This window comes from Lepisosteus oculatus, chromosome 1 (genome assembly GCF_040954835.1).
Source record: "Lepisosteus oculatus isolate fLepOcu1 chromosome 1, fLepOcu1.hap2, whole genome shotgun sequence".
Classification (NCBI taxonomy): Eukaryota; Metazoa; Chordata; class Actinopteri; order Semionotiformes; family Lepisosteidae; genus Lepisosteus; species Lepisosteus oculatus.
Window position 1 is genome coordinate 64,412,406 of NC_090696.1, and position 144,179 is coordinate 64,556,584.

Sequence of the window (144,179 nt, forward strand, 5' to 3'; positions counted from 1 at the left end):
TTACAATTGCTTTTTCCTCAATTTTTTTGCAGAACTCATGGCCATACAAAGGGAAAGGCAATCCTTATTCAACAAGATTATACCAAACTTGATAACACTTCAGACTGCAATCACAAACATCAATTGATTTTTTTTAAACTAGGTGATCAGAAAGCTTCTTCATAAAGTACTTTCATCTTTAAGGCAAATTATTTTTAGAAAAACTTAAGTCAACAAAAGTTCAAATGGATATTAAAAGTATACTGGATTCATGGTTGCTCTTGCACAACAAAGATTTAGAGTCAAATTAAAAACTTAAAAAGCTGCTTTTCCCTTCAACTTGTTTATTGATGTACTGAACATGAAAAAAATACAAAGTATCCAAACACAAAGAAAATAACATGTACATCCTTTTAAATACTTAACAGAAGAAATTTTATCCCAACAGATGTGAACTGAATCCATATACAACTTCAAATAAATACCAACCTCACATTAAGTGTTCTGATAAACACGGCGGAGTAGAGCCTAATTTTTATGCCTTACCATCAATGCTTTCATAAGCTGCACGACCTTACATTCAAGTTTTTGCTTTCCTTACAAGATGCAAGTTGCACTCAGAAAAATACATATAAAAGGATACAGGAAAAGACTTTATGCCATCTCATAAATGTAACTTACTGGTAAAGAGCATTGAGCGGTCTAGCATGAAAAATGTGCTTACTCACAGCAGCATGTGTATCACAGCATATATATACTCTTGTCAACTATACTGAAGTTTTGATTTCTAGTTTTAAAAAAAGATGCAAATATAAATATACAATGCATAGCACACTGCTTATTATAAGGGAAGCATGAGTACTGATCAGTTTATACAAAGCAGGACATTACAATTATCAGTGCATCTAGGCTAGTCCGCCAGCCTTTATTTGTTCAATATTTGAAAAGCAAGATGTTACTCAGGAAACCACTTGCATTCTTTTTTGATATGGTCAGAAAACGGCATAATTATTCCCCCAAAGTGGTTTAAGCATTATACACCTTTTAAAGTAAATTGTAACAGCATACATATATAGAGGACTCGTATGAAAAATGGCAGGAGATTTGTTCAAAACTGTGGTTTATAACTTTACCACATTTATATATTATATATAAAACAAAAGAAAATAAGCAATGTCACTATAGATTTCTTTTAATAGCGGAAGCAAGACTATCTACAGACCAAACAACCAACAAAGTCAATGCACTGTAAAATCTGGCCCATGAGACAAATCAAATACTGTATACTTAAATGGACAGTGTAAACCTACAGAAAACCAAAAGTAAAACCAAATATGGGACACCCCAAACAAAAATATTTATACAAACACAAAAATATTGGTAAGTCCAATAACTTAAGCATATACTTAAAACTAAACAAAAAACACTTATTTACATAGCTCTAAGCTCAGGTGTAATCCTTCCAATGTTTCATTCAAAATTTATACTAACTTTTCTGCCACTTAAGCAGGCTTTCCTCTCATTTGTACAAAGCAGGTACAAACCACTTTCATTCCTTTAATACACAGACAAAACAGGTCTTTAACAATATAGCAAGTACATCACTAAACACCGTGAGCTCCATCTGAAGGGAATTCATTAGGAAGAACTGATTTATTTTCCCCAAAAAACCTTTTAAGTATTTTCACTTTATAATTTGCATGCTTTTTTTGCTAAAGTAACCTTGGTAATTTTTTTTTTAAAGATTTGTATTTCAAAATAACTGAATGTGAGCTGCTTGTCACATTACAACCAGGATGATCTGACATTCCAATGATGATTATACAAATGAAACCAACACTGCCACTTATTCTAGAATCTTAAGTTAATACAAAGATCTCAAAAGGTAATCGTTTACAGCATAAATCTCTCCAGAAATCCCAATCATTGCAAACTTCCTGGTAAGGTTCAAAAGCTCACAAGGTGTCATATGAAGATATTTCTCAAAGTATCCAAGTCAAAATATTTGTTCCAGGTCCAGTAAAAAGTTTCTCCAAATTTTTCTTTTTTATAAAAATAGATTTTTTTAAACCCACATCAAAGAGGTTCTTAGCTCTTTGGCAAGGTACTGCTTTAAGAAAAGTGTTTTCCAGTAATCTTACAATAAGCAATATTATGCAGCCCACCCATATCCCTACTCAAAATACAACAACCAAAAATAGCTTTACAAAATAAATATGTAAACAAAAATGAGTCTGAATTGAAAATATCTTCTGTTACTCACTTAAGGGCAAAAGCACCAAAGGCAAATGAAGACACAGAAAAAACACAAAGTAAATCACTACACAAAGCCTTACAAGACTTACTCTTTCAAAGCAGATATGTAACAAAAAAATACTTTAGCTGAAACATTTTAAAAGGTCCTTCTTTAAAGAAGGCATCAGAATGCAACATGTCAGGTAAAAAACCTGCTGAATTTTCTCTATTTAAACATAAAGGATATTTAAGAAGTTGAGTCAAAGACTAGCAATAAAAAAAAATCACACTTGTTGGACGCTAAATATTCATTTGTTTCCCTTCATAACACTGACTTACAAAGACTTTTTACTAATGTATAAAGTTTACGTTAACCTTTATATTTTTTGTATAAAGAAAACTGAGGAGACATTAGGCTTTGTGCGTTTTGTTGGTTTTAAATGAAACTTGCAATACTCTGTCCCCGAGCCGATATCCATTCAGGCTGGCAATGGCCATTGCAGCTTCGTCATAGTTTGTCATGGTGACAAATCCAAAACCCTTGCACTTGTTTGTGTTGAAGTCACGAATGACTTTCACGTTGGTTACAGCGCCAAAAGGTCCAAACATCTGCCACAGGATGCTCTCGTCGGCATCAGGAGCCAGGTTATAAACAAAGATGCACCACCCTGTCCCTGCATGTCCTGGGATGTTGATTCCGGCCAGGCTGGTTACTCCGTCAATGGTCATGGGAGAAAACCTGCTGCAATACAAAAGAACAAACCTAGTGTAACCACCGTAAAAAAAAAGTACTGAAAAACTGATTATACTGCACTGTGAACCTGGCTGTGACAGTTGAATCATTAAAGATAAACTGCTTTAAGAAATTACTGTTAAATGATTCAATGACTTAAACTGCTTTGCAAAGCAGTCAAGCAACATACCTAGGTAACGGTTTTCCCAGGACACACAGCAATTAATAGATTTTGATACAGCGCAACAGTATGGGAACTAAACATCACTTATTACCCAAGAAGCAACTCTTTAAAAACAAAAACCTGATGAGCATGAAAAGATGACTGCAAATAATGAAAGCCAAATAGTGTTTGTTTCAGAAGTGAGGAAAGGTGGTAAAAAGAGAAAAGAGTCCTGTAACTGAAATGTACAAAAATAGCGAAGACAGCCCTTCAAAGGCAAAGGCAGGGGGGAGGATTACAAACCCTCTATGAGGTGGCCTTAATGCCGTTTGGCATTGACATCAAGATCTGGCAGCATCATGTGCAGAAAGGCCCCAGTCGAGAAATGAACACTGTTAATGACAGTCTCGCACTGTGCACACTCAACACTGCTTAGCTTCCAAGATCAGACACATTTCTTGCTGCACAACTAACATGTTCTGTACAGAGTGGGCAGAGAATCACAACAAAAATAAGGTACAGTAATTAACCATGTTGTACCAGTTCAAAGAAAGAATTGCTACACCATCTTTTTAAAACAATAGTAATTTGTATAACAAAAGCTAAACTGGAAGAAAAGTATCCTTCAAGATAATCTCTAGAAGAAAAACATTTTCCAATGTAGATTACTACATTAGACAATTTCAATGACTAATTAAAAAATGTAACATCCCTTTACTCAGAAAATGCACAAAAAGCAAAAGATTAGATGAAATTTCAATATTGGCTATTCACATTCTTTGTAACACTTTCATTAAATGAGATGTTTTTACATTAGAAAATGCCTTTCCATGCTTGATAAACTCTTGCTAAGGTCTGTGAGGTTGTCTAGAAAAAGTACAAACCTAATCAATGTCTCAGAGATAGGATTTAGAACCCTGATTAACCCAAGGGAGTCATGTCTGGCTTCCACCCAAGTATGGTCACTTATCAATTCAACATGGACAATTACTGTTTCATGTAAACACCTCCCAACAGTACCAGAAGGAATCCTACATGTCACCAGGAAGGCTTCTGCGGTTCAGAATGTAGTTTGGAAACAAGGTTCCATTCTGATGAAACAACCCTTGACGGATAGCAACTCTAGATTTACTACTGTATGAGGAAAGTCACAATTGATCATACGCGTATGCTGGTTTCTTCTAATACCCAACAGTTGCTCTAGGCAACATTTTTTCCCCAAAGCTAAAATTGCTAAAATTGAAGGATCTGCCAAGTCATCAAGAATTGGATTTTTCTAAGCTTCTGCCAACCACAGCACAAGGGATGTACATTTACCCATTACATATCAGGCCAAAGAAGGAAGTTTAAAGAAACCTTCATTGACAGTTCCAGTTGAGTTTGTCACATGTGTATTTATGTACTGTTCTATTTGTGATTGCTAAAACTGCTCTATCAATGCAATGCCCTTGGACAGTCTTATTTCCATCTATATAGCTTATTTTGCTGAAAAGCAAATATATAGGTAAATCTAAACAAAAACTAGTGAACCTACACCAACCTGCAAATGTTTCATGAAAGGCCTGTACAAACAAATTCTTAGGTATATGCATTAATGCTACTTTCCAGTTTCAGAGTGGTTAATGGTAAATCAGGAAAATCAGTAACAGCACATTTTTAAAAATATTTTCTAAATCTTAACTGATCTTAACAAGCACACCTTAGCCATGAGCTTTGTAGAATAAAGTTAAAAGCACATCCAGTCACATTGTATGATCATACCGGACAGCTTTTCAATATTAAATAGCCATAAAAAAGAGCTCTGTAAAGTTGGCTCCCTTACAAAAAAAGTATTTCCCATTTCATTTTTGTGCCATTAAAAAGTAGCATTCATGCTGCTTTTTTTTTTTGCATTTGTGTCATTCAGCTCCCATACAACTGGGAAGGAGATCCAAACCAGGTACTCCAAGTTTCTGCTATGTGAGTACTTTTAAAAGTACCGTTTTCCTTCCGAGATAGCCAATAGTTCATTTTATATTTCTTTGTGCACTTATGCCTGTTTAGATTGATTTTATCATCCCGCCAGTCCTGAAGCACTATCTACAGTACATCTATAACCACAACGGAAATGCCTGGCCGCACTGCACAAAAGTCGGTGCTATTAAGTTCCTTCCATCTTAGAGCTTGTAGATCACTGAATCATGAAATTAAAGTTTTGGCGCAAGGCGGCTTATTGCAGAGCTGATACCTTTCTGCCCTATATATATATATAACGTCCATCATGCTTCATGATGGTGTCAACTACTGCTTTGAAGCACACATCAGAAACAAACATTCTGTACAGTACATATTAAAAAGAGCTTGAGAATAAGATCTCAAAGAAAAAAGGTAATTGCAGAAAGCTAATACTGAAAGGGTATACAATGGTAGAAAACACCAACTGACAGTAAACAAGGGTATTAGGTTGGACAGGCTGCTAAGATCTCAAATCAAAGCAGAATAAATGCCAGTTTCAATTGCACAAAGGTCATCTGGACACTAACTTCACAGGTTAAGCAACGCCATATCTCCCCCATGCAAAAATAAAACCCTAATTCCAGAATGCAAAACAGCACAAAAGCTACATTTAATGGCATGTTTGAATGGTACAGACTGGCTTGGTTCTCCTGTGCCATGAAAATAACACAGGAGCTGAGTGACATCTTCTAAAACAATTCCTTGTATCTCAAATGAAAGCAGCACAAATACTACTTTTAACAGCACAAATTAAAGCACTGACAGTTATTGTTTGTGCTGTTTGTAGAGGCCACATTCACAGAGCCACAAAAGAAGCTGATATTGTAGGGAGTGACTGCTAAAGGGATACATAATTATTTTACTCTGCAATATTGCCAAGAAATTAACTTAATCTGGATGGCACCCAGAACTAGTAATCAGTCTTTCAAAATTGAAAACCATTTAATGTTCTGAAGCTTAATATTTGGGCCACTTAATGAGTAGCTAACACTTCAGACCTAATTTAATGGACTTAGAAGTATGATCATGTTTTTGTAGATTAATTGAATGGCTTTCTAAAGGCTGGTAACTAAACTACAAGAATGAAGGAGACAGAAGTGATAAAGGATAGATCTAGTCTCAAATTTACAAATACTAGAAGTTTTGTCATTTTTTATTCTGGCAGAGCTATCTTGCTCAAGTTCAATCATCTTTCTTGTCCACAATGTCAAATGTAACAAGAAAACATTTGAACCCATTTAGAATAGGCTACAAGAGATGTTTAAGTATGTTAAAAAAAAGATTTGAAATATTTCTATTGCTTTTAGCCTTAAAGTAAATGGGTTTGCATGTGTACAGTTGCAATTGCACCGTGGGATCTGAGTGCTAATATTAATAGACCTAAATGCATGAGAATTTTAAGCCAGTTTAAAATGCATTCTAAAAATGAAGGAATGTGACATTCATTTCTGGATGCAGCTGGCACCACACAATGTTTTCTGTAACATCAAGTTATGCAGATGAAATGGCTTAAGCAGTACAATTAGTGAACAAATGTCTAGCAAAGTTTTTTTGTCCACAGGAATAAGCCTTAAAGTTTTGACAGCTGGTCGACTTAATACCAGGCCACTATTTTAAATTGCCATGTTCATTTTAGGGAGTTCATTGCAAAAAAAACTCAGATTGTCTAGATTTTGGCAAAAGGTTTATGATAGAACTGATCGATATTATCCAGTGATGCACTAATCAGCTATCAATTTTCCACGATTCACAACAGTTAGTGCTTTGCCCAGTTCTTCTATAAGCTCTGAGTTATTAGTTGTAGGTCTTAAGATAAACATCCAACAAGTTCAATTTCTATACCTTACAAGAATCTAATTCATATCTATATACGAATCTTATTTGTTTTTCTAAATCGAGGTCAAGCACAGAGTGCATTTCTCAAGAAGTCATCTTATACTTTAAGGAGTTTATCACGTTCAGATACCTTATTTTCTGCCTTGTTTAACCTTCTAGATGTTAGTATTATCCCAGCATCATGTTATATTTAGTTGAGTATTCATGGATCCAAATGTTATAAACTAAACACCTCAGAGCTGTTTAGATAATTAGGCATTATAATTACAGCCTTATTGTAGAGAAACCATGTTCATACATTTCTGCAATGCCTTATAAAAATATACACGCTTTTTACCTTTATGTCTTATTAATTGATCATGCAGTATCTTGACTTCTCCAAAAAAAGGGGGGAAACCATTTAGAAAGAATACAACATCTTGCACTATTTTAATAAGTGCAAGATTGACAGATTTCTAGATTTAGATTCAGGATAGGAATCATTAAATAAACCACTACTTTATTTCCACACTGTACAGTTTTAAATTGACCAAAATCATAGGTGCAATAAAGATCAAAAGTCCTACCTGAAAGGCAACTGATGTTTTTAATGTGTATTTATTTTTGCTACAGTTTTAGGGGGTAGAAATTTGTCTTTGGCATCACCAGATTTGATGAACAAAGTTATCTTAAAGTAGGCAGCTGTGTCAGTGTGAGCTGCATTTAACAGTGTAATGTAGCAGTTTGGCTACCAGTTCATCCATCTGCTATTATACTTCAAACTCCACAGCCAGTTTTCTATTTTTTAGGGTGGAATTTGCCTCTACAGTACTTGTTCCTTTATGCCTGACACTTCGCTTTCAAACATTCAGGTATCACATAAAAGCAGGATTTTGTAATTACCTCTTCACTCCATAAGCCATGTTAAGAAGATTGTCCAACCTACAACAAAACAAAAAGACAGTATTAACAAAATCACACCAGGAATACAACTGAACTCAATGGGTGAAGAATTTACAGCACAGGACTTGAAAACCCATAGTCTGGAGCACCAAGGTGTTCTGCTTTTTATTCCAAAGTGAGCACTTTATCAACCTAATTTGTTAGCTGGATATCAGATTAACTTTCTCAAGTTGATTACTAAAACCATCCACATCTTTGAAGACTTACCTAGAAAACATCTTAGAGCCTCATAAGAAGCATTCCAGTTATATAACCATCTAGACCACCTTAGTGAGCAAGCTTGGGTGACAAGACTTAACCCCCCAGGAGGTTTGAAACCATTTATAGTTTACTTCAATCTGTGCTGCTGTTGTAATTCAATAAGTTATAATTAGTGGTATACCGAGTTCTAAAATTATGGCCTATTTTGAAATCAGAACAGCAGCAAAACCTTCAGAAGAATGCAATGGAGTCTTTAGAAGCACAACTCTCCAATTTTAAGGTATATTCTAGTGAAACTTAAAGGTAATACCTATGAATACAACACAGCACATCTATACCACTGTATTATAGGCTCTTAGAACCAGATTTAAAAAAATTAAGTTAACCTGCTTTGCACCCAGCTATAAATGTCTTTACCGTCATGTAACATGGCATTTTATTAGTCAAACTAATACAATAGAACAATTCTACAACTAGTAAAATGGCTCTCTAATCAGTTTAGGTTTTCTTGCCTCCCTTGACCTAGAAAAATACAAGCCTTCCATTCTTTTACTTTCTGATGAACAGGATGACCTTTCGTAAGTTCCATAGTATACTGAATTTCCTCCAATGTTAGTGTACTTAAATGCATCAGAACCAGTTGGGCTACAAAATTTTGGCTGGATAAAACTAATGATAGCCCCTGAAGCAAGGTGCCACGCAATTTTACCTCATTCCATACAAAACCTGACTGGTCTCTTCTGGTCTTCATCAGTCTCTTTGAACACCACACGTTGAGCAACTGCTATAGCAGCCAATTACAATTTTCTGGACACGGTCATTTACTGTACATTTCAGTCCACTACTTGGCAGTTGAAAGCACATATACAAAAATAATCTAAGGCTTTGCACAGATTTTGAATGCATGATGCACATTACAAAATAAGTTAATTCATATTTTTAAATAAACTAAAAGCAACTTTCAGAGCTGTGGATTTTAAAATCTATGATTTTATTTACAACCTTGCTCCCCGCATAACAATTAGCTATCAAGGATCATAAACCTCATGCAAAAAATATACATCTGGGAATACTTATCATACTGATAAATTTTGAATTTTCATGAAATAAGTTACATATGAATAAGCAGTTCTGATAACCTTTTCTAGTATACCATTTCACAAAAACAAATTGTACAATTTTTGCAATGTGTTCTGGGACTCAAGTACCAATTAGTCAATCTAATAACTTATTGCACATTTTTAATATTGTTCACTACATACTCAGTGGCTGCACTTTAATGATGCTATGCACATCTGCAAAATATTCCTAGGGCTACATCATATGTGTAGAGTCCTCTGGGTCTGACCACAGCATTAAAGGCCCCCCTTTTCAGTAGGTTTTACAAATCAATTTCCGAATGAATTTTGAACCGTAGCGCATTTGGGGAAAAAAATGCGAAAATGTGTTGAGATGGCAAATGACTGAAATGTAATCTATGAATCTATGAGGTAGTGTCTTTCCACTGACTATACAGACATGACACAGATTATAATTTAAATTCACCTACTTTAAAAATTCCTTACACAAGTAGCTTTTATCTTCCAAAGCACATCTAAGCCAACCATAAGCATTTTAATTTTTTTTTTAATGTCAAGTTTAGGTTCCCCCCCCAGAAACAGAGCTGGAGATCCATGGCCTCGTTCCATGTATGCATAAATTGAATAGTCTGTTGCCATAACGTGTTTTGGAATTTTTATTCTCCTAAAAATTAAAGGCATACTACACGTGTAACATTCATGATTAAACATTGTCAAATGGTTTATTAACCAGAGAAAAGACAGCTGCCTATCGCATTAACCTTAAAAGGTTTTGAATTGTTAAGTTTGATTCCCAATTTAAAATTGAACTTTTGAACCATCCTTAACAGCACTTTACCCTCCTACTGCATCTCACTGTTAGTCTATATATAAGTTATGTTTCAAATTGAAACTGTTTAAATACATTCCCCTCTTCCTTACACAAATTATATTTCAGTGGAGGAAAATGCCCCATTTTAACACTTCTTAATGAAAAGGTAGCTGAACTACTTACAGTAGCTATATTGAATATAATAATAAAATTGAAAAAAACATACAATACTGTTATTCAAAACAGTACTAGGAATGCGGTCTGGAGAGGAGCGCTTCATAGTATTATGAAGAACAAGCTTTTCACTTCTGGTCTGGAAGAAAAAGGCTGCTAACATCCAGTCTGACATCAGGTTTGATTTAGAGTAGTCATACTGAAATACATTTAACCATCACGTGCGGCAATAAGAGCAAGGCCTTACCTGAACCGCTGAGCCTGCTGTGCCAGGGGTCCTGGGTACCTTCTATTTGGGGACTGGTACAGCTGTGAGAGCAAAGCCTGGCTGGTTTTCTGGCTTGGGTTGTTTGCAAACTTGACTGTGATTGGTTCTGTGGCACCTGGTGGCTTCTGACCATTAAGACCCTTAATGGCCTCTTCTGCTTCAATTCTTCGATCAAATCGAATGAAACCAACCCCTCTGGAGACCCCTAAGAAATAAAATCCATCAGGAGAGGTGGGAAAACGTTAATTTGGAATTTCAACCCACTGACCAAAAAGCTATGCTAATTCAAAATTGTTTATGGGGTGTACAAAATTCCATTTAAAAAAAATATTTATAAAATTTCCTTAAACGATGTTACCAAAAAATTCAATCATTTTACATTTCTGCTGGGGGTAAAAATGTTCATTTCTGCCTATTCATAACTAGGAAAAAATGTTGCTTATAACTGAAAGTAAAACAATTGAACAAAGCTGTACTGTCAGAGCTTTCAGATATTCTACCAAGCTAAAAGGTTCTCCTGTAACAATTGGAAATTGGAAATTGCCATTTCAAATTCAGACTGCTCTAGTTAAAATACAGTGGAGAGCCTGTAGGAGAGTCACAGAACCCCCAGTGTATCGCTGGGACTGGAAGGGTGGGGGTAAGCATATCTAGTCTTTCCTCCTTTTATTCCATAGATGCCAACAGAAATGGCTAGTATTGGTAGCTCGGCCTGTGGTCAAGATTAATTCTGTTGTGAAAAAAGAAACATCTGAAAACTACAACAGCTGTAGGTAAAGCTAGGTAATATTTTCCCCAGTATCCTTTCATGACAAATTCAATGCAGTCATACAGTGATTAATGCATATTATTTGAATAAGAATACTTAGACTTGCTACAAGCCAACTTCATTGTATAAGCAACAAACGGGGCTCAGCACAGAAGAGCAAAGCATCACAGCTTTCTATAAAATGGCTAAAAACAAGCCAAAATATAAAGAGTATCTCTAAAGAGTAACTGTGGGTAAATCCAAGTGCAGTTTATCCACATCATTAAACAACTTTTCTAGCATTGGTACACAGGTGTTTTTAAGCACTTTTGGATTCCTTAACATACTCTAATAACCTCATCTTGTAACCTTTATATACTTAACTTTCTCTACAGTTAGGTATACAAGCTGCAACAATTTCCATTTAAATAAATGCTGAGACTGCAGACAAATATATCACTCACTTTTGAATTTAGTAAGGTCCTTTTAAAATGCAACAACTCATCCTTGTGGGATTTTGCTACCCAGTAGAAGAATGTGCAGGGTACACTGCACATTAAATTTAAGAATGAATCCTCAGGTACTAGTGAAGCACTGCTGTTGGTTATGATACTGGGTTTAATTTCAGCTTGGCTGTTGAGAACTAGTGAAAGCCCTCTTACATTCTTGGTAATGAACTCCAATATTCCAATATAAATTTGCCATTTTCTTCAGTTTTTTCTATATACACAATTTATGCAGTAAATTGCATATAGGGGTCCTAATTGCACCCATTCTTAACTGCATCAGCACTCCGAATAGCATCACAAAAGTTTCAAATGGGAGTTTTCTCATATACCAACACTGGAGGTTCTGCTTGAACCAAGTGTATTTCTGTAATAAAAGGTGCATAAATACGTTTTCAAACTTATTCTCAATTAAACAGCTTGGTAGGCCTTAAGCAAATTTGCAAAGATGTGAAAAGTGAACCACACCGGTGTGCAAAGTTGGTAGACTTATCCAAAGACTATAAAAGGCTCAACAGCATTCAAACAGTATTATTTGGTGGAGGTTAGTTTTGCCATCAACATTCTGGGTTTTTAAATTTTACCTCCCACCTTAAGCGTCCAGTTTGATCAAGTTTTAATCAAACATTCACAAAATGTTTACATTTGTATTTCAACTAAAAATACTGGAAGGAGATATTTACAGTACCTTCATGGCACTGTATGCTTCGAAGTACATCATACAGTGTACATGTATCACGACAATGCATCTAACCAAAAGTGCTTCAAAATACACCTGCAGAAAAAATGTTTTGCTCATCTTTACAGGGGGGAAAAAAGTTGGAGAACCCTTATATTTTTGCTTGCATGAGAAATCAGAGAATGTCAAGTCCAGCTTCTAATCCAACTTCAAAGTTAACAGATATCCCCAGTGAAAGTGTGAAAGATTGAAGAGCCTAATTAAAATGAATGCAGAAATTCTGCCTAGTGACTTACAGTATGATGCGTTTTTTTCCTGCATATAATTGCTATAGTGTAAGCAATATACAAGCATAACACAGTAGCTTGTATTTTACAGTTATACATAAAGAGCCTGAAATTCTAAACTAAAACACTGATTTTTTTTAACCATGGCCCAAGCAGTACTATCCAAGAACATTTTTCAACAGCTAATATGTACGGTATGGGTTGAATTTGACACTTCACGTAGGTACACTTAGAAAACCTGAGGAATCATTTTAAATAAAGGCAGAATTCAACATTCCTCCAACAACATAACTCAGCATGAGAAACCTAGCCTACAGGCATGCCTTTCTCAAATAAAACAACCTGAAAATTGCCTTAGCAGCAATTACCAGTCTGAGCCTTGTCCATAATCCTCGCCTCAGAGAACATACTGTACATTTCTGCAAAAAATTCATTCTTTTTATAAAGAGATTCTGTTTATTAGCATTTTATAAGGAGCACCGGGACTCCATTTTCACATAGCAGCTTGGAAATGGAGATTATAGCAGCTGTAGATTTATTTTATTACTCGCCGTGAAACAGGCATTAAACCCGTACCTTCAGGGGGGTGGGGGGAATTACCAAGTCTGGCTCCACATTCTGCAATCTATTTCCATCTATGCATATTTATGAACATTTCCAGCAGAAAATTGCATTTTCAAAACCACATATCACAACCTTTGATATATTCTGGAGGCAAGAATACTTCATTGGAAAGCAGAATTTTACTCTAGCTGCCAATCGGAGAAAGTGAAAAAGACAGCACCGTGCTGCCTACTCACCAGTCATTTGGTCCACCAGAATACGAGAGGTAATGATGCGTCCATACTGAGAAAAAAGCTGCTCTAGTTCTTTCTGAGTCATAGTTTTTGGCAGTCCACTGACGTACAGATTTGCATCTCTTATGGAAGCTGAGCTTGGACGGGCATAGGACACCTAAAGCAGAAGAAATTAAACAAGGATCATTTTTAGCGCTTACCGATCACAAAATGTGGACTTAAAAGACTGTAGATAAAGTCATCAGCAAATGAAAACCCTCAGCATCTTTCATATGCTACATGTTTTATACATTTAGAATATCACTCTTCAGCAATGACTATAAGTCACCATTGGGAAATTCAGAACCGAAAGACCAGATGCATTGTTTTTTTTTTTAAATAGATTGCTTCAAATTATTGTTTAGGAATAGTTTGCATTTCCTTCTACAACTTTTGCATCCTTGATCAGAGTACAGTGCGAGTTTTTAAAATCCACCACTAAGCTCATTTCTACAGCCACAGCAATTTAGAAGGCAACTTCAACAAGAAGTTGAACATCTTCACTGCCAAAGAGATCTCAAATCCTACACTGTGCCAAGATAAACCTTGAGAGGTTTCATCCTAGACTGCTAGATAGAAGCTACAGCTCGGACACAACTGGCCTAAACCCAGACTGTGCCACTTTCTGAAGAACTGGGAACAGAAAAGCAAAATAAACCAAACAATTGCCAGGACTAGCCAGGGAAGAACTGGCTGTGATACATGGCAACAGACTGATGTCACACACTGCGGTGAATATTTGCACTGAGCAGAAAATGGAATTCTGCACTTTAAAACACACTGTCCAATACAACAACAAATTAAGGATTTACAAGATAAGCTATTAAAAAAAGGTTGAAACCCTTGCAAACATGTTTGTAATCCAGTCAACACCACTACTCTATCTCCCTAGAAAACAGTAAAAAATGATCACATTTTGCCCCTGTGCAGTGAAAACTTCAAAAGATAAAGGGTAAAGCCTTAAATATTTTCAACTGATCATACATCTCAGCTTTCATAGAGTGAGGTGAATGAAACTACTTTATACAGTTTTCAAACCCATAAATAGCCATTTCTAAAAAGACTATATAAAAGAAAGCAACACTTGTGCTTTTGCCTTTCAGTCAAAACAGATGAGGGGAATTTACAATCATGTTATACTGGCCTGTTCGTATGTTTGTGTTCTCAGCTAGTTCACTTGTCTGGGTGATGGCCATCTTGGGAGCTAGAGAGCAGCCAATGGAGCAGGCTGCTGCCACAGGAACTGCCCCTTTCAGCAGGCATTGGTAATGACACCCTTTAGAAGTAGTGGAGGGAACCCCAGAGATCTAACATATTTCACAAAAGGGCTGGGGTCCCTTTCTCGTCTAAGAAGCCCACTCCCTTCCATTTATTCCTTCATACTATTGGCAGCAACACCCTGGGGAAGAGTGCTTTCCAGTCGTGGGAGAGCCTGTCAAAGGGACCTCTGTTCTAATCCCCATTTCTATTTTCTTGTATGAAGACGGCACACCCTGTATTTAATTCACTCAGATCCTAAGCCTTTTAACCTACTGCATCTACAGGTTATATTCTGAAAAGAACATTTTACAATGAAAATAAATCTTTAGATTTTTAGCTTAGTTTTTACTAAATTACCCTTGTGTTACACTTCCATTCTGCAAATAATTGTGGGGACGGATGTTAGTAGAAGGCACATGGACGTAAACTTCCATATTTGATGCGTACGGATTCACTAAACTGAACAGTTGCCTTGTCATCGGCAGACCAGCCAATGTTGTCGAAATCCTCATAAACAATCTGATTCATAAATAAAAGAAAATTAAACCTATTATCTAGGTAGTTAAAAAAATACTTTATTTCTGGAGTTCATGTGGTAGACCACAAATCAGCATTTATGCTGCCAGGAAGGTCAGGCATTGAAATTAAAATACACAAAAGAGGATGTTCAAATACAAGTGTCCTCATTTATTTGTGAACACTAACAGGATGACAAAAAAAGACAACAGAAAATGAAAATGCAATTCGCAGGACATGAGATTTACCTTATAAAGCCCACATGAAAAGGCAGGATCTGTATACTGTAGAACAAACCTGTATTTTTAACCCAATGCTCCTTATACAGTATAAGAGAAATGCATTGCATGATTGGTGTGAATTCTCAAAATTAGTAATTAGTCAATACACTGCAGGATTAAATGAATTTTCTTCAAAATAAGGATGTGAACTGGGTATTTTAAAAACAAATGCGGAATGCAGGTCTACAACAGAATTATACTAAACCCTGCTAGTATACACAGAATATTCTATTTTGACAATCTTTTTGCAGTTTAAATCTAGAAATTCTGCTCAACCATCCATGCATAGAAAGGTTGAAATAAATCTGGATGTAAAATTCCTGGATTAAAAACTGTTCTTGATGCATCTGTTCAGCACTATATAGTAAAACTGGAGATGAAAGGAGTGGCAACTCCAGAGTAACAAAACAGTCAAGCAAGTCAACCAAGCTAAAACTACAGTACTTACGGCCTTTCCTCCACCCCACTTTGGTCTTTTTTCCACTGTACAGGAGCCATGCTGAGATCACACCTCCCCAGAGCGCCCTAGTTCTCAAACTATTAACTGTTAAACTGCAGTTTAGCAAATCTCTTCATTTCAATTTGAAACCACCACAATCATTATTCCGTCCAATTCATCTTTACAGCAAACATGAACTGCCCATGATCTGATCAGTTGGAATCGGACAGTTCCATAAGTCTGATGTCTAAAATATAGTCCAACACAAAATCATCTCAATCTTTTAATGGTTTTATTTCAACTTGCATACAGTACATCTGATCAGATCATCCAAACAATATAAATTGCTCTGTGACAAACCTTAGCCTCCGTTATATACTGTACCCAAACCAATACAGAAAAGCTTATTTTTGATTAATGGATTGTTATAGTTGGGGTAATTTATAACTAAATGTAATAAAACTAAATAAGGCATCGGCTTACCAAATACCTTAACAGCTTTAACAGTTGTGACTGACCACCTCACTACTAGATCAGAACTGCATAAAACTTAAATACCAAAGCCAATTCCAAACACTGGAATTATCCCCAAAACTGAACCTAGAAAGACTATTGTAAAAATCTCAGGATTTTGATTATCTTTATCAATGTTATTTTCATTTCAAATGGTAAAACAATATTGATTAAAATAATTAGTAGTTTCCCCATGCTATTCATGCAACCCTTGTGCAATGCCTGCTATCTAGTGCTGCAAGTTGAGCCTTAGAGACTTTTTTTCCCCATACAAATCTTTTATATTTAGGAATGGTGATTGGACTTGTTGGGTTCTGGGCTTGTACAAATACCTTTGCATGCCCTTATGCTTCCATACTCTGGGGTATGCAAAATTTAGTTGTGCTGCTCTTTAAGGTAAAATATTCTGACTTGTATACTTTTTATTTGGAATTTGTGTGCAAAGACCTTCTTAAGGATAGTTACTGTATAAATATACTATACAGAGAATGGTTGATAAAAACAGTTTTACATCCAAAGAGAGGTATATAATTGCAAAAAAAAAAGCAAAGAATTCAGAAACTGGACTTCACAAGCCTGCCTTCTGCAGTGTCCATTTGTTGAGGTTTCCCATTTCACCAGGTTAACGTATTTACCAATTCTAAAATATAATTTGCCAGCTTCACATTATGGATTTTGTATAGCTAAGCTGAAAGCTGCTACAAGTTAAAGACCAGAATAATTCATTCCAACTTTGCACTGAATATCAGGAGATGCTGGGGTCTTTGGGACAATGGCTTTAAGGCTCCACAGGATTCAAGTCCAAAGACTGTTGAACTCGATACGAGGATATGCAAGAACAGAATATTCCGCACTTCCAGCTGTTAGCAACATCATGACCAAAGAACCCTATTAAGACCTCAGAAAACTCTTGCTGTTTCAGCATACATTGTGAACTAATTTTGTACTATACACCCACAGCCCTTTGCATTAAGCACCTCTCCTGCTCAGTCCTGAATTCAGCTTCAATTTGCACTACATGCCTTCTGCTTGTGGTCTTAATAGGGAGTTACAAAAAAAACACTTGGATTGACTTTATAACCATTACCAATTTACAAAGTATCTACTGATGAGGCAACAATCATTTTCTACAGGAAGATAATGAATTCTACTTGTTCTGAAAGGCATACATTTAATGTCAAAGCACCCCAAGCTCATATACCACACAATACATATGCTTTGCAGCTGTACAGCTCTGTAAAAAAAAATACATACTGCGTTTTCATTAATGCTCTCTTGCTTTAATGTGATCTTTTGACATTGAAAAAGGGTTGACAAAGCAGTATCCTATACCACTGTTCCTCGTCAAATGACTTTCAGAAAATGAGAAAATACTAAATGTAAGCAACAGAGAAAAATGAAAATATTATGCAGAACTTTTTGGTTTGTTCCAGGCTCCTGCAGCTTGAGATTCTTATTTTCTAACTGGCTAAAGATATCTTGCTGTTTGACGGATTCAGGTCTACAACACTGCCTTATTTTATCTACAAAATGCAGTGCAGAGATAATTTAATTGCAGTGTCAAGATTGCTAAATGGTTCCGCACAGTGGCCTTCTGAACAATCCCTTCTGATTGATAGTATCAATACATTTCACTTGCTTTAATTAAACCTCCAAGTAAGATCCCTTTAGCTGTAACCAGATCAATAGACACCCCTCCCCCTAAGTATCTGGACTGGAGGGAAGAAAGCCAAGGTGAAATTGTTTTTTACCTCACCTTCACACTTCACTTGATGCTAATATTTGCAAAATGCTTTTTACCACCTTGCGGGTTTATTTACACTTCTGACATGCATCTTGAGAACGTGTAGTATGGTGCCCTTTGTTCTAAATGGCCACTCATTCAGTGCATTAAAGTCTTGATTATAATCTCTTCCTACCGTAAACAAATTTACAGGCAGCTAATTAGAGGTTTATATAGTCAGATACATGAATGCAACATCTGCAATGAACGTGTTAATCAAATAAGACAAAACAGCTTTATATTGAGTACAGCAAGTAAATGGTTTTCACCTTTTAAGGCATGATAGAGAGGGAACAAATTAAATGCTCATTGTAACAGTTTACAAACCAAACAAGACCACCCTGCTTGCATTGAAGATGCATAACTTGTCTTCATATAAATCTCTGCTGTTTGCAGTCAAATACACACTCAATTTTTACCAATGTCCTCAAATCCTAGCCTCAATTGGTTCCGAAATAGTCCCCTGATTAACCTTTTGATACCTTTCAGGATTTTAAATGGTCACAAAATCCATTACCAGTTTTTCTGGGTGAAAGCAGACAATCCTTTTGGATGGGTTTTAAGAATTAACCTTATCCCTCATTTTTTACTGGTTCTCAATATAGCAAGCATACATCAGGTAAACCAATTTGGGTTTGACAACTTGCCAGATGTATATACAAACTCCACATGGCAGCCTTAAAAGAGCAGTTCTGATTATTGCACACGACAAATTCTGCTGACAGTTAAAAGTAGGCTATGGCCAAGCACAGTTTTCTGAAAACCGAAGACATCCAATTTATGCAGAAATGCAAAATACTTCAGTAAAAATTATAAATTTCACATTCACGTAAGGATGCTGAAACAACTTGTGAACTTGATGACAAATTGCCTAGCTGGTTTCGTTAATAAAGAATACAAAATGGAAGCAAACCATGACTTCAATTATTTGTTTTAATGTAACTTCTCAACTGTAGCAAGTGGATATTTACTGTAGCACCTATTCATATTTTAAGTCTAATTTTAAACTCTAAAATTGAATTTTGTTCAATACCTTGTAAAGAATAGGTCTTTTACCAAGATAAAATAAGGGTAGCACAACCACAATGGGAAGGAGGAATTAATGGGTCATTGTTCATGTAAGCAAGTCAACTTTTAAAATTTGCTCAAAAGTGATTTCTATCATATCATAAGCAAGGCTTAATTGTTGAAATCAAGTATTCTTATACCAATGACAACTGTAGTACATAATTCCCCCTTCCGCTTCTGAAAACCCCACAGTGATTGTAACCTAACAAAACTCCAAGTACTTTAAGGTTAACAATGAGTTGACCAATTTTACAGAACATTAAAAAAACGAATGGATTACACCTGTAATCATTGTACAGCTACGAAGCTCATGCCTGCACTGCAACAATGAGAACCAAGCACCATTTTCACCCAAAAAACGCAATGGTACTCATTCCCAAATCGCTCTGACAGCCCTGCAGTGCCCATGACCGAGTGAAGAGAGACTGGTGGAATGAAACTGCTCTGACAACACTGTGGACTTGAGAAAAGGTGCTGAGAAAGTTCCTGGCTGGCTGACGAATAACACTAGAACTGGAAGTATGTCAGGGATCAATATGCACTCCTAAACATCTACAGTTCAAACTAAATGAAGGCCAATTACCACCTTTAAAGAAGAACCCTTTGTGTCCCCACAGCATATCATACATCAGACAAAATATCTTCAGACACTAAAGCAAAGATTCTTACAAGCTACAATCTATTCTAACTATAATGGGATTCTCTAGGAAATGCACTACTTTCATAGTTTTTTGCCAGTTTTGAAACTTCACAGGTCTGACGCAGTCTTCATATTTATCCACTTGGACCTTGCTTTAAAACCTCCTGTTTAGCCTCACTTTTTGTACCATCTTCAGAACAGTGTTCCACCAATATTTTAAGATATTTTTCCCCTCTACACGAGACATGTCACAGTACACACAAGCTTTAAATGGCAAGCTGCCAGAATGTTCCCTCCTAAAAAAAATTGAAAAACCGAGGGATTCATATAACAGAAAAGTTGCCAATTCCAAGAAAATGAATCTGAATCCAAAAGCAAGTGGCTGTTATTGGTCATATCTACTGTTGACTGATCAAGGACACACTGAAAACCCTGACAAAGATTAAGGAGCTATGCAATATTACTGCAGAATCACTTAAAAGAAAGAAATGGTATTGACAAGCAATTCAAATTAAGAAAATGCACACATCTCTAATTATGGAAGACTAACAGACTTACTAGACTCAATTGTGTTGTCTTGTGTGAAGACCTGCCAAGAGACACTAAAGCTCACAGTGAAAGGAAAAACAATCTACAAAAGCTAATGTATCTATTTAGCATTACTAAGGGTCTGGAAAAAGCCTCCAGGAAGTTAAAAAGTTCAAATGAAGCAAAACATGCAATTAAATGATGCATAGTTTCATTTCTCAACTTCAAGTACATCAGCCATGGAATTTCTAGAAAAAGCATAAGACTGGACCTCGCACAAATCCAGCAACTACTGGATAGTTTATTTCTGACTTGTACAGTATGTATGGAAAATCACCCATTTATAAAATTTGAAACTGGAGGAGCATGTCTTCCAACACACCAACCTACAGACTCATTTGTCATTTGAGAGATCACAATTCCACTGTCTGACAGGAGAGAGAGCTTTGAACAGAGGAACGTAGTGTTACTTTTATGCCTGCAGGCAACTGGCAAGCCGCAGGAGATGCTATCTGCCAGATAAGAAACAGGTCGTCTCTGGCTAGCTAATTCCAGTCTGCTAACTGCACCTTAAAATACTTTTAACATACTTCAACTACTGTATTTCTTCTGCAGTATGGAAGCCTCTGTAAAACTAGTCCATTTTTGCTGCGAACAAATATGCCTTTAATATTATATCTGATTTTATGCATAAAAGCAGCTCAAGTACAGTTCTTATCAAATTCAGTGAAACATTAAATGAAACAAATGCAACTGGCTTCAATACTCGTATTTAAATGTCTCCAATTATAAAACTGAACTTCAATACAAACCTGATCTTTTTAAGTTAATAAAACTCCATTAAATTGTTCTGCAGTAAACATGTCTTCAACTAAGGAGTTCACTGAAATGATAGTGGGGCAAAAAAAAGATGGCTACGTTTTCTGGGGACTGCTTCAAATTTTAACACGAAATATTGTTAAGCATTTTAAGGACAAAGTAATAGACTACCTGTATAGTAGATGTAAAAGCCTTTGCAACTTAATGTGGATATTTTGTATTATAACAAAACTCAAAACATGTCAAATGTGCTGAAGTAAGTTTCTCAGACACCTAGGTAGTTTAACTTGTCTAACAAGGCAACTATTTTCAAATTAATCTGCACTCGGCTTACCTTTATTGTTTTGGTCTGAAGTCTCAGGCCATTTAATGTATTGATGGCTTTTTCAGCATCTTTAGGGTCCACATAGTTCACAAATCCATACCCTAGGCTCTGCCCTGCAAATAGAACAAATAATTTTAGACCGAGTTCTTTAATATTGGCCCACTTTCAAATGAAATGCAGAATTTTCCCCCAGAACTAAATCTGTTAATGTGAATTTTACAGGAAATTGAAGATGTGACTAGTTTCCGAAACAGGAACCCCAAGCCTGCTGTATCTCAGATCTACGTGAATGTATTACCAGCCTCTTCAGCTTTAGGACACTAATTTAGAAAAAAGGTCCAACACCTTGTTTATCAACACACAAATGTTATACTTTTCCTATGATGGGATAAGATATTTATAATAGGAAATTTCTAGTATCCTATTAATGTGAACACGCACCACGGCAGAAGCATGACCAGATTAACTTTTGTTTACGATCTTGCCCCCTTAAATTTGTTGGGGTTTGGGAACTCTAAGACTATTTTTTCAGAAACTTACTTTTGGATGTGTTTCAATGGATTCATTTTCACAACCATTTGAGACTAGTAAAATGTTCTATTACATATCAAAGTGTTTAGAGGAATAAAATGTTTCCAATACAAAAAGTCATGATTCTTTGAGGTACTTGGTTGGAAATTTAAAGAGAAAAGGAGAGGAGGCCAAATTGAGTTATTGGATGAGTCATATTACATTTCATAATCTGGAATTCACTGGAATAACCGTGTCAATTTAACTGAATTGATGACCACGAAAACAAGCAGGACATCCATTTAGATGATCTTCCTATGGTATACATATTCCATTGCTCAAAAGTGTCAAGCTTAAAATTAAGTCTAAACATGCAATTTGAGAAGGAAAGCCTATTGTTTAGCTTATACATTTTTACAAAACATGCCAATAAAAAAATCTCCAAAACCGGAGGCAGTTTTCACTGTTGAAATCCTTAAGATTTTCCAGATCATTACAGATTCAATATATAAAATTTGTTCAAATGAATAAAATATCCAAAACCTGGGCTGAGTGACCATCATTCACAAAACACTCAATTGTGCCACTTCACAAACACTAAGTCTTTAGTGTAAAATGTTAGTCCTTTTATGAAACTGCAATTTCATAAACTATCAAATAGAAATTTAGACATTCAAATAGCATTTGAATTTTAGTATTAAGCAGTACTTGTGAACAAAGTCTAATAAGCAACATAAAAATGCACTACCATGAGCTTACCATTTCCAAATCTTTTAATGTGAAATCTTATTCAAATTCCAAGCACCATTTGACTAATTATAAAGAAACCGTATCTTTCCATGTTTCGCTTTCTAAGATGGCAATCACTTTTTTACCAGGAAACATGAAGTAGGTGGCTTCTGCAGGTTGAGGTTTAGTACATGACAATTGTTCATCTTTGGACAAAGTAAAACCATTCCCTTCTCAGCTCCTGATACAAGGTATGGTTGCATATTTTATGTTGTCTTGAAACACAGGAGTTTAGTCTTTTCTAATCTCTAATCCTAGCACATAAAAATAGGATATACTTTAATCTTCTGGTCACACTTCATACTAAAGGGGTATGCAATCACCAGGTGTTCATTTCATTTAGTTATTTGATGCAGTTAAGACAGTAATACAGATTCTCACAGTTCTTTAGATGCTGCTTCTTTAAGTAGTCTTTGAAAACCATCAGAAACCAGTGTTACGAGACCACAATTAGACATCACTGTCATATTGTAATAAAATCCAAACAGCATTCATACACTTAAGACGTATATACAAGTTCATATATAATATACACAAAAGACCTTCAATATGTCTGTTTACATTAAGGAATAACACATTCCAATCATAAAACAAGGGTAACTACTTAAACCTGAGAAATTTAAATGTGCTTAAAGGTAGTGCTGGGCGATAATTCGATAACGATAATTACCGCGATAATTTTCCTCAATATAATTAACAAAAGTTCGATATGTTTAAACTTTGCACATGCGCACACAATACTGCGCGACAGCGTTTGCGTGTTGCAGACCGGGCAGCTAACGTGGTATTTACCCACATGGTGGTGGTTGACAGGATTGTAGTTAAGAGTGGAGAAATGAGCGACACTGAAGCAAATGTAGTGCTGCCAACGACCAGCTCGAAGGACGATGACGTCATCGACAGAAAAAGTCATTCAACTTCGGTAATTTGGAGATATTTTGGCTTTTTACGAACAGAGCATTTTAAACTTTGCAGTCCATCTGAGCCATCTTCTATGTGTGTTTTTATCACACTGCAGTATTTAATTTTTCTATTTAGATATTTATTTTGTAAATTTTACTCATGCATATTTTGACATAAAAGACTTGAATACTCTCTACTGCAGATTTGTTTAATGTTTCTGCTGTTTGGCAAGAGTTTGTGTTCTTAAAGAGTTGTCTAATTTACCAGTTAACTGTCTGGTTTCTTCAACTTTCACTCAGGAGAAAAAAAATCTGCTTTTAAATTTGAAAGAAATAATGATTTGACATTTATCGTGATATTTATCGATATCGACATATGAAAATTATCGTGATAATGTTTTTGGCCATATCGCCCAGCCCTACTTAAAGGTTACCTTAATCAAAAAACGACAGCTTAATTGTTAAAAAATACGGGAAATAAGGCAGTATAAGCTTTATTTTCAATGCATTCCAGCAGAGGAAAAATAAGAATCCTTTCCATAAAACTCCTGCAGGGAACTTATATACCAAATAAAAATGCATGCTTAGGTTTTATCAATATAAATCTGTAAAGAGGCATTATGACAAACATACAATCATAGTCAACAAATTTAAACATTACATTTGACCCAAGATAAACCCTAAATACTTTATACTAAATTTAAAAGGCTGAAGCACAAACAAAATTTACAATTAAACCATAAATTCAAATCAAGAGAATGAAACAAGTCTTCACTAAAGAGTATGTACAGGTGGACCACAATTTTAAAGAACAAAACATTGATAAAACATGATAAAATTTCAAACCATTTCATTAACCATACTCGGGCTATAAAAACCAAGTCTTGGTAATGTTTAACAACCAAAATGTTTTCTCAAACAAATGCAAATCTCTGAACAAAATAGAAAGTCTGAATTATGGAGTTAATTCGAATTTCTGGCTAAAGAAATTTGTCTCCGTGAGCTTACGTTCCAAAACGAAGCTTCTGCACTTTAAAATCAACCTCAAAAAGCAATTTCAATTACAGCTCCATCTGCTTTACAACCTTCACTTAAAAAAAAACCTTATTGAAAAACAAAAGGTGCCATTACCCAAATGTCTATCTTGTGTTGCTTCTAGTCTCAGCCTTATCGTACAAATTCTATACCAGTTATTGTAAAGGCCAACGTATATATGCTTTCTACAATACACATTTTAAAGCTTTAGATACCTGTACCCTGCCTTTCTTGTACAACAAGATTTCATAAGATGATTTTCCTACAGAAGCTGGACCATGCGGTTTTTAGAATACACAGGAGAGCATCTGGCTCAACTTGAACCACAGTTATGGCAAACTGTTGTGATACACAGGCAAAGCAAGCTCTCTCCTCCGATTTAGCAGCCATATTTAACAAGAAAACTCCAACATTGTTGCAATGGATTTAATATTTTATTGGTTTAACTCCTAAAATTACCAGTTTTACTTTGTGCAGCCAGAAGACATTCAATGCCTTTTGATACTGTAGCAAAAGTGCTAATTAAACTTAACTTGCATTCCTTAATACATTTAAGACTTAACACATCAAGGCTGTGCTATAGATTTAACAGATGGAAAATGCTTGTAAATGAAGAGTTGCACTGAGATGCTGGAAATGTAACACGTTTAAATGAGAAATTTAACAAACACCTTAAACTTGTCATACATAATCTTACAAAAAGCAATTTGAAGTTTTAGATCAGAACTCACTTCCCTCAAATTTTGGGAAATTACACCACTCCCACGATACCGCAGGACTTGAAAATAAAAGCTAGAACTAATTTTTAAAAATAGTTAAACAGCAACTGTAGAAATGCGACACTGGCCTGGGGTTATTACCCTTGACATGGCTTGAGTGCATTTTAAAATGGACACCTGCTGTACATGACAAAATAAATGGTGTGCATATCACAGTAATGACTGAAAAACAGGATAACATTAGGAAAAGCCACTATGCCACAAGCAGAAGTATTTTCTATGATTTCAATACATTGGTGATGGTGGCCATGGTTGTTAATTGACTATAAAACAGTTTCAAGACACTGTGTGGGATGTGTATGCATCTTCTTCCAGTGTTCTCTGGAAGTGACCTTTCATCACCAATTAAACCTCATCTCAAACATTCACTGGACTGCACTTTGACTCTTTGCATCTCTACAGTTCCAAGAAAAGAAAAGTCATACAGGAAAGCACTGCATTTAAATTTTCACAGTGCAATACCTTTTCAAGTTTTGGCTATACGATGTCCATCTTTATAATTGTATCCCCACCTTCAGAACTGCTCTGTAAATTAAATGCAACTGAACTGGACAGTGGATAAGCAACTGACCACTGATCTGTACAAACACTGCTGAACAACATGCATATCGTGACTATTCAGCAATATACACAACCTATGATTTTCCAAGCATTGTGTACCAGTGCATATTTCAAAATAATGTCCTGTGTTAAAAACAGTCCACAGTGAGCAACATTTTGTTCTATAGTTTAAAACACTAGCTTACAACCAAGATTATACAAGAGTAGGTGGGCACAATAAATGCAAAGCATTTGCTTGAGGGACACTGAAAATTAAATTACACTACAATTTACCAGGTTATTCTAGACCGTACAGCATAAATTAATTCATTTTTGGCACAATAAAGCTTAGCAACTTTTCAAAGGAAATAAAAAAAACATACTAGCCATTTGCTTAATGCTGGTAGCAAAGCAATTAACTTAATTTACAGGAGGAAAAAAGGCAACAAAAAGTGCCAGCACCCAAATGGGAAAGCAGTGCAAAAGTAAACGGGAAAGTATTTTATTAGATACACAGTACATGAGAAGCCCATCTCATACAAGAATGTATGGCGGTGCAAGGCCTTGCACCGACATGTAGTCCAACTAGAGGAACCTAAGTGCATTGATTACAACATTGAGGTCTCATCTGCATTGGAAAATTTCATTTGGTTACTTATTCTATTTTAAAAGGGCCGTACATATATGAATAAGTGATACTTGACCAATCTGGATTTTAGACTATTAATAAAACACTTTGGATATATTTCAATTGCATTTAATGTTTTATAGCCACTTCTGCCTTTGCGGCATTAGACAATACTCACATGAATTTGTAGTCTTTAGTTTCTTCAATACCCATTAATCAAAGTGCTTGTGCTTAGACATGGGGTTTGCTACTGCAGAAACCATTATGCTGCTGCAGTCTCAGACTGCTTGCCTCCACATACAACTGAGGCCGCCAACAGCTGCCTGCCTACTTCTCCATTATTATAGGTCGCCTTGCTATAAAGTTTGCAAACTGCTTGTTCTTCCTGGATTTACCATCTTCTCCTATGTGCTTCCTATGAATGGTCTACAGACAGCACTGAAGACTTGGCATTTCAATTAAATTTCAGTAATGCTTTATTTGAATGTTGCTGCATAATCTCATCATAACAGCTACAGAAGATGTTACAATGAAATATGCAATGATTTATAAGGAAATGTGCAAGTGATATAACACGCATAAGCATTACATTGTACCAAGTGTTATTAATGGGGAAAAAATAACTTTCTTCCAGGGTATGCTCATCAAAGTCTTTATACATTCAAGCTGCAGTTTAATTCTTGTTTGAGCTGGCATTTAATGCATGATCTCAAAAGACTCTTCAGGTTAAAATTTGTAATAAAAATAAGTGCCTTTACAGTACTGATCTAAATCAAACAGTTTATAGTGGCAGCAAATGTCCTTTCAAAAGTTATTAAACAAATTCTCAATTTTTCCATCATAAAACTGAAGTATGTAACTTGTATCATACAGTTCAAGCTGTTGGAATTCAGCTGCATTAAATTCAGTGTAAACCTACCGATTTTATTCACCATCAGAATTGGTTTCTCTTAATGGACCAGATTCTTGGTTAAAGTTATTGGAATATCATTCTCCCAGAATGTTTTCCTAAATGAGCATGGTTGTATTAGGGCAGGTCAAACTGCTGATTCAGCTGAATCTCATGACTGCCAGCTGGTACTCAGCAGTCATGCCCAACTGGCTTCAAGTGCAACTTATTCAACAAAAGGGAGAAGGACTAATCACACTTTCTTAAAGATGGTCTGTAAGCTAGTGGAGGCAGTGATGCAAAGCAGGATGGAATCAAAATACATAAGGGGTGGTAAAATAAGCTTTTTCTGCGCCTACTAGAACGCTTACATGTTTCTGTAATTTGCATTTGATAGTGTAAAATTAATTGAACTCCAGCTTTGTGTTTAAGAAAGATGTAGATGGGACCCGGAGCACAAAATTGCCAATGGATGCCAAGCCATAACAGGGTCATTGTAAAATCTTAAAGTCACAATCTTAAAAAGCCAATCAAAGCTAGCCAGCAGTTCTTTAGATGGAGCAATTTAACAAGTGTTGGCTAAACTAGGGCATTAGGTGATTATCTCAGCAGTAAAGCAATGAAAAAAATCAAAATCACTTTACTACTCTAATAAAGGTTATTCTCCTAGCAGTAATATTTGTGAGGTGATGTTTCCACTTAAACCTTGAATGCCAGAAGCTCACAATGCATTACTTTAGGGCAGGGGTCTCCAATCCTGATTCTGGTTGGTCTGTGGGTTCTCATTCCTATAGCTCTTAAGAGCTTAACCACCTGGTTAATACTTTAACTTCCACCCAGTTCACCACACACCACTGCTAGAAATCTGCAGACAAATGGCCAGCTCTCTAGGACCATTAATGGCCACTTCTGCTTTAGAAATCAGCCATTCAATTTTTCCCTTGGATTGCCATTTTTTTTAAATAATGAAGCTTAGGCTTGTACAATACTTGACAGTTTTTGCTTAAAGGCACAAATTGTCATAATGCTGACCCTGCTCTACTGCAGAAACAGCACTAAAACAAAACCTACTTTGCAAGGAAGAATGGATCCGTAATGGTCAAAATCAAACCTGCCACTAGCATTAAGACTGGAAACACTTGAGGTGTTTTCGTTAAGGTCCGGGGTAACTTGACACCAGGAAAAGTTGCTAATTTCTTTCAACTCGGCCCACCTACTGTACACGTTAGCTTGCCAAGTGATTTAAGAAAAATAGTTTAAGCCATAGGGGACTGTATTCAACATCCTCAAAAGTACCGATTAATTTAAACCCAATGGACGAAAAGGGTGAAACAAAATGGAGGATGAGAAAATTGTGAAGTGTATTCGAAACCAAGAACAAACTGCGTTTTACACAAAGGACTAAGAGTATACAAGCTAATACCTTGGCTTCCTTTAAGAAACAGCTGGGTGAGATCCTTGAATCAATTTGCTACTAGCTGCTAGAGAGGCTATCCCTCATGTTTATAACTACCTAAAAGATGGTAAGACTTACCCCGTATTGAATGATATACCAAAAACTTAACTATGGACTACTTATGGTGACTGTGATAAGCAAAGGACAGAACAATTACAGTACAATGAGCACTGTTCCCACCTACAATTTTACATAAAGGCCACCATGCCCCTTCAGGTCTCTTAAAGTCTTTTTTAAATGTCAAACTTTCGTTTATGGTATGGGAGGTTTTTTTTTAACCCACATTTCTTAAATTTCTCTGGAAACAAGGTTCACGAAGGGCAGCCTTACACAGATGCAAGAACAATTGTCAGTTAAAATGAACAAAATACTAAAATCAAAAGTAAATAAAGGGCTGAAATTCACTTTTAACTTCAAAACTTTCAAGTTAGACATCTTTGAGGAAATTAGTCTTAAAATTGAAACATGAAGACATCTAATGTTACACATACTGTACATCCAATGTATTGGAAACTAGTTACTTCTGGAAGTGGAGAGCAAAGTGGTCTGGTTAAAAGAAGGATACAAAGATTGTGGGGCAAGAGATGTTAGTTTCTAACTATAGCTCTTACAGCAAATACCAGCAGTAAAGCCTTCTAATAAAAACCGAAGTACAGGATACATTTTTCTAAATGGTTATTCAGACAATTCCTATGGTGTCAGTGAAATTACAAAATGATGCATACATTTCTTAAAACTTAAATTTAAACCTACTAAACCAAAATTTACCTTCTTAATAAAAATGTCAGCAAGAACAACAAAAGAACTGCTTGGTGAAAGTACCTTTGGCAAAAATTACAGCCACAACCCTCTTGCCTAGAAGTGAGCAAAGTTGCCAATTTGCTCAAGTTCTCTCAAGTTGCTTAGCAATTACTTGTGGACAGCAGTTGACAAGTCTTTTTTTTTTACAAAATCTCAATGGGATTGCTGCAAACACCACACTTGACGACAAGAATTGTGTTGACTTAGTAATAAGCTGTTGGGTTTGCATTAGATGTAACGCTTTGCATTTAGAGTCAACTTCCAGTTTTGTCCATGACCACAAAACCTTTTGCAATGTTTGCAGTACCAATTAAATGCTTTTTGCAAACCATCTCCCTCCCCCATTTCCACAGCCTTTTTCAATAAGCCACCTTTGTGGAACAAATAGGATATTTTGTCCTGTCTGAGCCACTAAACTCTCTCAAAGCCAGTTGACCTTGTACAGAAGATGCATCTCTAGTGATGTGGTTTCCCCCCTGTCCTAGGCAGTGTGAGTACCTTTCTTTTTCCTAATGATTGATTTCACAGTGCTCAAAGACTTAAGGGCCTTTGAAATGCTTTATGGTGCTCTTCAGATCTGCACCTTTACACACTATTATCCCCAAAAGCTCTTTAGTCTACAGCAGAATCCTTGAAATTCACTACGGGACTAAGGGACCTTACAGTGATGGGTATATTTATTCTGAAAGCATGTGAATCACCATTACTGTACACCCAGGCCATTCATCTTAGTGTGCACCTAAATTGAGGTTTTCCCCACAGCAAATGGATGAATATTTTTTCAAACATTACTTTGGCATTTTTTCACATGAACTTTTTCTTTTAATGTGTCTAGGGGCAGGGTGTTTCTCCTAAATGTCTAAATGTCATAAGCTTTACAAGCAACAAAATTGAAAACATGCAATGATTTAAATACTTCTGCAAACACTATACTTAAGTGCAAGGGAATATTCCAAGTGTTGGCTCACCTAGGGCTCTAGGGTAGTCCTTAGGTCATCATATAAATGATGCAGACACCTAGATCTAAACAAAAGCGGTAAATTCATAATCCCCCCCAAAAATGCAACACCTTTCAAGTTCCAGGAACCTGCAAATTAAACAAGCTAGGATTTGCATGTCCCAAAGTCGTCCACAATGTTCACTCACTGTTTTTAAAACAAAAACAGCAAAATGTTTAAGAGATTGGCAGACATTTAATAAAATCAATCTGTTTTTAACAAAAACTAGGTCAAGGTAAATAACTTAGTGGAGTACACTGTAGAAGTTTGAATCAGGCCAGTTTTAAAACCTCATCAATTAAAGATGTTTATTTTCATGGATCAGATAATCACTACAGTCTACTTTACCAGAAATCGCTAGTTCCCGATCTCAATTTAAGACATCAAATTGAAAGGAAGATCATGCAATAAAAAGTTATCTACTCTCAAGCACGACTGTTTCATCCAGCGACAGATCCAGAAGTATTTCACATGGGACACAATCAGCCTGCTTCCCTTCTCTGGCTTTCAACTGTGATGGTACATGAAACAAAATATAGCATGCAGACAACATAATATATACTGTACAACAGTTGCAAATCACAAGGTCAGGGGTGTTTTGCATTAGTAGCTCATGTGTAGGGTAGAATTACTGAACTATTTCTAACCATTGATACTTATGTACACCCTTGGTTCCATATGGGTAAGAACTGTTTTTCCACAGTGAATGAAAGAAAATCAAAACAGAAAAGAACGCAGTAATCAATGCTACCGACAAATGCATTACATATAAAAAGGTCAAGCAGTTTCACATTCCAGCACCAGTGTGAAACCAAACCAACAATTTCTGAAGAGCCATTCTTCATATCTACCTATAAGATAGCATTCCATATTGGAACATGGGTAACAAATTTTAATATAGCCTAGTCTAATGCACCTAAACTATTTTAAATCACCCAAGAAACTGCTAACAGACGCTATGGATACAACCAAGTTGCTCACATTTGCTTCTGTAGAGTTGTATGCAAAAGTTTGGGCACCCCTGGTCAAATAACATGTGCAGATTGAAAAAATAAAAACAGTAAAAGTGGCATGTGCAAATATAATATTCAAGCCTGGGGACTGAAATCCATTTCAAAACTTTAATCTTTCGTTCCTTTAAGTATTTCATGGTTGATTTTGAGGAATGTTTTGGATCAGTCTTGTAATGTAACCTTTTCAGCTTCAGTTTCTTCACCGACTATAGGACATTAGCTTCCAGGATTTGTTGATATTTAGTAGAATCCATTCTTCCCTCTACCCACACAATATTTCCTGTGCCATGGGCTGCCACACAACCCCAAAGCATAACAGATCCACCCCCATGCTTAACGGTTGGCAAGGTGTTATTTCTTCAAATACTTCTTTTTGTCTCCAAACGTACCTTTGGTGATTGTTGCCATAGAGTTCAATTTTTACTTCACCAAACCACAGCACTTGGTTCTAAAAAACCTCTGGCTTATCCGAGTGTTGCGTTGCATACTTCAGACTTTGAAGTTTGAGATCGCGGGTAAGGTTTCCTTCCGATGACTGTTCCATACAGATGTTTGTGCAAGCAATGCTGCACAATGGAACAGTGCACCACTACTCCTGTGCCAGCTAAACCTTCCTGCGGGTCCTTTGCAGTGATCTGGAGGTTTTGCTGTGCATTCCTGACCAGTCTATGAGCAGTTCTAACTGACATTTTTCTTGGTCTTCCACATCTTGTCTTGATTTCAACAGTTCCCCTTAACTGCCATTTCTTAATGACATTTCAGACAGTGAAAATTGCAAGCAGGAAGAATTTAGATATCTTTTTATAGCCTTCCCCTGCTTTGTAAGAGGAAATTATCTTTATTTTCTGATCCCCAGTCAGCTGCTTAGAGGAGCCCATGGTTGTTGAGTGTAAGCACAACATCCTGAGAGGTTCGAAGAGTTAGAGAACTTAAGCTCTGGAATTGTCATCATCCGACTTGGATTAAGGCCTAACAAGTTAAGTTCAGAGACCTTACAAAAAAATAACACTAGCTGAACTTTTGCACATGCCACATTTAGTTTTATTCCCCCCCTCAATCAGTTAAATTCAGCAAATAAATAGTAATTATGCATTAAAATTTGAAGAAAGTTTAAGTTTGTTTGGTGCAGAGGTTGTGTTCATTTCATTTCAATTAGAAAATTAACAAAACATGTCCTTTTCTAATTGAAATGCTCAAACTTTTGCACACAACTGTACTATCAAAAACTGTAGCTGGTTCTGATCACATGCTCAAAACCCATCATTCAGACTTGGTGAATGCTACACTACTAGAAAGGTATGAACTAGAAGTTCAGCACAGTTTTCTGAACACTTAGTACCCAGGACAATTTCAATAGTGTCCTAAATCTTAAATAAAAAACATCAGGTGTCCGTTTCATTCATAACCAATGTTGTTCGCCCATTATGGGTGACCACCATCCCACGGTCCCAGGCACAAATCCCAATTTTCTCCTCAGTCATCCTATTGTGGGACTTGTGACACAATCTAGTGTGGATGAACTGTAGTGAAGTCCAAAAACAAGAAAGGACCCAACAGTCCCCACTAAAAGTACTCAAGAACACACTGGCATAGACCATAAAAATAAGAATTGTCACATAGCATTGCAAATTCCCCTTGGGTTAAATTTACAATTTTGCTCAGGGCATGGGAAAATGATTAGAACAAGCAGTTTAAAAAATACAAATTAAAACCAGTGATATTTAACAAATAAATGAGTATTTAATGGAGTATGGCAAATTGGTCTCGCTGCTGGGTAAATTTTATTATAGTTTTCACTTAGAAATGGCATATAATTAGAGTATTTTACTCTGTTAAAGTCTTTTTGCCTCGGTAACCATCTTAAATTGCAAGCCTTATGCTTTAATTGGGGGGTAAAAAGAGGAGTTCCATAATTCATGACACCATAGATCAAAGAGATCAAGACCATCTTTTTTTACAAAAAAATCTACAAATAGTCAGAAAACCATGAGCATATAAAGACTAGAGTCCTGGTTATTTTTTACAGATGCTAACAAACGTGATATTCAAAAAGTTCAGAATGTGAATCACCACAAACTATCATAAGTAACATGTAGGTGCTATTTTGAGGCTGTGATTGCATAACAGTACTGAGAGAGACCACATAACAGCTAACCACTAAAAGGGCTAAGATGTAACATGAGGTTGCCCTTGATATCCCTGAAAAAAAAAACTTGAAATGACTTGCACAATAAAATTTGAATTACAGAAACCAAGTGATAAAACCTTCAAGAAGGATTAAGATGCCCCAGAAATCTGCTATTTCCTACACAACAAGATTTTGAAAATAGCTGAAAATGACAATGTGCAACCGATATTTCAAATTGAGCCATACTTTAACAAAGTGATTTTTCATACAGTACCTGTTATTTTGTCTCGTACTAATTTACAGGACTCTATTTCACCCACACTTCCAAACAAACTCTTCAGCTCTTCCTGTGTCATATTCTGAGGAAGGTAGTTGACTATCAAGTTAGTTTTACTGTCCTCTATGCTTCCTGATTCTACTGGCGAGGAGCAGTTGTTTGAAATTGTGGTGGGGCCATTGGTGGTGTTGTTACACGAGGGTCCATTGGACAGCTGTGTTTCCATGGCAGCAATTACCTGCTAAAAAAAGAAAAAAAGGTCAGGCCTAATGCTTTAAAATCGATTTTAGCATCTTTTAAAATTTAATTGTACAGTTAAATAAGGATGCTCGTCATCAATTTAGCAGTTATATCAGTGTCAATTTAATAGTATTTGCAGAAATTTATGCAAATTAAGGTTGTGTGAACTTCATTAAAATGCATTAATTTTAGAACACATTACTGTAGAGGAAAGATACCCTCTTTCTGGACTTTTAAAAACTGATTTCTTCATGTTGAAGATATTTTGCATTAGGAAAAATACAGTAAAGGCTTAACACCAGATTGTGCACAATTCTGGACAGTCCTCTGTGCTCTTTTTACCATTTGCGTTTTAACGTTTCCACCTTCACAGAGATCTCATAGTTCTTACAATTCCTGTAATTCCAAACTAGTTTAAAGTTTTAAAATTACCTAGCATTCTGTGCAAGAAACAAAAAAATCTGATTTAAAATAATGCCCAATAGTTCTCTAAAAGTAGGCTACAAGTGCACTAAAATGCTGTATTATGCTTTTATTCAGTTATTCATATCCCACCTGTTGAAACATGTTGAGTTAAAAACATCAAGGCATACATTATAAAAATAAGATAAAATATCCAAAAACCACTATAGTTAACTTAAGTGGCAAAGAATTTACATGGTAAACTATGGGGGAAAAAGCTGGACACCCATTACCTTGAAAGAGTAAGCCTTACCAGTACAATCACAGATCCCCCTTTTATGACCTTGACATACTTGGCACAGCTCCTTTCTGGCCCACAGACAATTACTTCACCTGACAGCACATGCAGGGCTCACAGAACACATTGTCTATAAGATACATGCAGGGCACGGCTTCTCCCCAAGACTGGGTTTTTTTTGCTCATATTCAAGTGTTGACCGTAATTCCTAATTTGAAACTACAGAAAAGTTATCACAACATTCTCATACAACGTTTGCCATCTAAGAGGTTAATAAGGAAAAAGGAATTAGATTATCTAGAGCTCATCTTAAATATCAAAAGAGAAAATTCTGCAATTCCACATAAGTGGCCATTTAACTAGTCTTCAGTTTGAAGCTGAGCACGCAAACACCAGCAAATAAGCCACACAAGGACAAAGATTAAGAAAGTGCTGTGTGACATTCCTGTCAATTCGAGAACCAAGAAGCTCCAAATGTTAAATGCTGGCAGGGGTGCAGTTTAACTGGTACAGTTAAGCAGGCAGCAGAAACTGTTTAACAAACTGTTCTTTTTTGGAAATTAGCAGGATCAGGGAAAGACAACAAACAATCACACTTAATTGCACATTTACTTTCAAGTCCAGGTGGCAGAAATGATATTCTTAGCCAAGATTCAAGTGAACAGCTGCAGCAGTATATGTGCTGGTAAATTACAGCATTTCCCATCCATGGAACCATCTGCTCTGAATTGATTCTTAATGTTAATATGCAAGACTTTGCAGATAAATCAGTGAATGGGTACCAATGCTCCTATAATGGGCAGAAACAAAAGATGTTGCAGTGGTTTTTAAAGGGTTAGTGCAAAAATATTAAGATGTATAAGTCTGCATGCTAACCCACCTCCACCTCTGCGCTAAAGAAAAAAACAGGGTTTTGAACATGGTAAATTCTTTGGGCCTCTGAAACCTCCCATTGTATGTGACACCTTGTCAACACTGGCTGTGTGAAAAGAAGCATCCTTTTTTAACTGTTAATATTGATTAGTGTTAATGTGAGGCCTCCTTATGAGAAAAATCTTTTAAAACAGTACAGGGAAAGAAAAACAGCCCTAAAATAACCCTTTAAGAAATGTTTCCTTGCAAAATTTGTACAAAACTATAGACTGCAGGCTACCTGTTATACAGTGAAATTCAGTTAGACCATACCAAAACAATGGAAATTAAAATTATGATTACATATCAAATTAAGTCTTGGTAAAACTAAGCTGTATACACATTCAGACAATTTGAACTTTGGTTATAAATTAAAGCATAGTGTATTTGGTATGGCCTGAACATTAAATGATTAATAAAAGCCTACAGAATTTAAGAAAAGTCCCACAGACCCCAGTCCAAGGCTCTGCTGCCCACGAGCCACTTCTAAGAAGAGAAGCCACATCACACAGTCTGACTGCCATGTTAGTTTGGTGTTGCCGTCTGCAATATGGACACAAAAAGTACTGTATGTTAGATGGACAAAAAAAGTAAAGTAACAGTCAATTTTAAGCAATTTTATTGTCTATTCAGAGCACGTCCATGCAGCTTGGCTAACCCGGTAGAGGCCAATTCCAATCTAATCCTATCAGATGAATTTTAAAAGCACACACTCAACCAGACATGTATGAAAGCAATCAGATTAAGCAGAAAAGGCCAAGTGAAAGGATGACAAATCAAGGAAAAAAATGTAAAACTTCCAGAATAAACAAGTTAGCCAATTTTCATAAAATCTGCAAACTTTCAAAAGGAGCCCATCCAAAAAGAAAGCACAATTACATCTGGATGGAACCATAACACCATTACTACAGCACATTTGTTTTAAAGCTCACAATGACTACCTACTGAAGCGCTTTTTGATCAAAATCAAGAAGGCTGCCACTTATAAGCTTGATTCCTTATTGTAAACCATGTGTTAATAAGACCAACACAAAAACCATTGCCAGGTTAAACATTTTCAAGGTCACTGCCAACAATATCTGAAAAAGACAAAACAGTCATCTTTCCAAGTTGGTAATTCAAGCTTACAAAGGCAGAAAAATATCAGAAAACTAAAAATCAAAAGATGCTCAGGATGACAATAACGTTTACTCAAGTTTAAGGAAATGGTTCATTTTGCCAGATTGAGGATTTTTTTTTTAAAGTCAAATTACTGCATCTGTACATCCTTCAAATTTATAAGAGACCTACTATAGCACAGCAAGGACACTGCATTGTAGCTTTAATGGTGTGACAGAAGAGCAACCCAGTGATCTGGAATAATAAGCATTTGACACTTGCTATCGCATGGTGGTACATTACTGCACACAGCTTTCCACACACATCCTTTATTCATACACAATTTAAGGCAGTGATATTATTAACACAGCATTTGGCACACACTGCATAATCGGCTTGAAAGTCATTCTGAAGGTTAGCATTTAACCCAAACATTTCACTGCTGCAGAAGGTTGCGCTACATCAAAATCAAACAAAAAGTGTTTGGTGCCCAGTCCCAAACCTTAGCAAAATCACTTAAATTAAGATGGGACAAAGTAACAAAACGATTAATATACATATCACGTGACAAAACTATTTTACAAGTTGTCTTTGGCTCGGATACAGTTAAGGCTCTGTGACCTATATTAAAGAAATAAAAACTAGGTCTGAGTACCTAGCATATATTTAAAGATCAGCATTTTCTCAGAAATACTTAGCATGAAGTATATTTAGCATGAAATCTTGCCAAATGTTGTAAAGAACAAATAGTTCAGTGTAACTGCATGAGAAATGTAGAAATGGGATAAACTTTGTAGAAAAGACAAAAGACGCTTCTACTGTGTATTTTCTAAAAACAATACAGTTCAACATGATACCGGCCTGGTATCTCACTACAAAGGACTGAGGAGTAAAAAGGCACTAATTTGACAAGTAATCTCAATTTTCTAGCTCTGGAGTCCATCCATACCCATGGAAAAACTAACCTGTCAAGGCCACCAAATTGTTGTACCCTTCAGAAAAATTTAGTGAAGATTAACCACAGTAGCCAAAGATGTGTGTATCTCCTCTGAGGCCTATAGGGCAAGTCAGAACATAACACTGGAGTATTGATCTGACCCTTACAAGTACCCATGCAGAAAGCTGAAGCTTTATGTACAACCCAGCCCAGCTCATGCTGGAAAGTATTGTATTTTAAGCACCTTAGGGCAACCTTGTTGTGAAATGCACTATATAAAAAATTGAATTGAATATTTACTTAACACTGCAAAAGCAATGAAGCACCTAGTGGACTTCTCAGATCAAGGAAGTTGTAATCACTTTTACAGCTAAAAGAAACAGGTCATTATGCATTAAACAGGCTTATACACTTAATTTTTTTACTATTCACATTGTTTAACATCTGACAGCAATCACCTCCAACAAGTAACAGCGTGATCAGAACAAAATGAACAAGCCAGAGAGGCAATAATGGTTAAACAGATAAGCTCCAAATGCATTCACACATTACACATTTGGCATTGCATGATCAACCCCAAAAGCAATATATACATACAGTAGTATCAGCTTGTAAGATATTCCCTATAAATTAAGTTTATATGTGCTGCAGCATTTAGCTGACTTGATGCTAAAAACTTTTACAAAATAGTTTACTGAATATAACTTCCACCTTTTATCCTTCACCATAAAATACCACTAGCACAGCAGTCTTTGCTGAAAATATCAAATCTGAATAACAGGAGAATTTTGTTCAGCAGACAAGAATATTTGAGCATGAAGAGAGGGTCAACTGGACAGGATGTTAGAGACATGAAAAAACTACACAGTAGAAGCAAAAGCAGTCCCACTTCAAAAAAAAGAAAGGTAAGCTGCAATACTGTAGCACAACAGCTTTAGTATGACACCATAGTACACGGGTAACAGACAGATATAAAATCACAATAGAGCATTGGGTCAATATGGCCATATGCTCTGCAATAGACAAGTGTCTGGATTTCTGTAGAAGAGGAGCAGCGCCATTCTTTCAAGAGAAATATTTGCTCACATTGTTGGAGGATGAAAGTGTGTGGCATCATTCCAGAATACCCTTGTGAATGTGAAGGAACCTTATCCATGAGTAATGCAAATCTAGACTGTTCAACTACATTTCATCCTTTTAGTCTGTTAAATACATTAGTGGCTGGTATAACCAAGTAAATTTGATTCCCATCATCAATGTGATCTTATTCATCCCAATATGTAACATCTTATCCAGCTGCATATCTTGAACACTGCCAATGTACTTAATACTGACTGCACCCAAGTACAGCACACTGAAGTGAAAGCAAATAAGATCCTAAGTCATACTGTATGCTTAAGGTCTAAAAAAACAAAACTGCACAAATTAAAATGGCCTAAAATTATGAAAGAGTACGTCACTTTCTAGGAAATCTGATCACAAGAAATGATTAGAACGCCACCTCCATAAAATCACCAAAAAGGATGCATGAATTAAAATTAGCTGTAGTAGCACATTTGCAATGAAGGAAGTTTAATGGTTTTAAACTGTACATTAAAAAAAGTAGTTTGCCACAGTAAATACATTTTTAAATTAAGTCCTGCACTTAGCAGTGTATACAAATTAAGCATAGAGCCAAGATATGGAATCCAATCACATGTACTGTACCTTACTGAAAAAGGCAACTTCTTTCACTGAAAAGCAGTGGATTATCAAAAAGTTTCCAGATTTATATGCATTTTAGATCAGGAAGTGTTCATTTGCTGTGGCAACAGTGGGAGTGGAATTGAGAAATTGGTATACCCCACTGAGAACCAAAACCTTTATTCTATAACATTAATTATACAGTAGGTGACCATACCTCATATCTGTTGTGACATTTACAGACTAAGCAGGCAAGAGCTTAATGCTGCACTGGGGAAGTACTTAAGTGTCACTAGTCTCCCCGTAAAAACGGCTAAATGGAGTTTATAAGCAGCACACTTAAATGCCCATACATAAAACTTACTCTACCAATCAAAATCCTCTAAAAGGAAATTGGGGAAAAAACTGAATATTCCCCTCAGTGTGTTAGGTAAAGCAAGAATGCCCCGAATGCTTACCAGGCACTGTGTACTGTATGTGTGGCTGTATGCATGTAAATATACATATAGAATATACTTATACATAGATAGATGTACACAGATATTTAAAAAGTGTACAAAAGAAAAGTCAACATTAAATTAAAAAAAGGATGTTTATTTTGATGGATCTGATGCACTTGTCATTCTATTCCATTTTGCATCACAGAGCTTGAAGTTAAGTTCACAAATTGCAAAAAAAAAAGTATTTCCTTAATCCCAATTAAATTGACTTTGGATGATGTAATGCATAATTCCACAAAAATGGGCAAAGTTTTACTTTGATATCTTAGCAAATTGTTTTTAATGTAAGCACATTACATTTCATATTGTATATTGCTATTCATTCCATAGGCATTACTAACCGATTTGACCATTGCCACTGTTTAAGAGCATTATGTAAAAATTGTTTTATTGTTCTTGAACATTACTCCTTTACCTCTACTTCTTTATATACAATAAAACACAGCCCTGGAAATCAGTTACATACTGTATCCTTCAATACCACAGAATGCCTATTTTGATGTCAGGGACAGGCTTTTAATATTAATCGCAAAATGCACCCAGAAAGGAATGCTACAACTACCTTAGTACCTGAATGTTCACCTGCATGCAATTCATGCCATCTATTCAAGCATCTTTAGTCAGTTGTATACACTGAATAAACCATTGTATTTGTTTAAATAAGAACTTTACACAGTTCCATTTTGCATCATGTGTATTAAATGTAAAATGTATGAACAGCAAATGAAGCAATATGAAGAGTTAAATCCCTGGAGATATTCTGGAAAGTGTTGATTTACAAAAAAACATTTATATTGTACCTATAGTCATGACAGACTTTACAGGACAGCATTTACAGATTTTTAGCAGTTCAATAATTTTATACAATTTGTACATAATACATATATACTGTAAATGCCTAATTATAGTTGACTAGTGAATTCAAAAACCTTGTAAGGCAGTTGCTTGCAGCTGAATAAAAACTAAAGTTACACATTTTAGATAAGAGTTTATGAAACCAACTGGTTTAAATTAAGACTATTTCAAATAATGTAAGCACTATTTAGACATTGGACTGCAGATTGTCACATGCAGTGTACAGGTGAATGATTTTTGAAAATTCAGCAATTCCTACATTTTAAGAATGAATTCAAAAACATGTCAGTTAAGCTTGATAAATAAATGAGTAATCAGAAATTGTTTAAACAAGCTGATAACTTGGGAACTTTGCTGCATGTCTGGAAAAGGATAAAATCTTCATAGATTACTTAACATCAAACTGAAGGAGAAGAAAGGTTCAGTTCTCTGCTACAAGAAAGCAGATTAGCTACAGCCCAGGTACCGTTTGTATGGACGGAAAGTACAGTTGGATAAAATCATATAGTAATCTGCTTCATTTAATGATGGGCCCAATGTTAAAAAAACTGAATAATTTGAGCAAAATAAAAATGAACATTCGAAATTCACTTCGAATTGAACAGATGAAAACTAGGTTTCACTTAGTTTGAAACAAAACCAAAAAAACATTCAGTTGGAATGCCACTCAAATCAATTATGAAGATCGATTACAATTATGAAGGTTACCGATTGCCCAATAAGCTTTTTCAGATCAATTAATGCTAAAACACTTGAAGCTCCCTTATTTAGATTTTGTAACATTTTCATTAAATAATCCGAGTAGCCATTCTTGCAAATCATTGCATTTCTGCCCTTTTAAATGTCTCTAATGAATTGGGAACCCCGATGAAACCAGTTTCAGGCACTCAGGCTCACATGGATCGGGTCAACCATCTTACAGCCAAAAACCTTTCCCCTCTTAAAACAGAAAAGGGGCTCTCTGCAGTCAGGTTCACAGTGAAAGTTTAATTATGCAGCTCACTGGAAGAAAAAAAAATCCCATTCAAGTGTTTTCCTGCTCAGGAATCTGTCTTGATGGAAATGAAACATTCCCTCAGACACTATTACTGTCCACCAGAGGGCACATGCAAGCCATCATAGTCAAAAGGAATGGATATAGATCTGGGTGTGTCCTCTCTCTGCTCATGGCATCCACAGCCTGAATTGCTCATGCAAAAGTAAAGAATGGGAACAACTGTACTTCCCACTCGCATGAGTTTGTAAAGTGACCAATTTCTCAAAGGGTCACCTCTTCACACCACAATGTCTAACCCACCTGGCTAGACTACAGTTGCTATATCACCTGCACAGCTCTTATTTCAGAATTCTGAAGTCATTTTCTAATTTAAAAACTTTCTGCTCAGATTTACTTCAAACCCCTGACAGATACAGGTACTACAGTGATGCAGTACTGATTTAAGTGTGCTACACTTGGGTTCATTTGAAAACCAAGTTAAATTGCTTGCTAATATGCTTTCACAGTACAGTCCTTCAATCTGTGCCATCTGAAAGCAGCACAGGAACGCAACCCACTTCCTCCAGCACCCTGCCACTTTTCAGCAATCAACATGTGCTTTATTTAAACAAGTGCAGGCGGTGATGCCACTATAGCTGGGTCTCTTGATTAAAATATTGTGGAGTACTTCATACTCATTAGCAGAGAAGTAATACAGATACAGTTAAATGCAGGGGTTACAAATGTAATCCATGCTTCTCCAAAATTAATCAAATCCCATTACTTATGAGTATTTACTAGAGGGCCTAATTCAGAAAATTAAACAGCCTCACCCTCATCTTGGTCAGCCTGTTGTATTAAGGTCTCCAGGTTGTTCTCGACAGATAACAGTTGTTGATTAAATATGCATGGCTGTCTACAGTTCAGGATATGATTTTAACTGGAAATGGGAATTAACTGGGAATAGGAATTTTCAACAAAGTTAAAATCTGAATAGTACCAACACCAACATATAATTGGTGCTTTTGCAAAGCAATGTGTAATAACTTATACAGTATTTAAGGCATCTAGAAATTTTTCAATGCCTACATTGAGATTTAGTATCTTCCAAGTCACAGAAGCCAAAATCCATAGAAAAAGGCTGCCAACTGCACATCATGTCAGTCTAGAAAACTTTTACTTAATTTATAACTTGTCATTTTCGCCAGAAGTTTAAGACTATAAAATTCCAAAAACCAAATCAAATTTTAATCTGAAAAGGTTATGCACAATATCAACAGGCATATGGATAAATGGTAACAACTTTGTAAGAAAGTGATAACTACTTGTCAGCAGTAGTGCACCAATAAAGGCGTTTTCAAACATTTTCAATACCAGTAACCATTACCGACCCATAATATGCTTTCAATACAATTTTAAAAACTGAACTTAAAACCATAAATTATGGATGTGAAAATGGTTTATTTGCAATTATAAACAGTCACAAATGTGGACCTGTTTTTAAAGAAAAGCACAAACAAACCAAAATACCATACACACACTTGACAAAGGGCCCAAGGGTCCAGAAATACCTGAGGCACTGGTTTGATAGTCGCAACTCCACTTCTTAAACTACTTTACCGATTACTTCAGAGTCAAAATCAAAGCGGTTTTCCTTTTTCTAAAGCAGTGGTTCTCAAACTGTGGTACGCGTACCGGCAGTGGTACGTGGAGTGCCGCCAAGTGGTACGCCAAATGACCCTGGAACTGTGTCGTGTGCGCTGAAAAATCGGGACGGGTTTTCATATTTTGTATTTTAATACGTGTCGAATACGCAGCCTACATACTACGATACAGTGCACGCTAATACTTCAGTGGACATGAGATACTCTGTAATTCTATACTACTCTATAGGGAATGCGTGCTACGGATGCAAATTACCAATTTTATTTAAAAAAAGCTACTGTATCTCCAGCAAATAGGGAGAAAGGAGAATGTGCGTGATTTTGGAACTATGCCACAGTAAACACAGGAATGCATAGAAATACGTGCTACGAACGCAGGTAATCTTGTGAGCACACGAAAGCATGATAAATATTTAAGAACTGTTCTAATTTGAGAAAAACGCAACGAGCGTCTGTGTTTCGCTCCCATGCACATGAAATAAAAACTTAAAATACGGAAATAAAAACGGAAACGCGGAAAAATGCAAGCTTGCGGATTGCTAAAGCAGTTAAGCTACACTATTTTTGAAGAACCTTATTTACTGTTGGCAAAAGAGCTGCCACGTATTATGTGTAGAGAAAAAGCTGCGAAACAGCTCGACCTGCTGCCCCCCTCCCCCTGAAAGACAGTCATTCATAGAATTATTGAAATGAAGGATTATATCAGAAGTACACTGATAGAGCGCGTTAAGATGAGCAGATGTTTTTCACTGCAATTAGATGAGTCTGTAGTCGATTTGGCCAATTTGCTCGTTTACATTAGATACGAGTTTGAGGGCATGTCCCATGAAGACTTTGTTCTGTAAACCACTACCAACACGAACTACAGGAGAGCACATATTTCAGCTTCTGAATGAATTTATCAAAGAGAATGGCCTCGACTGGATAAAATGCATCTGAGTTTGTACAGACTGTGCTAGAGTAATGACAAGCTGACATAACTGTGTAGTTGCACGAATTAGATAGGTTGCTCCAGAAATTAATGTACACATTACAACATCCACCGCGAGACCTTTGCCGTCAAGAAAATGCCTGACGATTTAATATCTGTTAGACTCCGTTGTGAATTGTATTCAGGCTCGAAAAATTAATTCACATCTGCTTTGCTCAGCTAAACAGGCTCACCCCTCTCACTGAAATGGTGCTTTTTTATTAGTTGTTGTTAATGTTTTTTTTCTGTAAAACACTTTGAGAAGCCACCTTTAAAAGGTGCTATATCAAATAAAGTTTATTATAATAATATTTATTATATGTATGTGTGAGTATGTGTACACGTGCGCTCATGTTGGTCATTGAGAATTTCTGGGGTTCCTATGAGATGACTTGTAGGTGGTACTTGGATGCTTTGGTTGGATTAGGGGTGGTACCTGGTCCAAAGAGTTTGAGAACCACTGTTCTAAAGCAAAGGAAAATCCTTTCCTCATTGAGTAGACTACACACCCATCAGTCTCTCTGCAGCGGAATAATTCCTTACATTAGCACTTTTTTTGGACACTCCACTCAATGCTTTACAGATGCACTCAAGCTACTCAATTGTTGGTGTGGATAATTGCTTACACTATATAATGCTTTTCTCCATTCAAAGGGCTTCACAGGGAACAGGGACCCTCCACCACCACCAGCACCCACCTGGATGATGCCACACCAGCCATAATGTGCACAGTACACCACACACCAGCTATCAGTGTGCAGGAGAACAGAGTGATGAAGCCAATTCATAAATGGGGATTACCACCATGACTGGTAAAAGCTAATGGGAACTTTAGCCAGGATGCTGGTGTAACACCCTTACTCTTTGAGAAACACCCTGGGATTTTTAATAATCAGAGTCCGGACCTCGGTTTTACGTCTCATCCGAAGGATGGTGCCTTTTTATAGAATAGTATCCCCGTCACTATACTGTGGCATTAGGACCCAAATAAACCACAGGGTGAGCGCCCCCTGCTGACCCCACTAACACCTCTTCCAGCAGCAACATTCACCCAAAAGGGAACAAACATTAAGAGACAAAAAATTAAGTGGGACATGCGAAAATAACAGATCCTTCATGCTCATACTACAGGGAACATTAAATCTAAGTTTGTTTCCCTGATTACTTTGCTACAACACCATTTCAGAAAAAGAAAGCACCAGCTATATTGACTGCTCAGTGTTCCCCAAAGACAAGGAGTGTGAAGTTAACTTTTATATAAATTTTAAAGCAAAGTGGTGTCGGGGCCCAATTTGATTTAGATTTTAAACCCCATTTTCTTTAATTACTCAATGATAACTTGTTACAAGACTATATTAAAATAGTAACTGCAACAGAAAAATGTACTAGGAATACCAAAAAACTGGTTTTAAAATACACACATTCCAAGTATTTGAGCAAAATAGAACCTGGTCTTTAATATTAGCTCATGCTGCAATTTTATAATGAATTAGCCAATTTAAAGTTAAAGCTATCTGAACAAGTCTATGAAGCAAACCCTTTAAGCTCTATTTCCCCTATGAAAATTTAAATTAAAAAAAGCATTGCAGTTTAACACCCCTGCCTTTCAAGGGAAATCAAGTAGAATACAAGCATAGAAAATAGCAGGAATGGGCAATTAGACATTAGGTTCATACTGTGATTACAAAAAAGGGCCTTTGTTAACATCAAAAAGGAGAGGGAAGGACTCTAAACTCTAGTAGGCGGTGAAGTTAGATGAAAAGACTGGTGTGAATTACCATGAAATTTATAAATACTGGGAAAAACTCAATTTAAATATACTAATATTTAAGAAAGCATTCCAATATCGCAAACCCAATAAAAGTGCAGGGTGGTTTAAAGAAGCACTGGTTTCAGGTCACCACAGCCAGTATTTATGGCAATAGTAATACTTTTGTACAGTACTATACTACTATAAATACATAACACTTTTCTTAAAGTGTGCTTTATAGCAAAAGACAACCAGAAATACACAACTGTTCATAGTTTCCAATTAGAATAACTGCTTGATTGCAAAACCATGCAAAATAACTAAAATTACTGGCTAGAAAATGGATTCAAGGCTATCAAAGATCTATGTTTTGCACATGCTGCCATTCATAAAAAGGACTGAGGTACCTACTGTACAGTCAAACAAATATCCTCCCCGAGACATAACCAAGTATGTATTGGAGCAACTTATTTTTCTTTAAAACCATAATTTAAACTACGATGCACAGGGAAGCTATTCAAATGCATAGCATTTCTTTTTATAGTGTCTACTACAGACAGCAAGGAGGAGCTGCCAGTGAAGACATCGGGGAACCCACACCCAAACGTTAAGCAACCAGCTTTTCAGTACATTCAAAACTGGCTGGATACTTGTTGGACCTGAAGAGGTTGCTACAAGTGGCTGTTGAGGGACAACATGGGTATTCTTCTTGAAAAGAAGAGATCAAAGCCCAGGTGGATGGTCCAAAATCTTTAAGGCTTGAAGACATTTGTAGGTTACGTATAAAAATTAGGAAAGCTGCTACAGAGCAACAGTTGTCTCCATCAGCTGTAGTGGCTGGGGTTCAACTCAGCAGGTAGTCATCTTGAATACACTGTACAAAAGAGGTGCTGCAGTAAGTTAATATTCATACAGGTGATGCAATTCATATTAATATTCTATATTAATTCTAAAAAGCTTTCTGGGGTTCAAGACAGTCATACCAGGCTCAGCTTCTGTTTCACTAATAAAGGGCTGAGCTGATAGGATTAGAATAGTCTAATGACAAGTGGTCACCGCATCATAAAAACCATGCAAATACATACCATGCAAAGGGTTGACCTTGTGGATGCCATTACTTTACACTAACTTACAGCACAAAAGTTTAATTTGAATCATTAGATTAGATGTTAAGACATCAACACATTAGAAATATGAAGATGAAGCAGTGTAATTTTTGCAATTTATTAAGGTCTTTTTTATGATCACCCATACCATTAGTTATGTTCAATAGTCCAAGTTACTAATTATAAAACCAAAAACAAGCTTTCACACTGGAATGTAAACCACACAATCATGCACATTGCCCTGTCAAAAACTAAATGCAGACTTATACAAGTGACAGAGCAATATTTAATCTCTTATACTTATCCACATGCAGAGACACTTGAGGTATGTATGTTTACACTTCAGTCCTACTGCTACAGTTAAATTTGTTTCTCAAATAAGCCACTTCAGATTTTTCAGCACAAATGCAATTAAAATATGAATTTGTCAAGGACAAAGCAAACTAGTAATGCGTGATAAAATGAATACAATCTGATAAATGGTTCAAATCAAGAAATAAAGGTTTATTCTGTCATGAAAAGGACTGATCAATAATACCACAAATGACATTTTCTTTGTGAGAAATTTCACTTACAACAGAAAGCTTCAGGATATTCATTAATAAGGGGCAGCTTTTTATATTTTAAGTTCTAGGTCCTCTTTCCCATTCACCACAAGCGAATTTAATAATCCTTAATCAAGATCAAACCTATAACCTACTGAAAAAACAGCCAAGATGTTATAAAGCTCTTGTCAAGAGATAAAGTACATGAACTTTAAGAGATTACACTAAAAGTTATAAAACAATGCTAACCCAAGGAAGCATTAGATTAAGGCTTTTTATTCAGTATGCTTTTGTTCTTGATGGAAAAAATGAATTTTCACATGGGGTCAACTGAGAATTTTACTTTCTGTATTGAAAGTACACATTAAGTCAGCAGAATCATGACTGCTGAATTAAGCAATGTATAATTCTTGGGTTTGAAGTGCTAGACTAGGAATAAAACTTTACATTAGGAATTTTAGTTTCCCTTAAGACATTTTTTAGTGTTAAAACCCTTAAATTGTTCTAATGATCAGTTTTAAACCATAAAGTCAGGATTTCTAGCTACTGTTAAATGGGCATCAGGTAAGTCACTGACCAAACTGAAAACTAAGCTATTTAAGGTATGTATTGATGATTCCAGTAAATTATTTGTCCTGCATAAGTTTTGATAAGCAAAATGTAATAAAAATTAGGCTTTTCTACAGTTAATTCCAGATTTTTGTAAATAAAATGACCTCATCAATAAAACAAGATAAGCAGCCTTGCAGTATAGATATAAAAAAGACCTATTAAACCAAACTGAATTAAAATAATTTGATAACAAATGTGTTCAGCTTTTTGGTAGTTTAAAACTGCACATGCTGCAGCTAGAAAAATCCATATCTAGTCTGCACAATGTAGCCAACTGTATAGAAAGACCAACAATAGGGTGCAATGCTAAGCTTTATTGGCTTTTTACTAAAGTAATGTAGAACATTACTCCTGAGAATCAGAACTTGTAAATTCAATTGCCCGATCACACACTGAGCTTTATGACCCAGGCTTCCGAGTTCTGAGAATGGATCATGACTAGTCAACTGCCTGGGACTATCAGAGGGGACAGGGTGGAATCTCAGCATCATTAGCACAATTTTCTTTTAAAGTAACAGTCTTGTAAATGGAACCGTCCATAGTCCTTGGATATGTCTGCTGCTACTTAAGGTATGATTAACTCATTCTTATTTTAAGTAAGTGTTCTAAAATTATTGCAGTGTGCAAAATGTTGTATTAAGATACCAATCTTTTAAACACTTCAGATTAACTTTTTACTCAAGGTAATCTCAAATTACATTTTCAGAACACAGACACTCTACCCCGCCACCCACCCCACAAAACTGCCTTTTGCCAGCCAAGGCCTTCTAACTCGGAGCAAGTTATTCAATATTTCATTACTTGGGAACAATGTATACTTATTACTTGTTCCTTTGGCAGCTGGTAAAAGCCACGAGGTGCTGGTTTCTGGAAATCCTTTCCAGTTCACATCAGGGACGAAGAAACTGGATTCCTGGAGGTCTAAGATGGAAATTTAGACTCTTAAAAGTCCTGTTGTATAGATGTCAGCTTTGTCTTTCAAACAATACATCATTGCACTATAAAACCATAAGATTACATTTTATCTGCAAAAATGGAAAACCAATACCTGATTTCTGCTCATTAGCAAAGTAAATTCAAACTTCCCAATCACAACAGGAAGGAGCAGTATTTACTAGTTGTAGGAATGTAGATTTCAAAGTAGCTCAACCCATTATTTATAATAACTACACTTCAACAAAAAGATGCCAACAATTACAGGAAATGCGGGCAAAACTCACCTATGGCTTTAGCTTATCAAGGTTTTTTAGTTGCGTTCCTTGCTAAGACTGCATTAAAATTAGCCAACTAGCTGATGATGCACAACATCAACTGACCACTGACTGGCAACAAGATCCTGGCACACAATTAAGTTCTTAAATTGGGTAAACCTTAAAAAAAAATATCAACACCAAATCACAGCTAACAAACTAATGAAAAGCATCCATTGAGAAATTAAGTCTAGGGGCCAAATTTACAACCTTTTATATCCACCTGAAATGTGCCAATATTATGTTATGCAGGTATAAGCCTGGTCAGTACCTGGATGGGAAACCTCCTGGGGGGAAAAAAAAACTAAGGTTGCTTCTGGAAGTAGTGTTAGTAGAGCCAGCAGGATGCACTCACCCTGCAATCTATGTGGGCCCTGATGCCCCAGTACAGTGACACTATACTGTAAAAAGGTACCGTCCTTTAGATGAGATGTAAAACCGAGGCCCTGACTCTGTGGTCATTAAAAATTCCAGGGAGTTTCTCAAAAAGAGCTGGTGTTACCCTGGCCAAATTTCCCATTGGCCATAGTCTAACAATCCCCATCTATGAATTGGCTTCATGACTCTGCTCTCCTCCCCTCTGATAGCTGGTGTATAGTGAGCATTCTGACGCACTATGACTGCCATTGCATCATCCAGGTGGGTGCTGCATATTGGTGGTGGTGGTGGAGGGGAGTCTCCATTACCTGCAAAGTGCTTTGAATGGAGTCCCCAGAAAAGCGCTATATACAGTAAGTTAAGCTATTATCCACACCCACAATTGAGTAGCACATCTGTCATTTTACACATCTGCATGCATTAGATGGGTGCAAAAACAAAACTACATATTGCAGTGTGAATTATACATTCATCCCGATATGCTGTCCCAGTGGCCAATTTGCTACCCCCAAAAAGTCACACGATACTTGCAATGGTGTTGGTCTGCACAATTGCCACTAGCTTCACTGCACATTCAGTACACTGCGGCTGAAAGTGATATCTAGTAAGTTAACCTATGCATCAAATCGACACTTTTCACTGAAAATCATTTCAGAGATAAAGCCTCGAAATGGAAAGCACAAAGATCAACTTAAAATTGCATAAAATGGTTAAATCAATTCCATTAATAGCCAGTGTGGAGTGTCTTATTGTGCTAAACCTGAACTGAAAGACCTATTAGCTCTGGCACAATTTCTATGATCCAACTGAAGTTCCACAGCTGTTCTGTAAGTGTTTACAAGTTGTAAAATCACTAAAAGAACTGTAGATTGCCACACAACAAAAGCAAAACCAAAGTGCAAAGCATTAGATCTCAGATTGAGAACTAAGCTATTCAAACAATGCTCTGATCTCCATGATGGAGCTAGAAGGTTCAGTACCTTATAAGCATGTGAACTTCCACTCAGTTTCACAGGGAGATATGCTGAATCAGAGTGAAAATACTGTAGGGGAATATTAAGGTATATTTTATATAATTAAATAAGGTTACATACATTGTCACATTACACTATTATATAAATCACATTTTATGAAAGATTTTATGGAGATGGAAGTATCCTGGTTCCTAACACTTTTCAAATGAGTTACTTCAAAATGATTAAGTTTCTACCTTCCAGCAAAGGCTCGATTTCAATAACATCAATGCAGAAATCACAAAATCAAAGCTAATGCAGGGAGTCTGTGAAAGTTTTATGAAAGACTAAGGGATGTTCAGTTTAAAAATCTACAGTATGGTTAACAGACGGGCACCTGTAGCAGTAGTATCAGATTGGTCTATCTCATCAACTCACTGATCAAACGCACTGGATTCAAGCCTTGAAGAACTGAAGCTATGCACCTGAATTAATCAGTTGGCAATTTTTTGAAAGGGTGTGATACCATCAGATTTTATTCAGTAGCTGCAAAAACAAAATAGGACCTCAGAAACCAATTGAAAAGGTTAGTAATAAAAAGGAGAAGAGCTGAGAGGTTAGCTTTGTGTAGGGATGAAGTAAAAAAAAAAAGAAACCAGACCAGTAGTATTTTCATTCTTTCACTGCCAACTGGCAACATCTAAAGCAGTAAAATGAGAAAGTGAAACTTACTAAAGCAGGCAGGGCAAGACAGACACATTGGAAGAGGTGGTCACTTTGTGCAAAAATCACATGGGTAAATTGTTCAGTAGAGGCAGAAAATGCACACATTACCTTTTACAAGCACTTCATTGGTAGGGAAGAACAGCATAAGGGACAATCAACCCCACTCAATGAGAAGTGGAAGTTCAAGACAACATAGAATTTCTATAGGCTTATGAAAATCCAAATGCCTATAGATTAACAATGAGCCACAGTTTTCCCTCCACAACCATTCCTATCTACTTTCATAAAGTAGTCTGAAACACGGGAAGAACTAGCAAAAATGTTTCTGAAGGAATTCTTGAAAAATTGAGCAGTGTGAATTGGAAACGAACCCTCAGGAAAAGTAAACTAGGTAAACTAATTTCTGTGGCCTCTTCTACCAAACATGTTGGACTTCCCAACCTCACTCTTAAGAAAAATACAACTTTGATCTTTCAAAGGAAGAGAAAGGACTATAAAGCTAAGGAAAAGAGTCCCAAAAAATTTCCAGCATTTCATATGCTGATAAGTTGAAAAGGCTGACTGCAAAAACTGATTAAGTCTACATTCAGAGAACCCTCACACATTCTGAAAACTAAAATACATGGTTGAACTTAGTAACTTGAAGGCTTATGTAGTAGTAAAATGTTTAAGAGGATAACCAGAACTATCAGCAGTGACCAAGATCCCTTTATGTGAAAGTACTCAAATATTCAGTCATGGAATTATAATTTAAGCCAGCATCTTTGCTATGAATAGCAGATAAATAGCCACCCCAATTGGAGTTGAAGGAATTTCAATATACCCATTACCAGTGGGTATAACCATTTAAAAGTGAAATTTGTTAGGTGCCATGATTCAATGAAACATAACCAATTTGTAGTCAAACCTAATGAGAATTAGAGCTTTATTCAATAGAGTATTAAAGAGCACATTTTGCAGATACTGTTACCAAAGATATCTTAAATTAAACCTAGCCCACGTTGCAGTTTTAGGAAGACTGCCAAAATCAATCACAGTCCTCAGGCAACATCTCACACCAATGGGACAAAATGGAACTAATATTATAGGTAATATACTGCAGAGATATTGCAAACTAAACAGTGATTAGAGCACCTGTGCTTACATCTAAGCAAGGTTTTAGTAAGGGAAGTAAGGAATCTGATTCAAATCACAAAAAAATATTAAAACATGACTGAAGTGAATGTCTATAATAAACTAGTAGCACAGCCAATCTAAAACAATGCAGCATTCTCTATACACTCCTCTCAGCTGTGCCATAAGCTTTACATAGGTTCATAACAGATAAAACATGTCTTAATTAAATTACACCAACAAGACAGCAGGTTGTAACAGTATTGGGGAAAAAAATCCAACAATAGCAGTGAATTGAGCACACTGCACAAAAGTAAACAGGGAAGTGCTGAATGCAGCACAAAAGCAGAGGCGCAAGTGGCAAACTTAATCAGCATCAGGATCCAGCAGCACATGAAGACAGACTTTCGGGTAGTCTGGGCTACCCCGTCTGTATCAAACCTCGAAGATGAAACAACAAATCGTAACGTACAAGCAGCAGCAAGAAGCGATGAATACCCCAGCTAACTACATGTGGGACTATGAGCTTGCAAAAGGCAAAAAACAAGCATGCAAGCCAAGGGTGAGAAATTCTAAACTACAGGGGAAGTAAATAAACTTAAAACAGCAGAGGCGCAATAGCCATGGTGTCAAAATAGTAAATAGAATACTTAACATTGAATAACAGATCTCCTTTCAAACTATTTCAGGAGAACATTTTTTCTTTTTAGTAATTCACATTTTGTATAGGATCTTGTGCTTTAGGACCTGGTCAGTGGCCAACTACAGGACAATCCTTTATTACAGTGCAAGCAAAGGACTAGCAGGGGCTTTGTTCTGTAATTTATTTTCATCCATCAAGTGATAATGGTCACAGGACATGTCCTGACTGTACTTACAAAAGAGTGTAGAGACTAAGAAAAAGGAAAGAACCATGGAGAACTCTGATCATATGTACAGTAAGCATTTAAAGGCATTAAAACTGCACAGGTACAGTCTAAAAGGCTTAAAGTTTCAGAACAGCAGACTGTGAAGGGAAGGAGTAAGTAAAATATATTTGATATGGGAATTAGAAAATAGGGAATTTGCATGAAGTGAATAAAAGGATAAAAAGCTGTGGCCAAAACAGTTTAACATCCATTCATTTAATAGCCACCTTAAGAAATCCCCCCCCAAAATAACCTTAAAATCCAAAAAATACAGGATCCAGCTGAAGGTGCATAACTACAAGCACAGGTGAAAAGGATATTGTCATGGAGGCTAAGACCTCAGCAACGGCAAACTGAGTCAAGTATTGGATAAAATAGGAAAGTCACTCCTTTCCAATTCATTTCACTGAAGTGTTCAAGGAAAAAAAAAGGCTCAGGCAGAGGAAAACCTCTAATCAGATACAGATTAGCATAGACTAAGCAGAAGTGTCACAGGTAAATTCTACTCAGTAATCAACAGCTGTCAGCTTCTCATCCAACAGTTTCAAGACATGGGCAATAACCCTTGACTGGACACTTGCTCTTGTAGTGTTTGTTTTTTATTGTAAATTACCTATTATATACTCTGCTTCCATTACTTAGTTACCTAGAACATCACATGGAAACAGGATTACCATTTAAAAACGTACGTGTTTTTAGCCAGTTCTTAAAAGCAACAACAGTAATGTTTACGAAGAGCATACAATATGATACAGTATATTCCCAAGTTTGAAAGTAGAAAGTGTCACTACTGCTGGTGTAAGACTCAAACAGCGAGCATAACCTAACTGCAGAAATTCCCTTTACCAGCACCAAGGAAAAAAAAATTAGCCTCCATACGGGTCACATTCTTATTCTGTTTCTAATCAAAAGCATGTAAAAGGGTATGAACCTCAGGGAGCATTTCTGATTAATCTACATAAAAACACCATAAACCCCTTTTTCTCTGTAGCAAACGGGTAAAAACTGTGCACACTTATTTAAAGTATACTCCCTTAAGATCACTACCCAGAATTAAATCTACAATAAGTACTGTGGCTTTGACATATCTATGTTCTATATATGAAATAGTTCTACCCATGTAAATAAACATGTAAGGTGAAGAGTTTGATGTTAAACCAGAGAAAAAGTTCAAATGTTTCTAGAAATTTCAGTGCTGTATTAAAATACGTAATTGTGTATAGCATACAATTTGCACAGCCTAAAACAACTTTAGAAAAGTCATGGCTGCAAATGACAACACAAAAAGGTTGAATTGAAGGTGTATTTCTTTCTATATTTAGGTTCAGTTAGACTGTTTTGTAATGTTTCTGAAGAATTGTCAAGTTTTCCCTAGCAGTGTTTGACAGATGGATTTAATATTAAATCTTTTGAAAATGGCAGGTGTAACTGCTGATGTACTTCAACCTCCTATATCAGTTTCAAGATTTGCTACTTGTGGGATGGTTCATTAAAAAAAATCAGTGCCTCAATTAAAATTACTTACTACTGTAGCATTCAAGCCATTTTCTAGCCTCAGCAATTAAAAAGCTCAATTAAACTTCTGGCATTAAGTTTTACAGAATGTCATGTTAATTCTAATCACACTTAAGCAAAGAACCCAGATTACAAACCCTGTCTCATCATAAACCAGGTTTTGCTGTACCTTAAACATTTTCAGTTCTTCAGGTTTTCCCACCTTCTGATAATACCCCTTCAGAGTTCAATTACAAGAGTATATCAGATAATACTCTAAATCCTACAAACAGAAACCCGTTACAAGTTGCCAAATCCATAAACTGAATTTAATAGATTTGCCTGTTACTTTAATATTTTTAAAAGGAAGGTTCTTGATATAAAAGTACTAAATACAAATGACTTTACAGAAAAATGACTAACTTACAAAATAGTTACTTCCGTCAGCCAGAGTACATATCCCGTTGAAGAATTTTAGAGGAGTTATCAAGTACCTATTTCTTAGATCGGGCTACCACTGTGACCTTCAAACTCTGGTATAAGCAGTATTTTCCTGTAGCAAAGAAAGACATCTTAAAAACAGAATTAATCTTGTCAGCACAGAATAAAAAATTCAAAAGATACAGGCAAGCGTTTTATGAACTAGCCTAAACTGGTCACAGTAACCAAGTATCCTTATGTAACTTTATCCAGCCCAATGCTAAAAATATACATAAAACCTTTTTGTCAGCCACCACACAAAAAATACATTTGCCGATTTATGTGTGCAATTTTAGACTCCACAATAAGGCCATGAATTATTAAAATCTTGTACTATATTCTCAAATGTAAATGCATCATTAGTTGCATGTACACAAATCAGATAAACCTTAAAATAGAAAACTAATATCCTCTAGGTTTCACATAAGGGGGTATCAATATTAGAATGACCTCACTCTGGAAGTTTGAATTTGGAAATGTTTAAGAAACTAACTCAGAGGACCTGACAGTTTGTTACTCAGATTATGATCTTAACTGATCCGGATGTACTGTACAACTTAATATCTGCAGGTAATCCCCAACTTGTACATGTCCAAGACTAATTCCTAATGCAAGAAATTGTATAGGGCTAATAAAGAAACATTAAGTTGTGTGGCCTCTATTCTCATTGCCTTAAGTGCACGGCCTGCAATAATTTACACTGTTTGCAGTGATTGAATCGTAGCTGAAAAGCAGGCTAGGGTTAGTTAGTAGAACTAATGCTTTACAATGTATGGTGTACTTACTCTACAACAGTAGTTTATTAAAGTACTGAACAGTACACTTTAAAAGTGGTTGTAAGTGCTAAGGGGCAGATGCCTTACTACAGAACAGTTATCTTATTAGCTGTGATGGCAGAGTTAGAGAAAGAAACAGACCAATTGCAAAACCATGAATCACAATCCACACTATACACTGGAAACAGCTGATTAGTCTGTTGCCCCTTGCAACACTAAAAGACATATATAAAGCTATCATAAGCGGTCTGCCACTGATACAATACGCATACTAGCATGTTTTAAAAAAAATGCAAGAAAATTCCAGAAAGTGGTTGGTAAAATAAAGCATAATGCATTATTCTGATTTCACGGTAAAAAAAATAATTCACCCTGGTCTCTGTGCATGTGCAACAAAGAATCTATCACTTAAGTCAGTTTAACGTCTAAAGTTTGTGTAAAGAAAAATATTCTCCAAGTGAGGAATAAGACCCAACAAAATGCCCAGGTGTAGTGGTTTCCATTGATGACTATAAATGGAGGGAAAAAAAAAAACATCAGGTAGGAATAAATACTACGGGCACCGATAGTCAATCCAGGGGACTTTCAGAAAGTGAAAAAATTAGAGGTTACTAGTAGAAAATGCTTTTAAAATCCAGAACCACTTCTTCCCCCAAAGGGTAGGACAAATTACCTTTCCAAGCTATTGCACCATGGCGTTTTAAGAAATCTGTGACCACCCAATTAGCTTCTACCTATCCAAAGGGTAAGATGGCCTGAATGTATATTTTCATAAGAAAAATAAAGATGAGGACTTGGTTGAGTCATTTTAAAAAAGGCTGGAGAATTGGTATTTATTGCATTTTATGTACCCTATGTTTTGCTTTATAGAATGTTTTAATTTATGTTGTGCCATAGAATGTTTAGCATTTTAAAACCTCTTATGCAAATCTACAACGTGTTCCACCTCTACTTCTACTCAAATCTTAAAAAAATGGGGAATTTATTTATGGTTCAAATTTTACACAAAGCTTCAGGTTTCTGGAATATATCTCCCATCAAGTACTATATAGTAGATTGCCCAGATTCTGGAGTCATTCAAGAAAATAGATATTTAGCTACTAAACATCCAAACAAGCAAGTAATGTCAAGGCCTCATCAACCTTTTCTTTTAAAAGGAAGATTCTAAACTGGATCTCCTGTGTTAAGGTTATTTTCAGTTAAATTTGACTACTAGACTGAATGAAAAATACCCCTTTATTTTCAAGAACCTCTTAAGTACCATTAAAGGATGCTAAACTGCACCAACCACATGCTTCTTTAATAGTTATTACAGGATTATTAATTCTGTTTCAATGTAGAACATGTAAATGTTACAAACTTTTGAAAATATACTGAATGGATTCTATGAAACCCCTCAAATACAGTAAGGTTGGTGAACTACTCTGCCCTCCTGTGGAGGAATGCACTGTGTTCACACCTAATTTCCCTGTTAAATCACTTAACATTCAAAAGCACTTTGCAGTTACACGAAAATGTACAGTAGTTTCAGGGTCGCAACAACAGTTAATTAAGAACAGTACACTGAAAACAACTTCCACTAAATGATTGATACAAAGCAGAACTTTGAAAAACATTCAATTTTAACCTCCATAATTATCTTCAGATCTTTCAACAGACATGAAAACCCAACCTTTCATATAGGGAGTCAACTTAATTTAAATTAACCTCCATTAAATGTTAACAGTCACTGTACATTTTCCATAATATACATCAAACCATACTGCATCTGCAAAACACATCTACAGTATAATGTAGACTTGACACTTGGACAATTAATATGAATTTGACAGGGAGTAGTAACCTTCCTTGTACAGGTTTAGGAAGCCTCAGCTCTTAAAGTATAAAATACTTTTAGTTTGTCTTAATGAAAAAGTTCTAAAGAACAATCGTAGTATTACCCGTTTTGAATAAGAAAACGGGTAATTTGATAGTTTAAAATCCAATCCTGCAACAGTTAATATACACATCAGGGGAGTTTACCATAATGTTTTATTCCTTGCAGCAGAGTGGGACCATTCACATAACTAGAGTAAGCTATTTTTTAAACTTAAATTTCAACTGCATTATCAACAAAACCTGCACCTGACAAACCTCAGAGGATTTTACAAATACCGGAGACCTCAAACCTATGCTGAACACTCAGGGGCTTGCCAGATAGAAGATAAAGATGGGGGAAAAAACTCTCCAGTTGCACGTTTTTTCTGCTTTCTAGTGCAAAACCAAATCTGTTTAGATAGGCAAATTTCTTAGTCTACAATCCAATACAGTTCAGTATAAGGATACTAAAAGGAACACTTGCATCTGAATTACCCCATAAAGTTTAATCAGTTCACCAATTTTCAAACATTTATTGCTGATTAGCATTACTTTCAGCACTATAAAATAAGCATTTAGAAAGTATGTAATATTAATGTTCTCAATTTTTAAGGTTTCTACAAAATTAAGACCCACAGCAAAAAAAATACAATTCAAATACTAGCAGGTTTTTAAAAAACGTTTCCATCTAATGTTTCCCCAAAACATTTCACCCTTTTAATGACTACTGGATAAAAGTATATTACCATGTAATTTATGACATTAGACTAAACAAAATCAGTACAGCTTCATTTGTTCCCTTTTTCAAAAGGGATAAAATCTAATTCCAAAATGGAGATTTGCAATTGTGTACCTAACACTGTCAAACACTTAAGGAAACAATTGTTCGGCTCGCGGACAAAACAGAATACACAAAGTAAGACCTGCAGACTACTAGAAATCACTGTAAAACATGTTGAGACTGAGGTACTTTGAAGAAATGCATCATTTGTGAAACTTGATGGAAGGGCTTAATTTTAAACTTAATATGCTTTGGGCAGCGTGCACTACTGAGCAAAGAAGCCAAGTTCAAGAATCTGGCGGTACAATTGTGCTGCAAGTTGATGGGAGCAAATGTCAAGTCTGGACTAATGGCAAAGTAGTAACAAAATCATGCCTTGAAGTGGTTAAATATCCATTAAAATCCAAACCAATAATGAAATACCACAGGACTAGAGAATGAACTAAAACAGCCTTAATCTTGTAATGCTGTGCAGCCTACATTCTATATTCCAAAGGTTAACAAAATGTGAAGCATTCAGGGCTTAGACCACCTTATACAATAAATTTGTACAAGTTACATTCTATCATTACTATTTGTCAGTTTGTCTAAAACATCCTACGAGTACTGCTCAAAAATCTAAAAATTACCACAATTCACCGAGATCTGCAGACCAAGTTACAAGATGTACAGAAACTACTCCATAAAGTGAGCCTGTCAACTAAATTCCAAGAGACTGCAGCTCTCCAGAACCATTTTTCAATAAATCTGATGGATGCTTCTGATCTCAGTCTGAAATAAAGCTAAATACAGTACACTGTCTACTAATTTTAATTCAAAATTGTATTCTTTAACTTTCCACAAACCTAATTATGTCACACACCACTTCCAACACTGCTAGAAGGCACTAACATTTTATCAGAGCAGATAAACACTTGAAAAAGGAACTTGGCAAACTTCAGTGAATTTCTTGCCTTGGAAATGATTCGGGTATCTACAGCCAGCAGCCTTCTCCTTCTGCTGGCATTTCTGTACAGCATTTCCCCTGAAGCACATGCACAGCTATTTCAAACATTCTGGTTAAAGGTCATCAGCTTTTTATCATCCGTTAAACCCATATATCTACTGTTTCCCTTAAAAAAAGGGAATCCATTTTCTGCCTGTTGGTTAAGCTACTGGGATACAATTCTCACCACAGCATGCAATGCCCATATAAAAGTCATGAAGAAATTGAATATTGAAATTGCTGCAAAATGTATAGCTGCAAATTGGTGTTCAAGGAAGAATTAAGAAAGCCTTCAACTAACAAACAAGATGAAGAAAAACATACTATTTATAATTCCAGACATGGCAATCAACTGGCACTATGCATCTAAGACTGCTATACAAGGCAATAACGATTAACTGCAGATAGCAAAATAGTTGATCTGTCATTTAAGTAATTTTAAAGTCTTCTGATGCCACTAGCTCAGAATTAGAAAACAAAATGCTTCAACTATACCATGTTACAGAATCACATCTCAGCTATTAAAACATGAGTGCTGTTAACATCTTGAAAATTCTTTACCAATTTTATTCACAAGTCACAAGAAACAAAAGCAGAATCTTGAGATCAAACTGATTTTTTGATACTTCCCACCAGTCCACAAAAGATCAAAAGCTATTACTCTCCTCCACTGATCTCCACTATAGCTTTTGAAATTCTATTTTAATAGCCCTTTTCATAAGAAAATTAAATTCTAATCACTAACTAGTATGATCAGCCAATGGATACCACATTTTGATTCCTGTAGAATGTAAAATAGGGATTCAATACATTTAAACCGCTTCTTCCAACACCAGCATGCAACACCTTCAAGAATTAAACTTGAAACCAAGTTCACAGCTGGTATCTTACCTTTTTAATCTAGTACACAAACACTGTACATGCACATAATCGTTCCTCCTTGAATAAAGGGATAAAGCATAGAGATTCCAAGGTTAAACCCAGTCAGTCAACTCCCTAGTGGTCAAAACCAAACAAAGCACCACCAGGACTGAGAAAAGTCTAAATCAGAGAAAGTGGTCTGTCTCCCAGAAGTTAAACTTCTGTTAATTGGATTTAGAGGTTACAGGCTTTTACACAGGACTAACAGGTCTTTGATATTCTGTACTGGTCACTAACTTAACACTACACAAATGTTTAGAGTTCAAAATATGTAACCGTTCTGCATAATCACAATTTTTACAAGTACCTGAAGCTTGCAATACCTGACGAATTGTAATTGTTTCACAATGGGAGTCTTATCCACTTGTCAGGAATTGGTGATGATTGTCATCTTACATTTTAGTAAATTAAAAAAAACAGGACTTAGTTTAGCTAGTTTACTTAAGTGAGTGATTTAAAAAAGTATTTTCATAGATCATAATCAATGCAGGCAAGATGCTTCTACATCTATAAATGATTTTTTTTAATACTTATTCAGAAATGTATAATTTGAATTCGAGTCCTCCTAGCAAGCTATAAGGGTCCATTGTCTAAGTTATCAACAATAGGTCATGAAATACATGGGTAATTTAATACAGTATGTAACTATTACAAATATGCAGTATAAAACAGGATTGCCAGTTTCTTTCCCATTTTCAGATACAGTATATTTTCCAGGCTACCCTATTCTGAGTCATGTATACCTTACCTATAAGCACTTAATGCTATATTAGCTACTGTATATATGTAAAGCAAGTAATCACATGCAGAATAAGAGAAACCATACTTCATATATTGGTGCAAAAACTAAATGTTTTCATACAATGGCATCATCCAAATAGAAAAACCAGCAAACGCGTCCATTTAGATGCTTAAAGCAAGTTAAAGATTAAGGAAATTTCCTTGATCGGTCTAGTTTTCATCCACAGGCTTTAGCCCTTCATTAGTCCCATCTCAGAGAAACTAGCACACTGACATTTTAATAAGGTTATTGCCAAACTCAGTAGGAAGGGATGATGGAATAGCTTTGCAGCCATTTATTGATGTAAATCTATTACAGTCTTGTCATATGGTAAATAAGAGACAAGAAACTTGCTCAAATAGCTGAAACAAAAATCAATGTAAGTCTATTAAGTCAATTAGCTCTTCAAACTTGAGTTGCCCTAAATCTCTCAACTTAAAAGCTCAGCTCACATAGAAGCTACTTGTTTTAAATTACCTGAATAGTCATCATTCTATTTCAGTGCGAGATAACTGCTTTTGTTTAGAACTGGGGCCTGCAACACTTGTCCTCGAGTCCAAGTTCGACAGGATTTACTGGTAGCCAACAAGCAAAGATCAGAAAAGCAGACTACTTTCTCCAAATTAAATTGTTTCAACAAAGTCACTTTGATTACAAGTGGAATGAAAACCTGCAGACAATGACCCTAAACAACTTAAGTGTATGGCATTCTTGCTACTGCTTCAAGGGAAAGTTTCCCCCAAAGGCAAGGCAGAAATCACTGACTGGTGCATATGGTTTTGCAACCAAAACTAAAATTTACTATGCTTCCTGCACATTTGCCCTCATAACCCCCCCCAATAGTGACCTATTCACATATTCAGCCACACAAAAATTATGATTTGCTCAGATTACTTACTGTAATAAAGGTAGAGAAAATTAATCTGGCACTTGTTTCAAAACTAAATATAATGCTAATAGGATGTGACAAGAAACGTTTGTCAATATAAAAAATGTGAACTTAAGGTTTCTATGCTATGAAATACTCTGCACACTGCAGACCCTTATGTAACGGATTTCCAAAAACTAGCAGCTATGACAAGTTAACCTAGATTCAGAACATCCATACACAATCACGCTCAGCATGTTTCAACACCTGCCTTTGGAAGGTATTTAAATTGGTACTAACTACATCTGTGAAACCAAAGCATTATCATTTCAAAATATCTTATGCCACAGACCTTCAGAATAATGGGAGAGATTTCAGAATTAGGTCTAAATAAAGCATTGGGTATCACAAATTGAGAAGACAGCAGGGTACAAAAAAATATGAAGTCACAGGTTCTACCCCAACACCTTCAAAGTTAGGAGTTAGTGCTAAATTTTATATTCTGCTAATGGCAAAAATGTCACCTGTGATGACCATTTTAAAAGACAGGCATCCATCACAGAATCTTAAGATGAGACCCTACTAATATGCTACAGCACAGACAGCATGGGGGAAATACTTCTCTGCCATTTAAAATTCAATAATCACTTTCAAATGTGCCATACAGACACTAATAAAAACTGCTTCTGTACAACCTCTGCCTGGAGTGCAAGATGATCCTTACTGCCTAAGGACCAGAATAGCAATGGGTCTTCTGGGATTGAAGTTCTTGTCTTAACTCAATGCATGCCATCTTGCACAGTCTCAGTAAGGCGGCAATTTAAAACCATAAACCACATCCATTCAAGACAGCCCTGCAGTCACAGCTGTCAATAACTGGCATCGAGGACATCATTTTAGTTTGCGGCAAAGCCATCCTTCAGATTTTTAGGACTGCCAACAGGATGTTGCTGCGCACAGTAAGAATGAGGGAAATGGACAGGATGACACCTATGCAAGGCAACCAGGCTTCCACTTTGTACAGATGCATAATCCTAAAAAAAGTTAACACTTCTTGTACAGTTTTAACATCTAATTGAGTACTAATGAAAAAGCAAAAATGTTGCATCTAATGCTGAAATATGGTAGTCATAACTTAAATCTAACATACCGTAGCTCTTTTGAACCAACACAAGGAATTTGCCGTTTTACATGGAGACCTGTTTTTTCCCCCACTATCCTTTTGAACTTATAAATTCAGGCCCTTTTAGATTTCATAAATCAATATTATAACAAAACAATATAACCTACTTTAGACCACAATAGCCTATTGCTAACTGAAGTGCTCAACTACATTGTACACTGCTGTTGGACCTTGTCATTGCATTCTTTAATACAGGATGCTTAGAAGGATAGCTAACCTATATTGCCATGGTGAAAACTACCATTCAATATGCATACAAATGGGACAACAGGCAAGAGTCCACAGCGTGGTTTGCTCTAGGGGTAATAAAAGCAATATCCTTGATGACAGTTATAAGGGGAAAGATCAGCTTAAAAAGATGCTATTCCAGTGTCGAGTCAAGGAATTTTAAAAATCAGAACGGATACAGTCACCTCCCTGATCATGAACAATGCTGGCATCAAAACACAGATCTGTCTTGATGCTGCCAGAATTGTTAATGACCAGGGACACGATTGCTTTTGCCAGCTAGGTCTGCTGCATTCTTCTGCCAGTTAGACACTGAGGCCACTGGCAATTGGTTACACAGATGTTATAAGACTATGATCATCCTGATCATTATCAAGCTAATTTTCATTGGAAAATTCCATAGCAGTCAGAAAATAATGCACATGGACCAGACAGATGTGGTAATCGGGGGACAGTGCAATTACCTCTGACTTCAGGCCTGTCCCACACAACAAGTCGCTTAATTTCTCTCAATCACGTTTCTAATCGATAAAGTATTAATCCTTGGGCAAACTTATTCACAGCCTTCAATTTTACCAAAGGCAAGCAGGTGATCCTCATTACTCAAGCGGGGCATTCATCCTTCACTGGGTTCACATACAGTATATAAATTAAAATCATGTATTTCTGAATGAATATTTACAGAGGTCAACCAATTTATTAGCTTCAGCCTAAGCAGGCACTAAACTTATACTTCCCATCATTACACCTGCAATAGTCAATTATCACTGCACATCAGCTTAAAAAAAAAAGAACAGCACGTTAGTCTTTTTACTCACATGTGAATGAACTGGCAAACTACTGACAATCCTTATAAAATAACAGATTTAAAACCAATGTCCCAAACTAGCAGGTTATGCACTGATGGATTCCTTAAATCCAATACAGGATTTTTGCAAATGAATCTTGCATAGAAATGTTTCATTGTAAATGCTGCTAACGAGGGATTCAAGTCCCTCTTATCAGGATGTCAGCACTTCAAAACGTCTGCCTAAAAAATTTTGACTTGTTTACACTGTTTTTTAATGTTAGTGCCCTACTGTACTTGGCCTTTTCAAGTGTGAAGTAAACGGCACATGCTCAGAAAACACCTGCTGAAAAGTGTAATAACTAACATTGAAGATTCTTTGAGGAACATGGCTGGAGTTTATTAGTACATTTCATTTAAGATACTTCAGGGAGATGTTTATGCTTAAACATGGTATCTTGCTTACTTCCAGAGATAAAATGCCTTTCTGTGACAAACAGTTGGAGTTGTACTTATAAATTTCATTTAACATACATCAGGGAGATTCATGCTTAATAGCAAACCAACAATAACAGAATTTAATCCAGTGTTGTAGTTTCTTTGGGGAATGTGTACAGAGTTTAATTACATATTGTAAAATGGGAATTAAGATAATGGGGATTTCCTCTCACACTAATCAGCAATTGCATCCATAATAAGGTATGGAAAGACTGCCACAATTAGCTAATATAAGATGCTTTCTAAAGAGATCTTCTATATTGCACTATATAAATGAAAGTTCTAAACCAGCTTCTGTTCCCTCTCACAGTCCAAAGAGATACCAGTAGGTTGCTTGGCTTTTGGCTTCCAGAAAAAATTGCCCTGGTTTTGAATAGGTGCATGTCTGTAGCCATATCACCCTGCAACTCCCAACTGGCAACCCACTGAAGCTAAGCAGGTGTGAGCCTGGTCAGTACCTGGATGAGAGACCTACTGAGGAAAAACCAAGGTTGCTGCTGGAAGAGGTGTTAGTAGGTTAGAAGGGTGCACTCACCCTGTGGTCTGTTTGGGTCCTAATGTCACAGAATAGTGATGGGGACACTATACTGTAAACAGGTGCCGTCCTTCGGATGAGATGTAAAACTAAGGTCCTGACTCTGTGGTCAGTACAAATCCCAGGCGTTTCTCAAAAAGAGTAAGGGTGTAACCCCGGCATCCTAGCCAAATTTCTCATTGGCCCTTACCAATCATGGCCTCCTAATAATCCCCATCTATAAATTGGCTTCTTTACTCTGTTCTCCTCCCCACTGATAACTGATGTGTGGTGAGCATTCTGGTGCATAATATCTGTCGTCGCATCATCCAGGTAGGGCTGCACATTGGTGGTGGTGGAAGGGAGTTCCCATTTCCTTTAAAGCGCTTTGAGTGGAGTGTCCAGAAAAGTGCTATAAGTGTAAGCAATTATAATTGTGTATGCAATGGACTGGTGTCCCATCCAGGTTGCGTCCTGCCCCGAGTCCATTGCTTAAGTGGACAGGCTCCAGCTTTCCCCATAACACTGTATTGGATAAAGTGGTTAGAAAACAGAGCGCTAGATTTGATTTAAAACATTTAAAAGTATTCCACGACATTTTAAACAAGGGACAGGGTTGGAGAAGAGTTAAAATACTTATAAATTGCATCATTTTGACACGCTTTTACAGCAGCACTGCATGTGTTCAAGTTTACTTCTTACAGCAAAAGATCAGCAAAGCAAAATCCGTATATCGCAGTTGTTCAAAATTTTCCCAGGCACAGCAAAACAACCTATTCTGCCAGTTAATGTAGGATCCAAAAGAAAATACAAAACGGAAAAAGCAATAAATGCAAGAAATCGCCCTGAATTACTGGCTACAAGGCCACTGTTCAGATGGAGTTCAAGTACTTTGTGTTAAGAAGGGATCAGAGACCATGTTAAAACTCACAATTTGGTCATTTTACTCCATGTATTAAATATCAGTTGTCATCTTAATGTAAACTGGAATTGGGAAAAGTCCAAACTAAAACAGTCCCATTGTCTGCCACATCCTTCTTGCCTACCGGATATAAATTCTCCTTCTCTTCCTAGCTAGATTAATTCACAAGTCAGCCTTACATACTGTATCTGCATTTACCAGTGGACTTAATAGCACACATCAAACCGCTGTTTGCTAACTATAGAGTCCCCACCCCAGGCCTATGGACATGCACATAGCTACATCCAAGATGGCCAAGCCTTTTTTCTTGAAGAGACAAATTGTCAGGTTTTAAGACCACCCTTAAAACAAATTAAGACTTTAAACATGGGCTTTGATTTGAATTGGCTCAATTAAGATCAAAGTCTGAGCTAGACTGTTGGTTATTTTATTTCAAACCATTATCTGCTTAACCACCTGCTCCAGTGATCACAAAATGGTATTCTACACATTCAGAAAATGTGCAAGGATGACCAGAACTGCTGGATTCTACCTCTCCAGAGCACACCTGCTTTTTATGATCAGGAAAAAGGGTTCTTTCCAGGGTTCAACAGATCTATCATACTGTTAAAGTGAAGAACCAATGTAGAATAGTTTTCACCAAAAGACAAAACTGAATAAACCCGCCCCAAGAAATTAACATTCCCACACTGAGTTCAGTATTTTAAACTCTTATCCCAAAGATTAAACTGATCTGCTAACAACTTAAACCATAAAACCACATGCCCAATGAGATACTGATGCAGCCTAAAACAGACTTAAGTTTTCATTGTGCATCAGTGCTTTGTACAAACTCCCTGTATTAGTAAAAATCCTTGACTTATTGAGGTAGGTTGGCAGTATAGCAGTTCTGCTGCTTAAGTGTTCAATAAGAACCAACAATGTAATGTAAACTTTATTGTAAAAACTAAAGTTGAACCAGTGTGATGGACCATAGATGCCCATGTAATCTCAAATGTGCCATTAAAAAAAGCATGTCTTGCTTGCATTTATGACACTAACAAACATTCATTTGTGGCTACCGAACTTTAGGTTGATGATTTCTGAAAGGAAAATCAAGCTTAAATGCTCTTCCCAGTGATAAAGGACAGATAATGAAATCAGAACTTTTTATACAGTCTTTAGCCATGTTCAAGAAATTATAATAGGAACAGAGAAGAACCCTTTAGATGTCAGATACTATGCACTGCAGTTATAAAAAAACAGGACAGCAAAACATCCTTCAGAAGTCAAATTAGCTTTAAAATACTTACTGGTCAACTGAACAAGCTATGCTGGATTAAGCCCTTGTTTTCCCCATGGACACAGAAGGGAGCTATAATGGGGCCAAATAGGCAAACTAAACTTCCTAAAAAAATTCAAGCCCATGAGGCAGATAATTATCAATGACATAGAAATATTTATGGTTTACTGAACTTCAAATTGATCTGAAAAGCACTAAGCAAGGCTGACTTCTGCACTTTAGGCATATATTGTCAGGTCACATGAAATACAACAAATGTAACTCACATTTTGAAATTTAGGAACTTGGATGAAAACAAAGGTCATCAAAAGCAATAAACTACTCAATTTAATTTTAAATAGGTGCTAACATCTACTATGAGCATAATACAGGGTTTCAACTGCCAACACACAGAGGAAAAATAAGACTCCCAGTTAAAATCAACACTGACATCTAAAATATGACAAATGCTGTCAGCTAAATTAAAAAGAAAAACTGGTGAAATTCAAATAACATGTACAACTATGAAGGCACTGGGACATTTAAATCGCATATCAGAATGTCTCTACACACCTGCAGAGATTTCAAAGTTCATCCAAACCTAATGGCACTGTTTAAACTTTGATTTTCCTTTTCTACCTCAACGTGAATAAACAGGACTGATATGTCAAGTTCTTTAATAAAGTCAGTTCAGACTTGCCTTCCTGAGTTAAACCAATAGGTGCTGGACCTCTACGGTGACGGTGCAAAGCAATTTTTTTCATTTCTGAGACAACCCAGTTCATGAATACTGGTTCCCCTGTGTTTAAACTTTACCCTCACTATAAACTTCGTGCACTGGATTCGTGTTGAACATGGAGTTCGACATTCTTATCTGCAGGCCCAATGAAAGAAGTCCAGTGGAAAAAATCGGGTTTGTCAACTGTAAAAAGTTGCCTAACTTTGAGGAAAACCGCTTGCAGAAATTTAGTTTTTCTCCACCTTTTTTTGTGCACCAGGTCAAGCAACACTTGCATGAACCAAATCATATAATTGATGAATTGGGCACCAACCTACCTGAGAGATCATATAAATAACTTATTACCTTGCATTGAATTTTGATAGGTTTTACATTTGATTCAAATGATCTGCTGAAATCTTGCTAAACAACTTTATAGCAAGCAGCCTTTTGTGTCAACACTTCCATTATACTCTGGCTTAGGGCTGGGCGATAATTCGATAACAATAATGATCGCGATATAATTTTCCTCAATATAATTGTAACAAAAGTTCGATAAATGTTCAATATGTTTATGCTTTGCCCATGCACACAAAATACTGTGCGAGTGCGGGTGCGTGTTGCAGACCGGGCAGCTAATGTGTTGTTTACCCACACGGTGGTGGCTGACAGGATTGAAGTTAGAGTGGAGAAATGAGCAACACTGAAGCAAATGTAGTGCTGCCAACGACCAGCTCGAAGGACGATGACGTCATCGACAGAAAAGGTCATTCAACTTTTTACGATCAGACATAAAACAGAGCACTTTAAACTTTGCAGTCTGTCTGAGCCATCTTCTATGTGCGTTTTATTACACTGCAGTATTTAAATTTTTCTATTAAGATATTCATTTTGTAAATTTTACTGATGCATATTTTGACATAAAAAAAAGACTTGAATACTCTCTACCGCAGATTTGTTTAATGTTTCGACTGATATGAAAATTTTTATCGTGATGTTTTTGGCCATATCGCCCAGCCCTACTCTGGCTACACAAAACCTTCATTTCAGTTAATGCCTTTGTTCCGTGCAAAATGGGGAAAAAAAATGATCACACACTGTTAAATAAAAAATGCACTGCTGAATTAGAGAACTGTTAAAAGCCTACAAGAAATGTGACCCAGGTTACCACTTTGTCAGCTTGTGAAGTCACAGAATGTAAGCATTTATAAATAATAGCTAACAAAATAACACCTTTGAGTCAGATATAAGAACAAGTGCCAAACTAAAAACACAATATAACCACAAGACTACAGACTTACTTCTCTTAGCTGCATAGCTTTGCAACCTGGAATTTGCATTATGTACTTCTCATAAATTAAGATTTTAGAAGGAATGTAGCTAATGGCAACACCTACCTAAAACAGTCCAATTAGGTTTTCAAAAGGTACTACATAGTTTAACTGGTCTTATAATCTTACCTTGCTAAGAAGTCTAAAAGCACAGGTTTTGATGGATTTTACCAGAGGAAAGGTAAAAGTGAAAGTTCTATTTCACAAAATTTGTCATTGCTTATCTGGCAGGTTTGCCCACATCACTCCACAAAGCACCCCTAAAAGTTTAGCTTTCACTGTGCGCTTTACAATCTGTCAGCATTCTCTATTTGAAGGAAATTCACTTTGCTAAATATGCAAAAACATCTCTAATTTTGTCAGTCTGGAATCCCAATGGTTTGGAAAAAAAAACAGCTACTTGCAACTTCCAAAGCAGCAGAAAAAGCAAGTTAAAGGAAAATAACTATGGCCATTTTTCACAGTTCAAAGAAAAGGCACATCAAAAGAATATTACTTACAAGAAACCAGTATAGTGTAACGAACTTAAAGATTTCTCAGGAAACTGGAGGTGATGATTGTTTGAAGAGTGTTAGCATTAGGTTGGATTTGACTAGATGACTGGTTTTCCTTTATAATTTAGGAAAATTCACACAAGATAAGGACATAATCTATTAAGCCAAAGAAACATTGTAACTCAGTTAATTTTACAGAGAACATGACCTTGTTTTATCAGTTTCCATTACTTGGAAAAATACTGATTGATAACTGCTTAATTCGACAAACATGCCATTAATGCTGCTTGGTTAACAGCATTGATTCAGTTGAGTTGATGTTGCAGTCAAAAGGTCTAATGTCCCTTTTGTCACTGCACCTGAAGCACTAGCTGAGCTCTGTATAACTGAAAGCAGTATGCCATGATGGTACTGAACCACTGTAGAAAACCTACTTTGTTTTAAAAAGTACCATCCCAGCAGTCTGAACATCTACTGTACCTTTATTTTCTTTACAAAGTGGGTGAAATAAACAAAACCTGGGAAGGAAATATGGACATAAACCTACGATCACATACTGTCAAAACAATTTTACAGCATTAATTTGTACTGCTCCCTTAGTCACAAGTCCTTAAAACAAAATCATGAGCAAGTCACAATTACCTACTGTAGGTCTAGGTAGTTGATACCTTTTAAGTTTCAAATCTCACTGATAAAGTTATATGATAAAGTCAAGTCTACACCCAGTCTACAACAGATCTTGTTTTATCCTCTAATTATAAACAAAATTGTGGCCACAATCCCCCATCCTGATTTATGGTCATATTTACAAAATGTCCTTTACAGCTGCTCTTGGGAAAAATTCTGCCATAAAATGTAATCCTGCCAACCCATATAACAGTCATCATCTCCATCTTTAATATTTTATTGTCCCCCCTCCCATCTACATAAGATAGCTACACACTTTTAAGCCAGTGAGGCATCTTTAATTGGAAAAACATGGTTATCTTAAGCAGTGTTCCTTACCTTCCTACAACATAAGTAGAATTTTCAAACATTTTCCTGTGAATTCAGTAGAATACCTCCAAAACGCAACTACAAACTTAAGGCACAAGCCACTTCAATATGCCACTGGCAAGGATTCTGAATAATTTACACTTTTTTTTACATGGGGGTTTGTGAATTGTAAGATCAAATCTCTCTTGCCTGTTGCTTGGACCTTGTTATAATTTGTCTTCTGGGGTGCATTGTTGCCAAACAATAAAGACACAGGAATACAGCCACTGCCAACTATTGAAAGCTACATATCATTGCAACAAGAAAACATTCCAGAAGTCTGCATGGTATACTGTATATCCTTGGCCAGGTTAGGACTAAAGAATTGTCTCAGACTCATATGGTTACATAAAGGATTATAAAAATCTGTCTGACTGGTCTAATCCCATTATTTAGATCAGCTTTAGCTTGAGAAAAGGTGTAGCCATTTTACAAAAAGGACACATACTGTACCTTGCCAAGCAGTGAGTGCATAATAAAGGCAAAGTTTAACTTTCATTGTGGCTTTGGTCAGTAACTAACAGACAAGCCATCATAAAACTTGCGGGCTTTATTTAAAATAAGGTAATGGAAATGCTAAAAACCATAAGCAGGTAAGGGTTCCTAATACTGTACTTAATAGAAAGACAATTCAACAAACTGAATGAGAAGACACCTATTACAGATTTGTGTTACATGAATTCCTTTGGAATCTGGGATAGAGCCGGCACAGCCAGTCCTCACTAGCCATTCCTGGAACAGACACCTGCAACACGGGGGCAGTACAGCTCTATAAAGCCCAATGGATGTAAAAGCTACAATATAGAACTCATAGTTCTAGAGCTTGTCATGCTGATAATTACAGGGTTAGGGTTAAAGGTCAAAGGCTAGACTAAGAAACCCTGTTCAGTAAAAAAAAACATACAATTAAAACCTGCAGATCAGTTCAGCCATGCAGGCTGATCAGTCAAGTACAGGAAAAATAAGCTTACTAAAATGTTGTGTGTTAAAGGCAAGACTCATGCATTCCAAGATATCAAGGTCAATTTAAAGCAGCCTTTATATTTAAAAAAAAAAGCACTGCTGCAGATATACAAATGAGAAACTAGCGCTAAGTTTACATGTACCTTCCAATAATAAAGGGCATGATTTCACCTGCAACTACCCATGAGCAGCCTAGCACTCAGACTTGCCAGAAGTGCTACTGTACAATGTACCAAACCTTTCAGGACCACCTCCTGCAGCAGCACATTAGAAAGAATCGAAGCAGCAGGCCTCCATTAAATAAACTGGCAACATATGCAACAGCTGAGCTGCCTTGCCAGGTCATGATTTTCCCAGCCTTCAAACTAAGAAGTCATTCCATCCCAAACTGCCTATTCATTCTATTTAGCAGAGGTGAGCTGTACATATCCTAACATCATGCTTAACTTTATTCTGAAGTAGAGGGAAAATACTTAAAAAGTACATTGCTTTTCACGGTTGCTATATTTAGCAGGCAAATCCATATAAAACCCTTGGGCTCATTAATCACCTCCTTGGAATATTTTGGCATAAAACCTACCTTGTTGAGCTGTTTACTGAAGGCGTGACTGCACAATGAAACTTACATGTCACACCTTTAAACAGGGCCAATGCTTAAAAACTGTCACTTATCTTAATTCATAAATCGAGTTCCATGACATTAACACCTAAATGGGAAATAAACTCTTACCTCTGTGGATTTGAACTACATTCAAATCTGCAGTGAAGTCCACAAGAATGAAACTAAAAATAGGAAAGAGGTATTACAGACTGTTCTTTTATCTACTACTGCTATAAATCATTATAGAGACTTGGTAGCAAGCAAGTAATATTGCCATGTTCCTTAGAATAAAATTAAAGGGCTTTCACACCATACAAAGTCCAACTGCAGAATCAGCTCCTGTTATTCAATGAATGACAACTCCAGTTTCCACGTATCAGATTCCTACAGATTTTAGAGATGCCTTTCAATGAGCTCAGAACTACTGATTCAGCATTTAGAATCAGTAGTTCTGAGCTCATTGAGTCAATCATCAATATTAGAATTAACATGTTTCTACCTGAGGACCAGCAGTGCCTATCCCAGTATAATTTTAAAAGCTCCATAGCAACTAACAGGAGGTAGCAGCAACTTAAGGAATGGTAAGCCTGCTGGAACCCATGAAGTACAGGGAAGTCACTGGTTACCGGACCAGCAAGAAAACTGCATCAATTTAGCTGAAACTCAGCTGCAGCAGAGCTCTACCAGTGGTATTGGTACTTGGGGGGAAGAAGGGAAAGACACTTTGACCCCACATTTGAAAAGTTCACTAATTTCAGTTTATTGCACAATGTTATATGGCTGTCACAGCAATTCACACAAGTGAACTGGATAATTTCAGACAGTACGGTGTGGTTTTACAAGGGAGACAAAGTTAGTGTTACTCCACCACCCGAGACATTCTGAACTCTTCAATCACCTGTTATCTTCATTATCCAAGACAAAGCTTATGATGCTGCTCCTGTAAAATGGCCGTCTTGAAAGATGTGAAATGTGGAGTGCCCAAGACCGTTATCACTCACCAGACCCAGGACACCACTGAAAACAAGATTAAATGAGGTGTGTGTGTGGCACCTCAGATTCAAAGATAAGGGAACAGGCACATGCTTGTCCTATGAACAGCATGGGGCTGAATCCCACAAGACAGCATCCGCAGCAAAGTGTAACATACTGTACACTTACATGTAGCTTGTGTTGCTACTTCCTACAGACTAGACTGTGGTTTTCATGGTCAACACCTATTAATCAAGCCTGCTGATAAAGGTGGATCAGCTTAATGAGTTTGCCTGTCATGTCTGTCCAACCCACCCGCTATAAAAGTTGTCCTTTGCCTGATAACTCAGTGGTTGCAGGTTATTGGTGTTCCGATGCTCAGTATAATGTGCACATTATATCTGCAGCAACAGAAACAACGTATTGCTCCGTATTTAGGTTTTGCAGGCTTCAGGCTCTATGTATGTAATACAACATGAATAGCTCTATTTTAAAGTATCAAGGTCTATTTATTGAATGAAACTAGAGGGTTACGTACATTTATACATCTTTCAGAAACTAATACAAACCGAAAGTTTACTGTACACACAAATTTACCTTCTTGAACTTTCATTCCTTAACTGGTTTATAAAGGCTCTATAGGTTTAAGCAAACACTTGCTCTTAACCAAAGGTCCTCTTTTGTGGTTCACAGAAAACGGAAAAATACGCAGCTTATTTGTTTTGAAAGTTCAAAGTTCAATGTTCAATGGTTTTGCAAAACATGCTCGCTCTCTGAAGGACACACAAGTTTTGATAAAGCACGTTGAAAATAGACCTTTTATTTCATGTCTACCTAAATGATTCACAACAACACTAGAAATAAGATCACCGTCTAGGAGACAAAGCAAAGAGTGGAAAATATACTTGACACTTATGTCATGATGAAGAATGGCTTTTTACCTAGCAGCGCAGTATGACGAATAAGTTTACAACATGCACAAGCTTTATAGATCGTAAAATAGAGGAATTGCAATAGACAGTTAACTAAACCCTACTTCACGTATTCATTTAAGACTAAGCAAGGTATTTAAGTATGAATATTCATTAAATACTACACCTGACCAAACATGCCTAGCATAACTCAACAGATGACTGAACGCCGTATTAAAATCTTTTAGATTCTGGCGCAACACTACTGATACAGAGTACTGGATAGACCTTCGCAAACTGTAGTACTTCTCTTCGCCACAGAGTGGAACCCACAAGAAAGCATTGCTGCCGCTTTTCGCACGTTTAAAAGCGCTCTGGAGGGGAAGAAAAAAAAGTGGTCCACTCGCTACACCGCCTCACGGGGAAAACCGTAGTACAGTACCATTACCAAATGTTAAATTCAATTGCCATTTCTCTTTCACCTCGAGTTTCCGAACTGTTCTTAAATTTGAATAAAGATGGATTTCACCGAGTTAAAAAAAAGATCATTTAGCAAAGATCTGGAACTGCACGTGAACTTCCCATTAAGCAACTGATTAATCCAATTAAGTCGTGCCGAGTGCAGCTGGAACGAAAAGCGAAGCCGAGCACCTTAATTCCATTTGAACGCAAACGGAATACGCAGTTTCCTTACACGATTACAACAAGGGGTTTCCAAATTCACTCGCGATTCAATTTGAACACGGTTTGCGATTCTTAGTTTCTGATCGAAAGGCATGCACGAGCTTCTTGCACACTTGTGCGACTATAAACTACATTTTTGTGCTCTAGTTGATAACGTTTGTATACATTGCAGTATACTACAGTACACTTATGCATTAGGAAGCAACAGTAACAAGTGCACATTTTTTTTAAATAAAAGAACAACCGCAGCTTCAAATCAATATCAAATTACAGCCAATATCAACTGCCGTACGACTATACCGAGGGCCGTTTCCGTGCATACGGCCTGAGCCGCAGCCTATTCGAAAATTTAAAAAGCCTGTTCAAAAGACATGTGTATTGGTACCTCTGGTAGGAAATGCGGCGCAAAAGTCTATAGTAGCCGGTCCATAAAACACCACGAGCTTGATCTCTTCTTCCCACGCTAGCGCGAGCCCGCCAGCGCTTCGTGAGCTAAAAGGGCGAGTGCGGAACATCCAGCCAAGGGAATTGACATCTCACCCGGCCAATCAACACAGAGATCTGCCCGACGGGGCGGATTAAACCGAAATCGCGAGAAGTTAGACGCACCAATCGATTTATTATTTTGGGGGGTGGGTGTAAAATCGTAAATCAGGACACCTTTGCTCTTTAAGTTCTCTCAGGTGTTACCACTTCTCAGTTGAAGATTATTTTTTTAAAAAAAAAAGCTTTGCTTTTTAGTTTTCACAGGTAGTTGTGATCTTCTAATGCCAATGGTTTAAAGCTAAGCAATACAATTATTTTCATTAATGAAATGTGTAAAAAACACCATATACCATTTAGATTAGAAAAAAAGATTATGGAAATTACCAGGAAGATATTGTGTTTAAGAAGCTAATTCATGTATTAAAATAAGAAAATGTTAAGATTTAAGGCAGCAGATTCACATTTAGGTAAAATTAGTCAAGACAAAATTATATGTACCAGCATTAGAAATATTGGCTAAATATAGTTATCATGTTATTAAAGATACTGAAAATATAAATTTTCCTTCGCTGTCACTTCTGAATCACTAGAGAATGTGCAGGATCCCGAAGAAACGCAACTTAATAGATCATCACAAATGTTCTTTCATTTACTTTAGTTAAGAGTATTGGTACCGTTCCTTGCATTCAACAGTCCGTGCGGTTCTGGATCTACTGTAGCCGCTATTTTCTTCGTCGTTAAAACAATCCCTCACTTTCAAACATAACTATCAGTGAATGTATCCATACATCCATTCCAACCCATAGGCTGAGTCCTAATGTCCTTCATCTGTGATTTCTCGGATTAGATATCCACAAGTGCCGCAACTCTGATTTATTACCCTGCGGAAGGTGTACCTGTTAGTGCAGTTACCGTACTGTACATCCCTTCATGAGCTTCACAAGGCAAGGAGTTACAGTACACTAGTGAGACCAGCTCCCGGCGCACATTAAGTGAAAAAGACTAGTACTGCAGACGTACGTATAGACAGAGAAATGGATAGCGTTAACTACCTTTGCAATCACTACATAATAAGCTAGCATTAGAAAGGCAGATTGTCGTTTCTCGAATATGTTGTAGTGCTAATGTACGAAATCCGTTAATGTCGAGGAAAAAAAAAAACGAATCGCAGCATCCAGGTAGCTGTTATTCATGAGTACCAAGGACTGCTCCACAGCCTGCCGTTTCCTATTGTCTGTAGTCTAAGCTGGACATCACTTTTTATTCTATGATTTTTGTTTTTAATGTAATGTCTGTTGCGGTTTTAAACCGAACGGAAAAGTTGCCTGGCAGTAAGCATATTTCCCAGAGATCATGCAATAACTGTGTTCGGTATTACATCGCATAATCTTGGTGCTGTAACACCTATTTGAAAGCTATTATTGTAAACACCTCCACAGTGGTGCTTGTTCGTAAATCACTGATCCGTCGTTTTAATCGGTAAAGTTATACTGTACATGACTTAAAACTGACAACAAAAATATAGTTTACGTGCATTAGAAAAAATACGTTAAAATATGAAAAACGTACTATTATTCATTTCCAGTATAGGACAACATCATGTCCGGACGACATACAGTAAACTTAACCTCACTAAAGAGACTTTGCACTATAGGCAATAAATTCAGTCTCATTATGTTAATACTACTAGTAATTATAGTAACAACAATGATGATGATAATGTCACTGAAACATGCACACATTACAACTGGAAATTTGAAGTCACTTATTGCAACATCATATTAAAATACTTTCATGTGACATGTTAAAAGGGAAACTAAAAAATGCTTACCGTTTCTATAAACCAAAGTTACAGACGTCCTTAGTGTTAGGAGATATATAGCCAAATAGTGCACTTTGTCTTAAACACAAGAACCAAACAAGAATCTACTAAGCAAGGTTTTGTAAGATAAATTCCCTTAACTCTGGCATGAACCTCGCGAGTATAAAATAAGCAAACTTAAAATAAATAATCAGGATTAAATTAAAAATATATTTATTTAACAAAACAAAAAACAATGGATCCTTTGAAAACAATAGCAATGATGTGATTAAAGAAAACGAAACAACTGAAGAAACAAAAGAAGGAATCAAAGAATTAAAAAAAGAGCCGGCTTCTGCCTCTCTCTTCACAGGTTCACCACAAAATTAAGCAACATCACTAACTGAGACCCGAAGTGAGCAGGAGGTTGTCTTTAAATGGAAGGTGGTCCTGCCGGTGGATATATAGAGCCGTATCACAGCAATGTTATACCTCTCCGCACTAACGGTGCAACATCCTTTCAATCTATACACATTCGTGCACACACATGCACGCGGAAGTATACGCTTAGGAATAGCTCTATCTACCATGTTGTTTTGAGGTGTAGATGCAATTGGCTGTATTATGAGTCCAGGAGTCGTCCCTTCCAGCAGCTCGGAAACTCCATTGGTTGAATGTTTCTTTCAATCAAGAGGATCTTGAGAATCCCTCACCATGTAGGTTGAAGTGTCAAACAAAGCTTTCCCAAACGAAGAAGAGAGGCGTGTAAACCAAAAGGAGGATAGGGAGCATTTTTTGTCACTTGTTTCGGTTTTTTTTTTTTGGTCAAACAACAGGATTACAAGGGTGACACGTCCGTTGATCAACTCCGTCCGGTTTCGACTAAATCAAACGGGGTGATCGCAGGACTATTTACACCTATTAATGAAGAAGATCATTCTTTATCGAACCCGACCCATGTGCGGTCTTTTTTTAATATAACATAACAGCTTTGTAACCTGTCTTATTTTGATGAATGCATTTCTTTTGCCGTGCACAACAAAACGAGGTTAAATGCATATGGAATCTTAAATATTGTATTAAAGCATGGGGACACGCATGGGATTTCATTTGACCAAACTACCACAACATACAGACTTCAATGCAGAATGTGAAGAATGTCAATTGCGTTTCAAAAAAAGTTACTGCTTACAGTTTGTGGTCTATGACTTCTTCAGTAACAAGATACATCCTAGACTTTAGAGTAAGCTGTCTCCAGTGTTATGGAATTTTATGTTTGATATGAGCATTTTGAAAATGTAACCTTTTTATTCCTGTTTGTTTTTCCTGTAGTCACCATAGCCCACTATGGAAAAAAAGAATACTTCTATTTGACATTATTGTCGGATTCAGTATTTCTCAATATGACCGGGTCATGGGGAACTCCGTTGACTTGTTTTAGGCTTCACAATAGTCAAATCCACCCCCCTGATATTTGCGTGTACAGAAATTATTCACAAACATGCGCGGGAATCAAAGCGATGTACCTTGAAAGTGCCCTTGACTGCATCTTTCTATAAATGATTCAAAAGCTGCAGCCTTAATAACACTCCTCTCCAGCTTACTTCAGTTTGAAATCCAAGCCGCATGAGTACAATATGGGCGATCTTTAAATTGTAAGATCAAAACCAACGGAATATTTACACAAACGTGGAGAATAGGTCTATAATAGTTTTACAGTTATGATGGTCATATTTATTATGAATTTGCCTTTTTTTTCTTTTTGACATTTTAAAGGTAAAGCCGTTCATATACAGTATTATTTCCAGAACATGTTCCAATATTAGTATAACTTTGCAATTTCATGCCGAGTGGATACTGATTGGTTATTGTCCTATCTCTTATCTTTTTCATTCTCATCAATCTGAAAAGGAAGAAAAGACAAATACATAAACGTTTCCCAATTATTATATTTAAGAAGGTAAGCCAATAGTATATATTCAAACCGATAAATCAACTGAGAGAAAAATCCCATTGTGAACCCATGACCTTCCTTTCTGGACTCGAGAATTCTAACCAATGTTCCACAAGGCTGCATTTGTAATTCCCTTAGAACAAGGAATTTAGTATTTTTTTAATTCACAAAAAAAAGTTTAATCCTAACATTTGTAATATCAATACATTAGAAGGAATAAGCTGTTGCCCAACTAAATTCATTATTGTGAATTAATAACTATTTTAGCCACTTATTCTTCATCTCAGTATTGCTTCAGGTAGACAATGTCCAGCGCTTGGCTGTAGGAAATTAATTTATGTGTTGATTGAATAATGTAAAAGTTAACAGTATTACTGTATGTCTACAATTTACTGTTGCACGTGTAAAGTGTGAGAAACTATCTTAAAAATATCTGTGAAGAACTAAGCAGTGTAGAACTTAAATCGGATTTCAGCACCTGGGACAGCAGCAGAAATGACTGAAATGAAATGAGCAGCAGGAGGATTTTCTTGTTTTTTTCTAGATTTGTTTTTTTCCTACACTGCTTTTTACGCAGGAAATGATATACATGCAGTAACTTTAATCGTGTCTTAAGCAAAGTGTATCAAATTGAATATACTACACAAAAATAATGTTACTACTCTGTATGTGTCTGCATCATACACATGAACCTCAAAATGTAGAATGTATGTTCAATCATTGTTTTCCGCGTTGAAATCAGAAAACAAATATATCAGTGTTTTGTTTCACGTTTTCTTAAGGAAATGGCGTTACCAAAATAAACCTTATAAACTGCAATTTTCTAATTTCATGCAAGTATTGCGTTGTATCTGTTTCAACATAAGGTTTCGTTCTAAACATTTTTGAGTATACTGCTGATAAGCTTAATACACAATTAACCTCGTACTGACTCTAAAGTGATTCGTCTACTGTAGGTTTATATTAACCTTCCGCTCACTGACTGAGTGGTCCTGCCAGCAAAATGTTTGTGGCGGGAACTTTGAACATTTCCAGTTCTTATAAACGTGGTTCAGCGAGGCAGGAAGCCATTTCCAATCAATTCGGATTCAGTTTGGAAAAGTATGGAACAAACGCAGGCATGACTGCGTTAATAATTGTTCACCAGTTTAATGGTACAAAGGACAGACGACCAGCCTAAAAATCCGACAAACAGACCTGTAGCTCAACACGTTGGCATCCCTAAACATACAGTACGCACCAAAATGTGATTCAACAACGACTCGTTAAATAATATTGTGGTATTAAATGATTTGACACAAATTGTGTTATGCATCAACAGACAACTGTAATTTGAGTGCTCAAGCTATACATAAAATTAAACTTTTTTTTTTATTTTGGCCTAAGAGGTTTCTGGTATTATAGTTTTTAAAAGATAATGCCACACCAAGTTTAGAACATACAGTACCAGCAAGAATAATCAATTACTATTTGTCATCAATAAATCGTTTAAAGTAGCAGCCGTTGAAAACAACAGTTTTGTTGCAATGAAAGCTTTTATAAAATGTACTCCATATTCTTGTATTCACTTCTGATTTAACCTTTTTTTTAATTAAAAATAGCATAATGTCTTGGTGGTTTCAACCGTTATAACTTCATTCGCTGGAAGTCGCAGCCGAAGTTGGATTTTTAATAGGATATCGTTCCTATTAAACTTTTAGTACTTTCAGCGAAAATTAAAACGTGTAAAAAGTAGCTTTTCACAGACTACAAGCGGTCAATCAATTACATCAATCGTTTTTGTCCGAGATCAAACGTTTTAAAAACATTGAAAGTGACAGCGCTAGGGCACAATAACAAAGCTTTAGTTTGTATCAAAAACAGGATGAGGTCCGCAGAGAGACAGCAGACATAGGAACAGCTGTCTTATCAGCAGACTGCAGAGATGGTGATGGCTCAAGAGGTCCTCTACAGATAATCACTTGAATAGGTTTGCAATGCACCAAACTTCACGCTTGATAAGAACAAACCCATTGGCGAGAACAGCACAGATCCAGCTCTAGCCTACATTATCTGTGTTGTAAATTAAGAAATTGAAATTCAGGTAGCGAAGGCAACCACATATTCCGATGAAAGCTAAAGAAAAAAAAAACGTTGTATATTCCATTAGAACGGATAGAATTTAATTTGAATAACGGATAATTTGCTTCAATATTTCAATTAAAACGTTTACAGAGTTATTGACATTAATATGCATAAGTACTGTAGGTAATATACTGTACATATGGAGACTATACTTGCAGTACTGTATATATACATGAATGCAGTAAATGAATATGTCCATCCTCAAATACCACATACTGTATACTGTATGTCTATCTGTATAATATATAATTACATAAAATATATCTAGAAAAATTGTATTATACAATTACCATTTTAAGTACCATTGTAATGTAACCATACTATGAAAATACTTTCAAATTGTAAATATGTGCTTTAGAAAAATAAAGACATGAAATTAGGCTTTTTATTGTTTTTGTTTAAAGGAACAAACTTTTTGACTCTCTGCGCAGTAAAATATATGATGGTTAAACAAAACTGCAAAATTTTGTGAAACTTGGATTGGAAAGCACAAAATGTACCAGTGAGTACAGCAATAATTACAAAATAATTTGATTTAGAGCACTATATTTTAAAAATTTAAGACTACATGTACAGTATACTACACAAAAAGGTAAGCAGCAAAATCCATGACACTGGGAATCAGGATAATTGAGTCCTTTGTTTTTTACACCAGTGTGTTACAATTATATTCATCAACATTTGCTAAAAATAAGTATTTTAGTTCATATTTGCATTTTACCTATTTGTACGTGATAAATATTTCATTGAACTCTCTGCAATTCTGGGTTATAAATATTGCAACCCAAAGACTCAGAAAAGATTTGGAAAAAACCTGGCTTGGTTACAAAATATTTGTTTGTTCCTGAGCTCAGTGTACAGTTAAATATCAGTACGAGCATGTGAAAAGGAGCATTTGAATGTATGAATCTGGTCACATTCATCAGAAGGTGCATTTGCCACATGTGACAAGCACACTCAATTAGTGGGGGGAAAAAACATGTTAATGTTTACAGAAAAATTACACTGCGAACCTTTTCAAATTCAAACTGTTAGGTTATAATGTCACATGGGTATGAAGTCTAGAAGATCCCTCTCCAAAACATCCAGAAAGATTTGAGATTCGTTATCCATAACCTCCGGGGAAATGCATTCAAATTTAAAAATACTTTATCTGTACCTTGAAAAAGTACCACGATTGCAAAGCTACAGTCTATAATGAGCAAATTGACAAATGTTCTGATTAAAGCTCATAAACATGCATAACTAAAAGGTGAACGAAATGTACATGTTTGTCAGTACATAGTGCACAGGTGGCCAACCTTTTACATGCAGACAGCCAAGAAAATGCTAATTGAGTAGTCTGATAACCGTAAACATTTACCATACATGTATTATTTTCTTTACTATAATTATTATAGATATCTTGTACAGCATTGTGGTAAATGTCCCACAAAGGAAGCAGTGTTTTTTGTTTGCAATTTTTGAACAATGTTTTTAAAGGAAAAAAAGAAACTTCCTTACTGTAACCCTCATTGGGACATTGGTCTATCATAGGGCCTAACCCCAGTAATCCTGACTCTCATTCAAATAGCTATGTAAACTGGAGCAATTGGGGGTAAAGTACCTTGCAGTAGGATCCAAAAGAAGGATTTAAACCAACAACCTGTTAGTTTACCAAGGACTTACCCATTATGCTTCACTGGCTACTCATAGAGTGTAAACAAAATAAGTTTATATTACCGTATCTTATACAGCATGTGCAGATAGTTATTACAGAGACTACTGCAAAGGACTGCCACTTTGCTTTAATGCGAAAAGCTCATTCAAATATACATACTGCAGCACTGCGACAGAACACAATTCAATACTACTTCAGGATCTTCAATACAGTTTTGGTATAAGATTTCAGCATTGATTTCTGTCCTCAAAATAGATTGCTGAGGATCATTTTCTGTTTTCATCAGAATGGAAGACAGACATATATGAAGAGTATGTATTTTGAATGTATATATTGGACTTCATATAAATGGTCTTTAGGACTTTTTATATACAGTATAATTTAGTATACTGTATATGTAAAGAGTAGCAAAAATAAGCACTAGAGAGCTCTATGGTGTAATGTTTCATCCCCCACCCACTCTTGGTTAAGTAGTATGGAGGTTTTTACCTGGGTGAACCTGCCAAAAGAAATACAGTAGGTCCACATGTTGTAGTTTTCACTCATCCCTCATTCCCTAGACTTGCATTTCACCCAAGCTGCAGCAGAGGAAATAAAACAATTGCTTACTAAGCTACTGTTCAGATCCTTGCCAGTTCTCTCTAGCACTGCTCAAATCAAATGTGCAGCTCAATTGTGCTGCACGCCATACAGACTTTGACAGGAAGGGAGTTTCCAGAAGGTGCAGAACTACAATGCTCAAAACCGAGACATTTTATGTACTAAAGAAATCCTTATTCTTGGGTGGTCAATCCAGACCTCATTCTTCCTATTGAGTGTGTTCATCTCATCCCTCTCATACAGTAAATACACACATCAGGCAAAGATCTCTGACTAAACAAAAAGCAATACAATTTTTTTTTTTTTACCTGTCAGATCCATTGAGCAAAGGAAAATGACTAGAAAATAGTATACCAGCAATTTTCTCAGGGTAACCTGGCACTCTGCAGGAGTGCTCCAGCTCCAGGATACACTTACACACAGAATGCCATTTCTTAAGCAACTTGGAAGCATTGGCAAATTGGAAGCAAATTGGAAGCATTGTCAAAGTGTCATTGGGTTTTGTTGTAGACAAACTATGTGCTGGTCATTTACATGAGAGAAAGCATTTTGGATTCTGTGGCATTTTCCCTTATTGATGATGACGAAGACGACAACAATCCATCCGGATTTCTCCATCGATTAAACTGTATACAATTACCATTCCATTCTATTAATTCTAGTAATATTCTATTCTATTAATAACAGAGTAGAACACTATAATGGAAAATTTTATTAAATGTTTGTAGTAATGGGTGGCACTGTGGTGCAATGGTAAGCATTGCTGTTATGCAGCACTGAGGCCCAGGGTTAAATTCCTGGGCTGTTGGCTGCATGGAGTTTGTATGTTATTCTTACAGTATGTTTGCCTTGGTTTATTCTGGGTGCTCTGATTTCCTCTCACAGTCCAAAGACATACAGGTAGGTAAATTGACTTCAGAGAGAGTTGGCCCTGGAGGGAATGTGTGCATGTCTGTGTGTGTCCCATCCAGGGTTTAGCATTCCTTGCACCTGTTGCTTTTAGGGATTGGCTCCAGTTTACCTGTGACCCCACGCTCGAAAAAGAGATTAGAAGATGGATAGATTTGTACTATGAAAGAAAGAATTCCAGTTATATTTTTGTTGAGTCTGCCTCCTAGACTTTTCCAGCACATCAGTGACATCAAAAGGTCTAGATCTAGACCTTACATTCATACACACACAGTAGCATGTGGGTTCATCTTGAGTTTTGGAGCACTTGGCAAGATAGAAGGAGCATATCGGCTAGAAACCAACACTTTGTCCCCAGTTTGTTGCTACACAAATATTAAATTTTCCTATGAGTGTCTTAACCATGAATTTGTTCTCCTCTATTTTCTGGAAGTGCCCCAACTTCTGTGCGTAAGCCACTCATTTCTCCCTGCCAGTCTCATCACAACTCATCACTGGACAGAAAGATGTTTGTCACAATGCGGTGACGTAAAGTAGAAAAGAAAATGATAGGAGTTTGACTCATTTGTTTAATGACTACTCATCTTGCCCTTCTTTTTCCAGGAAAACGAAAACTAGCAAGTACAGATGTTTTGCTTTATACATCATAACACGTAAATAAAATACATTTCAGCTTTCCCAAATATTGCAGTGTTACCTGAGCCATGAATTTCTGTGGCACTACAGAATGACTGTGTGAAACATTTACAGTTAATTTTACTCACAAGGTGGTTTCCTGCCAAAAACACACTTTGGTAAATGGAGCAATACTGGCAGATTTTTTTGAGTATCATTATAAAAGCTAATCATAGTGCAGAGTTTTTTTTCATAATTTGAAGATGAAGCCCTTTTTATCAGAAAAAACCACACACTGAGCTTCATTTATATTTATAAATTAACATCCTCATGAATGTCTTCATTATATTTTTAAAATTAAGACATTTGAGTATTCAGAGATTCCAAAATATCTTCAATGAATTAAACTAATGCTCATATGCTCTCAGCCTCAAATTTCCTTGACATGTCTCCTAAGGTGTGCTACATCATTTGAAACCATTTTTTGTCTCTTTGATTTAAGGATAATTCTCTCATCAAACCTACCTCCTACTGTATGTCTCTCAAATCTTCCAGTGTTGATTTCCTTGGGTTTGGCACATTCTGTACAAAAATGCTCTGTCATTACCCACATCACATTTTAAATGTTCTCTACCCACTAATTTCCCGTTTGGACTTGATGTCAAGGTTTAAATTCCTAAAGTTGTATGAAGTATTGCTGTAATATAATGGAGCTTGCTCTTTTTTAGTTGTACTGCTGTTTAAGTTTAAGAACTATTTTTATCACATAAAGACAAAATATCCCCTATCCAGAACATCCTTTTTTCACCCCTTCAAGTACAGTAATCTTGTTTGCCACTAGTTTAAAACATTCTATGGCAGTATATTCTCAAAACCTTAATGTTAGACCTTAATAGCAGCTGTTGTTGAGATGCTCAAAATTAGATACTTGAGGTTTATGAATATTAGGTGTTTGGCTTGTCAGAAATTAGTTGAATATTTTTTTTCAAATAGAGATTGCTTTACTTCACTGGGACCCATAGTGTAGATACAGTACCAACCTACTGTACATTAACCATGACAGGCTGACTCATTTTGAATGCATCCTAGCTAAACTGGGATATTGCAGTTCTTTTTATGATACTGGATTATGCAGCTGTCACAGTAAGGCATACAATTGAAACTGACAGTTAGGTACTGTATACAGTATGTCCTAGGTGTCTAAGGTCAGTTCAGTAGCAAAACTACAACTAGCAATACACTGAGATCTCAAAAAAACTTATCTTACCCTAAGAATAATTCAGTCTGAGTATTCAGGTTTTGAATACAATATTAAGTTTTAAAAATGTTATGCATTATTTTGTAATTTCACAAATAATGGGACATCATAGCAAGTGAATGAATACTTCAAGAAGGCACTATATACAGTACACTTTATTCTAGATTCTGATATAATGCCCTATGCTTTGGTTTTGATCTTTAAATATTCAAACTTTCACCCTAAAAAAAGCTTCAAATTCTTTGCTGGAATATCTTGTCACCACAAACTGCTAGTTATGCTATAGTTAGGGTTATCCTCCACATCGTGAGTGCTGTGGAGGTGTAGACAAATTCAATCTATGGATCATCAAGATCGAATTCCAACATGAAAAGGAGAGGTTCTTTCACTTTTAATGTTGTATTAAAACATCTATAATACTGTACAACAGTATCTTATAGCTCTAAATATAAATAGTATAATGACTAGAGATAATCCCATTGGTATAAAAAAACTACATTTATTTCTTCTTAGGGAAAAGCATTTTAATATACAAATTCATACACTGACATAACAGTTTCTTCAATAAGCAAGGCTCCGAAATATTTTTATTCATTTTGTAGCTGTGAGGAATGGATGCACATTTTTCTTGTAATCTACACAGTACAGCAGTTTCTATAAATATGGTCTACTGTCCAGAGGTGACAGCTCCAAGATGCAGAAATTGTGGGAAACTCCAGGTACTGTGTGTCCAACAAACAGCTTGAATGCCAATCACCTGCATAGCAAAAGACTGATTTTTATAAATCTTTATGTGATTCTACATGGAGCCCTGCTGTGGTGATTACACCACATTTCAGTATTTTCTGTCCAATACAGGACTTGTTTATATAAAAAAGGAGTATTGTGACATTGTGAATGATCACAAATGAGTATGTTGGTCAGTCTACATTGTAGAATTGCTGTCACGTAGAAGTAATTAACAGAATGTTGTCTATTTAGCATTTCTGTAATACCAGAGGTAAGTATCAGTTTTAAAAGTTATGTATTAGCTTGACAGGGGTGTCAGTTAGCAGACACCCCTGTCAAGAGTGACTTCGCTTCAAAAATATTTAGCATTCATAGCTTGAACAATATAGTGAAAAGTAGTATAATAAGGATATAATTGAACAACAGGGGAATTTCCAGGGACTTATTTCCACGAACCCCTTCATACACACGCCATAGAATGCATTCCCTGTAAGACTAGGATTGTTGAACTTGTTCACAAAATGTATAAATGTCTTGCAGCCTTTTTTAAAAAAAATCAATCAAGATGCAGGAGCAGTACCATGATATTATAGTACTACTAAGATTTCAGAAATACTACTAAGATAGAAATACTATGTATGTATGACTAAACCATCTGGCAGTAAATTCAAGGGTGGTCAAAGAAGTCATATTTTAGGTTAGACCAAAGAATAATGTGAAAAGCTTACTGTACTCAGTGCTCTTGTGAAAGAAAAAATATTTACAACAGAGAAAAAATACACTACATTCAGCCCCAATCCCCTCCAACAATTCAAAGAGGGAGTTCAACTGGCTTCTGGGAAAATTAGCTCTGCATGGTATGAGTGTTCCCGTGTTAGTGTGTGACCTGCAATGGTCTGGCGTCCTGTCCAGGATACATCCTGCCTTGTGACCGTTGCTTGGATAGGTTTTGGCTCCCCTGCATAAGGTGGTTTAGAAAATGGATGAATGAAAGAAACATTCAACAAAACAGCATTTTTTTCTGAAATAGGCTCACAATTGTTGTGTATCAACACAGAAAAAAGGTTACATCACAAAGTTGAGGACAAGTCTAGTCTGCAAAAATATAAGTACCTGGTTAAATACCCTGAGTTCCTCTTGAGGCTGCTGTTGACAAAATGACCAATAAGCTTCTGTTTAAACCAAGCAGAATTGAGTGTGTTACCCGACAATAAATGGTGGAACAACCAGACAAGGACAACACAATCTTTTTGTTCCACTAATTTTCATCACGACAATCCTTAATCAGTGAAATCTGTGTTGCGACAGAAAATCAATGGTATAATTAGTGGTTCAGAAAATATATATTACATCCTATATGTATTTCTAAAAGAGGACTGAAACCACACAAGGTGATTATCCTTTGACTTTTTACCTTATGATAATGATGCTTTTTTCATAATTTTCATGTATTTTTAAACATTTTTTGCTTACATATATGGGTTTATGTGCGCTCATATTTGTATTTTTTAAAATACATCCTTCATATCGATAAAGTACAAACATAATACAGTATACTGTATGTAAGGCAAAAGCTATGTAAAAAGCGTGCATTTTTTGTTTCTAGTTTTGGAGTCGTCTGATAGTTTTATGATCCACATTCAAACAACATTTCACGTTCATGGTAGAGTTTTTCTATTATTTTTTATGCTAATCCTATACATATACTAGGTGTCACGGACGTCCAAAGGGACTAACCGTGGGGAGCAGGAGAGCGGAAAAAGACCCATATGCGTAGCGGCGAGACGGGAAAAAGGCCCGGGCTCATTAGTGCAAAGAGTTCAGGAATGCCGTATAGAAACCTATGCCCTCAGGGAGAGGACGTGGGGCGCCCTGGTGCTCGGCGGGTCTCAGGACATCCAAACCTCAATGCTGAGCGAGGACAGAGTGCAAGACCCGGAAATATATAGCCCAAGGGAAAGAGAGGGACAGGAAGGACAGCAGACCAGAAACTAGGGACAGGACAGAGAAGGAGCGCCCTCTGGCTGCAGAGGGCGTGACACTAGGTCTTCCAGATTTATTCAGACCTCCAATGAAATAGGAACCAAAAAAAACATCATATAACTGTTAGGGTGCAATGCTGACCTAGGGATTCCTGCTGCTGTGAGACATGCTGAGAAATCCAATCTCTCGCACAGGTGAAGGCAAACAGACAGGTGAGGTGGAGGTTGCACTGGGCAGACAGGCAAAGCAGAATGTGCAATGCTCAGCCAGGAAAAACAGAGAGAGTTCTGTACACAAAATTCAAGGGAGGATCCAACTGATGTTCAGGTCCTGGCTCTGATTTGCAATCAAATTCAGGTGGATTGCTGGATAGTGCTCAGAGAGGCTGGTATGTATGAGGAGCATTTTGAGACTTCTCAGGGAGAATGCCCAATGACAGAGCACCTGAATGAGGACTGGACAGGGTTTAAGCATTTCACGTTGCTGTAACAAACAGTTCTTTCCGGACCCTATGAGGACGACACAATCCGACGAAGTGGGGAAACACTGGGGAAACGTCATGCAGGAATACGGGGCTGAAGACAGGGGGGCGTGTCCAAGGTGCGCTGGTGCACGGGGGAGGTGTGGCCGAGGCGAACAATCCCAAAGAGTAATCCTTAGAGTATCCAAAAACACACGAGAAAGTCCAAAACCAGGAGATCCATCAAAACACGAAGTTAAAACCACGAAGGCCGGGTCGGAACCTGCGGACAGGGAACAGGAATGGGAACAGAGGTTAAAACCTTAACGGGACCAGGCGCTTCCAGGTCCCGGACTCGCACGATACGGAAATCAGATGCAGAGCCCGGATGAGCGTCAGTGCCTGGCTTTTAAGGTGGGCTGGGAATAGGAAACAGGTGCACAGAATAAAGTCTCACATGAAAGGGCTGGAGCACCCTTAAGGAGGGGGAACTATAATCGTGACAGTTGCTGAGATAATTGTCTGTTTTGTGGGGGCAGGTGGCACAGATGGTAGACCCAGTTGTGTTCTCAGGGCACCAGGAGGTGTTATACTCTGCATGGGAACCTGGCCAGCTGCCGCGGTAATCAGGAGCTGTGAACTCAGGCTTGACCAGGTGTAACAGAATGGAATCCCATATCATAATGCCATAACAGAACGGGATACTACTTGAATATTGTGTTTTGCTTGAATTTTTTTTTAAATGAAGTAAAGTCCAGAAAACACTGGATCTACAATAACATTGTGCTCTTTAAATGTGGAATGGATTTTTGGAACTTTATAGAGGCATCTGAAGGTTTCCGGCTTTTCTTGGGTAGAATGGAACAAAACAAATGTGCTATCATTAGTTAAAGTCAGAGCGAACTTTGAAAACTGCAGGTAAATGGTCACTGAGTTCCATCAGTTATGAGATAGCTATAAAACAATCCAAAAATAGTGTGACGCTCTACCTCTTTTCAATATAGTATTCATTATTAAGACATTTAAGGCTACTGGTATAGTGGAAACTCTGCCAGGAATACTGTAGGATACAACTTAATCTTGTATATGGAGTTCATGAAATGTTTGCAACGAAAACACCTTCTCTAAAGAAAAAGCGCAGAATGAGGTGACTAGTATTGGCCCAACTACTGTACATCTGAATGGCAATTGGAATCATTTCTTACAGTCACAATAAATGAAAATAGAGTGTTTTGGACACACTCATCAGTGTTATATTTCCTGTAAAGAAGGTGAAGCTCATGTTAGAAAAATATTCATGCAGAAATGTTCTATTATGCAATATAATGCTTTCTTGTTTCAATGCCATTTCATACAATATGCACTTCTTAAAGCTCTTCTGTGGTTTGGGATTGCTTTAAAACAACACATTCAATTAACTCGCAGAGATGCTGAATGAAATTTAAGTCTAGGGTTCCACAATATTGATGTTCCCATTTCTGATAAAAATCCTTGTCTTAATGGGCCTTGCAAGTTTGAGCACAATAATGCATGAATGTGTTGTTTCTGTTGAATACGAAGAGGTACCACATGCAGATAAGTCCCAACAGAACTGACACTAATCCTGAAATGTCCAAGAAGTGTTTCTGTCGATTAATGAGCACTTTGAAAGTGATATTGAAATTGAGTTGCTCTGATGAAATGGTTTTGTAGAGGTATAACAATGCATGGTTATCCGCTTTGAGACAAAACTCATGTTATCCCATTTGCAATGTCTTCTAAAAAATATAAACAGTCCCATTATTAACTATGAAATTTTTATAATGTCAAATTGAGGAAATTGTATTAAGGTGTCAGAGGATTTAATTAGTCGCAGCTTCCCACAACCATGAAATGAAACGACTTAAGATAAAGGTTAAGTTGTCAAATGTGTATTAAACCACTGCTTGAAAACGAATATATAGTTTCAAACTTTCAACTCTTTCAAAGATTTCATGATATTTCCAGTCAGTTTCTAACTGATGGAATATTGGTTCAAGGTGCCGGAACTGTTATTCATAGTTTCTAACTGATCTATGAACATACAGTTTGTATTTTGACTGCTATTACATAGAAGCCAACAGGCACCACAAAGAAAAAAAATATTATTGTGCTATTACAAAATAATGCAATGCAATCATATTGAAATGCAATAATTATAAAACAATGGCTTACTATTGTATTACTTAAAAGGCTTTGTTACTTTGTTACTAGGCTTTGTTACACTTGTTGGCCTCTCTGCAAACATTTCATCTTAATTTAAAAAAACAAAGACACTAGACATTTACAACAAGAGCACTATAAAATAGATACTTATGTAGAACGATAAAAGTACAATAAAAAGTGTCAGAATTGTACAGTATTGTTAATTTTTGTCAGTGGCATATTTAAATAGTTATTGAAAATAATAATAATATTTTTTTTACATTTGCCTTACACTGACATTTGAAAAAAGAAATCTAAATGTTAAACTCCAATTTACATTTACAGTCAACAGCCAAATTGAAATTTTATTGGTCTAAATTGTCAAAACAGTTCAAGTGGAAAATTAGAAACAAATTTTTCTTTGGTAAAAGAAAACAATAACCATTTATCTTGGTCTGAATGACACAGGATCACTGAACGTTTGAATTAGGATATACAAGTTTCCATTCATTAAAACCTGGGGCTTTATAGTCATCAGTTTTATTCTGTGTGTATTTGGTACTACAGGAACTAGAAAGGATGAAATGCAAACTAAAATGGTAAAGGCTTGTCTTTGTCACCAAGCAAACCACAACTTTCTCTCTAAATTTAGATGCAGTTTTAAACACAATTGCTCCCTCTTCCTCATCAAATACTTAATAAACAAGTATTATAACACTTATAGAAGCAATATAAATATAATATAAATATAAATGCTGAGAGTTTAATTATATAAGGATCCCAAAACGGATTCACTATGTTTCTGTAAATATAATATAATATAATATAATATATATGTAGATGTTGAAAATGAATAAAATGTCTCAATTTATCTGCCAGGATTTTGACAAATAATTCTACAGAGGTCATTCAGACATTTGTTTTTTAAATTGAAGAAAAAAGACTAAAAATGTTGCACCTTCGAGACAACTTTGACATTTGTAGAATATTGAAGATACAGAATTCATAGACATGGAAGAAATAGATTCAATTTGATGTAATCTTGATGTGTGTTTAAGGATGCCATCTTTTCAGAGGAATGAAATGTTTTTTTTACAGCATAAAATGGTCTATTATTTATTGTGTCTTCTCTTCTAACACATGACGCATTACACAATAATCTTTTATGCCTCACAAAATACAAACCATATTCATGTCATCTTTGATTTAGGGTTGAAAAATATTTTATATCTTAAGAAAACATTGAGATATAATAGTAGGGAATACCTGATAATATAGTATTTTTATGTGCTCAGACTATAGGAATAGACAGATGTAAACAAGAATACTATGTATACAGTATAAAAAACTTTTTTCTTACAAAGTATTGTACATACCTGTAAATGAAATACAGTACACAAAGCTGTGCCCCATTAGGATATCAATTGTAAATTATAGTGGGTATATAAGAGATTAGATAAAAGGTAACTGATAAAACAAAGTTTGTACATTTCCCTAAGGTTCCCTCTTTCACTACATGGCAAATCTACCATTAACCCTCAACTCTGCTGTGTCTGTCAACTAACCCATAAGACTGTAGTTCAGTGTTTGCTCGTATTTCGTAGATTACGTTGCATTTGAATTTAGTTTTTTGGGATTCTGTTACTTTATTATTGGTTGATTTCTGATATATTTTACTTGCGTTTTTCCAGTTGAACTTGTGTTTTTATGTGTTGTTGTAACAGGAGCCAGTCCAGGCTCTAGTGAAGCATAGTTCACGAACCTATGCAGATGGTATAATCCGGAAGTACCTGTAAGTGCAGAAGGACAACAAAGAGGAGACAAGAAGGATCAGGGCGGGTTGATAGACAGGGGGGCGTGACGATGTTGATCTGGTGCTCGGGGCTGTGTGTGGCAAAAGCAAAAGAGTCCGAAGAGTCCAGGGGCAAAATCCGGGGCACAGTCCAAAGTCCCAAACCAGGTGATCCATCCAAGACGAGACAAAACATGGTTAAAAACTGGAACGGGATCCAGAACAGGGAATAAAATAGGTTAACGAAGCCAGGCGCTGTGAGCCCCAGACTCAGATGGTCAGAACGTCATGATGAAGCCTATGCTGTCAGGTCACTCCCGGACCAGCTAGTGGGTGGGCTTCAGGCATCCATCTCCCAATGCTGAGCCCAGAACAGCAAGAGCGCCAGGCTTAAATAAGGAGGGGTAGAACAGGGGGCAGGTGCATGTCATCAGCTAAAATAGAGCCAGAGCGCCCATAAGAGGAGCAATTACGATCGAGACAATTGTTAAAAACAAAAAATCATTACTTTTTTGCTCTCCTGTTTTTTTCTCATGTATTTTTGTTACATTTATTCAGCTCCCAGGGAGTATGTTGTCCTATACTGCTGTGTTTTTGAATCTTCAAATAACAGCTACAGTATAAGAGAACAGCCAGTCCAGACAAGATGGCAGCCACATTGTCTGGACCACATTGAGAATATATATGCTGCTCTCAGACTCCTCACATTGCAGGAAGTGGCCAGGTGACAGTTTAAAAAGCAGGAAGCAGAGGCTTTCTGTGTCAATCAGCTGGAGTGATGTCTGCTGCCTGGAGGGCAGAAGACAGAAACTCAGTGTGCTTCATTCACTGAGGGCAGAAGGACTGACTGAGGGCCAAAGGAATCTGAGGAAAGGCGTTGAAGAAGTAAGTCAGAATCTTGAAAAGAAACTTTTGTATTGGTGTTTTGTTTGGTGGCGTATTTTGGATTTTATTCACTGCACTGTGAACAAAGTGCATTATTTTTTAACCTTATAGTTCTGCTGGTGTGTCAGTTGTCCTGGTTCTGATACACCCATAGGGCAGTCACACGCCTTATAACTTTACTGTATATCCTGTAACATGCATGACTTGAATTCACTCTTCAATAGATCTATTTTTGACTATAAGGACATTCAAATCATTCAGTTCTGATTTTTAAAGATTTCATGATAAACACTATATTTTATTATTGCCTGTTACTGCCCATTCTTGAATGCTGACATTTGTTTATTATAGTGGTTGATAGGAAAAAAATATTAATTGTAAAGGTTTTAACAGTGGTAGCGATGGTCCTTGCTGTGAAATGATAGCAACAAATAATACTGTAACGCAACGGGGGCTCAGACGGGCGCCCTTGCCGCATTAGGTCGGCCCCGACCCGACTGAGGCTCGAACCCGGGACTCCCGCGTCTCTCTGCAACGACCCAGCCCCGTGAGCTAAAGAGAGATCTCTCTACAGCCCAGTAGCTGTAGTCCTGCTATCACAGGGAAGGGCGGTGACATCACCTGCTCTGGTACGCCGGCTCTTACACAGTGCTTGTCGGCCGTAAGCGTTACAATACTATAAAGCTGAGATTTACATCCTATATAATGCTTAGAATCTCTAGAATACAGTATATTCTGTTAGAGGAGGAAACTTCAATTTATTTAGCATGGGATACCTCTTCATCAGTTGTGTCTCTGTCCCTTCATTCTAGTTCTAAATCTTAATATCTAATTGTACCTTTGTCATCTATTCATTTGATTTAGTTCCAGAATTCACTCTTGCCAAATAATGGTGTTTTCACTCTTTCCATATGAGGCCTTTTTAAAAGATGTTTCAGAGATTGCATTGGCAATAGTTATAGAACCTATCCTCATTTATTATATTGTTATGGGATATTACTAAATGCTCTGTTACTGTAGAATAGTCGATTTTACTGGTTTTGCTTCTAATATGAAAAAAAAAAATCTGTCTGGAAATTACCACTATTGTATTGTGTAAAAAAAGGATAAAATTCAGATTCAGGAGTGTAAGACTAAAAAGTGTACTGTAAATATCAGAGTTAGAGCAGAATCCACTAATACACTCCATGTCAATACAATACAAACTAGGACACAAGTCCTAGCTGGCCACTTGGACTAAGAATTAAACAAATCAAACAATTAGTTTATTGGGGCACCCAAGAACAACTATAATGATGCGCTGTCTAATTCTGAATGAGTGAATACAAGTCTTCAAGTGTTTTATTCATATCCTTACCTTTACTGAACAGACACAGGCCTGAACACTATAAATATCTCTGTTAACAGTTATAACTTTTTAACTTTTGAGGTGTTAAGGATAGCTTCTTAACCTGTGCTGGGTTGGAAATTGTCTTTCTTTTCTTAAATGACATTGCACCTAAATTATTTCCAGTTGTGCAGAATTAAATACAGGCTGGTATTACTACTAAATGTAGACCTAATTTTTTTTTCGAAGACTTTTAAAATAAATTGAGACATATATGCATGTCTTTGCCCTTTAAGCTTCTCAGTGACAATTCTCACATTACTATCAATATAATGTGTTAATATATTTTTTTATTCAGGCATCTAATGGCAAGCAAAATATGAGATCTATTTTATGAGTCCAAAATTGAATTTCAGTTTATTTTTTTCAACTACAGGATTTATTTTATTAGTCCCCCTCCCTTTTTTAAATAAGAGTTCTCCAAAATTAGTTTGGATTTTTTTGCATGTTAAATTTATTTTCATTAATTTTATTATTGTTTCTATATTAAAAAGTTAAACACTAAAATGATTCTTATGTGCATTTCTCAGACTCATACTGTATTCTTGTCCCATAAAATACAAATCCATGGTTTATATACTGTACATACACAATTATATCATATTTATTTGTGTAGTTTATTGTCTGTAATAAACGTCAAAATTATCTTAACAGTTACATATATTTAGCAGAGATTAATTTCCATTACTTAGTATTAAGAACTACCATTCTGAAGTGCACAGGAAGCCAGCACACGGAAGCTAAAAGAGAGGTTATACTATATGTTCCTGTGTTTTGTTTTAGTTAAAAATACTGCAGCTTAAGAACATACACAAGCACACACTGGATTACTTTAAACCTTAAGATTGAAAAGGGCAAAAGCAACCATTCGTTTTTCTGCAACAGACTCGGAAAGATATGTGCAGGTTATGAAGATGAACAGAAGACACCTTCACAACAATCCGCAAGTTTAAGACATTAATGATTAACATAATGCCATGGGACAACATGCAACTCTGGAAAGTGAGCTGCACTAAGCCTCAAAGTACATAAATTATTCTTAATTACAAAACAATCCATACTCATTTTTAAACTGTAATATTTTATTCAAAACTTGAATGTTCAAACTGAATATTTGTAAAGGTACAGTAGGTTCAGTTACATTAGAAGTCAGTAGAGAAAACCCTGAAATATACAGTAGATTGATGTCATACTGAATGTTTTCAGACTTGTGAACTCAATATTTGATGGAAGCACCTTCAGTTGCACTACAAGACCCAAGTCATTTTGGTTAAGTCTCTACCAACATTGCACACTGGCATGGCACATTTTTTCCCAATTTTATTTAATTATTTTATAACTTTAAACCTGAGTTGTTTTGAAAGATCCTTAGTTTTCATTATTAAATCTTTATTTGAAATGCACTGACTGGGGGACCTCACAGAGACAGGTGTACTGTATTTATTCTGAAATCACTATTATTGCACAAAGACAGAGGCCACCTGACTAATTGTGTGACTCATTAAGATAATTTTGAGAGCCTTAATTAATTTAGATTTATCAAAACAGAGGGTTTGAATACTTATGCAACGTCTTTTCCATTTTACCTTCATGTCAATTATCTATTTACTTTTTATGATTTTTTGCTTTGATCATGTGGAGTGAGATGTGTGTATAACAAATATTAATTGCTTCTTCAAAGTGCCATGACTGCAAGCTTTAAAGCAACAAAATACAAGAGCTGGAAGGATCTGAATATGTCTGCAAGGCACTCTATATGGGACTTTCATTTTCTAGGTCTTTTACTGTTGATTCCTCAAAATATTCACTTAATTGTCACAATTATAGTTCCCCCTCCTTAAGGGTGCTCCAGCCCTTTCACGTGAGACTTTATTCTGTGCACCTGTTCCCTATTCCCAGCCCACCTTAAAAGCCAGGCGCTGACGCTCATCCGGGCTCTGCATCTGATTTCCGTATCGTGCGAGTCCGGGACCTGGAAGCGCCTGGTCCCGTTAAGGTTTTAACCTCTGTTCCCATTCCTGTTCCCTGTCCGCCGGTTCCGACCCGGCCTTCGTGGTTTTAACTTCGTGTTTTGATGGATCTCCTGGTTTTGGACTTTCTCGTGTGTTTTTGGATACTCTAAGGATTACTCTTTGGGATTGTTCGCCTAGGCCACACCTCCCCCGTGCACCAGCGCACTTTGGACACGCCCCCCTGTCTTCAGCCCAGTATTCCTGCATGACGTTCCCCCAGTGTTTCCCCACTTCTTCGGATTGTGTCATCCGCATAGGGTCTGGAAAGAACTGTTCGTTACATTAATTAATGATATAGTTACCTTTAAAACACCCCAGAGCCTGGACAGAAGTATACAGTAACAATTATGCTGATAATTAAATAATTAGACCAGGGGCCTCAAACAGTTGCAGTCTACTTCTGATTAATGCTGTGTGTTTTGGTCTCCCTACACAGTTTTATTGTCCTTATACAGCATTTTGTTGCAACTACTTAATACATTAGGTTTTGTATTCAGGTTTTGTTCCTCATATACAAACATTTAGTACTCCCTATACAATGATTTGATTTCTTAATACACAGCAACAGAATTTGTGTCCCTATAACTTGAACTCGTCCTCCCTACATAACATTTTAATCTCAGTATACAGCCTTTGGTGTCCTCAATTTATCGTCTGAATCAGAATTTTGTTCCAGTACATTTGCTAGTCATCTGCATATACTGTACTGTATAGCAATTGGCTTTATCTGTCCTGTGTTTCCCTTCTACTGCATTTAAGTCTCCTTATACAGTATAACATTGTCCTAAACATTATTTTTTATTCTTCCTCTAGGTATTTTTTTGTCCTTAAACATGATTTTGCACTCCCTCTATATTTCATGTTGTACTCTTGATACAGTATATTTTGGTCTCTCTATTTATTATTTTATTGTAAAATGTATTGTACACATGTACTGTATATCATTGTTTTCCCTACACAGTGTGTTGTTCTTTCTGTGCAGCATTAACTGCCTTTACAATGCTTTGGTATTTCTATACAGCGTCATTTTCCATATACACTGACTTTGCCTCCCTATGTAGCATTTTGGTCTCCTTACATATTGTTATGCTTTCCTTACATTGCATTTTGTTATCAGGGATCAAAATAAATTGTTCTTGGGAAGGATTTAGTCAATGGGAGCACCAATTAGATGATTAAAATGCAGTTTGTTAAGAGGTTAATCCAACCTACACATTGTCAAATGACAAGCTACATTTTGTTTGTGACTGACATTTTGGCAACATCTGAATTAAATGAACTGAGTGAAACTGAATGAAATTAGGAGGAATAAAAAGTAAATTACACCAGGCTTTCCAGGAACTGAGTCTGATACTTTGATACCTAAGGTGTCAAAACCTGTGGAAAAGAGTTAAAGTGGTCCAACTGAACCTTAATCAAGCCAATATAACATTCAGCTACATGTAAAAATATTAATGACTTCAAGAGATATAACTGTTGTTTTATGCAACAAACATGTGTTGGATAATGTTGGATAACCAGCAAAACTGATGGAATATTGGTTCAAGGTGCTGGAACTGTTATTTGAAAGGTGGGAGTAAAGTCTCAGTTTCTAGAAACATGTAGGAATAGGCTCATTGATTCATGGTTGTGGATGGCCAGCCTTGATCCTGGAAAGCCACTATTCAGAAGGTCATACATTTTGCTTTAAAAACACTTCACTTGTAAAGACACTGAACATGTGAGTTTGTAAGTCAATTGATTTAATCAAGCTAGGAAAACCCAACAGAGGTTCTTGAAATCTACAGAGTATTGGTGTTTCATATGTCTCTGATCTTTTTAATTGAACAACTCACCTGCTTCAATGGTCAAAACTAACTGATTTTTAGAAATGTATAACTTAAAATTTAACTTAAAAAACCTGCTGCATTGTGGCTTATCCACATCAGGATTGTCCACGCCTGGTCTAGACAAATGTAGTTTTGGAGCACTATATCTTACTGCTGCTTCTGGAGATGAAAAATGTCTTCTGGTTTTCATTCCTTGTTGGATTAATGTATCAGCAACATAATTAATAAGTGTAAAATCTATTATTAAACTTTTTTAGCATTTCTGTTGATAACTTTGTTTAGGAAGATAATGCTCATAAGATAGTTGTAAATCATTTCAGACTTTAGTTGTAATTACTGTAGTGACACAACTAGTGAACTCTTACTCCTTTACTCCTTTATTGAAAAGATTGTACTGTAACTGTGATAAATTAGCAGTGATCAGTTCTGTGATAAGTTGTCACTGGTAAAGAAATATTGGTGACAATGTACTGCGGATGAAATTATGTGAACATTTCCTGATTATTCTTAAGAATCCTTATACATTAATGTACAACAAATTTGAAGACTGTCTAGTTCAAATATCCAAATCAGCAGGTTCCAGTAGCTATTAAGGGACACTCTTCATTTTCCATCAGTTCTTCAAGGTTTTATTCAACTGGAATATTGATTGGCAACTGATTTTAATGTTTCTACATCCCATTAAAGCATTCAATTCAGATCTTTCATTTATAACCCCAAATACACAGTATACCGTATATATATATAAATTTGATTTTGGTAAGAGATACACTAAGGCATTCGTCCATCTACTACTGGGATGATTTTATTCAACAAATGGAACCCAGTGTTTATGGAAGCAAAGGATAAAAATTAGGACTGCACCCAGTCCATCATATGGCTGACACACACAGTCAAAAGGGAAAATTTAGAGAGCCCAGTTAACCAGCATGTCACTAGGAGCTTGAAGTAAACCGTCATGGTCACAGGGAGAAACCCAAGTTCCACACAGAAGGTTCGCGCAGTCTGTAATCAATATAAGGACACAAGAACTATGAGGCAGCAGTGCTAAAAAACATGAAACATTGCCACCCAACATTAAGTCATATTTAATTTTTGAAATGTTATATTTTGCTTAAGAAAAAAAACTACTTTCTAACCTTTCTTTTTTGCTGTCTAATTATAATCAAACCAGCTGCAACATGGATGCTCCCTATATGTGAAAAATGTTTTTCTCAGTTATATAAAACAAGCAATTATAGGAGAAGAGCAGCATTAATCAAAGCAAGGTCTCATTTAGATATATACAGGAAGCTGAAATCACAAACTACTTGGCTTTTGAAGAGCGACAATTACAATCACATAAGTATCTCTGGGGGCACAAAAATACCATTTACAATATATTTGCATGTGTTTAAAATGATAAAGATTTTGGGAACTGTGAAATAATTTATCTCAAATGCAAGCTAATTAGGGGATGTAAATGTCTATCTAGGGATATAAAATGTTAACTTCACATTTTGAACTTTCTGTTTCAAGCTACAAATAAGTATTTGAAGATTTTATTAAAAAAATATTAGTATTATAGTAATATTAAGATAATAATGCAAAGACAGATTAAGTGTTCTGTTTATGTGTTCCAAAACCAACAGAGATAAAGGAGATGTAACTTATTTATTATTATGTAACAATTAGTTGTCATAAAACAAACACTGAATATGGAGAGCTACTAAAAATGAGTTTTTCTGGATTATGTATTATGTAGTGCCCTCCAAAAATATTTTGCTGGAACCACTATGAGATCAACAATCTACAAAGCTTGCTGATTTTTTACAGTGGGTTTTTGATGTATTTTATCAATCACACAAAACACAATGACAGAGAGGATTACATGAGCTCTTGCTGCATGATAACTACAGTGTAGTTCAATTCACAAAACTTTAAAAAGCAACAAGGTGAAACTGTCGTGTTATAGTAAGCCTCCTGGTGCCTACAAAGGAGTACTACTGTATAAACTGTACACTTTGTTTCTAATATCTTAAGACTAATTTTCTTTGTTTGCATCTACTGTATTAATTATGTGTCTTATGGCAAATCAAGTATGTTTCTTGTTTGTTTTGACTAAATGATGTTTGGACATGTACAGTATAATCCAATGAGAACTTTGTGGTATCAGGAACTTGTGTCTGCAGTCACTAGAAGAAATGAACAGTATTGAGTTAAGAAAGGGCATAAGCAAGAAAACTAGGGTTGTTTTCACAATGGATTCATTTGCCTTTGTATGTCAGTTTATTTTGGGATCGTGTCCGTTTGTATATACACATTCTGTGCTTGTTTCAAATGTATGTGGGTTCTTTTTTTATTTCTGTGTTTTCTCATACTGTATTGTAGCTTGATTCATTTGTCTTCATACAGCAGTAATAAGCTATTTTTTGCTGAATTGTTATTGTCTGTCAGTTAATATTGGTGCATTTTATGGATGATGGCAATCATTGTGAGGAATACAGTGCTCCAAAAACATCATACTATCCAGGCACTAATGAATGGATTTCATTTTTTAGTTGATTAGGAGAAGCAGTTTTCATACTTAATCTAAAATTTACTAATCAGTATATAATATTAATACATATAAATATACATTTTCCACAGAAATCATACCATGTAAAGATTCATCCCAGAACACAAAATACTGATGTTTGGGATTTGCTTAAAATAAAAGTTCACTAATTAGCACTGTAATTAACACTAATTACCTTGTAATGTTGTGGGAGGAACAGCATATTTAATTCTTCTGTATCTCTCTTTAAACTACGTCCCAATTATTTGGAGAGATCAAAGAAAGTTAAGAATATAATTTTTATCAATGACTTTCACACCATCTGGTCAGTATTTCAATTTATTGAGTCTTAAAATGTAGATTTCTAATCTACAAATAACAGAATAAACTAAATTGGCCATAGGCACAAAAGAGACTACAAAAAAAACTTGTACTAGATCCTTGTATTGTTAAAGATATGTGGTACACATGCAGGTTTGTTCAAGCCAGCTAGGGATAGAGTTGTAGACAGTGAAGACCAATGTAAAACATACATCAAGTACAGTACTCTTATCTCTGTAGGGAAGATTCACAATTCACACTGATTTTACTCTCATGTTATTCACATTAAAAGCTCAAAAAGCTCCAAAATGTTTGAAGATGGGACAAAACTCACAGGTCATAATATCAAGTTGCCAAAGAAACCTTTGAACTGCATTTTATGTATACTGTGTTTTGCATTCATCACTGGTAGCCAAGTAACAGAGTACTTTAAGTGCTCAGACTGTCCAAAATGCTGTGTTTTGCAACAATTATCCTTATTATCTCTATCAGCCCTGGCCCTACAAAAAGAGTGTGTCCACATACTTGACTTTATTGCTTCTCGGTAGCCTTCTAATCACTTCGATGTAATTCACAGACTATTGACATGGAAGAATCTTGAGCACAGAGCATGCTAATCTCTCAAAATAGCTGCTATTGACATTTGAACCCCTTCTGTATAAATCATGGCAAACAACACATTTGTGTGTTTGATAACTCTCAGCTGTGGTTATGACTAACAAGTCAGAAAAAATATTTTCACAGAGTGTTCCATATTTAAAGACTTTCTTTTCAAGACATTATAAACAGGACTCAGTAAGGAAGATTTTATAACATACCTGAAACAGACCTGTGAAGGAGAAAATTGATTTCATGCTTGTCCTATACAAGTTTTATAGTTTTATATATTGCAGTTTTTTGCAGTTGGAGTTTTGGAATGCACTTTATGGAGCCCTGTCATTTTGTTTTTCTGAGGTTTCCTGTTACAGAGTGTCTTTTATAGTCTTTTATCCCAATTTCCAGAGAAATTGATCCTAATTTCCCGTGTCCTTTATCTCAGTTTTCTGGGAAATCTCACACTCACATCCACGTATTGTATATACTCTACAGATGAGTTATATACAGTACAATTTGTCCTCTTTCAATTCACCTTCTCTCAGGCATCTTCCAGGCTCTCAAAACTGCATTGCGCAAATGCAGGTGAATACATTGAAAGACCAATGTGACTCAAAGAGTTTATATATCTTTTGGGTTCCATTTGAGTACCGTATGCATCTGGAGCGTTTTATGAACAAATATTTTTTAACTTCTGATTATACAGTATAGTGGCTATTCTTCAGAACTAATAGAAAAAAGAGAAGTAGAAACAATAAAATACCAAAGTACAAAAAGAAAGAAAAATGGCAAAAGCTTTCTTACTATTTTTTTTCCTGCACTTGGGCCCAGTAGTAACATGTGATGGTTATTTGCATACCATAACTCTTAATCCAATCTCCATCATCACTATACATACACATAAAAACACCTGCAATTTACTGTACCTATCTGGTGGGCACAGATGTCTTTTCAGTAAAAAAGACTGTTTGAATTTAATCATATGCTTTTCCCACAATTATAACCTTCTACGTCTTTGAGAAAATGTCAGACCTGATACTTATAATTTGATTTGAACAGGCATGTCAAGACAGTCAAATAATCATGTTTTGTTTTGAGTGTCAGATGCAGTAAGGAAAAAATGCCATTTTCGATTATATCTTTGTTACTTAATGGTGGGACAGATTTTTATCATCGGTATGCCAGTAAAGAAATTGCTGCATAGCAGAGAGTTCAAGATGTTTAATAATATAAGTGGATAAATTGCACTATGAAATACTACATGATACAACAGTTTAAAATGAGTTTCCTTAATATAAAAGGTCCACTAAGTACTTCAAAACATTCTAAAATGCTTCTGAAGTAAACAGGGACACTGTCGATAATTACAAATAAAAAATAAATGTGTAAAGACTTAGTGATGGCTTACTTTCTACAGCACTTCAACAGAATTTACCCTGATTTTAAAAAAATGATTTTGTTCAAGGGGAATTCAAGAAAAATATAAAGGTTAATTCAATGTAGAGAAGTAAAAAGAAGAAAAAGTACAATGGTTTTGTTGTGGGGCAACAGGGATATGGGTGAGCAAAAGGGAGACTATGGAATATTAGGAAAAGGGGTGGAGTAAGGTAGACAGGTGAAACAGAATGTGAGAATGGGTTAGGATGAAAAAACGTCTAAAGAAAAGGACTTCTGGACAGCAAATTCCAAGTTGTTAGAAAAGCACCCTTCTATGAATGAATTGAGAGATATATAAATAAATTAGCATTAGACCATTTCCTACAATGGTTGGCTAGTCATCTTCTTCAACAATGTAAATGGCAAAACAAGAGATACTGTACAATGAATTAAATTGAACAAACATGATACCTTCTTAAAATAGCCAGAGACAATGTACTGTATAGTGTACCTCGCAAATTAATTCTATACTTGCAAAGTTCCTGCATTATGTTGCTGCCTGAACTTGCAGTCGTGACACTTTCAAATAGGAATTTGTGTTTAAAACCGAGACAATCTGGTAAAACAAACAGATTGCTGATGTTATGTAAATAAATTAGATTTTTAATGAGAATTAAAATATTCTCAGTTGCATAACCATTCAACTATATGTTGCTGCAGCAACCTTAAATCAGGTCAAGTGCAGACAAACAGTTTTAAAGGTCACAAAATTAACAGAATCGTCTCCGTGTGTAATCAAAATGATTTAACTTGACTTCAGAGTAAATGATCTGTCTGTAGGTTCATTCAGGTAGATATTGAATTTCAGGCTACAACTCACATAGTGATACAAAATCGACTGAGAAGCCCCAGAAGCTTTTGAAACAAATCAGGGATAAAATGGATGAGAGTCACTGGAGAAGGTAACTTTTCCCTTTAAGTACAGTGAAGTCTATCTCTAAGAAGTGGAATATGCATCATACAGTACCATACCACCACCTAGATCAGGTAAACGTTTAAACTGAGTAGCCAACTAGTGATGTTGCTGTGAAGCGAACAGTGACTTTGAAAGACATTTTCTGTCAGATATGGGAGACACTGTTCAAGCATTCACAATATTCCAGACTCTACAAGAAGCTGGCTTGTATGGGTGAGAAAGAAAGAAGCCTTTAGTGAAGAGTCATCTTACATCTTTTATGAGACACGCGGCCAAATGTTTCACGGTCAGACATTCTAAATTCTAAATGCAAAGAATTTTGTCTGATGACAGCTCAGCACAGCACATCATCCAGGTAGCATCATCCCACTTGTAAAGTGAGGTGGTGACATTATGATATGTACTGTATATGCTTCTCATCAGCAAGGACTGGGAGTCTTATCAGGATTCAGGGAAGAAGTGGATGGTGCAAAGTACAATAGAATGCTAAGGAATCCTGTCTGAATCACCCAGGAATCTAAAACTGGGTCAAAATTTCGCATTTCTGCAGGAAATTGACCACATTGAAGAGGTTAGAGAAGAATTGAGAGAATATCCTTGAGTGACATAGTCAGAGTCCTGCCTAGAATCTAATAAAAAATATACCTTGAGACGTGAAGATTACAGTGTGCTATATCATTTATCCCTAAAGAACAATTTTCCCAGGAAGAATGAACACAATTACACCAATCCACTGTACAAAGCTGACTGTCCAAAAATACTGTAATTGCTGCCAAAAGTGCTTCCTCCTAGTACTGACTACTAGGTTCCCACCCCCAGGTGCTGTTCTCTGCCTGCCTTATGTGTGGATGGCTAAAGCGCCCTGTGTGGCGCTACAATATTTTTACATCTGAAGCTGCTAAAATATGTAGACATTGTAGACGTCTGATTACAGGTGTGCTCCACTCATTTAGTTTTTGTGTTATAACTCTGTTAAATGAGAATGTAATTTGTGGGCATTGCTCTTGGCATTATTTCTATGTGAAAAGTTATTTTATGAATGGAACATAAGTATCTATTGCCTAAGCTTTTAAAACAATGATTAGTAAATGAGCAAAAACTGGGTTACTCTAATCCCTAGAGAGACTAATTTATACATTTGTACTGTGAAAAGAGACACAATTTACAGTAGTTTGTGGCACCCTTAACCTGAAACCGCCTCACCTTCTGTTGCACAACACTGGCTGTATCACATGATATTTTTGATGTCTTTAATGGCCTGGCTTTACTACTGTATAATCCAAATATTATGCTTGTAACTCCTCCAGGATCTTCTCTTACTTTGGTCCCTTCTGGGAAAAAACTGAGTTGTTTCTGGTTTTACACATAACTGTCTCTTATGGTTCTTTCTCAAAGCTTAGGGTTTTGTTCAAAGATGTTGACTTCCCCAAGGAAGCCCCCTCCACTTCATCACATTCTGTTCCTTTTAACAGATTAAATGTGTTTTTAACTTGCTCCCATTGATGTCTGTAGAATGCATTCTTTGCTTTGATTGTTTTATAGATATCTTCTCAGAATTAAAGGTCAACTTATCCATACAAATTATAATAAACTGAAAAACCATTAGCTAGATTGTATTCGTGGCTGCCTGAGTGACTCTTACTGCATGTTTTCATTTTATGACCCATACATCACTCGCTTGAGACTTTTCCTTGTTACAAGCTGACTGTTACTCAAGAGACAGTTCCCAGTTGGCAAAGCACCTGGGTTTAGGGTTGTCTAAAGCCATTGCTCTGTGTTCCTTTCCAACCATCCATTCACCCATTAATTTTCTAACTGCTTCTTCCAGTTAAGGATTGTGGGAGAGCTGGAGCTTAGCACGCCAAATGAACTGGCAAAGCCTAGTCATCGCAGGGCACATACACACACTTGTGTTTTTGTAAATAGTGACAATAACAATATACAGTATACACAACAAAAAGAAAGATTTTTGTTACATGGTCTTTATAGTAGTTGATGGATGGGTTAGCCTAATTCTTTTAGGTGATGGATGGTACATATAGGTATAACCCTTTTTTCTCTCACAGCTGTTGTAAAAAAAGAAACTCATTAGTTTTAAATCTACTGGTAAATAATGTTATTATATTATCTGGTTAAGGAAACTAGAAGACGAGCACTGATACAGTAACTGCTTCCCTATCACAGCAGATGTTTGTAATTCAAGGTTGGAAAAATCACTACTTGAAGATGACTATTTATTAGCAGTAGGTGGGTGAATTCTTAGCTTTGCAAGAACCAAAGACGGCTGATCTAATTCTTTAAATGACACTTATCTATACTGTTGTTAAAAACCTTTTTTTTATACATTCTAACTGACTGACAGTTAAGGTGTTTATGAGATAATATAAAGTTTACAATAATATTAGAATCATATTTTATCTATGATTATCATAATAATTGTAATTGTATGGCAAAACTCTATAAACCATATACTGTACATGCTTCACATACTTTTAAAGTAGTCTTCTTCACATTTTTTGTCACATCTGTGAGCAACATGTTTTTGGTAGATATCTGCTCCTTCTTATTACTTCCATATTGGCAAGAGCAAACAGATTCATCAGAATTTCAGTGTTTCTTATCTATATGAATGAATGACAGACTATGAGTCTCAACAGAGTATAAGTAGGTGTTTTGCTGGATAAAAGAACAACAGCAGCAGCAGCAGCAACAACAACAAATAAAAATAAACCAAAAATAAAAGATTCTTTCATCTAAATCCTCAGGGAAATATAACTTCTTGAAGGAATGCAGTTGGTTCTGTCTGAAATAGGGCATGAAATCTCAATTAAATGTGTCAAGTTTGTTGAATTTATTAGCTTTTTCTTTCTTCTGAGGCATTGAATAGTACTCAGCCGAGCCACTTTCATTTTCCTTCAAAATAGCCTGGTTTAAATGGTCTGATTAGAAAGAGGCTGGATAGCACCGTTACTTCAGCAGAAACAAGGGAGCAGGTGCAAAGGAGCCTAGGATCGATTTAGCTCTGCACAGATAAAATAAGAAATCAGGAATTTACACATCTTCCCTGGCAGTTCTTCGGAACAACAAAAGATTAGAAAGAGAATTTCATGACAACAAACAAAGGTCCTCTTAAACCATAGACTGACTTTGCCTGTTGCATTTTTCTTTTCAAGTGCAAGCAGAACACAGTCTGCTTTGTCTTGGGGGTACTGGTCAGGCAGGTGTTCAAAGTTAAAAAAAAAACTTGCTTCAAAATGCGTTTGACAATTAGTATGTTCTACATTATTTAAAGTTCAAATCCTGCATGAGTCTTTATTGGAGAAATTTTTAGTTGCAAAAACATAAAGTTTAATATCAGTATAGCTTCTTGTAATCCATAGCAATCCCCATAATTTCTAATTTTAAATTGAAACTGGCCTTTGTTGACCCCTGCTTATACGTGTACTAAGTAGTAAATAAACTGGTTATGGATGCTATTATGAAACTTATACAATTTACAAATGCTTTAAATTATCAGCTAACAATAATAACAGTTTTTTATTGTATAAAGCACCTTGCCAAACCTAAGGATGTTTTACATAATGATAAAAATACATTAAAAAACACAATCAAATAGATAAAGCAAGTACAAGACACACTGTAAGACAATCAGACATGGGCTGTTGTAAAAAGGTCAGTTTTAAGTTTAGATTTAAAAAAAAAATTTGCTTGTCTAGGAGTTGCAGGATGGGCAGTCCATTCAAATGGAGCAACAACAAAAAAAGCATGAGCCTCCAGCAGTCCGTCATTTAGTCCCGGGTGCAATGAGCAAAAAGATAGCTTCAACTGAACGAAGCCTGCTGGAAGGGCTGTAGACTTGAAGAAGTCCAGAAATGTGTGATGGAGCCAGATTATTCTGAACCTTATAAGTCTGTTATCTTATATCGATATACTGTATGTGACTTTATACGTAACCAGTGAAAAGATTTAAAAGTAGGAATAATATGCTGCCAGGGTCTAGTGTGAGTTACAAGCCTAACTTTGGAGTTCTGGGCGTATTGCAATTTACTGAGGAGAGCGTTAGGGAACCTGAAGAGTAAAGAGTTGCAGAAGTCAAGCCTTGATGTTATAACTGTTTTGGAATCAAGCACTCAGCATGAGACATTGGTAGAAATTGCCCAATGTGTGCAATATTTCTAAGATAAAAAAGAGGTCTGGTTTGGACTTCATAAATAGAATCTCCCAATCCTGTGATTTTTTTAAGGATACCATTTATATTGATATTACTGGCAGGCGGAGCGACACGCCCTTTGGAGTATTCTCTGTTGCATCTAATGGCAACGTCAGCTCAAGATTTAGTTATCGCACCAAATGGAGATGGACGTGTCAAAAAGCGAACCCTGCTGATGCAGGATTAATGCTAGGATGAAGAAGATTTTTTATATACAGTATGACCGTTTCTGTAACTCTTCTTCCTATATTGGCAGTCAGATGGTTTTTTATTGCATTTTAAATTAAACCTATTTTTGTATGGATTTACATTTTATCATTTCACAGTTTTGAAATCAGAACGCATATAAATTTGACTCTGAATGGGTGAGTATAATTTGGCCTGTTTTTAAAGTTAAATAGAAATGAGAAACTAAAAATCAAATAACACACTTAAGGCCCAAATTATCACTTATTTATACAGGAAAATTAATAATAAAAGATGTATATGAAATGCAAACATTTTTGTATTCAGTGTTAAAAGGACACGTGCATAATTTCTATATTTACCCATCTATCATCTAACCACTTTATCTAATATAGGGGCACAGGGGAGCCGGAGCCTTTCATGTTGAACATCGAGTTTGAGGCAGTATACACCCTGGACAGGATGCCAGTCCATTGCAGGGCACACCCAGACACAAACATGCACACACTCACACAAAGGCCAGTTTCTTCAGAAGCCAATTAACCTACCAGTATGTCATTGGACTGTGAGAGGAAACTGGAGTACCCACAGGAAACCCACATGATTCATTAGTATTGTTTCAGTTCACAAATACTGTATAAGGAATCTACTGTAGATACTCATGTCAACTTCAGTAGCTCGAGAAGGTATGAGACACTGAAGCAACTATAGCACATGTGCATATATTAAGACTGCATACTGTGCTGAATGTACACAGATTGAAACCCAGGAAACAAAAGAAAAAGAAATCAAATTAACAGGGATCAGAACTTTTGGGAAATACAAGCTCTGTGGGCAAACTAAAGGTCATTCCGTTGATCTGTGGTATAATTACATTGGGACCAAACAACCATTAGCTTCTTTGAGAAAGCTGGATGAGGAACAAAGCAAGAATAAGCTACCATGTCCATAGTGCATACTGTAGGTCAAAGAGTCTGCTAGACATTTATTTGTTTCTTGTGAGTAACTGTGTATTTGGATCACTGATGAATGTGACAACCACATGCAAGTCAGGTACCCAAGTTAATTTTTTTCAGGAATTACAGAGGGGAAAAGGTGAGGAAATACTGATGTCAGGTTTTAAAATAAAATCAATTCCCATTTCCTGGAGTTTGATACAAAAAACAAAACCACTTTGCAAGCAAGCCATTTAATTGAATGACAAATAATTGTAAGGCCCAGGAACTCAGCTTGGTTGTTGGAATATGACAGCAGAAAAGGGAAACGAAAGGATTTATTCTAAAATGCTCAAAATATTATTTGATTTATCAATAGCAAGATATCTAGTTTCACATTTCATATATTGTAGAATGTTTACTTTTGACATTCCTACTTTACAGCTGTCATACTGTAATTCTTTTTTGTTTGTTCATCTGGTAGTGTTCAATTTACATAAATGTTTAAAATATATTATTAGATTTTCCCTTAAACTTATTTTTTGCTGTAGTAAGCCGAACCAGTGAACCTTTTAAAATGAATATCAAAGATTGGAAAAGCTGCTGTCTCCATCGATTGTCATTGTTACTTACATGGAATAAGTTTGTTGTTGTGAGCTAAACTATATACTGTATACTGTATTACCTTTTATCCACCTTTCAGCACAATTGTGTATTTACGGTATGTTATTTTTCGTACCCAAGAAACGAACGACCGAGTCTAAATCCTATAATTTCATCACAATTTGAATGGTCAATTAATTCACATCTGTCCAATGCTTACATGAAAACTGAAGAGACTGCAAGCCAGACTATAACAAAAGTGGAATCTCACATTAGTATGTGGAAAACAGAAGAAATGTACAGTAGTTAACGTCTAATGTGGTATCTGTAATGTGAATCTGAAAGAAAACAAACACACTTTTAAGCCTTTCTCTATTAAAACTACAAAAGATCAAATCTTTTAAGGCAATTTCCATGCCCCATTAAACTTCAGATTTTAACCTTAAGGCAGGAATGAAGCTTTAGAAAAGAGAGGGAAAAGACATATATGCTGTATAAAATATTTCTGAACAATTTCTCAGCTACAGTGAGTCAATAGAATGATCGGCTAAATCCCAGCTGTCCTTTGGGTTTCATCTTTCTGATCATGTTTAATACAAAATAAAGTGTATCTGCAGTACTAGAAGTAAGGCAAAAATCAATTATGATTTCTCAGCAGAGTACAAGAATTGCCTTGCTGCTAATTCTTTCGTTTTAAAACACAAGCAGGAGCACATTCTTACGGATTTCACATAGGTCTGGTTGAAGGCATAGTTTTCCATTTCAAAGCTTTCAATTTCATATTCTGTTAGGAGAAATTTCATTTAATAAGGATAGTAATCGAATTCAGGATGTTAAATTCAAGCACATATTCCTCTGACAAGTCTACATCCCAGTTGTTCATGTTCAAAGATAATATCTTAGTATTTTACTCATTCCACTGCCTTGCATAAATGTTATAAGAAGACTTAAAAATTAAATTTGATAATTGCTGAAGTATCCAGCTCCCATACCAGTCACCTGGTATTTATACCTTTGGCAGCAATAACTGTTGTCAGTATTTGTGATAGGTGACTACCAGGTTTTCACAGTGGAGTTATTTGATCAATTTTTCCTGTAAAAGTGTCCAAGTTCTGACAACTTTGATGGGGGGATATTTGACAGACTGTAATCTTCAAACCTTCCCGGATATGTTCTATTAGATTTAAGTCAGGACTTCATCTGGAGCACTAAAGGATATTAGCTCGTATTTTATAAACTTTATAATCTAATGTGGATTTGGGCTAGTGATTTTTATCATTTTCTTACTAAAATACATATTTTTGATCCAGTTTTCAATTCTTGAGTGATTCAAGCAAGTTTTCTTCTGGGCTTCACCCATGCTTTGCTCATCCCTAGTTTTAGATGCTTCTCATTGCACAGTCCTATAACATGATATAGCCATTGTCCACTGACTGATACACTATATGGATTTGGCTTCTGATAAGCTGACCCCCACAGGTTCCCTAGAAGACAGTCAAAGCTCCTCCTTTATCTCACTACAAACACCATTGGTTACAACAAGAAATGCTTTCCTAAGTTTAAAAGAAAGAAGCAGTGGAATTTGCAAAGGGCTTGTGTTAACTCCTATAGTGCCTTCCCACTATATGTAAAAACCAGCATGGAGGGAAAGTAACCAAGCTGATATAAAAATTCAGTATTTACAGTAGTCATCTCTGTCCAACGTCCACTACCTAAACTATTTTTGGAAATTAATGAAATACTTAAAAAATGTACACTAACCGTACTATTGTTGTAAAATTAATTATGCAGTATTTCTCTATTTTCTTTCTTATCTTTTATCTTTTTTTATTTTTTTGAGGGAAGGCACAATATAGTTATATATACTTGTTTTTAGGAGTCAGTCATCCAGTAATCATGGTGATTATAAATAAAAAGCATAATACACATATTGAAATATCATAAATGGCTTCTGCTTATGACACATTATCTAATCATGGGTGTATATTTAGTTCTTGTCTTAAAATTGCATTAAAATGTCAAATACATTAGATTTCTTATTTTGTGTTTTGAAGCCTTCCTGTATCATTTTTCTCGTATACTGTACAAATATGCTTAGTAATTGTCTTTTTTGTTGAGGCTTAAATTGACTTTCTTTTTACCTTTTAACTTTGGAGATGAGATTTTTTAGTTTGCTCAGTCTAAATGTCTTTTAGTTAAAGGTTATGACATCAAATTGGAGCTTAGGGAAGCTGTAATTTAATCCACCTGCTATTTTGCTGAAGTATGAAAGCGTTTGCTGATAAACTGGCATCAGCCATATCTACAATGTAACATTTAGTTTGTGGAGCCAAATTAAATTAAACTGCCTACTTGACTGTGCTTTAGAATTAAAAACTTTGCAAGTTAAAAAAGGTGTGAAAACCACATCAATGACCTAATAGAGGATATGGTTGGTTGTTAGTGTTATGACAGACAAGTGTTTGTATATTACAACTGTACTGTATCTTTCATTATCACTCAGAATCTGTCTTTATCATGAAAATAATTTTCATTTTATCATACTGATATACTGTATGAAAGTTAGAACATTTCCCTTTCATGTTGGCTCTGTTGCTGTAACAGAACAGTTCTTTCCGGACCCTATGTGGACGACACAATCCGGGGCAAAGTGAGGAAACACTGTGGAAAAAGTCATGCAGGAGACGGAAATGAGGACAGGGGGCGTGTCCATGGTACGCCGGTGCACGGGGGAGGTGTGGCCGAGGCAAACAATCCAAAAGTAATCCAGACAGGGAATCCAAAAAACGGGCAAAGTCCAAAGCCAGGCGGTCCATTAGGAACAGCCGGGTTAAAACCAGGAACCGGGTTGGAACCGGCAGGGGGAACAGGAACAGAGACTTAAAAATGACGGAGCCAGATGCATCAGGACCCGGGGTCGCATGATATGGGAATCAGATGCAGAGCCTGGAACTGACTGAGTGTCTGGCTTTTAAGGGGGAAGGAGGCTGGAACAAGGGGCATGTGAACAGAATTAGGTCCGAAGTGAAAAGAGCCTGAGTCCCCTTTAGGAGGAGAGACTACAATCGTGACAGTTGCCTTTTTTCCATCGGAACCTTGATTCCTGTAAGTATAGGTCACACAACATAAAAAATCAAAAGGGTCCCCCAATTTGGTCAAAGCTAAGGACATCTACTAACAAGTCCAATATGAAAATATTGAAATATTGAAAATTATGATGATTATGCTACACATGTTGTAGTTCTCTTTTCTTTAAAAATAATAATGACAATAATTAACAAAAACATATTTTTACATATTAATGAAATTGAAAAAATACGTGCAATAAGAACTGAAACACTAATCAGTTAATCAGTTAAGACCAAGAGTGTTATTTATTTTCACTGTATCTTTTTTTTAAAAGCAATTCATCAAAGTTTAAGCAAGGTTAAATATCTTATACTTTGTGTATTTTTTAAGTTCTGTACATCTGCCCTTTTCTCAGAAAATGGCCTTCAAGCAAAAAACCTGAACCAACAAACCATACAAATAACCATACTGACATGGCTTGTACATGACTGTAAGACACACGGCACCTGAATAAAACATTACATGTGGTCAAGATGCCTTGTAAAACACACAATGTCTGGGGAAAATTAAAAAAGAAATATATCATTTGAATTGGTGTACATTAAACCAAAGAACATAAAAAGATTTTAGGCTACCATTTCAAGTGGTAATTTTCAGTCTCATACGAGCTAGGCTTTATTTATTCTTTTTTTTCTGTATTAAATATTCAATGATTGAATGGAACTGATTTTCACACTAATGTTTTCACTGTCCAGGAAATTTAGTTTATCATGTGGTAGAGAGGACCAGAGTCTATCTCCTTGATTGTTACTTTTCGGTTGTGTTCATACTTTGCATTCTGGGATCATTCTGCTACAGTTCTTTTCAGAGTGCTTACCTTTGAATAAAACAGCAAAACAGTGTGGTGTTTCACACAAGGCAAAAAAAAAGAGCATATAGGTGCACTTTGTAATCTTAAAATGTGCTTGCTTTAAATTATGACATGCTGACACTGTGGAGTATGACAACACCATTGAGTGCCACTAACAAATAAAATCACATAACAAAGTGGTATAATATTACAATAATAAAACAATACGTAATAGCATACTAAGAAACTAGTATAGAGATAAAGATGGTTTTTATTTTTTTATTTTACTTCAGCCTGAAACTGCTTCTCATGTTGCAGTAATTTTTCAAGCTGGATGTCAATGAAAAAAATCTGCAATCAAACTAAGGTTTTTTATGTAGACAAAAAATGAGTAATATAATTACTAGTTCTAGCAGAAAAAATGAGATGCAGTGAAACAATGACAACACAATTGATTTTCTTCATCAAAATTAAAATACATGTCAGACTTACAATCTACAATTTGTAGCAGTATGTACAGTAGTTTTTTCTTCCTTGGATAATGCTTGGACATGATTTAGATTTGATACCAGTTACTGTAGTTTCAAGTGGTACAGTGGTGCAATGGGCCATATTGCTGCCTTGCAGTACAGGAGCTCTGAGTTTGGTTGTGGGCCGGAGGCTATCTGCATGGAATTTGTATGTTCTCTCTGTTTGTGTGGATTTCCTTTGGGTGCAAAGAATATTGCCCCTGGTGTGAGTGTGTGAGTGCGTGTGTTTGTGTGTGCCTTGTGATGGATTGGCATCCTGTCCAGGATGTAGCCTGCCTATGCCTGTTGCTTAGGCTTCCCTGTGTACCTGAATCGGACGAAACGGTTCGGAAATGGATGGACGGATCATTCAGTTTCTGAAAATCAGCTTTGTCAAATTTGTGCCATTATGCCTTTTCCCTTCTACATATTGTTATCACTTTAGCTGTTTTGCAAGTGGTACTGCGTTGCTGAAATGTATAGGTGTGAGACTGTAAAACACCTCAATGAAAAAATGGTAGATGATGGGTTTGTAGGACAGTAATGTCACTGGCAGTACTTCACTATTGAAAACAAAGTCTTTTCAAAAGGGAGCCCACACCATAACACTGGTACCTCCTCGTCTGATTGTTCTCTGCAAACAGGATTATTGGAATTTGTCACTTGCTTTTCTACTGTATACACCCAAGCTGGCCTCCTGGATCTGAATTGCAGAAAGTGGGTTTCACTGGGAAAGACTACTGCTCTCCAGACCTCCACAGGATCATGACAGATTTCAGAAGACCATGAAAATTACTGCTTTTTTTGTGATGTTGTCAACAAAGCCTTTCAACTATACACCTTTGGTAGCCAAGATTGCATAGGAGCTGACAAACTGCATCAGTTATCCTGTTTGCTATGTCTGAAACATCAGACAGGCAGTGATGAATATCCAGTGGAACGTGCCTTATCGATGCTCGTTTGTTGCGTGGCGTAATGCTTGACAGGGCTCGGGGGCAGTGCTCGGCAGATGTAATGCCATTGTCAGTAAAAAGGGTGATGATGTTATGCACAAATACATTTGACAGATTAAGAACCTACTGTATGCAATGAGTCTGACTCTGGAAACATTCGAAGCAACCAACTACATGACCTATGATGAAGGGTGAAATATCAGGTGATCTACTTATGAGAGACATCCAATTGCATATCTGATGATTTTGAAACTCATGTTGTCCAATTACCTGTATATTCTTTACATGCAAAGGCATATGAATAATGGATAATCATTATTTCAGGGGAAGCCTTAACATTTCTACAAGGCTGTTTTAGTTATACTAAAACATGTGTAAAACAACAATATACTTATTATTTCAGAAATTATTGATAATGAGCCACTTAAAAGTTGTAATACTACTGCTTTCTGGAAATTTAATAAAACATTGCATTCATCAGCATCTTTCAAGAAATTTTAGGTATTGATTGGATCTAAACCAAATGTACATATTGATAATGACATATTTGATCACTCTCTCAGAATTGCATCACCCATGGAAGATTTTTTTTTTTAAATACACAAAAGAACAAAATAATGTTTGTGTTATAGTTTTTTTAATAGTGTGTGCTGGTTTTTTGTACTGTGAAGTACTCATAAAATACAAGACAGAATTTTTAATAACAATAATTGTATTCATTTGTTTAACCTGAAAAGAAATCAGTTGAGTTTTTCAATCCTGTTTCCAAGTCATAAAAATGGTGAGGTGTGCTTGATTGTAAGGATGCATGGCAATGCTAATACATATTTCACATATAAGGGTTTATTTCAGGAGGTATAACACAATATTTAATATACATTTTGGAAGCAGAGAACGGCTTGGAGGTTGACTTTTTTACATTTAGAAAATGTTCCAGCTTTCAGTAGAGCTCAGAGTACATAAAATGAATCCAACCAGTGTGTCACCAGCAGAACTACAGGAATGAAACCCAAGATCAATAAACTATAAAAGTATCAGAATGTGAAGCTGACTGCGCTTACCCATTGATATAGAACCTTTTATTTTACTTGCCCCTGTCAGAGATACAGTATGTGTTAGTGGTGATAGAATAATATGTTTCTTTTTATTGTCCTTGAAGGCACTTGAAGTTTACTTTTAAAGTCTGAACTGTTGAGATTTCTTTTCTTTGTAACCCATTTGTTCCAATATTTAATTATTATTTTCTGCTCAGATATATTAGAATTATATCCTACAGAAAGCCATGTATGGTATTGTATCTGACTTTATTTAATGATTTAGCTTCTTGAGTTAAGGAGCAGTTCATAAGAATGGAAATGGCTTTCCTTCAATTTGTGCCTGGAACTAAGACACTCTTGGGTTGTCAGCAAATGGTATTGATGCGCCCTTATTAAAAATGCCTACTAACTATAAATACCTATTACCTATACAAACTCAAACATAATTAGAATTTTAAGACAAGGGCTAGACATAATACAATAAAAGGAATGTTTAATTAGTACTGTAGAATTTTTAGAAACAGTAAAAAAGTAGAGGATCAGTAGCTGAGACTGCCAACACAGTGTTGCACTAAGCTGAAAGTGGCTGTCAGGTTTCTTTGTCAGACACCACAGCACAACATTCGATCCTTGTTGCTCATTAGAACTCTTTGCTGACACACAAACACAAGAAAGAGTTCACGCTTTTCCAGAACTCTTTCTGACAAGCCCAGGGTAATGGAGTTCAGTTCAACAGTGTGATAAAACTAAAATAAAGCTCTGAGAAAAAAAAAACAGTAATTGGAAACTGTGTGTTAGGACAGCGACACATTGCATTGTCTGAAGGGAGCTAAGGCCTACAAATAGAAGTGAGCAGTGCTACTGTGTTTGAAACCTCTTGGCATTTTAGAAAGCTGTGTTTCTGTGTGGTGACAATGGCTGAGGTAGCATACATTGTCGATGTATATTTTAGTGAAAAAATAATTGTTTTCCATTTTAAATGACAGTTGATATATTTAGTACAGTGACCTCAATTGCAATGTTACTTCCACTACTCATTCAGTATTCACATGCATCACTCCATAAAGTATTTTTTGCCATAGGTTGGTACCCTCAATCATTGTGTGAGATCTGTGAAAGACCTGTCTAACGTCCTTTTGAGGACCTACTGTACATTTCTTGTGGATGAAGAAATAGCCCAGAAAGTAAGATATGCTATTTGAAAAGTAATATAAGCTAATTTCACTGAAAAATCAGTATCTTCTGTAGTTATAATAACATAGTAATAATATTTTCATTATGATCTATATTATGATCTATAATGTAGTTTAAAAAAACATTCAAACACTGAACTTCATATACTCAGTACTTTTGGAGACAATAATATAAAACTGACTTGCCAGCAGAAATATACTGTACCTCTGCAACTCACAACTGAGAACCTACTGAAACTAAGCAAGTGTGAGCCTGGCCATTAACCTGGATGGGAGACCTCCTGGTTGCTGCCGAAAGAGGAATTAGAGGGGCCTGTAGGGGGCACTCACCCTTCAGTCTGTGTGGGTTCTAATGCCACACTATAGTGACAGGGACTGTAAAAAGGAGCTATCTTTCAGATGACATGTAAAACCGAGGTCCTGCTCTCTGTGGTCATTACAAATCCCAGGATGCTTCTTGAACAGAGTAGGAGTGTTACCTTGGCTTTCTGGCCAAATTTCTCCTTGGCCCTTACTAATCATGGCGTCCTAATAATCCCCATCTATGAAGTGGCTTCATCACTCTGTTCTCCTCCTCACTGATAGCTGATGTGTGGTGAGTATAAGGGCACACTATGGTTGCCGTTGTATCGCCCAGGTGGGTGCTACACATTGGTGGTGGTGGAGGGGAGTCTCTATTACTTGTGAAGTGCTTTGTGTGGAGTGTCCAGAAAAGTGCTATAGAAGTGTAAACATTTTTTTTATTATTACCTTTTCCAGCCTCCTCCAGTGCACTGTTGCAAATTATAAAGCTTAAGAGAAAACAAAAAATGAAATAAAATTGATCATACGTTTTTGTATGGTCTGTTGAGACAGTACAATGTCACTGCCTTCCTGTCTAGGATCTTAGGTTTATTCAAGATTTAGATCTGTGGGGAGTTTGCACGTCTGTCCTCTGTTTGTGTAGATTTTCATTGGGTGGTCTATTTGTTCCAAAGGTGTGCATATAAAGTTAGTTTTGCTCATGTAAATTATACCCTTTGGCTATACCTACCCTATAACCTATGAGGAATGTGGCTGGACTACTTCTCTAGGAAATAACCAGGTATTATAATTTGAGAGGAGAGACAGAAGTGCCCCTGGTCCCTATAGCTGGTTCTGATCATGGAACTGTACAGATGAACACACAGCCCCCCCAACAAAAAAATGTATTCTATATTTTATATTTTAACAGGGGTCCCGAACAACATAGGGATCCATGAGAAAATTTGTTTCTGTCGCTAGCTTATTTCTCCACAGTAAAGAATAATCAGAGCTTGTGTTGGATATGTATTGCCATACCACGTTACACATTACAAGGAGGGTTGCCCTTGGGGGTCATATAGCCATATAGAGAAATGACTAAAGGGGAGGGGTGGAATCCCACAAATTTTGAGGGCTGGTACATACCTCGTTATAATCACAGTAAATGCCCACTTGCCTTGCACCTTGCCAGGCCATACAGGGGATTGTTATGTTTTAACAGGACACATTATCAGAATAAACAGTTTATGGGAAGAAGTGTGTGTAATAAAATAGAAAACATCAGAGCTCCATTCTTTATAATGAAAGGAGACAATAATACTTGGGGAGTGGGGAAGTACCCGTTAGATGGGTTACTGCCCAACGGCACCTACTGTACTTAGTACGTGGGAAGAATGCCTATCCCTAGCTTTCTACAGAATGGTCAGGAACATGCTATCTAGGATACATTGTGATACACGCCCAGATATTGGTACATAGTCCATTCTCTCCAGATCACTCTAAAATGCTTCCCGAGCAATTACTGAGGTAGAACGTTTCTTTGCTATAGCTCCTGGTTGGACAGCCTGAAAGAACTGAATCTATTTAGTCTTGAAGATTGAAGACTATGAGAGGATCTGAGTCAAGAAAAGCTTTGACAAACTTAAAACCCAATGGACTTATTTTCCCAAAAATCAGTGAGACACAAACCAAGGGGCACACACTGAAAAAAAGAAAAAAAATGCATTTAACACAGAGAATGTTGTATAATTTTCCACAAAGAGAATTGGAAACAAGTTATCTTTTCATGTTGTCAAAGTGGATTCCCTGGAATCTTCCAGGGAATATTTGCATGAGGTCTACAGATCAATTATTGACTATCAAGCAATGGAGTTAGATGGGCTGAATGGCCTTCTGTTGTTTCAAACCTTCTTGTGTTCTTATTTTACAATTTAATCATTTTTATCATTTACAATGTGAGTCTATGTATATTTGTGTGCCGTGGTGAAGGATATACTTTTAATGGGCCAAATTATTGTACATTGGATGATACAATATTGCTATTGAAGCATTGTGTCCATTATTCAAGGAACTGACTGATACCTTCACGGTGCTTTACAGCTCATTTAGTGGACTTTGCTTCAAAGCATTTGAAACCATAAGGCTGTGTCTTTTATTGTGGTGCTTGCTGTTCATTTCTCAAGACAGACATTAATGCATAATGTTGAAGAATACCACATATTTAAATACAATATGTTCTTTCAAGTTTTCTATTTACAATAAAGACATCAATATCACTGCTGTTACAAACGTAATGTATTTTATAGATACAGTATACAATACTAGAAAGTTAATGAGGCAAAATCTAGGTTTTTGCTTTCTCCTTATAAATGTTCAAATAGCTTATAAAAATGTAAGATTAAGACCTCAGTTTAAGAAATGCCTCCTAATATGTCAAGCATAGATTGCTTATTTTAGAATCCTCACTTTACCATGCTGTACTTTGATGCTGCAGTGATTCTTTAAAAAAAACACTGATGTAACATGACAGCAGTATTCAGCAGATAGTAATAAAAGGATCTTAAATAGACTCTTTATTGTGACACAAACCATTTAATATGTCAAATGTTTTGATACATCATTTTGCAGATAGCATTTTAGTAGAGAAGCTCCTCTTCCCTACTGTAGCAATTTTATTATGCTACTCAGACTTGAATAGTTGAAGAAAGATAATGCCTTCTGTGGCCCACATATGTTTTTAGAGACTGACAAGATGAGTCTGAAAAAGACATGCTTCCTTTTTTAACAATGTCGCTAGGATAATGAGCATTGTCATTTCTGTGGGAGGGTGTATGACTATACAGTATATATCTATCCACAATCAAATGTATTTTTTAGTAAAAGTGTTCAATTAATATGGGGAAAAGAATGAAATGGGCTTTCTTATTTGTGCTGTATGGGAAGCTGGGAACTGTATCTAGTAAATAAGAACAGCCCACCACTGCTTTCTTTGTGAGCTCATTTCTTGAGCACTGACATCCTTCTTCAACAAGAAGGAAGGTTTGTGCATCAATTTTATCTGAATTTTTCCAGAGTCAAAAGACGTACAAAAGTGAACACAAAATTATCTATATGCTGAAGTGCTGAAGAGCTCAAAGCCTTCCTACATATGTGAAGCTGTTTGAGAGAATTTAAGGGGTTTAGATAGAGGAAAGAAATAGCAACCAGGATGGGATTGAGGGGTTTTATGTAGGGTGGGGAAATAATCCATCCATATATTTTCTAACAGCTTTATCCAATACAGGATGCATGATAGCCAGAACCTATCCTATGAAGCAACAGGAGCAAGACAGGATACACCTTGGATGGGATACCAGTCCATCTCAGGGCACACACAGATGCAAACACACACTCACATGAGGGCTAATTTCCTTAGAAGCCAATTAGCCTACTAGTACAGTAAGTATCTGTACTAGTAGGCAGAGCACCCTGTGGGAACCCATGCAAACACAGGGAGAACATACAAACTCTGTGTGGATAGCACCTCAGACAACACAGGTCTATCTTAAAATGAATTAACTGGTAATCAAGGGTTTTTAGAGGATCCAGATGCAGTACATTTTCCAGATCCTCCAGATCAATTGGTCGATCTGTTTTCCCATAAATATTGGGGTTCAGCTATTTGAAAAAGTATTGGCAAAATGAGCCAAGGATCTTCTGCAAAAGGATGGAGAGATGTTAAATAAATTACAATGGAAGAGGGGTGCTTGTTACTTTATTAATTGTATGAAGTCAATGGTTTTGTAGGGGTTTGTCTCTTTCTCAAGCATATTTATATATACGTACTGTATACCATATACCATTGGTCCCAATATTCATTTATTGTGTTTTCATGCCTCTTGATATAGAACTCCAGTTTTGAAGCCACAGTGACTAGTATAGTACATTCATAAAATTGAAATTCTTAATAATAAAACTTCACGAGGAATGACAGCAGCCGAAAGCTTGGGAGAAATTAGAATCGTTTATTGTGATGTGGAGATTTGGCATAACCTGCTTGGCTGAGGGCCAACCTCCCGGCTGTTGGACGGGGAGGATAGGACCCTCCCAAAAGAACCAAGCGGGACCCCCAGTCACCAGTGCAGAAAAACAAAAACAAAAGATTATTGGGCCAATTCAGCTGAGGAGAGAAAGTGCCTGCTTGAGGATACCGGGGTTAGTTTTAATGTATGCATGGTAAGCCTCGGAGGATCAACGGCCGAGTTGCTTGATGAGATACTCGGGTATGCCTTGGCGAGCGGCGGAGGATGCGGCCCCTGATCTAAAGGAGTGCCCGGAGAATTGTTTAGGAGGGTATCATGATACGGCCCTTCTCATTTGCGAACAGAGGGGCAGTAGGCAAAGCTCCGGCAGAGGTGCGAAGATGTGCGTAATGGGATAGAGGCTCGTAAGTGCTTATGTAGGAACAGAGTTTGAAATAATAGATGAGAGTGGCGGATCTGAGAAGGTCAGTGTCTCGGAAGATAAGATGGAGATGTTAGATAAGCAGGGTTGAGGAGAAGGATCGAAGGATTTGGAATTAGCGGTAATTTCTGAGCACCTTAGGAAGATAAAGAAGGCTAACAAGAATAAAGATTCAAGAGGACGGTCGACCTAGGGTGAGTGGTAACCTGACCTGACAACGTTGATACAGGATTCAAGGATGTCTGAGGTAAGTGGTGCGCGTAGGTTCGGAAGTGGTTTTCAAGCCACTGAAAGCCTTTAAGGAGAGTGATTTGAGGGTGGATAAGGGATGGACAGATCGTGCCGAAAAGGAGTGGATGCCGCACAGGTATACTTTGGTGGTGGATGCTCGTACCTTGAGTGACTTTTTACGATAGCGAATGAAGGATGATACGGTGAGAATGTCGAAAGAACGGAATTTTATGTTCGCGGAGAGGTGGAAGGATTGGAAGCCCCTCCAGGCAGTGCAGTAAGAATCGAGAGTTCAAGGGGCGATCCCTAAGAGGATAGTTTGCTGGGCCGGCTGGAGATAGCGATGGAAAGCATAATTCAGAGGAACGTGAGTTCCGAATAGGGAGATACTGTGCACGGGTTCGGTCTTGCATCTGGTGCCGAGTTCCTGAATTGAAGCGAGAGAGAGAGTCAGCTATCTCATTAAGGTGGCCTGGAATGTGAGCAGCTACGCGGATGAATTGATGTGTGAGAGAAATCCATTTAAGGCGGCAGAGGAATTTCATGATGGATTGGGATGAAGACCTTCCTTTGTTGATTAATTGAACTACTGCATGGATGGCTGAATAGATGAGGATGGTTTATGTTTCCAATTGTGGCCCCAAAGAGAATCAGCAACGACAATTGGAAATATTTCTAACAAGGCCGATGACTGGTTGGCGAGAGGGATTGGAGAGAAATCAGGAGGCCAAGGGGCCGCAAACCATTGGCCTTTGTAATAGCCTCTGAAACCGACTGAGGGGGCTGCGTCTGTATAAAGCTGGATATCTTCAGTGTCAGAGAGGAGGTCATCGTAGAAAAGAGATATGCCATTCGAGTTGGACAAGAAAAGCTGCCAAAGCCTGAGCTCGGATTTGCAGTTGGCTGAAGGGCTTACGTGGTGGTAAAGAGAGGGCACGGAAGAGGTGAGGTCGAGAAGGTAGACCGTCCTTGAGGGATGATACGCATGGCGTAATTGAGGTGGCCGAGCGGAGAGAGAAGTTCCCTCTTTGTGTGAAATTTGGCGGAAGAATAGATAGAGATATACATCTGGATCCTGTCGATTTTGTCGCGAGGCAGGGAAGCGGAGAAATTGATGGAATTGAGGGTGATCCCGAGGAATTGGATTATATGAGAGGGGCCAGTTGTTTTGTCCATGGCAAGGGGTACCCCTAGTTTCCTAAAAACGGAAAGAAGTGTGGAGGCTCTTGCAGGTGGGGTGTGAGGAAAGTTTATGGTAAGGAAATCGTTGAGAAGGTGGACGAGAAAAGGAAGCTTATTTGAGGAGATCCAGCCGAGAGCTTCGGCTAAGGTACCGAAAATGTTTTGGGCTACTCCTACGTCCGAAGGTAAGGCGGACTGCGAAGAACTTGTTCCGCCAATGAACTCCGAAGAGGTGCCAGAGATCTGGGTCAGGAGGCATAACTTTAACGGCACTGGAGATGTTGGCCTTAGCGAGCCAGGCGCCCAGACGGACCGCTATACCAATGGGATTGATGTGGTATGCAGGGAATGGGGAAGAGTCAAGTGGGCCAATCATGAAATCATTCTCGACTTTGGATGCTAGCAAGGAATCAACGGACTGGGGATCGGCGGTGGCAGATTGCAAATTTTTGCAAAAGACGAAGGAAGAAGGAAGTGTGCACGGGCCTGGTGAGAATCCGAAGGAAAGGCCGTCGAGTAAGATGTGGGTGGAAGAGGGGTCGGGGTGATAGAGCAGGCTGAAAGCAAGAACGGGGATGTCGATTGGGGTAGACAGAAAAGCCAGTAGTCTTTTGGGAACGCTGAAGGTGGAGCGAGCATGGAAGGGCCGGCGGGGGCAGGCAGAGCGAACATGAGCTTCGCCGCAGAAGCTGCGAATGTGAAGGAAGCGACGAAGGGGAGAGGTACGTGTAGAGGAATTGAAGATGTTGGGAATTTGTTGGCCTCTGATCATCACAATGGGGCGACCGCGAACATCTTTGGACCGGGAAGGTTTGAAGAAGACCTGGCGGGAGAATAGATGCTGTGGGGGAGAAGGGGCGGAGTCGAGGTTGGGCTTGCGGATGGTATCTGGGCAAAGATTTGATGAATGTGTCCAAGAGGAACAGAAGTCGCAGGAAAGAGCTTGGACACTGGTGAAAGTGCGGCAGTAAAGCTCAATGTCGAGGGCTCCCCAGTAGGTGCGCTGGTTCCGTTGGAGTAGGCGGGCAGAGGCCTCGGCCAAGGACTGCTTATGGTAATCGTTGAACAGGGAGCCCTCGAAAAGGACGGATAGATCGGGGATGCTGTGCATGTAATCGTCGAGTTCCTGACGACATTGGGGAAAGGCGGAGCACGTGATGTCGCGGAAAATGCTGAAAGCCAAGCAGAAGTCGGAAATTTGAAAGACTGAAGCAGAGTGAGGGTCAGAAGATTTGAGAGTAACGGAAATCGAGCCGCAGTCGACTGTTCTAGAATCGGAGTTGTAAGTGGAGGAAGAGAGAAAGTGAGCTAGATTGATGTCCGCACCTCAGAATTTGCTGCCGGAGTGAAAAGGGAATGGGAGGAGGACTAAACTTTAGTGTGTTAGGAGGAGCTGGGAGAAGAACGGCTGTTCGGAGAGGAAAGTCCTTAGTAAAGGGGAGATTGGAATCCAGGGCCGAAGGCATGGGATGACGGATGCCGTGTTGGACACCGGGGAAGGGAGTAGATGAGGAGAGAAGAAGAGCGGAAAGCAGATTGTGGTAGGAGGGGTTTGACGGATCTGGGGACTGAAGCTCGGTGGCTTGGGATATGGAAGCCGAAGACTGTTGGGAATTGAAGCAGGGGCGAAGGCTGCATTAAGGACTGAGGAGGCTGCCGAGTCGTCTTGGACGCCAGGGGGTGGGGGAGGGTAAGGGCCGCCTGCTAGCTGAGCTGGGGGTCGTTTACTAGCTGGCCTTCGGGCCGTGGAGACCGCAGCATGGGCCAAAAGAAAAGAAACCGGGGCCGAAGGCACCAAGCTGGCAGAGCTTGAGCTGTGTTGGACGCCGGAGGTAGAGACAGGAGAGTGCAGAAATTAGATTAAGCGGAGAAGGGGGGGGGGGGGGGGAAGGGCGTGAGCCTGGGGCCTTAGACTCGGCAGCAAGGAGTTTAGGGCAGGAGGCTGGGTTGAAGAGGCTAGGTGCAGTTGTTCAGCAGGGGAATGAATTGCTTGGGGGAAGAGACAGACACGGATATAGTAGGACAAGACAAGACAGTAGATGCAACAGGCAGAGGCGCGGGCGGCCTCGGGGTCCTCACATTGGGATGAGTGGCGGCGGCGCGGGTGATGTCATTAGAGAGGAAGCTGGGGAGTTGATGTTTCCTTGTGTAGACTGCGGTTAAGTACGGGGAAAACAGAGCTTTTTTTTTTTAAAAGCATTTCTTTTAAAATGGACGCCATGTTTTCGAAGTATCCTCTGGAGGCTTGCTACGGTCCGGTTGGAAATCGCGAGAGATGATCCAGGAGAAGGGGGAGCCGATGTGCATGAAGCACGGCGGCAGGGACATCCTCAAGAGAAGCGGGGGTTATTTGGAGATTTTGCCATGGAGGAACGGGAAGGCTGGGTTTGTAATGAGAGAGGGACTACAACGGCGGAACACAGTCTTCGGCGAGGAGTTGGATCTTGTGAGGACTGGCTGGGAGATGAGCGGCGCTGATGTGCTTACGTCGGGATTAGTGAGAATTGCAGCAGCTGTGTCGAATGAGCGCGGCTGCCTTCATTCCTCCCGAACTTTCATTAAAAACTCCATTAAGTTAGACGGATATCTGAGATCTCAGAATAACTGAAATCCAGGAAACACTGTAATTGAGTGTTTGTCAAGATTTATTTTCTCAGAGTGTGTGTAATTTCTTTTACATATCTGTATATAAACGTAGGGTACTTCAGGGAACTCTATGTATGTAAATGCGTTAACACAACTACTGATGATAACATGATTGGTTCTGCCAATTTGGTATGTTCATTATATTTTTCGCTACTTTTATCTCGGTAATACGTGTCGGATTTATAAAAACAGTATTGTACAAGTTCTTGTTACGGATTCGGTAAGAGAAACTGAAACCAGTGATTGAACCCACTTGCAGTAGCTGACAGAGCCTAGCCGTGATCCAAAGAAAGCCATAGTCAAAGGAACGAGCTGAGAGTCCAGGGGAAGCCAGAGATCCAAAAGGGAACGAGTTACCGAAGCCAAAGCGTGATCCGAAATCGTAGACAATAGATCAATCCGATAGTCCAGGGGTAGCCAGAGATCCAAAACAGAGTGTGAGTAACGAAGCCAAGCCGTGATCCGAAAAGCCGTAGTCAAAAGGGGAAAAACCGTAAACCGAAAGCCAAGAAGAACACAAGGTAGAAGAAGGAGTAGCGCAACCAGGAAGCTCGAAAGGAAAACCAATACTGAGCAAGGAGGTAGGGAAAGACAGGTGTTTAAGTAGGATGAGACGGGGGTTTGGTGGTGAATAGGAAAACCGATAGGAAAACTGATGGAGTAGGGCTACGCCTACTTCTGCCTCTTCCGTTGCTGGGAGGCAGGGATCGTAACAGTTCTGGCATTGGTTAGATTTTTAATCTAAATGCATTCCAGGGAAGCAAGTTTTGAATAGATATCCCAATTAAGATATATAAGGTTTACAGTATATATCAAGCTTTCTAACATATTATAACATATTATCTTATATCAATACAGTAAATATCTGTGTATAACCTTCCTGCAGAACATTTCCTTCTGCAGAAAGGGAAATCGTTTTAATACAACATTTGTTATGACGCGGCTGTGAGGTGGAGTGCCATGTCTGTATAACAGGCCAGGGGATCCACTTGCTAGGTCCCAGTGAAGGCCAGCTGTGAGGCAAGAGCTGGGGATGCACTGTGCAGACAGACAGAAGACACATAGAACAGGACTGGAAAAGCACGGCACAGCTGAACAGAGCGGAACAGGGAATCTGCGCTGCTCAACCAAGGGGGTTTGGAGAACAGGGAAGCCTCAGAGCTCCGCAGGTATGGTTGGTCACTGTGGAGGCATAGCAATTATGAGGCAGACAGGGATCCAACTGGCTGTCTGGTTCTGTCTTGAGATCAGAATTGGGCTGTAGGGCTAATTTGGGAAAATTCCTAGTTAGTTGTACTGACAGGCAGGTTTGTTCAAGGAGCAGTTCCCTAAACCAATAGGAAGCTCAATTACAGAGTGTCTGATTACAGTCAGGGAAGGGTTTAAATATCCTGGAGCTGATGAAGACCGCTGACCCAATCGAGTTCTCATGGCAAAGAGAGGTACTTGATTCCGCTTGCGAATGTGGCCAGTTGTCCTGCCTGTCCTGTCCTGTGTTATAAAATATTATAATAATATAACAAGAGCACTTAAAAGTATTATAAAGAGTAGAAAAAATAATATTTCTAAAGCTGTAAGACACTTCTGAATGTATTGTCCCAGCCATTGCAATTCCATTCTTGTTTTTGGATAATACAGTTTTTAACTGCTAAAGAAGACATCATAAAGTAAGGCATTCACATTCATTATCATTACTGGGTGCATCTCAATTACTTAAATTAATCAAAATAAATCATTCGATATACATTTTTTATAAAAAAGACACAAAAACATAAGGAAACATCAGGTGTGTTTTTAGGGATTACAAATCCTTTGATGTTGAGGCTTGAATGCAGTTCTATCAGTTGTTAGATTAGTCCACAATATGTTCATATTTAATAAAAAAATATTGTGTTTAGATGTTTGAGCAAGAACTCAGTGTTAAGGTTTATTAGCAAAAATAAAAATTACTTCGACTTGGCTAAAATGAGATGATAAATACAGTACAATACCCAACAGAACAGTTTGTGAAATCCTGCAAGATGAGATGCGGAGTACCCCCTTTTACAGATATAAAATATCTGTTATGGGTATACTGTACATAGAACAAGAAATGTCATTAAATATATAAGCATTTTATTTGAATACTGTGGTAATACTTTGATGAACTTCTATTTGTGTTGTTGTCGCATTGTGGAGCATGACAGAAGCACATAATATTTTATTTGAATGAAATATAAATTAAATAAAAGAAAATCCTAAGTTATCTGGATCAGCCCACTCACAATCCAAATAATCATATACTTTAATTATAAATTCACACTGATCACAATGTACAATTATTTTCGCGTTGTTTAAAAGATTAAATTTAAATTTATAAAAGTTTTCTTCTGGAATAACAACAGTACTGTGAATGTTTTAGAAGAGAAGACTTTAGTACAAGTGAAATATACATTTAAATGCAAATGAGAATTTTTTGGAAAGTGAAATTAACTCAACCCACAAATGTATTTTTTAAATAATTTTTGTAGCTAATTCCAGTGGTGCTAGATATATATATATACAGTATGTAAAGTGTATGGATAGGGACTCGTGTCTGAGTAGGATGAACAAATAGGGTTTTTTTCTAGACTAAAAGTAAAAGAAAGTCTGAATGGGACAAGTAAAGGTTTATTCCATGCTGAAAAGAGAAGAAAAGAAACACAACGTTTCCGCTGTGGAACCTTCTTCGGTTCAGAAGGCTCCACAGTTGAAAACGTTGTGTTTCTATTGTTCTTTTTTCAGCATGTAATAAACCTTTACTTGTGCCTTTGCAGCCTATGCATGCTGACGGAGCTACAGTACCTACCTGAAAGTCTGAAAGGTTTTATACAGTGCTCTGGTTTCCACCCAACATCCAAAAACACACTGACTAGATTTGTGTTTTTTTTTTCGGTACAAATTTCTCTAACTTTTCTTCTTGTGTTTTTGTGTTTTTTTGTGCCATGTAATAAGGATGTATATTTGTACATACTGTATACAGTAGTATATGGACATATACTGTATACTGTATACACATACAATATACTGTATACTGTTTATCATACTAAATAGAGGAAAGAGATAAAAATACAGCCCCTAGCCATTATTTGATGCATAATTAAATATAAATTTGATGTGCACACTGTATATTCTACTGTACTTTGGAACATTGCCAAACAAAAATACTGTGTAAAATATATAATATACATATATATGAATGCTTGCTCATCATTATAACATAATGCTCTGATTTAAAGTGCAGCAGTAGAGCTTGCAGAGACATGCACTACTCAGTGGGAATTCTCTATCCTAGTCTGACATCTATAAGGGTAGGTGGGTGGTCATGTTGGATGGAGACCCACATTAAAAAGACAAAGCCGATGAATATTTCACCACATTCCCTGCATGCACTGCTAAATTATTTAAGCTTCTAAAGTATGAGTGACTTAAAATGTTTCTTAGAGCAGACTCATAAAGGGAAAGGAGGTTTGTCTGTTTTGCATCCCTTGCCTGTCCCCTTCCCCCATTTAAATGAACCTTTGAAAAGATAAAGCTGTACATGGCGTTTTTGAAAGCAATAACATTTAAATGTCAAAATGATTCTTACTTTAATATATTCCAATATTACAGTGCGATGTTTCCACAGAAGCAAAGGCCAGGAATGCCCAAAAGGGGGAAAGGAAAATGACTTACCACTTTACCACAACAGTTAATAATCCCAATTCTAATATATCATAAAAGGAAATAAAAAGTTTAAGGTCAGTTTTCATAGCCATATATTCAGAATATAATAGATGACTTTCAAATACAGTAGCCAACAGTAGCAGGATTAATACTCACAAAGAACTCTAAGTTAAAGTTGTTGAATCATGTAAATCCAGATGTTTTCAATATTTTTTATAGAAATATAAAAAAACACTGGTTTGACTTTTCACATTGTATATTTATCTTATGTCAAAAGCACTACAGTACATCTTAATAATATATGTGATCATCAAAATTATTCTTAAATATTGTGTGAACCTTGTTTTGGCTTGGATAACCTGAAAGAGGTGCTTCCTGTGCCCTTTTAATAAATTGGTAGCCTGCCCTTAAGGGATATTTGACCTTTCCTCCATGCAGATCCTTCTGTTCAGTTAATGTTCTACTAGAGACTTAGATAACCAAGACTTTTATGCTGGTCATGGGGTCTGATGCATGCTTTATGTTGCTATCCTATTTATGAAGTCTATTTTTAAATAAGCTTGGACCTCATGACAGAAGGCACACGTTTGTTTTTTTGTGGCTAAATTATTCTAGTAAACTTTGGAATCCATCTGTCCATGAGTTCTAAATAGGGCACCAGGATCACAGGATGCAAACCAACCCTAAACCAGAACAGGTCCATTTCTATACTTCATGGAATGGGTGACATTCTTTTCCAAAACAAACACTTTTTCTCTGTGCTCATCATATTCCTGGTGAGACTGTGCAAAAGCTCACATTGCTTTCATACAGAAATATCATTTGACATGGGAGACAATTAGTTGATGTTTGGCAAGTTTATGTCCTTACTTTTTATGTTGCCATGGAACTCTGCCACAGACCCTGGCTTCATGATGTCAAGCTCAAATAGTAGTCATGGAGACATTGCATCCTGATGATGCCAGATTTTTCTGAAGATTCAGAGTTGTTACTCCCAAACTGCTTTTCTGACCTCACATTTGCAACCATCTCATTAGCCTTGAACTTCTTAATTATATAGACCACATTCAAAACAGGAATGCCATTTTTATTTTATATACTGTATATATGTATATATTTAAGTTCTTTTTCCTTAGGTTTTCTGACAATAACATGGTTTTCACTGATATATACAATACAGTATGTGCTCACTATTTAAACTCTATGTACAATAAATAACATTGTGTACAGTATGTTATAGTGATCTGTTGATGTAAATCTCAGACCTTGTGTTTTCATTGTGCATCATTACATATTTTTCTATAAAGATCCAGCTGACAGTTGACAGCAAAGGGGGTACATCTTATTATTAATAATTAATAATATTATTATGTCTTGATGTAGTTTAATCATTTTACAGGTGGAGAATCTGCTAAAAATGATAAATGAATCTCCATTGAATAATTCACCACAAATTAAGCATTAATATTATGGGATACAGATACCACTTTATTATAGAACTCTGTCATTACTGTAGATGTGCTCACATTAAGATGCAGTTAATTATTCTATTAGAGACAAAGAACACAATTAACGAAGTTACATAATTTCTCACATAAAACATGTGAATAATAGATAAAATGAAGCACTGATTTCTGACCTTTTTAGGTAAGTATGTAAGTACAGGTTTAAGTCATTTACAAGAGCATCAAAGAAAAATATATTAAGTACTACTTCAGAAAGGAATGCAGTGGTTAACATTTAATTAAATTGATAATATCTAGCATGTCTAAGAAGACATTATTAAAATAACTGAAACCTTTACACCATCTGGAAAGGAAATAGTTATGAAAACAAAGTCAAGATGATTCAAAAAGGAGCATAAAGTACATACAGTAGAACAGCTACCTGCAGGTATGTACTGTATAAGGATACATGAAAACATAAGTAAAAGAGGTAAAGTTGACAAAACATGGATCAAAAGTGATGTGTTTTATTAACAATAAAATGACAATTATAAAAAATGCCAATATCTGTACGAACAACCCATTACTGTGTTAAAGTCCCAAACATTCAAGATACCAGTACCTGGATTCTAAATTGCATCCTGGCCCAATTGACTCTCTAAAACATTCACCTCAGTTTTGTTAAGAATTTCGCAATGCTCAGCTTTGGGTGAAACAGGCTGCAGCTTAATACAAGTACTTTATACTGAAGAGACATCCACCTGAGCAGTAAATTAAAATGGAAATACAGAAAATTGCTGTTAATTTCATACAATATCTAGAATAGAGTATGTCTGTAATACTTTAAAACTATTTACTGAAGTATTTTAGTCAAGCAGTTATTCAAGTCAGAGAAAATCCACGGGCAGCTGAAACATCAATTCCAAGAAGAAAAACACTACAAATAAGGAGATAATTCTTGTTCTATTTAAATCAGTAGCCTTAAAACAAGCTTATTGACACATGTGGAAATACAAACACTCGAAATATTTTAGATCAATTATGATGGCTGGATCTCATGCATGGCCATAATTAACATACTGAACAAAGGAAAAAAATAATTACCAGGAATCATTATAAACTGAGTTCTATTGACACTAGACACTCATTGTCAGACCATCACACCTCTCCATTGATTGATCTGTTCTACACAAGAATAAGTTATTGTACTGCTTTTTTAAACCACACAAGAAAACCTCGATTCATCATTAAAGAGGAGTTACTTACAGGTAAAAACTGCTTTTGACGTGAATTAATAACATTTCCAACATATAGATGGCATGAAGGCATTATTCCCTTCATAAGTGTGTATATTTACTTCTTTCTGTGCTTTTCTTTTTTTGATTTTCACCAAATGTGACAGGTTAGATAACCTGTACACCTCTACTCAATTCACTCTCTCTAATAAGTTGATTTTGTATTTATTCAACAGTCATTTATTTCACAGTTATAAATAATCAGTAGCCAACAGTTAAAATTATGCCAAAAGATTTACAAATATAAGCATACAGTACATGCATAAAAAGAGTGGAAGAATAGTCATAGTTTTTGCTCTGTATATATTAAAATATAGATTTATGTTAAATTAAAAATAGAAGAAACTATTAAAAACACTATGTGCTTCACGTGGAAGATTTGTATAGAAAGGGACTCTTTTTCACCACTTTAGCCAGATTCGATTGACACCACTTCTGTTGGATCAGTTGCTTGGAAGTAAGTTTGATGGACATAACCAGTTGCACGAGTTGATAAGTTGAATAGTACCATTGTCATTAGCTCTTGATATGTATGATATTGGGAAACAAACAATGCCGTAGTTGATCAAGGGTCAATGTCTGAATTTTGGTTGTTTCCAGGAGGCCTTGCCTGATTTTCTGGTGGAGGAGGGTGTTGGTGATGTACTATAGGTTTTATGTTCTGCAGATTTGGTCAAGAGAAGGATCCTTTTGGGGCTGACCTTTCCCAAACATAGGTTAGCTTTTCAGGTATCAGTAAAGCTGTATCTCCCTATAATGTAGATAATGTACATTAATTATTCATTATAATTACTTGTGATAAATACCAGATGTTCTTTTTTTGTTCTTGGTGGCTAGCTGCGATATGTTTTCGCTACATGATTTTTACAAGCCGAGTATTTTATGGGTGGTAATTTTAAAGGATTGTGAAAGCATGTTTGTGATGCACAGAGTATCACTGCTTCTGGGATTTGAAGTATTCCATAATGCTAATTTGGTTCCTAACCCACCTCTTCAGAAACTAATTATGCTGAGATATTTAGTTAGAGAAAAATGTTAAACAGAATATACAGCTGAATTAAGATGATTTAATAGACTTTCTCTTCAACAAAGCAAACTGACATAATTATTTCTTTGCATGTATGGAAAGACAAGGAAGAAATAAAGAGAATTTGTATTCAAAGAAAAATGATTACTTATATCAGGACCAGAAAATATTGTTCTGAAAAAAAGAAAGCAAGAGAAAAAGATATCATCTGTGCATTTTATATTATGAAATCAGTGACTTAAGGTTTGCTACACAGCTACAGTGAAGTATTAATCTATTGGAGTGTCCAAGCTTAGAAATACCTGTATTTGTTTTGAATGAATCACATCACTGTGTTATACTGTAACAATACCAGAAAAAAAACTAGTACAGTTTACCAAAAAACTGAGCATCTGTGTAAAAGCCATTGTTTCAATCCTAAAAGATAACAATGAACCTTAGGGTTCAAGAAACAAAATCTGAGAAATGAGAAATGACAAATTTGCAGTTACTGTAAGTAGATTGATTTTTTTCTGGTGACATGGAAGGACCACTAAAAAACTAAAATCTATTGAATTAAATATGCTCTTCCTTCAAGTAAAACATGATGAAAACATTTAGGAAAATATATTACTATGCATTTCCATGTGTTATTTATAAACTTAAGATTTTAGTAATATTTAAATGACACAAAGGTTCAGAAAAAAAAATATTGTAGTTTTTTTATATACCCATGTATTGATTATATAATAGTGTTGCCACTGTATGATTCCACTCTTCCCAAGATGGTACTTATCCTGTGATTCATGCAAGGAAAGCTTAAAATAAGTTTATCTCATTATTGCTTCATGCAATATGATAATGTCATAATTTCTGTTTTAGTATGAAAAGGATCATGGGAATAATTTACTCACCATCAGCTTTACAAATCTAAAAGTATAATAATTATAATGTAAATATTTACTTACAATGGGTAGTACGGTACTGCAGTAGTTAGCATTGCTGATGTAATGCCCTCTGCAGCCAGAGGGCGTTCCTACTCTGTAATGTCCTGGGTTTCCTGTGCTTTGCTGTCCTTCCGGTGTCTCTCTGTGTGGGGTTATATATTTCCAGGTCACTCATTCCCCTTCGCTCAGCATTGACATTCAGATGTCCTGAGACCCGCCTAGCACCAGATTGCCCCACGCCCGCTCCTGAGGACATTGGTTTCTATACATCTCCTGAACTGCTGAGCCCGGGCTAACCCCCATCCCGCTGCTATGCATACGTTTTTTTTCTGCTCTCCTGCCATTCCATGGTTCTTCCCTTCTGATATCTATGACAGCTGCCTCACAGCACTAGGGTGCTATTTGTTTGAAGTTTGCATGTTTTCCTATGTTTGCATAGTTTTCCTCTGAGTGCTCCCCAGAGGTTTCCTCAAACAGCCCAAAGACATACTAGAATGCTACTTGGCTTCTGGGAACAATTGACCCTGATATGACTGTGTGTGTCCTGAGATGGACTAGCATCCCATCCATGGTGTATCCAGCCTTGCAGTCATTGCTTGCTGGGTTAGGATCCGGTATCCCCTGCATCCTTGTCCTGGACAGAACTGCTAGAAAATGGATGGATGTTTAATATGTTCATATAGAATTACAGACTATACCGCATACACATTTATTCTTTAGATCTGATAAAGATGTGTATTAAATTAAAAAAGTTCACCTCTTTGACAGTTGCTGATTCCAAACTAAAAAATTATGACAGATTTTTGTTTGCCTGTAACATACTGGACTCAAAACCAATGGCAAGACACTATCGTATTGGGCTTTGGATATTGGAAGTTTCTAACTGGTGGGAGGATCAACATTGCAAGTTGAGCAGATTATCTCTGGAATCCTTTATGCACAGTCACTTTATGTTCTCACAAAAAGTCTGCAATGTAGTTCACAAGTCTTTAGATGTCTGCTTTAGACTACATAATACACTTGGATGAAGGTAAAACTGACATTTATGAATGAGTTGATTTTTAAAAAATAATTTGGACTATATTATATTTGTACTACATTTATACTGCAATATATTATATTATATTTATTATAAGTATAGTTGATAGATTTTCTATTTTTCATCTTAATGGGTTGTACAGTATAAGGCCACAAAAGGAACATGAAACACCAAAATGATAAATAAAATCTGGTAATTTCTTTCCAAAACATCTGAAGTATTTTTCAATTTCTTTTAAAATAGTATTAGTCTGAAGTGACATTTGAAGCAAGCAAAATAATTCATAACTTACATTTAATAATGTAAAGTGATTACATAATGTTTCATACTGTATTTTGTCTCCCAAGGAGAAACAAAAGTTTTTGTTTTAGTGTGAGGAAAAATGTTACGGTGGTAGGTAGAGTCATCGCTGATATAAAATATGATTTTCACATTAAATGTGTTTTTTAACTACAATATAATGATGTACTGATAATGATGTATAAAACCCACAGGAAGAATACAAATGTGAAGCACAAATCAAAATATCAATTTCTGGGAGTCTGCTTACTCTTGTACGGAGTCTTCCGTAAAATGTGAGCTTTCTCAAGAGGGGTTGTCACCTGTGTCAAAATATGGTAAGTAGCCATGCAATACATAAATGAAACATGGTTTTTGTCTGTCCACCCCAGACAAAGCTTCAGATCTCTTGCAAAACAGGAAATGAACATGTTGAGAGGTAGCAGAGTCTCCCTGTTCTCCAAGAATACATAAAGTACTGTAAGTGTATGGATTCAAGAATCCCAACAAAAAAAGAAACAAAGCATGTAGTGCAATAGGACCGAAATCTTCAACAAATTTAATGTATCTTTTACTCCTAGAATGGCTTTTGAAAAAAAATGCAAGCCTGTACCATGAAATCAGCAATGTATTATTTTTTTATACTATGAATGTAAAGGGAATGAAATTAGAAAATAATACTCTGAGGGCACCACATTTACAAAAAGAGAGTTATTGCTTACAAAAAAACAATATTTAAATAAAATGCGAAAAATGGTCTGGTTCTATTATACTGTACATATCTCTAGACTCTAATACTTTACATCACAGAATACAGCGATTCTGTCTTTACTGCAGAAATACCATAGTCACAATTACACATTCTGTGATATGAAACATGATTTATTTTTTGTCCTTGTTATTAGTTGTTTTCTCTACTCCAGGATTATGAAGCCAGGACCAAATAATTAATTGAAGTTTTGTAGGTTAGACCTTAATAATGTAAATAGTCTAGAAGTGATCTTCTTGTTCCTTGTCTGACCTTAATGGAGAAAGGAACATATATGGCAGAAAACACATTGTAACATTTGAAGCTGTACTTTTAAAATATTGGCAAGCTTATTGCCATGTTTTTTAAATTAAATCATTCAGTGTTCAAATGTAGCACACTAATGACGTGATTTTAATGCTGAATTATAATAAGGCATATTTCAGTAGCAGAGTGGTACGGTGGCACAGTTGTTAGCACTCCTGCCTTACAGGTGCTGGGGCAATGGGTTCAATTTCTGGAGTGCCGTCTGCATAGAGATTGTATGCTCTGCCAATGTTTGTGTGGCTTTCCTGTGGATACTCTGATTTCCTGTCACAGCCCAAAGACATATTGGTAGTTTAATGGGCTTCTGGGAAAATTGGCCCTGGCTCAAGTGTGTGAGTGTTTCTGTGCGTCCTGCGATGGACTGGCGTCCAGTCCACGTTGTGCCTTGCCTTGCTCATGTTTCTTGGATGGAGAGACTCTAATTCTCCTGTGACCCTGTATTGGATAAAGTGGTTAAAAAATGACCAAACCCTAATTTAAAATATAGTGGATGCGTGCTTAAATTGGCAGCTTTATCAGAGGAAAAAACCGTCGAAATCCTCCCCTTTTCAAAGGAAAGGGCCAGATTCCTGCTGTAACAGTGAAGAAGGGGTATAAGTAGGAATACAAAATGAGCTAATAATTAAATAAAATAATAATAATAACAATAATAATAATAATAATAATTGCTTACACTTTTCTGGACACTCCACTCAAAGCGCTTTACACGTAATGGGAACTCCCCTCCACCACCACCAATGTGCAGCATCCACCTGGATGATGCGACGGCAGCCATAGTGCGCCAGAACGCTCACCACACATCAGCTATTAGTGGGGAGGAGAGCAGAAAGTAATGAAGCCAATTCATAGATTGGGATTTTTTAGGAGGCCATGATTGGTAAGGGCCAATGGGATATTTGGCCAGGACGCCGGGGTTATACCCCTACTCTTTTCGAGAAACGCCCTGGGATTTTTAATGACCACAGAGAGTCAGGATCTCGGTTTTACGTCTCATCCAAAGGACGAGATTATTAGCTAATAAATTATTAGCTAATTAAATAATTATTAGCTAATAATTTTAAATAATCATATTTATACTTAAGGAAGCAGAAGTGCTGCGACAAGGGTCTCCTCAAAAATGTTATATAAAAATGTTCTAAAATTCCTTTCAGCAGTTTATCCACATCCTAAATTAGGACTGTAAATGTGTCATTTAAATTAGAAGCATTTTTGGCATATCTCACCTGCTGATAATGACACCCAGGCAGAGGGGATGAACTTCCAGGATCCCAAAAGAAATGAAAAGGAACCCAGGTAGCATTCTTAGATTTGTAAGACTAAAAGACTCATTTGTAACACTTAAAATGAATTACGAACAAGGTTACAGTGAGCAAGAAGGTGTGAAGGGAAGAAAAGAAAAGGGAGAGATCATTTTTTGAGGGAGCTGAGGGATTTAGAATATGAGAGAGACACAAGATACTGTAGATATGGAGGGTGAGATGGAGGGAAATCCCAGGAGCACAGATACCGTATGCTGATCCGCTGTGGAGGGGTGACATCATCAGGACGAGCCAAGCGAGAAGGAGGACAGCATGGTGTCTTTTTCTAAGGCATGAGGGGGTCAGCCCAGTGAGGCTTGCATGAAAAAAAGATGCCCTTGGAGAACAGACACAGGACTAATGATGGATTTAGATGCTGGATTAACTGCAAGTGACTGGTGTGGTTGCTGGGAGACTTGTATGAAAGGATCACTGAGGTTTGCTGAGTTCTGTGGCTTGCTAAACTGACAGAAACACTGGAGGATGCAGTTCTTCAGGCAGGGGGTAGAAGAAGGGAGCCATAGGGAGTTGTACTGGAGCTTCCACTCTCTATATTTATCTTCTCTTTCTTGCTCTTTCCTCTTCTTCTGCCCAGACTAAACAGAGAATGGCATCATTCAAAATGAAACACGCAGGGTAGAAACGTTATATTTATTCTTATGCAGGATTTAAACTCCTCCTGGACTTTTGTTTAAAATCCATTTACTTTTTTATTTTACCTGATACATAACACTTTATTATAGGTATTTTGTAAAGCAGGAGTTATTTATTTATTGCTTCACATACTAGCAATGTATTCACTAGAGAGAAAATATAGGTTGGTAAGATAATTATTGCAATTTATTAGCAATAAAGACCAATATACTGTTTGTCTTGAATGTATTGCCAATAAAGAATGTGTAAGGTAATTGCTAGCACTCTGTGTGATATGGTTTACTCTCACCTCCCAAGGTTTGATTGGCTGTGCTAAATTATCCCACCAGGTTTCCCATTGCCTGAGTGGATATTGCCTGAATTTCTATATTCAGATCACACATGGCACACACAATATACTGTATACTGTGAATTGCAGGGTCCCAGCTGGGTAAAAATGTTGGTTATAGTGAGTTTAGCAAAATGCAACAAATCAGTATTTACAATCCATTAATAGTTCCAGATTAATGAGACTCTACTACTATATTCAAGGATGTAAAGAATTCATAAATCTAAGCTACAAGCCCTAATCTAAAACACTTTCAATATTTGCAGCTGGAAAGGTTACATACTGTACTGTATTTAGTCTTTGCTTCTTACATAACATTTTTCTATTTCCAAGGTAAGAGGCAAGGAAACTCCCTTTTCAAGAAAACATTTTTTTTTTAAATTCTGTAACTGTTGAGCGATCTTTCTGGGGATTTCATGACAAAAACCTGTATAATAGCACAAATTCTTCATGATATTGATGTTGGGTTTTTTTCCGGTTTTCTGTTAGTGTGTGAAAGCCTGGTTAGGTGCATATTTACTTTAGCAGCTGCCGCAGAGAGCTGTTCTCTGGTGGCTTTTCCCACAGAGACCGGAGAGAGCTGACTGATGGTAAATAGCAGGAGGCAGAAGCAGCTGGAGTCTGTTGGATCAGGGAAGAACAGCGACATGCTCCTGAATGGCAGGATTAGGGATGGGACTAATGAGATAATGGAATTTGTGCATGCTTATCGTGACTGCTTGGCCTGACCTGAACACTGATACTGCTGGGTACAGCTGTGCTTTACCTCATGCAGCAAGTGGTAGGCTTGTTGCCAAATGCTTTGGGGCCATTTAACAGGGACATATTGGCAATTAGGGAAAAACTGAAGCCCATTTGTTAATGATTTTAAACTCTAGGGATTTATCTTTTCTCTATCTTTGGACATTAAAAAATCAGCATAGCTTTTGCTTCTTTTCCTGTTTACAACAACCATTAAATAACAAAAGAATTGGATGGGCTACACTGGGAGGCCCGTAGCCAAAAATAAGCCAAACAGAGCGGGAAGAACTACAGAGTTGGGTGATAGGAGCTTTGCTTACTTTATCTCACCCAGTAACAAAAAAAATGATAATAAATGGGTACAAATTTTAACAAGTGCTGTCGAAGGGATTTGTTTTTAAAATAAATTAATTTAATAAAGGATGGCAATGAATTCAGGTGTTGTTCTAACAATGAAATTTTTAAGACTTTAAAAATACAAAAACATGTAAATATATACGTTAAGCTTAAATTTGAGTTAAGCTTATTGTTGTTGTAACTGAGAATGAAGGATTATTTTAGTTGTTAGATATGATTCAATCCAAATAACTTCTTAAATCATAATTGGGTACACAAAGTTACATTATGGACTCCTTGTTTGAAAGTCTGTCAAAAAGGCCATTAAGTTGAGATCCTATGCTTACTACACTTTTCTGATCAAAGTCAAAATACCTTCTGAGCAGAATATCTGAGCATTTGGTGTGCACAGAAATAAAACAAAACACTAAGGAACAGAAGATAAAAACAGTTTATGGATATACTGTATTTCTCTATAATTTGAAATATATTTAACTCAAAAGTATCTGACTTCCTGCGTACAGCATGTAAAATAATTTAAATATAATAAATATAATTTAAATAAAGCTCCACTGTTGCATTAAAACCATACATTATGCCAACATGAGAGTTATAAAGTACTGCTGTGGTGGTGTGCTGTATCAGTGAGAAGAGCTTTATGTTAGTGACACTGTTGGTGACTGTGTAGCTGGGCAAACATTACAAATACTGTACCACTTAGCCATTTCAAAGTGTATCCAACCTCAAGAGCAAACACCTGAGTATTCTAGATTCTTGATCTTGTTAGAGAATGTGGCTCATTCGCATTCAACAGATTGGTTAATACTGTAAAGTATTTTCAGAGGATGATTTTTCAATGTTGAAAAATAATTCAAATAATCTCCTTCCCTTATTTTTTCCCTTTTCTGTTGTAGTTTGGTTCTGAGTTCCCCATTTTCTCTTTATCTTTTGCTGTGTTTCTG

At 36.7% G+C, this 144,179-nt stretch overlaps 1 protein-coding gene across 8 annotated transcripts; it reads right to left on the reverse strand.

Annotated features, from left to right (window-relative positions):
• Window positions 1-379: 379 nt before the first annotated feature.
• On the reverse strand, window positions 380-79,040 carry elavl2 (ELAV like neuron-specific RNA binding protein 2). 8 transcript variants are annotated; one of them, XM_069191225.1, is made up of 8 exons: window positions 78,628-79,040; window positions 36,694-36,784; window positions 34,387-34,627; window positions 21,654-21,757; window positions 13,437-13,590; window positions 10,396-10,621; window positions 7,824-7,862; window positions 380-2,953 (listed from the first exon to the last, which is right to left on the reverse strand). In XM_069191225.1, the coding sequence occupies exons 2-8, from the start codon at window positions 36,763-36,765 to the stop codon at window positions 2,626-2,628; spliced, it is 1,164 nt and encodes a 387-aa protein (XP_069047326.1). In that variant the 5' UTR covers window positions 36,766-36,784; window positions 78,628-79,040; the 3' UTR covers window positions 380-2,625. The 8 variants fall into 8 exon arrangements, with proteins under 8 accessions (XP_069047326.1, XP_069047323.1, XP_006629956.1 ...); XM_069191222.1 differs by having other exon boundaries at window positions 34,387-34,630; XM_006629893.3 differs by having other exon boundaries at window positions 380-2,956; window positions 78,628-79,039.
• Between the last annotated feature and the right edge of the window lie 65,139 nt (window positions 79,041-144,179).

What these genes read in the sequence shown, in the direction of transcription:
- elavl2 (XM_006629892.3), bottom strand. Translation starts at nt 36,765, where the DNA reads ATGGCAGTCAGACTGTGTGATGTGGCTTCTCTTCTTAGAAGTGGCTCG. An exon ending in TTCAGACCAAAACAATAAAG is followed by an intron (nt 13,591 to 21,653) that starts GTAAGCCGAGTG and finishes CTTCTGCTTTAG; the next exon opens with GTGTCCTATGCCCGTCCAAG. An exon ending in ATGGCTTATGGAGTGAAGAG is followed by an intron (nt 2,957 to 7,823) that starts GTAATTACAAAA and finishes TTTGTATTGCAG; the next exon opens with CAGGTTTTCTCCCATGACCA.